General features: G+C 38.9%; 1 protein-coding gene across 2 annotated transcripts; it reads left to right on the plus strand.

Annotated features, from left to right (window-relative positions):
• Positions 1 to 11,007: 11,007 nt before the first annotated feature.
• Positions 11,008 to 120,391, plus strand: CDYL (chromodomain Y like). 2 transcript variants are annotated; one of them, XM_076330478.1, is made up of 8 exons: positions 11,008 to 11,222; positions 60,749 to 61,415; positions 97,458 to 97,502; positions 108,833 to 109,089; positions 109,716 to 109,888; positions 113,280 to 113,490; positions 118,226 to 118,369; positions 119,400 to 120,391. In XM_076330478.1, the coding sequence occupies exons 1-8, from the start codon at positions 11,199 to 11,201 to the stop codon at positions 119,556 to 119,558; spliced, it is 1,680 nt and encodes a 559-aa protein (XP_076186593.1). In that variant the 5' UTR covers positions 11,008 to 11,198; the 3' UTR covers positions 119,559 to 120,391. The 2 variants fall into 2 exon arrangements, with proteins under 2 accessions (XP_076186593.1, XP_076186592.1); XM_076330477.1 differs by lacking the exon at positions 97,458 to 97,502 and having other exon boundaries at positions 119,400 to 120,387.
• The last annotated feature ends 6,463 nt before the right edge of the window (positions 120,392 to 126,854 follow it).

A 126,854-nucleotide genomic window follows, 5' to 3' on the forward strand; every position in this document is an offset into this window, starting at 1 on the left:
CTTGCTTTAAGGTTTATGTTCTGCTAAAAACAAAACTTCTTTTCTTTATATTCTAAAATGCGAAACAAATTCTTACCTTGGGCAGCTCTTCAAAACCCAAGGATCCTAACAGCTATGTAGACGCTGTTTTAAATATTTTTCAGTGTGTCAGGAATAGCATAGAAGATGGTTATTAATCTTCACCTTCATAAATTCCCTCCATCCCCTGAGATTCCAAATTAGCTGACAGGTTTGAAAATTCTCCTCAACCAGCTGGACAGAAAATAAACCTACCTACCTTGTTCACTGCTACATTTTCATCATCAGGAATGTAATTGTGTTTCATGTTACTGAGAAAGTACCCATGATGAAAGCTAGCAAAGACGTCTATGGAACAGAACAAATAAGAAGGTGGAAAGCGGACTTTGAAAATATATACATTTATCTTCACTAACTATTGCATTGTTTCATCTCTGTTGAGGACATACTTACAGCCATTCTTCTCTTCAACTTTCTGTAAGTAAACTAGTATATTTCCTTATGCGACATTTCCATGATAACATCAAACACATATTTTAACTGACCTTAGAATATCAGATAAATGTGAAAGTATTGTAACCAGTTCTTTTTCATTCATGTGCCTCTGTTTATTTTATTTTTGCCAGATATTGTTTTCTTCTTACACAACGTAATAGGAATGTGACTGTGACAAATATGGGTGTGTCTTTGAATAATTTTTTGTGCTGTGTTTGGATCTGTCCTTAATATGAAGTTTCTGTACTATACATAAGGCACTGGACACGTGACTTTTGGGTCTTGAAGTGCATCTTCACTTCCAGCCAGGTGACAGACACATACATCTGAACACCTGGGTTAACCTTCTGTGGATGAGAGTGTTCCCACAATGGAGTAGTACTTTCATTAATATCCCCACTGGTTTTTAAACTCACTCCTGTAAGTCAGGTTATTTGAGCTGAGATAGTCTTTCCGAGTTGATTGCGTCAGTTGTTAGAGGTTGCCTGTCCTTGGGGGTGGGGGGAGAATTGTGAGAAGCCATTTGATGACTATCAGCATGACTATGTTATTCCTGCATATCCCTACGAAGTGGATTGGTTCCAGCTGGACCTTAACCAAAATTGAACTAAATATGTGCTTAGGCTCTTTGGTGTTTCTAAAAATCCCCTTTTCTCTCATGCTTTATTCCAACTGCTAAATAAAGATACCTTCTTTTAAGGGAGCTGTTTGTCAATACCAAAAGAAAAACAGGTGCCTGAAAACAGTCAGATCTGCAGGATGATAGGCATTAGTATATACAAGATAGCACTTGCCTCCTGACTGAAAATAAAAGAAAAGCAAGATTGCACACAAACACAAGCCCAGGATCAGACAAGTCAGAGAGGAGCCAGAGGTGAAGTCACTCCTGTAACATTGAAAACGACATGTTAGGATTCTGGTAAAAGCTGACACTGACCCTGCTGTCTAGTCTTACACTTACAACTCTCTGCAAAAAAAAAAAAACACTTTGTGAGTTTATTACCCCTTGAATACATATACATTCTCTGCCCAAGAATGAACACTTCTCTTTAGCAAAATTATGTTTGCTGACTCTTAGAAGTTGCTTTGTAAAGCTTTGACCCTTTGAAGTCGATGAGAGTTTTATCACCTGACTAGTGGAGTATGTCCATAAAGCACAAAAATCTGTTTTGTGTTATTATATACAACTTACTGATGATTTTCTTCGGTATGTTTCAAGTATACTCAAGAACAACTAATGTAAAGAATAGGATTTGAAGTAGGCCCTGAGCCTTTGGCTTCTTCTGTTTCATGCAGAACCAGGGAAGTTTCTTCTGTGACGCCACCTCCAGTTTCCTTGACATGTTCCACATGACAGATTCTCTGAACAGAGCCAGGAAGATGAACAGTCATTGTTCTCTGCTCTGGACTTAGACACTTTTAATAGAAATATAACTGATCTGTGATATATTTTTGATGGTTGACAGGGTTTTTTTCCTTGCCATTCTGCAGAGCTTTGAGTAAAAAGTCTGTTCCCTTGGGAAGTGCCAGCGTTCCAGCCTTTGTAGGTGTAGAAAATCCTTTATTGCACTTTAAAACCGCTCCCATATACAGAAACAATTTTAAGTAGTTCTGAGGTCTTTTGCAGATATTACTCTTTTAAGTCTTCATCTTGTCTGAACCTTGAACTATTGCAGTCAAGTTAATTAGAGCAGCCTTTATAAGTTCAAAAGATACAGACACCAATAACAACACTGTTTTTTCAAATTTTCAAAAATATTCTTCAAATAGTTCCTCTCTGGTATATGTATTATATTGAAAAAATTTAACACTATAATGTGATATATATCTTCTGCACTCATTTGGGATGACCTGTATGACTAATTCATAACTATGCTATCTGTGAGTAATGGAATCATCCCATATTTATTTTCAAAAATCTTTATACTATGTAGTGTTTATGCATGCCTGTGCTGATCTGAGATTGTATCTTTGGGGAGTGCATTACATGCTATGTTACACTGTTTTTATTATAGCCAATACAGATAGTAATGCCTACAGTTAATGTTGCGCAACGCTTTCTAGTATAAGACACTTTTATATTGTTATCTTTGCTGAGTTTAAACCATTTGGATTACCACTTTTCAATATATGCCTCTTGATGAATTCTTTAAAAGAATATTTCACCTGAAAAGATTCAGTTTGTGGTTGTTTTTTTTTTTCCCAGAACAATGTTCAGGAAAAATATGTTCTTCTTTGAATAGCTTTTGTAGTTTCTCATTATTGGGATATGCCAACAATACAACTTGACAGCTGCTTGACTCCTTGAGGAAGTACTCACTGGAGTGTACTCATATCTCCTTTGCGCACTTCTTTTCCTTACTGCCGCATAGTGATCTAAGGGTAAGATTACAAAAGGTAGATGTAGGGAACTTTTAATGGCAAGAGTTCCTTCCAAACTACAGCAGTGATCATTTTTGGAATTTCAGTGAGCCGAGCTGACGTAAATACACCAGCAAGGTTGGCATTTAGTTAGTATTTCAGTTTGATTAGACATGACTTCAGACTATTTTGTTTTATTAACTTTTTTTGTTGTTTTTAAGAATAACGAATATTATGCGGCAACATAAAGTTATTAATGCCAAAATAAAAGGTAGGCATTGTGTCTGTGTTAATGCTCGACCTTCTAGAGGAAAAGTCATTCCCCGTTGCGTTGCTGTAGAAAGACTGATAGAAACATATCCGTGCCCTGCTAAAACACAACCTCCTTGTGTGAGGACAATAAACACAGTTCAAGATGACACAGAGGCTTGACGGCAAAACCTAGTAAAGTGTTTACTAGTGAATTACCCTTGTCTATTGACAGCAAAACTTGAATAACGATACCAAAAGATCGCCAGCTAGCAGCTGCTAAAATTTAACAGAGCAAATCCAGTAGAATTCAGCCTATTCTAATACAGGCAAACTTCTGGAACAAGGCCTTTTGTTCCAGTACCACCAGTCTAAACAACAAGGCTATTGACTGCATGTGCCAGCCTTTGTTAGTGGGGGCTACCTGAAAAGATGAAAATTGCATGAATCTGCAATTTCAGATCCATTAATTCTCAGCTGCAAAACCTCCATCTGTAAACTGACCCAAGAGGAGTGGTCATGTTGACTTAAGCTTCTATGTCAAAGGATCATACTGTCATGGTCTATCTCTAGGAAGTAAATTTATTTCCAATGGCAGTGCTGAATAAGTCTCAAGAAGCCATAGCATAGTTTTGATCTTTCATATTGCCACAATTATTGCAAAAGGTCATTAATTCATCTGTAGACCACCAGTCAAATCAGTAAGCCCTACAGACAACTTCAGAGAAAGATAAGGAAACAAAATGAAAGGCATTCAGACCACTTCCTCTTCCACTTTGTCACACTTTTACTAAGCTATATACCGACATGAACGCGCTTCCCCAAAAAGGAACTGTTCACAAACCACCTCCAAGAAAAGACATTAATTTTTCTCACTAAAGGTTCCTTACCTTTTGCACCCCCTCCTTTACAGAAGATAACATTATTTTTGTTCAGGCTATACTAAATCCACAGTCAAATCTGCAGTCTAATGATGAATCAAGCAGACATTTTACTTTCTCTTCCCTATGCTGAAAGGCAGTTTGCACAGTTTTGTGAAAAGGTTTTCAAGCTCCAAACCTAACTGATTAGCATAATATTCTTACATACGAGTTAAAACTTTTGGTAGGAGGTACTGGTAGAACTAGGCTACACTGCAGTGTGGACTGGATAAGCCTACTTTATGATGATTACAGAAAGTCTAAATTTAATCCACTATATAGAAAACCTTCCTCTGGACAGTCAAGGGGAATCAAGCACTGGATCCCACGTACCTACATCTATATTCCCAGTACTGAGGGGAAGCTGCAGGGCCTGTTGAATTCCAAGAGGCAGGCACAGAACCAGGTGATCAGACCTAAGCAGATGGTCCCATGGATGTTTGTTTCTTCGTCATCGTCTTCAGAAGATACGTTGCAGTCCTATGAACTGGAGGCAAGAAAAGATCGCAACCTGTAACATTCTGCCAGCAACACTGGTTGAGACATCACAACAGTATTTGGTATTCTGACATCACCATGTTAAAGTAAAATTACTCTTCCAGTCACAGAAAAATACAGGGTTGAAACTGAAAGAAAAACATAGATCTTTGACCCATTTCTGATCTGCAAAAACTCAACTGTTAGATCAAAAAGTTCATATTCTTTTTTCATAATAATGCATTTCTATTGCTCTAGAAGATAGCTTTCCTCGGGATTTTTCAGTTTTCCATTTTTCAGTTATTTAAAAAGAAAAGATAGTTAAGTTTTTTATTTTTCTCATCTGAATGGAAAAAATGATGGTTTTTAGTCTTTCTACAATTATCAGAAGGAATACCCTGCTCTTTCTCAATATCTGCAAATGTCCTGACTGTATTTAGTCATGAGAAGGTAAATTATGGATTCCAGAGAAAAGCAAAGAATGGCTATCTTTCAGACATGGTACCTACATTTACATCAGTTCTCAACATACTACTTTCTTAGCTTATGATACCTCCTTTCAAAAAATTGCAGAGGACATTCCCTGATTTAATTTTCAGGTGATGCACTCTTCATAATGATCATTACATTGGCTATGAGAATGAGCAAACTGTTATGGCTGATCAGCCATTTCAAGTGTTCTGTAAGGATAAAATTATCCTCCAGCTTCACTCCATGCTCCCATCCCAACCCAACTATTAAGCTAGGATTTTGTTTTCTTAGTTGTTTTATAAACCAGTTCTCATCCTCACCGAGGCAAGGGAAGCTACATTCCAGTGGTAAGACAGCACTACTTTGAATAGAGCCAAGGAGTTCAAGGAAGTAGCTGTAACTTTTTATCTCTGATGTGGATGTAAACAACTAAACTCTGCTGGTGACCAATAGGGTGAGCTGAAAGGACAAGCAACGTGATTGCACAAGATTATTTTTATTTTAGATTTCCAGTTTGAGACTTTTAAACATAAACTTTTTTAAAGTTAGGTAATACTTGTACACCTTCACTGTCTATGTGTGTTCTCCAACCAGCTATCTGCATTGCCTTCTCCATGGAGCTTTTGCCTCATTCAAGGCACAGAGCATCTTCTCGGAATAAATCAGGGATATGTAGCAGACAGATTTACCAGGGACGTAAAGAGACATTAATCTCATCTCTGTTACCATTGACTGCATGGCTCCCATAGTCAGGGATATCTATGTCTGTTTCTGTGTTCTGATGGAAGCTGTCGTATTTAAGATTCCAGTTTCATGTGTTGCAGAACTAGAAAGGTTGGTGGTGAAAAAGGCAGGAGAATGCAGGAACAGAAAAGCAGGTCCTATAGGTAAAACATGCTTTTTGTCCCATGAGATTATAATTTAGTCCTACTCCTGTCACAAAGCTTCCATTTGATACTAAGCAAGTCATTTAAAACACAGTAGTCATGGATGGCTTCCATATATATCTTTGGAAACTCAATTCAAGATGTTGGGTACACAGCTGGAGTTACAGAAGCATCTGGCATTTACACCTGTAACAAATATCAGTAAGAATGCTACTTTTAAAATAAAAGGTACTGTATTCTCTTAGGTACTTAAATCTAGGCCTCTTTAATTGAACAGCAGAAATCAGTGGACGTCTCTGACAATATTTACTTCAATTTCATGGCTCAGTTCTACATGGGTAGAGGATGGATAACGATACAAACTCATTTCATAGGCAGATTGTGAAGAAAAATTAATGGTTGTTAAAAAAAATTATTACATTGAGTCTATCGTTGAAGTCCACAAGGAAACAGTGGAGTATCTGCCAGCATTCTTTGAAAGCAAGAATTTGGGGAAAGAAACTACGTCCTTATCAATAAAGAGCTAGATATGATGTCAGTCCACAAAAATTACCAAGAATCTATTACTATAAGCATAATTACCATTCTTTTCTTCAGTTATTTAAATCTGATTATGTTACTGTCTTAATCTAATGTAGAAGTCAATGTTTTGCAGATCAACGAAAGTAATGTCTTAGTCGTTTAGAGAATTAGGAGGCTCTGTCTTCTAGACTTTCATGTAAAGAATCTTGTTTAACAGTCGTTCCTTCAGGTGATCCCGTTCTCCTCAATGTGTCACAGAACTAAACCCTTCTTTCTGCCTGAAATGACCTCTGTTTAAACTGCCCCCACTACAAAATGGGAAACATAGTTCTCAGCTCTGTGTTGGAAGTATAGATACAGATTGCATGAAATGCTTTTCTCTAGCATTTTTGTTTCTTCATTTTAACTTAAGCATCTCAGACCACTTAGAAGACAAGAGGCTGAGATGGAGATGAGGAAGAGGTGAGGAAAGGAAGAGGGACAGAAATTACAGAGAATATCAGAGTGCGAGGATGAGCCACATCCTAGGTGTAAAGATGAGGACAAATGAGCATAGGATCAAAATCAGAAAGAAAAAATATTAGGTGCAAAGGGATGTTATGTATATCATATCTAATCTGTCAACATAGTTTGGCCAGTATGGAGTTTTAAATTATCCAATTGTCTTAGCTCAAGAAAGCCTGGATCATAGAAACATGTGTAGGATTAATCTCACCTTTCTTCAGGCACTTGCAGAATAGGTGCCGTATTTCCAATCCAGTCAACAAAGCAAATCAAATTTAGACTTCAATTCATCTGACCAGACATAGGCATCTACTTTAGGATGAGATGAAGCATGCCATGAATTCCATTGACTATGCTGACTAGCTTTTCGTTGACTGCGAAAAAGTAGCATAGGATGTCTTGATCAGATGTTAATGACTACAGCGTAGACCATCACATTTAGCCATCTCAATCCCACCTTTTGAAATCCTTTAGCTAATCACTGACTGTATCTCAACTACTAAATGCCTCATTTCCAAGCCCTACTCCCAAATACTAAAAGGCAGATAATGACCTTAGTATAACCGATCACAAGTTACCGATAGTCACTTTATTATCAAGAGTTATGATCTTGTGGATAAATATCTGCATATCAAACATGGCTGTGATCCCTTGGTTAGAGAAAATCCTGGAGATGTAGACCCATTCCCATCTAATACAGATCTCTATGATATTTTCAGTACTGTAAACTTTCAGCCAGCTGTGGCCTACCACCATAACTATTTCAAATTCAGCTATTCCATCACCTATGAAGATCTTTATAGACATTACAATTGGCACACAGTGAGGTCAAAATGGAGTTGACCTTTCAAATGAACTTGATTCCATGATCTGTACCTTGCCCATAAATTAGAACATTCTTCATTCTGCTGAACAGAAGAATGACTGTCCTCCTGGCTGTACGAGGACTGCCACTATAGGCAGTTGTCCACTTCAGGCTGGAAACACTGTATGCTTATGGTAAAACTTCCTGCCTGGCTGACATTGTCTGATTCGTTCCAAAGCTGGATTAACTGAGGCTGTTTCGAGCACCTCAAGTGGCACCAACATTTGCTGCCACTGTCAGAACTCAGACTGGCCTGGCTTTCCACTCTTCCTAGACTGCTCCATTACTGTATTCCGTACAACTTCTCTACTAGAAATATTTATATGCAATGTTAGTAAAGCCATTCAAGAAGTTGGCAGGAAGATTGGTTTCAACAACCAAAATATTGTTAAAAATTGACACGTCCTGCTTCAATGAGAAAAGTGTGAAACACCTTCAGAAATAAGAAGGAAATGGTGATCTAGACAATTCACCATACAACTTTTGGACAACTTGATTTTTTCTAGAGAAAGCAAGAAGAGAGCAAGCTATCATGGAACTTAGTGTAGCAAAATCCAACCGCAAAACCTGGGCACTGGTCACAAAACCTGGTACCCCTCAGATGCTTGAACCATAGCACTATCACATGGTATTTTTGAATAGTATGGTTGATTCTCCTGAAAAGTCTTATAAAGCAATGAGGGCAAAAGCTTAGGATAGAAGGCAAAGAAGAATTAATGGCAATGCGAGCAATGAATACGTGTAAAAGAAGAACTTCTTTCACTGCAGATGAAATGTGGAGTGTGGTTGAAACATTAAAAATTAGTAATAACTCTGAGCTTTTGTTGTTTCCTTGAAGTACTAAAAATAGAGCAGTACTGATGACCTGTGTTTCTTTTTGGTAATCCAGAAGATCAAAATGCCTAAGACCTGGTTTACTGCAATGGTAAGACCCTTAGTAAAAATTAAGATGTTCTTATGCCTTGCAAGCAAAGTAACATCTTCAGCAAGCACTGCTGCCATTCTTTGCTAAAACATAAGTACCAACTACTTTAAAAGATTGTCCTTCAAAGGGTGGCTACAACAACGATGGTATGCTGAGTACAGCTCAAAAAGGATTCAGGCCACATCTTAGGAACTGTGATTAAATGCTCACCTCCAGAAGGCAGTCACAGAGTTCCTAGATTTTAACCATCTCTATTTCATACATAGGCCTATCCTTCTGTCAATGGTCCTGTTACTGTCACTGAACGACCCCCTTTTTCACCACTTAGATGAAGCGAGCTCTTGAAGATCTCAAGAAGTGGTTTAGAAACAGATCAGTTCTAACCTTTTCATAGACTAGTTAGGAAATTAGGAAGGTATGAACAGTGTGAAAGTTGTTAGATGTTTTATCTGCACAAATGATGTCCATCTAGCAGTCCAGTACCAGAATTTCAGTTATCCAGAAGAAGGATGTTGACCTGGGAGACATGATGTATTTGTCACAAAGAATGGGTAGGTTAACCAAGTCTGAGAAAGGAATCTCCAGCTCTTTCTCCATAAATCATCCAAAGCCCACAAACGGATCAACGTTTTCCGAATGGGTACCTGCTGGACAATGGTCCAAAACTTATTTATCAAAGTAGAACGTTGAGGAGTTTCTTGGCTTTCCAGAAATGTTTTTGAAGGACTTTGGCAAAAAAATAAAAATAAGAGGTAACTTGATAAAAATTAGTTGAGGCAATGGGTTGATTGATTACACAAACGTGATGAACTCCGCTTTAACTTGTGTTGTTCTGCAGTAGAGTATGGCTTCCTGGTGTGGTATGGAATAAGAAACACACACTGGAACAAATGCCTCGGTACGGTAGAACGCATGGTAAGGCACTTCTGTCCTGACACTGGCTTTGTCCCACCCTTCAGCCCTTTTGAGATCAGAAACGCCATCTTGCAGAATTTGCTCTTGAAGGAGTAACTCATCACATCTACCTTTGCACAACGATGCCTTTGATTCATCAAGTTAATGGTTTACTACACGGCACCTTATTGGCACAATTTCTGGTGAAGCACCCCTAGATGACATCTGAGGTGACAAGAACAAGTTGCGTGGTGTAACTAGTACCGGACTCATGAGAAAGTCAACAACTCAGCTACTTTCTGTTGACCCATCATACCAGGGAGGCTTTGGTGGGGCCTTCCCAATTTTTAAACACGGTCATTTGGGAGATGTAAGCCACGTATGTGCCGTTGGCAACGATCATCGTGGGCTGCTGAGTTCCCGCGTGGATTTGCCCACGTCCTTCACTCTCTTACGGTAAAGGCATTCAACAGGGCAAGTTTGGAAAAAGGTATGCAGACGCGTTACAACGCTGCTTATACAAATGGTGGCGGTGGCAGAGCAGGGCAATGGATTGGGAACTGGCCGCAGCCCATGGGGGAGCGGGGCTGGGGAGGCCGAGGGGTCCGGGCAAGGCGTGGAGGGGCGAGGAGAGGGACGAGCGCAGGGGCTCGGGGAAGCGACGAGGGCTCCGCACGCGCGTGGGCCCCGTGTCCCACCGCCCCCCCCCTCCACGCCCGCCTCTCCAAACTCCGCGGCCGTCCCGCGGCCCCCCGCTCCCCCGATTCCCCGGGCGCGGCCCCTCCCGCCCCCCGCGCGCCGCCGGGCTCAGCTGAGCAGACAATGGGAGATCAAAGCGGGGGGGGGCGGGAGGAGGAGGAGGAGGAGGAGGAGGAGGAGGATGGTGCCGGGGGCGGCTGGAGCCGAGGCGGAGTGGTTGCGTGCGGCGCTCTCTCTGCGCTCGATTAGTGTTCCTGGGGAGGGAGCGAGCGAGCGAGCGAGCCGGGGACGGAGGGGTGGGGGTGCGGGGCGCCGCCGCCGCCGCGCGCGAGTGAGTGCGTGTGTGCGAGTGAGTGAGTGTGCGCGCGAGTGTGTGAGTGTGTGCGTGCGTGCGTGCGTGCGTGCGTGCCGGCCTGCCGGGGTGTGCGAGAGGCAGCGCGAGGGCGAGGGAGCGAGCGCGAGCGGGGAGCGAGCGAGTTGCGCAGCTGCCGTGCGCGCAGCCCCGCCGCCGCCGCCGCCGCCGCCGCCGCCACCAGCAGCAGCAGCAGCAGCAGCAGCAGCAGCGGCAGCAGCAGCAGCACCTCACTGGCATTGAGCGAGCGGAGCTGCTAGTTGCGCTGGAGAGAGACGCGCAGGGAGGAGGAAGAAGAAGAAGAGGAGGAGGAGGAGGAGGAGAAGAAGGAGGAGGAGGAGGAGGAGGGGAAGAGGAGGAGGAGGAGGAGGGAGAGGGGGGAGGAGGAGGAGAAGAAGAAGAAGAAGAAGAAGACGAAGAAGAAGAAGAAGAAGAAGAAGAAGACGAAGAAGACGAAGAAGACGAGGAGGGAGAAGAGGAGGAGGAGGCCACACGGACACCAACTGAAACAAAGTATTTCCAAACCAGCACCCAACTCCACCTTGTGAGGCTCCCCAGCATGGCTTCCGAGGAACTCTACGAGGTAACAGCCCCCGAGCGCCGGCCCTGCCCCCGGCCCCGCCGGCCACCCCACCCCACCCCACCCGCCTTTTTGTTGCTCTCGGGAGAGCCGGCGGTCTTGTCACCCACACTTGCTGCGGCTGCCCCTTCCCGCTGGGCCCAGCGCCTGCGTGTGTGTCCCCCCCCGCCCAGCCTGGCCCCCCGCCCCCCCTTCCCTCCCCAGTTTTGCTGGAGGAGGACGGAAATGTGACTGAAAGGAGGAGACGGCAAAGTGTTACCCGTGGCCTGCGCTCCCCCCCCCCCCCCCCCCGTTCGCACAACACTTTGACTCCAGAAGGAGAAGGGGCGGGGGTGCTGGATGGTGGGGAGCAGCGCTGACAGCCGCGACTTGCTCCGGGAGTGAGCACGCCGAAGTGCGAGCCCGGCGGTGTGCAAAAATGTGTGCAAAGCCGAGTTATTGCATGTGTCCGGAGGGGGGGGGGGGGGAGGGCAGAGGGGCTTTCCTCCTGGATTTGTGTCTGTAGCGAAGTCCTGTGCTACCATCCTGTGCCTTGGCCATGCAGCAAGCTGCGGTGATGCAAAATATTAAAATTTAAACTCCTCAGCTCTTCGTGCTCTAACGATACGGTTAAGGTTGCGAGGGAAGCCGAAAAGATTCAAAGTTAAGGCTCTGACACGCCATCCTTCACTCGTCGCTCCGGAGGTGGTCAAAGGGTGTGCTGAGGGGAGAGGAAGGTTTTGGGGTGAAGAAGGGAATGAGGTGACAGCCTAACTTTGAATTTCCTGTCTTATGTGTGGCAATTTCACATCCTTGCCCTTAATTGAAAAGCATTATGGTTCTCATGGATTTAACTTCCTTGTTTTTATTTTTACAAGAAGTCATCCTTGTGAGTGAAAAGCCGTTGTTGTTTTGGTGCCGTTCTTGTCTTTTGGGTAAAGAAGTGGCCACCAAAAACCAAAAATGCTTTTATCTCGTAGTTAATATGCATCCAGGCAGTGTTCTATAAAAGAATATTTATATCCAGAGGTTGGAAGGCTAAGGTCAAAGGGAGACAGACAGCCTTCAGGACACTTGACAGAATAAGATGTCTTACTGTACTGTTGGTGCACATGCATCTCCCGTTAATGGAGTTACATCTGTGCTGCCGTCGGTGAAAAGACCTGTAGAAGGCAGTGAAAGGTGCCCCGGGTGGGCTTATATTTTAAGCAAGTTGACTGCCGAGCGGAGGTGCTGAACTGATAGACTAGAAGACTGAAGGCCTGTATTCCCGAGACAGATAAATCACAGTTAATTGCTTTGGCAAGTTTCCCCATCCTCGTAATGTGGCTTAAGCCAATCTTGAAGGGATCATCCCTGGAAGTAGGAGAGAAATTTAGGGACCACTCTGTATGCGAAAGGATTGCCAAAAACTTGCTTTCACTTCGGAAAGAGTTCTGTCGGGTTTGTGGTGTTGGGCCCATAGACTGTGCTGTGGCCAATACTTGCTCTTTGTGCGTCGCTGTATTTGATCAAAGATGGACAATGGGATATCGGTTTCGATAGGCATAAAAAATGACCAGAAAAATTCTATTTGCTGGACATTGGACTGAGGTTAAGCGTGACCACTGCTCGTTACACTTCTTGCTTGTCTTAAGTTGTGTTTGAAATGTTGACTTGTGCAAAAGGCTCAGTAGTCTGTTGAGCGTGGCCGTCCTCACTGGGCGGGTGGCATGTGATGTCCGTCGGGTGAAAGCCTCTTTCACAAAACGCCTGAAGTGATAAACTACTTTATTATTTTAAAAATCAGACACATTCTTTAATTGCATAAGTGCGAAGTTTATTTGAGATGCTGAAATTGTTAATGCTTTTGGACTCAGATGTGGGTTAAGCTGTCTCTCTTGCATTTTTTTTTTTTCTAAATTGCTGTTCATTTTTTACAAGTTTTGTCTTGTAATGAAATTTGTAGCCATGCCTGAAAAACCATAAAATAATAAATAATTTAAATATAGTGAACACTAATTTGGGAAGTACGTAACTGCAAGTTGACCTGAAATGTTGAATATTAGGTAATTTAAACCCTTCTGTGAACTGCTGGTGTTATTGACTGGGGGTTTACTTCTGTTTCATGGATATTTTCTTTGTAATTCATGCCATACAATATTCTTTGAATCTGGTGAGTGAAATGCGGTACCATTTGTTACACCTCCATTTTTCCTTCTGAATCTTGATCTTGTGTCTTGATCGAAAAAAGTGTATAATCTATTTGCGATTGTTTGACTAAGTATGAATGCCAACTACTCCTGCTGGTATGTGTCATGGTTCTTCCAAAATACAAATGAGAAATCCTCTTATAAACAATAAAAATGAAGGTAAGTTCCTTTTTTTTTTTTTTAATTAAGAAAAAAAAATCTGCATGGATTCACTTGTTGTTTGCGGGATGATTTTTGTTTTTACTCTGGATATCATCTCTGGAGAGAGGGAGCTGAACTGTAGGCCAGTGATTTGGAATTCAAAGATTGAAACCTTGAAATACACTAACGGGCTAGAAGGATGACTTTCTTGGGCTGGCTGTATATCCTGTATGTCATTTGTCCCTGAGCATTTTAGAGGTTGTGGTAATGATTAACTGCCTTTTTTGAGGGGGGAGAAGATCTGAAGAAAATATGAAACTTTTATTGAAAAATGTTGAAGAGACTCTTTTTTCTAGATGGAAAGTGAAACAAGTAGTAATGTTGCCAACCTCTGTGGGTGAGGCGAGTAACATAGTTTTTCTGTTTGTAAGTTTGATTCTTCAAGTGACAACATGTTAGGGAGGTGGACAGACATGGAGAAACTGGTGAGCAAGACAGGTAAAGGAAAACATAAGAAAAGGTGCCGTCGGGGTTTTTTCCCCCCAGATTTGTTTCAATAGGCGTTGACATCTTATGGCATCTTTCTTTGTGGGTGCCTGCTGCTGTCTGCGTTACTGTGGCTTTTGGAAAGTCCTTTGCACAGCTGCTTGGGCAAGTAGTAGGGCTACTTTCTTTTACACTGTGACAAGTTTGCTTTGCTTTACTGACTGATTCACACCCGTTGAAAGATTGTTGCTTATTCTCATCATCTTCACTGGCATAATTAGAAGTAGGGTACCCACCTCATTTAGAAGGTTCATTTGGAGGCAAACTATGTTTGCTCTCTCTACAGTCAAATCACTCGACCTCCTCTGGCAGACCCTTGCAGTGATGTCTGGGATTGAAATCATCCTGAATTGTGGTTGGCATGACAAATTTGTTTGATGAAATGTGGAAGTGATCCCATAAAAGTACTCCCCAGGACAACTGTGTGTTAGCCAGCAAGTCAGAAGTACTAAATGGTGGTTGGTAGACAAATACTAAAGTTGTGCTGAGTTTGGAAGAGTCTCTTTCTTATAAAATTCAGTAACTTTTTTTGTACTAAGTGCGGTGGAAATATATTGAAGTTGTCTGCCTGTTGGAGATTGTATCTAGTCAAGCAACCAAGCGTTTCCATCTTTCCTCTGAGAATTACTGGTACAGCTGATGGTATACATGGCTCACTGGATGCATTTGTGTAATTGTAGTTATGCTTGGGCCATGATTGCTACTCATATCAGAATATTTTTACTGGGTTTTACCAAGAAGTGAGCAAAACAGTTTGCGTGAACTTTGCAAGTGCACCTTTGCATCGGTGTCTTTTCTTCACTCTGTATTTCACCTTGACATTGCTTGTAAACCTAGTGTTTTAAGGTGACTTAATTGATTTCCATTAAAATATTACAGGTTAACATACTTAAAGTCCTGTCGTCCAAAATTACACATTTTTATATGGTTTATAGAATGGAAAATGTCCTTTTTTTTTTAATTCTTCAAGTGTCTTGCAAAATACATACGCCTTTTTTTCATCCTGATGTCTAGTATTCTCAAGGTGATACTTCACTTCCAATGATGATTCAGTATTTTTGGTTTTATTTTTAGAACTAAAGCCTTCGACATTAAATTATACAGATACAGTGAAATTACAAACTGAAACTAATTTCAGGAGCAACTGGCTGAAGTTCTATGGCCTTGCATTAGGCTATATGTCAAGTTTGATCACCTAATGTGTAAGACCCAAAGACACGTATTCCATGAAAATTTAAACTTTGTGTATACAGTAGTGGCCACAAGTCAAAAAAAGTAATCCTGTGGGCTGTTCTTCAGCTACTGTGCTAGTTTTTTAAATGATAGAGTATAGAAAACTGAAGAAGAAATGCTGTCATTTAGTTGAAAATTTGATACTGCATGGGAATTACCCACTTAAAACCAAAGTCTGTCTCACAGCCCTAGTAACACTGCAGCGACCAGATCTTCATCATGTTTTGTGTGTGTTTACTGGAAAGTTTAAACTTTTGTTTTGCTTAAGTTAACTGTAAGGGTAAATCCGTTATCTACAGTATGCAGCTTGGAGCTTGTTTTAATTTCTTATGGCTATTTGATGAAAAATTGCTATTAACAACAAATTAGAATTGCCTGTTTGGGCAATAGCCATTTTTTCCCCCATTGAAATGGGTTATTTTTATTCAACCTGTCTTGCAGGAAGTCCAAAATATCTTGATCTATCTTCTGCTGCTTGTTTCTGATGTGCTGATTCCTAAGATCTTGGCTGAACATCAGTGACACTTGTTCATAAAGGGGGTCTTGCAGTCATTGAGCTGTAATGCCTGAATCTTTCTGATTTTATTTTGACAAGTGGTGCAAATGTTATTGCTTGTTTCAGAAGAGGTAAAAGACTAAGACTTGCTTGACTAACCCTAGCCAACTAAACAAGACTAGGAATTTACATCAGACCTGTTTGCGTTGCTTCTACCCCTTAGGAACTCTACATCTGACTTAAAATAGAGTTGAGGATTCATCCCCTTTTGGGGACTTTCACTTCTTTAAACCAGAGCACAAATGCAAGAGCACTGCAGGAATGGAGCCACCACGTTTAGTGCAAGAAACTCAACTTTTTTCCATGTCCCTTGCCATGCTGCTTTTCACCAGCTTGAGTTATCTCTCATCTCCTGTCCTAGAGCTCTAGACAGAAACTAGGCGGGGTCTGGTGCCCCGTCTTCTGCTGCTGCCGCTGCCGCTGGGGAAATTCCTGAGCCCCCGGGGGCTCCTCCAGCGTGCCCTGCCCTCTGCGGTGCCACTGGCCTGGCGAGGCTTTAGTGGCTGCTCCCAGAGTTCAAACACCCGCGGCCAAAGGAATGAAATTCTGCCTGGGTCCTGTGTAGTAGGATCGCAAATGGTTCACAGATAAGGAGATGTTTTAGCAGTGTTTATGCAAAAAAACTCTTTTGTACATACATGTATATATCATAGGTCTATTAAGAAAACAGATTTTTTTTTTTTCCTCCTGTGTAATTGCTTTGAATTGCCCGTGTCCGTCAGGGGAAAAAAGGATGGGAGGGAGAGGAAGCGTGAGAGGGGGAGAGATGCCCCATCCACAAAGCATGTGAGGCTCTGATAATTCTTACCTTCACAGTCTCTGTCTTTCACAGCAGACTGCGATTTCATTTCTTGAGTTTTTTGGTCAATCAAAGATTGGCTGGTGCGGTGCCAGTCACATTTAGGGTTACGGAATAATTACTTCCAACTTATGAGACTGTACTGTCGCAGAAGGTTGCTTCCACTATGCTGACGTTCAGTACCCCTTGAATGAGGATAAATTATGGGACACAAAGGACTTAAAGAGACGTGCCACAGCCCCTTGTTCCTCAGGAAGGTTGGCGTAACTGGAACAGCGTCAGTGATGCCGTGTTCCTCTTTGACTTCTCAGTAGGTGCAGCTTCATTTCTTCCTGACTGCTGCAGCATGTCTGACCTGTGCCGAAGCGGTAGAAAAAACCAAGTTACTAACAGTTAGGGTTTTACCTCTCTCTGATAAATACGCCACACTTGCAAAGACTGTATTTGATACAAAACTTTGACAGGCATAATGACTTCTTAAATATGTGATAACTGGATGTGCAGATCTGTTGGATATAATAGATATGCAGGCCTATAATGCCACTCTTACTCTTCTGTAATAAACTCCAAATCTGGTGTTACCGGGCAATGTATTATTTTTGGGTATCTGTTGGAAGCATGAGCTCCACAGACTGTATTTGCAAGGTGAAAAGGGATGCACAAGCCTCTCCCTGTCAACTTCTTCTGTGCCTTTGGGGTTTTGGATGGCTGGATGGCATGTGATAACCTTATTTGTCAATAAATACAGGGTTGTTGGGTTTTTTTGTTTATCTTTGAGTAAAACATTAATAATTTTAATATTAAACGTACCCTGTGCTTTCTCTGACAGTATATTGTTAGTCCAGAAAATATCTTAAAAATGAAAGTTCTGTATTTTTCATTACCAAATGTATTCTCCAAAGCCATAGTATCTCTCTAAGAAGAGCTTTTATTTTTCTCATTTTTGATGGGCTTTTAATATTTACATGCAAGAATTTTGTGTTCTTTGAAATAAGTTCTTTGAACTTCTCTCCATATTACTTAGAGGAAAAGAAAATTGGCATGTTACTGGTTCAGTACGCTATAAAGGCAAGAACTTTTACTGTTTTCATAAACATCCTCAGATTTACATGTGTCCCTTAATGGTGACCTGTTGTAGATCTTTTTCAAGGAATCTATGAATATGTATGACTACGTAGAATGGATATGGATAAAAAACATTTTTTAACCATAGATTTGCATTTTTAAATGATTTTGAAGCCACTTTGCTAGCATAAAATGCAAAATAAAGCAACTATTTACTAACTATCTTTTAACTCTATATTTGTTTTATTGAATAATGAAACAATGTAACTACTGTAACAGTTTTGTTGTGATTCTTCAGTGAGGCTTCACATTTTATAATCGCACTGCATAAAATAAATTAGTACAGCTCTGATCAAATCTTCCTTCTTGGCCATGTTATGTCTGATGGTTTGTTTGTTTCTTTTTTTTTTTTTTTTTTGTGGGGAAAGATAAGGTACGTGTTTTAAGTGGCCTAACCACATTTGTAGTTGTGCCTTTCCAACTCTTCTGCCCCCACAGTTTCGGAAGTTTCACAGCTTTTAAGTAAATTAAGTCTTAATGTTCAGTCTTTGCTGATTGTCATAGTAGCATCTGAAAAATCAAAACCCAGGGTTTTTTTAGTATCCTGGATGAACAGGGAAGGAAGGAGATGTACTCTTTTCTTTTTCTTTAAAGTGACTTTGTGATTTTCATTTTGCAAAGACGTTTAAATACCTCTCTAAGCATCTCCACTTCCTGTAAAACACTGGTTTATAGAAATTTGCTTGGTTTAGGGAATAATAAAAAAATTGGCTTTAGTTTTAAGGTGCCACAGTTTAAAGCAAGTTATGGGAAGTATGTTGTGATGTATTTATCACAGAAAAATGTTAGATGTACATTTTGTAAATACGTATGTAGGGAAACCATTGAAGTACATTCTTAAGAGTATTGAAATGAATATATCTTAACTCCAAAATACTTCCCTGACACTGTGATGTGTTGAATGTTGTATTCAATGGATACTCAGAAGTCTATAGTTTTTTAAGTTCTTTCCATAAAATGCAGTTCTTCAATGAAACATCATCTGTATATTCATAACATTTTTGTTACCAGTTAACAATGTAGATATATGAAGGGTATAAAACTATTCAAAGTAACTTTGGGAAAGTTAGCTGGATTATAGTTTGGCTAGTTGCTAAATCAGGCTTGTTTGTTGCGTTTTGATTTTAGCACCTGATTTTCCCCGGTTATATATATAAAGTATAGCTCGTGCTAGCACAGTGTGACTCTTCCATCATATTTTAGTGGCTGGGTCACTTACAAGGTTAAAACTAACAGACCTGGGATTGTGTCTCTAAGAAATAATGAGAATGTAAGACTATATGTACTGACACAAAAGATCCATATAGTTCAGCATCCTGATTCCTATCACGGGTCCGTAATGTCTTACTGTAGAGGGAAAAAATGGGAAACGTGGCACAGTGATAATCACTGGGAGCTTTCGTGGCTGGTTTTGTTGGGACCAAGGCAGATTTCAGCCTTGGTTATAAAATGCCAGCAGCATGACCTGAGCTCCCCAGATGTTCAGAGGCCACCTTCACTCCCTGCGCACACCTGCCGGAGGGTTGTGGCTGCAGGCTCGGGCAAAGGCGGGCACATCTGTGGGAAGAGCGGTGCCGTGCGTGTTTCTGTTGATCCTGGCAGGGCATGGTGTAAGCCGGAGTACGGTATGATTGCCAGGTCGCTCACTCGTGTTAGCACAATTGTTCGTCGGGCTAAACTTTCATCGTTTCTCTTCAGACAATGTTTCTAAACACTCGCTGGGGTCTTGTTCAAATGGTAGAGTTTAAGGCGTTTTTACAAGTCTTTTCTGAGTCAAAACCACTGAATACATTGCTGTTACTGAACACTGTATTAACTTGAACTTTAATTTTCAAGAAGAGGTCGTTAGCGTATGTGATCAAACAAAACAGAAACACCAACTCTGAGTGAAATCTAAAGTCATCGGCAGCTCTAGATACTTGCAAGTCTTCAGTGGAGACTTTACATGCTTAAGGTCTGTATCCCAAAATAAGGCCTAGCTAACTGCTTTGTATGAGTAGACTCCTAGTCTAGAAAATTTAGAGAGAGGAATATGGCCACAGAATAAAACAAATTGTAATAGTGCTTGTAATAATAATTCCAGGAATTAATCTCATGATTTGAAATTAATACTGTTTTGTGGGTGTAAGTATAAACAATAGTAGATTGTACTGCAGTATAATCTTTCTAAAATTAGGAAGATTGACAGAAAACTTTTCCTTAAAGAAAAAAATCAGAGACTTTTTTTCTCTGTAGGCTTTTTGCCCATACAGTAACTCTATACTGTAACTCTTAGATGGCCCCTCATGTTTTCAAGGCTGGCACATTTTTTCTCACTTGTTTGGGTCACAGATAAGGACCAAACTTGATCTTTGATTAACAGTGCTTTCTAAGAACAAAGAACCAGAAAGAAAGTAAAAGCAGTGACGTTTACATCAGACTGAGAATCTTGAGCTTTTGTTCTTAGCGTACTTTTCTGTGGAATTAGATCATAAATATAGTTATTCTAAATAGATGTATTCAAACCAACTCGACAGTCAGTTGACTGAGCATTTCCAGCTAAACAATTTCTAATGCTTCCTGAAAGTGATGCTGTAGCGCGTCTTCCCCTGGAAGGCCGAGGTGTCCATAGGAACAGCTCACCGCTGTCCTTTGCAGCTGAAGGAATAACTAGATGTCCAGACATTCCCAAGGGCAATGGAAGTTTTAAATTAGGGCCGTTCTGGAGGGGTCAGTCAATTTTCACTTATGATATAGTAAGGTCAGAAGTTTCAAAGTTAAAATTTAAACTGTTGGTGCACACCAGGTTGTTTATAGTGTATGTACGTGGCTAGAGAAGGTTAAAGCCCAGCTGACAAATTGTTTTCAAATTTGTTCTTTCCTTTGTCCGGTTCATATGCTTAGTGTTATGTACTTTGTATTTTGATTTGATTGTACAAGAGGGTATGTGTTGAGTGGGAAATTAAAGGACACTTGATCTCTATTTCATATTACTTTGGAAAAAACATCCATAAGACAATGTAATACAGAAGTCTAGGATGAGTTTATTATCATCTGACTTTCAAGAGGCATGACTTCCAGAGAAGTAACATTTGAAAAAGCTGTATTTTTACCCAGGTCATCAAGGAATAATGATCAATAACAACAAAGAATTTTTTCCCAGATGCCGATGGCAAATAAGGTAGCGTCCTGTCTCAAAAGATCCATCAGTGTTTCAGATTTCATTTCACTCATTTTAGAGGCATCTCTCTTGTATCAGGGCAGCTCCTTAATTGATTTGTTTTTCCTTTCTCCCACATTGTACTCATCAGATCTCCTGAGATTTGTGCTTATTTATTTAAACTGCCCAAGAATAAAATATTAGGTTCTGAATGAGAAGATGGAAATTATTGTATTTAAGGATGCTTCTTTCAGATGTAACATCATAGGAGTGTCAAAACATGGAAGCCAGTACATCAAGCAGTTGTTGATTTGACAGCTTATGTCCATGACTACAGAAACCCAATGGATATGAAGGATTACTACTTCACAGATCTTTAAAACCACACAAAGATGGGATCTTGCTCATTTTTTCATCAGCAGGATACACGTGTCGTATTGTATGCAAACTGTGCCACGCTTCGCTACTTTCTTATTAGTAAAGATTTAATAGCAGGGTTGTCTTTTACTGGATTTTTTTAAAAATGCTTACTGAGCTAAATCATTAAAACACCTTATCTTTAAAATCAATTCTTTACAAGGATCAATTTCAATTTTAAGTTCAGTTTTGCCCTGAAACTGGTGCAATGCAGAACAAGCATATTGAATAAGATGGTGTTCTGGAGGTTCTCTCTGCTGCCATTAGTGGCAAAACATGGATTTAGTGAGGAGATAGAATGAGCACTAGGGACGTCGTATGGTTTCTGTCCCCATGAATGTTAGGTCTCGATCCACCCGTAGTGACAGATGAAATGTTACTGTTATTCATTTATACCTATTCCTATGTTATTTTCCTCCGTTTATCCAGATAAAATTGTTTGTTATGCTCTAGTTCTTTATACCTTTGGATACTCATGAAAAGCAATGAATGATGGACAGCTGTCAGTTAAGTTACAGTTAAAATAGTGTGAGATAAATTTTATTTTTTTCAGTGCAAGTGAAGATCTTAGTATTGGTCTGTAAAATGGGAAGTTCCTGTCTTTATTGCTGCCTGTTATTTGAATATATTTAATATTAATTGAGTTATTCAACATTGAAGTCCTTACTCAAGTAATTGCAACCTAGTTTATTCTAAAGAATTTAATCCTCTGCACTTGAACAAATATATCTCTAATCAAAGCTATTAAATGTAACAAAACTGATTCCTTGCATGCACACAAAATAATTTGCTTTATTACGATATTCTTATTGTCAAGTAAAAATAATGTCCTCTGGCTTTTTTGCTTGTTCATGATGGACGTTTTCATAAATAATGGGAATTAATAAGAGTCATTATTCTAACCTATATATATATGGTTTTATTCTTTCCATTAGTAAAATAATGCTTTATTTGGCTCATTTTTATTTTTCTTCTGTACACTTGTTTATATTTATGAAGCTTGAACTAAGATGTGAATAGAAGTGATTAATTTGGGGGAAGGGATTTTAGATCTTTATATGCTAAATAAAGTCTTAAAGTACACTGAGACATAGTAAATTATGAGAAGAGGAAGAAGAAAGTAGTGGCTGGACTGTGGAACCATGTGATAATTTTATGTTCTGCTTTTCGCTAAATGAATGCTCCCTTTTCATTCATTTGTCCCTTTTGTCAAGTGTTTGAGCTGTTCCTTCCCAGCGTCTTCCCAATACCTGTCTCTCTGGTTTTCAGTCAAACCACCAGAAAAAACTTTTTCCATCCAGCTTGTTCAGAAAAGGACACTTTCAGTGTGGAATCAGTTGTCTATTGATTGCAAAGTAAGGATGATTTTTATTTTTCTGAGCAAGAAACTGGAACTTTGTTACGTAGTGGAAGAAAGGCACATCCTGCTAAAACTGCCTCACCTTTTGTAGAAAGACGGGTAGGCAGAGGCTGTTGGGGAAAAATGGAGGATCTCATCATTAGGACACCTGAATGCTGTCTTGAAGAATGTAATTCTCTTTCCTCTGTCACAGTTAGTCTAGCACTGAGCATGTCACTCAGACTGAATGTTTCAGAGGTGATTGCTAATCATTTGCTCATCTCCCTGTCAAAGTTTGAATCCCTGAGCCGAAGCACAAGCAGAATAAAGCCTTTTTTTCTTTTTCTTTTTCTCCCCCCCCCCCCCCAAGTAAATACCATCAGAACATCTTCGGATGAAGTAGAGCAGGCTGATTGGGTCTTATAGAGAGAAGCTATGCTACAAGTACAAGCCGCAGACAAACCTGTCTCCCTTTTATGTTGGGTTTTGGTTTGGTTTGGTTTTGGTGGGGCTAACTGCAGAGAGGTATTTAACTAGCATGCAGTGTTATCTTTGATATCCTCTGTAATCAGTGATGAGAGTCATCCAGAAGGCCATTCAGACCATCTAAGTGAAATTCCTCTAGAAGGTCATCAGACTTCATCCCCTTTCTTTACGGAGAGGTACAGAAAGGCTAGTCAGGTTAATTTAGCCAGTTAAGTGAAGAATACTTAAATGTGACCTCCTAAGCACTGAGGTTTTTTTTCCCTTTTTCTACTGTCTTCTGAACCTAATGCAGGGTAATACCCAACTTTTCATTCATTACAGGCCTTCCCTTGGGACCGTAAACTGTGTTAGTAGGTGAATGTTGTTAAGGGATTGCGCTGTTGAAGTATAAAGTGTTTAGGTACAGCACTGAGCTACTATGGTGTAAGTTAAGGTTTGTTATCTGAGTGACAGTAATGGATCAAGTCATGTTTTTAAACCATAATTGTTGTATTTTACTTCATTTTACATTAAATCTCAGAAGGTGTTTGGGTGGCAGTGCTTTATAATTGACTTCGGCAGGTCCTTCCTCTGACCACTCAGCGTTCCTTCCGTTGAGCCACAACGGCAGCTTGGCCATGTTTTAAGAGGTTTGGAAAATCCATCTGGCATAATTAAAAACAGAAAAACCCTGGCTCCAAAAAGGTTTATTTGGTTGAATCAGTTCCTCAGTCTGGTTCAGTGCATGGCCATACACATATTTGCCAGGATGACGAAGCAGGTGTGGAAGGTCATTGGAGTTGTTGAGCCACCAAGTGATGTCGACAGAAGAACAGCCTCAGCGAGTGAGCCCTGAGACTGGGGGAAGAAATCTGTGTATTCTGACAGCATTTGTGTCAGTTTTCCTCTCTTTTCCTTAACGTTTCTTTGAATGGTGTGATGTTTAAAAGTTAGTTTTGAAACATACTAAATATTAAGGAAGGAGACTATCTATTTCTTGTCCACTTTCAGCTGGGATTCTGAGGGCTCTGTTCTCTACACCTTAAGCAAATTTAAGTGCTGCGGGCCTTGCTTGCCACCACTGCAAGCCACTCCAGCAAGCCACTCATTCTTCCCCCTTCCTTAGCACCGGCACTGATTTGTGTTGCTGGGTCAGGTGAATGCCGTTTAAGGAAGCCTGTCTAGCTGAAGGCTGTCCACTGCTTTTGTAGAACTAGTTTTCTGGCAGTTTTCTGACTGACTCAGGTTGAAATCCAAGAGGTGCCGCTTCAAGTAAAGGAGCAGGAATATATGGCATGGTTGAAGGGAGACGGGAGAAAAAAACTGGGCAGATGTGGGGGATGGCTGCAGCAATGACTTGGCTCTGTTTTAAAAAAAAGAAGAATCCGTCAAACCGCATGTTTAATTTTCAGCTGGATCAACTCGCTGGGTTGACTTGCAGCGTGGCTGCACAGCTTCTTGCCCTTGGCTTGTGCTGACTCACAGAGCCGGTGTCCCTGGACTGCACCTTGAGGTCAGGCAGCACCATGCAGGGACGGGGTGAGGAGCAGCGCCCCTGAGAAAGGGGCTGTGCCAAGTGGTGGGGCGATCACGTTCGGGCTAGAAGACGCTGTGCTGTGTATTTTAGTGGCTGGTTACGCTTCCATTTTAATGTGAAAATGGAAAAGTCGTGTTTGCAGCAATTTGGGATTCCAGTTAATTCTCAGTGCTGCACAACTGCTACTTATTAACAATTCCCTGAATTTTACTTTAAGCATAGCAGTTACAAAGCTTGCTGAAACTTTTTGTTACTTTTAGTGTGCCGCAGGAGTAACGCAAAGTCTGCAGCCCTGTAAGCTTGTCTTTTCCCTGCCCACCTTGATTTTATTATAATTATGCTCTGATGCTGTTGTGCAAACGCAATCTGAAGATGGGGGTGACATACAAGCGTAGGTAAAAGTATCATTTATTTCTAAGGATTCTGGTTATTCACTGAGTGGGCAGTGGGCAGGGAGTGGGATGGAACAGGATGTCTCCTCGTAGCTGAGCTCACTTTAAGCTGCGTTTCATTTAAAATGCTGATATTCATAAGGATTATTTTTAGCCCCTCCAATGGAATTGAAGTTCAAAATATAAGTGCTGTCAATATCTTTTGGGTAGAAAAACTTGCACTTTAATTACTTTTGGTTTCAGTTTCACGGGCAGGAACAAATTATTTTCACTGTGAATGTGTTTATGTGAAGGTGGGAAAACTGATAAGGAAAGTAAACTGTGTTGCTCTTTAACTCCTTCCAATTCCAAATTATATATAAATAAAAACTGGTTAGGAAAGACTAATATTGAAGACTACAAGGCTAGTGCTGTATTATGGAAGGATTTGGGAACACAGAGATAGTAATTGAGTGAGAATTTAGAAAGCAGCCAAGTAGTTTAAGTGCCCCAAATCCAATATTCTCAGTTCTGTGTGTGTAGGCCCCTTATTTTGTTTATATTAAGCAAAAATATTCTGCCAGTTATTTAGGTGTATCTAATATTTAATTAAGAAATGCATTATTTCTAAATATTAAATATGATGATAAAAAGACTAGATTATGTATTCAGCATTTTAAAGACAATTTTCTTTTATTAAAAAGACTTAATATACTTATTACAAATGTAGTCTGCATTTGTATGCAGGTTGAAAACGTAAAATAGATTAAAATATTGGTTATTTCAGGGGTGTAGCACACAAAAATTAAGGTTGCGTGAATGTATATTCAGATGACTCATTGTTTTAACAGGTGCATGTAGCAATAAGTTTAAAAGCTATACTTTGCTTCTAAACCAGTACAATTTAATGGCATTGCCAGCCATTGGTATTGATCCTTCATTTAGTTAAAAAAAAAAAACAACAAATCATTAAATAAATAATTTAAAAGTACAAAACAAGATTGCAATCAGTTTAAAAAAAATTCTGTTGATCATCATCTGGAAACTTAATCCAATGTATTCAAATTTATTTACTTGCCAACAAAGTATTTAAAACAAAACAAAAAAACCCCCAGTGAACGCTTTAGACTACTTATGTGAAAATTACTAAGTCAAACAGACCTCCACTGTGCCAGTTTTTATTGAGTGCCACACTTTACTAAGAGCAGAATCAAATTATAAAATCAGGCCATTATTATTGCCCCTTCCATTTTTCCTCTGTGGTTCAATTCTGATATTGTTTTAACAGCCAGCCTGGCCTAGGCACTGGTTTTTTTCACACCCAGAAAGCAAGGATTAAAACATTGCATTCTATTTTTGATTATTCGCAAGATAAAAGCAACTAAACAAAGTGTACGCTTAAGGATAGAAAGTTGCCTCAGAAAGTTCTGTAAGGTCTGAACTTTCTTTTTATAGAGATAAAGGCACATTTTCCTGGGATTTATGTGACAGGAATCTTTCTTTAAATATCTAGATGCAAAGGAACTATGCATTGTTATTTCAGAGTGATTACATTAGGTGATCATAAAATAAATTCGCAGAATTTCTAATATGTGCAGGTCATTCATCATACTTTTCTGAGAATAAGAAATTCTGTTCCATTCAATTTTACTTTTCTGACAAAAATGAAATGAAATACAAGATCACTTCCATGAAAACAATCAGCACTGATAGTTATCGTTGCTTATTTGAAACCTGCTCTGTCCAGTACAGACCTTGCCAATAATATGTAATCACTTTTTCTAAAAGGATGATTGCCTAAAAATAATGTAATACAGATTTTACTGAAAATATAAAGAAAACAATTTTGTCTCAAAGTTATATTACTTAAAAATAAAAGTTACCCAGGGGATTTGTAATTCTAACAATGAAAAGTCATTAGGGATAGGTATGAAACTGTCATAGCTTAGAAAGGCAGAGGTGAAGAATCAAATGAATGAAGATTCAGAGAAAGTGCCATTAGCAGTAGCGGCTATTGGCTGTCACAACAAAAAGACCATTCATAAACCTAATAATAAAAATAGCCTAATAATAAAACTAATCATAAACCTTCTGTCAATGGGGTTAAGAATGATATGAAAATTCTCTTATTGAGAGCAAAAAAATGTAGTAATGACATGCATCTACTAGGTAGGGACAATAATAGTTGAGAAGAGACAGAAACACTGCAAAAAATGTTATTCTATGGTTCTTTTAAAATACAGTCAAAATACTGTTGTTCTCTAGCCAAAATCTGGATGTTGTGTTCACAATTTACAGTGACTTACAAAAAAATATTTCTTTATTCTGGTAGGAACAAACAAATTTGATTTTTTTCTTTAGTCTACAAGAGTCAGGATTTAAAACAAATAAACCCAACCAACTGAAGATATCTAAGGTATTGGGTTTTGTATTTTGTTTTGTTTTAATTTTAATTGTTGTAGAAGTGTAAATGAGATAGGATAGGCCAGGATAGAACACAAATACTAGACTGGACAGGTTGGTAATGATCACAGAAAGAACTGTGGAAAGGATGAAATGAGAATTGCTTAGCAAAAAATTGAAGAAAGAAGAGTCACTGCTTGTCCAACTGTTTGTGATGATTAGAACTTGTCTGTATTTATTTCTTTATTCTGAGGCTGAAAGTTTTTGGTTGACAAAGACACTCATGTAGGTATAGTAAGCTTTCGTAAGGCACCTGATGCAGTACTGCATGGTATTCTGATTTTTAAAACCTAGCTCTTTGCTAAGTCAACATGGCCCATATTAAATACATTTCAAACTGGTTAATTGACAGATCGTAAAGCAGTAATAGATGAAGGACGTTCATGTGGATTTTATAGAAGTTTTTCACAGCCCATTGCTTTGAGGATTTGGATAATGATCTGGGGGAAAAGAGAGTATCTCTGGTAAAATGCATACGTGCAAAAAATTGATGGATTAATAACTGTGAAGGATGGTCTGTACTTAGTTAATAGGGATGGTTTCAACATATGTTAATATGGCTAAATATATCTGTCTAGACAGTAAGATCATACATGTAGGATGGAGAGTAGTACTTTGGAAAGGAGTAATTTGGTGATACGATACAGTAGCTAAACTGCACAGTGCAGTCCCTTGGTACGGATATAGGGGATCTCAAGTGGAATCAGGTGTGCTTTTATTTTGCTGTATAGCTCTAGTGAGATAATGTTAGACAATTACATCCTGTTTGAGCTTAAGATGAAAAAAACCCCAAAACCTAGATAAACTTAAAAAGATTCAGAAAAACATGTCAAGGACAATTAAAAACCTTAAAAACATGTAAGTGAACAAACCCTGGTGTATAGTAAGAGCCTGGAGAAGCTCAATCTATTTAGTTTAGCAAAGGGAAGTTTGGGAAGTGACTGATGGCCTGTAAGTACTTATATGGGGCAAAGATTTCAGAAGGAGCAGGCCTTTAGGTATAGTAGGCAATGTCATGACAAAATACAGGAGCTGAACGCTGAACTCAGGTGTATTTCTTCTAGAAATATAATAAATTTAAAAATGAAGGCAGTTATCTATCAGAACAGTTTATTTAAGGATGTTCTGGATATGTCAGCAATAAAAAGCTGTGAATTTTTCCAAAAAGATGCCTTTAGTTCAAGCACAATATGATGGCCTGAGGCAGGAATTTTGGAGTGAAATTATCTGTTATGCAGGAAGGCAAACTAAATTATCATCGCTCAACACAGGTCATCTACAAAATCTGACAAAAGTGTTTTCACCATCAAAGGCACCCTGTACTCAGTTGTAATGTGCGTCTGTATTTTTGAAGGGAAGGCTGAAAAGAGAAGGGAAGAGGGAGAGTTGGGGATGTGGGGAGAGGATATAGTAAAGATGAGTTTAAATTTTATTTTACACATACAGAGGAACTAAGTATGAGATTTATTAAATCAAAATATGTGATTATCCAAGCAATACATACATCTTCTATACAGCATTTTGAAAGATTTGTACATGGTAATTGTGTGAATTAGCAACCAGCTGGGAACAATACCCTGCTATTTGTTAAAGGAGAGACAATAAAGTTCTTCTAGACAGGAAAGAATCTACATTGTTAACAGATGACCTGAAAGTTCAGCTCATTGAAAAGGCAAATATTTTGACCAGGAGAGTAAGTCTTCCTGTTGAGCAGTATGAGTTGCCGTGCTTAAGCCATACAGCTATTTTTAACCATGTCACAGCTATTGAGCTTAGTCTTCAACTTACTTCATAAACAGTGTAAAAAAGACTAAGCAGGTCTTTCTCTTTGATGAATGTAGAGGTGAATATGTCAGAATCCCTTTTTGTTGCAGTTTTTGTTTATTTTGTGCAATTTCTATATTGGTTTTAACAGTTCAGATGTAGATTTTTGTCTCTTGTTGTCACTATCTGCCACGTTCTGTTTTGTTGAACTCCAGAAGCACTATTGCATCGGAGTAACTGCAAGCAAAAGCTGGAGTTGCATGTGGAAGGAGAGTTGTTATGATCAAAGGGAAAAAAAAGTTAAGGCTCTATATAAAATCCTACTTTCTGCAAATGCCACAGATAGTTTTCCAGAAGTTTGTTCTTGAACACTTCTGTGGTTTAAAAGATTTTATTCCAGTTTAATGGCAGTTTTACAGTAGAATTTGAGTTCAATATGTAGCTTTTCAGCTTGTCTGGATTCTTTCAGATGTTTGACTTGAGCATCTAAAATCTTTGTCAGAAAATCTTTAATTTGATTTCCTGAATTCTAGGTTTTTCTGTTTTGAATCATGATTTTGTTTACTATGATGAAGGTCTCTGAATTACTTTAGTGCTTTCTAAGAGTAAAGTTGTGCTTAAATTATGTCTTGCAAGTTAAGATTCTTCAGTTCACAAGATGTGCTAGTAATGTAATTAAGATCTTATTGAAAAATATTTGAAGGAATGAAATGCTGTTTTCAAGACCTATGCTTATCTTAGATTTAAAATATCTCATTTTTCAAAGACGGTATGATGGAAAATGATATATCAAGGAAAATCTATTTTAACTTTAAAAATGGGCATCACTTAGTAGATGGACTTACATATCTAGGTAGTTCTTTGTGGCAATCTCTGAATGTTATTTTGTGATATGGCTCTTGAGATTGTGTATCTAAATTCTATGCGATTTCTTTGGGACACGCTATAGAGTTTATGCTTACTCTGTGTATGTACGTAAGTGTGTACTGCATCCTTTGGGAAGAGAACAAGCATCTTACCTCTTTAAATACCATGCCCTTCCTTGTAATGTGGCTTTAGCTTCTCACACTTTTTAGGAAAATCTGACCCAAATGGGAGAAACAACTATGACTTGCACAGAGTGCAAAGCTCTATGAATTTGGTTTCTTGTCCACTTTTGCAATTAGTGAGTATAGTCACTGTATCTATCTAAATGGTGAAATTTGGTCAGGCTTAATCTTTTCCTTCTTTCCACCACTTCCCTGTGCCCATGCTAATGGGTTTGTGGGAAAATAGAAGGCAGGCACGATGTACTAAATTTCTTGATACCTTGCTTGATGATTTGGTGGCAGGCTGAGAATAGACCAGACTACCTTTGAATATTATTCATGGAAATGAACTAGGAAGTGTAGCCATGCACACAAACGTTCCTTATGTTATGGCACATTTTGGTAGTTTACCATAACTTTTTAAATAACTAATATGACACTTTTTAGAAAGACTATTTGACTGATACAAAAAAAGAAGTGATACAATATAATTGAAACTATACCCAGTCTGCTCTGTGATACAGTTAACTGGCAATGCATATGTGTTAACACAAAAAGAAAGATATTTCAAGTTCAGCTCCCACCAAATTATGATATAATTACTTTTGCTCGCCTGATAAAGACATGTGCGTATAAACAAACCACATTTAGGTTAGCCCCTTGTTCATATATGCTTGATAAATCTGATAAAACTCTTGCACCCCTGCAAGGAGGAGAATTGTGAGCTTTCTAGGGTAAGGGCTATGTCTGAGCATATCTTTTTTTTTTTTTTTTTTTTTTTTATGGATTTTATACCACATCATAAAAAGACTGTTATTTACGTCACAAATTCAAACACTTGAGATTAAGGAAATGCCAGATTTATGGTTGCCTGTGAGTTCTTAATTCTCTGTATCTAATTTGTGCACAGACTGGATCATGGGTCCTGTGGTCAGGGAAGAAAACCGTCTGCAGTCGTAATTAAAAGAGAACTAGGAGGTGCACAGCTAATCTACCCTTTCCGATGAATTCAGTGGGAAGGGGTACTTCCCCTTTGGTGCTCCCAGGAGAGAAGTGTAAGCCATGAGCAAAACCATGGTACTGGCATGTTTAGGTTCTCCTGTTTGTCCTTATTCTCAAGGACTAGAGATTCCCACGTATTTCCAAGGCAATATGTGTTGATATCCTGCCTTCCCCCTGCCTCCTCAGCTGGGTGTTCCCTCTACCAACACTGGCACTCAGGATTTCATACAGAGTCAGTTTAGGGAGTTTATCCATCTGAAAATTCTTCTCCCTCACCCCCCCCCCCTTTTTTTTTCCCCTCCTGTTTTGCTTAATAGGGTTAGTTTCAGGCCAGATTTTCTCCAAGAGCAGGTTCAGTTTAGATTTTGGCAACCCCATGAATATTGCTTTAAGCAGCTGTGGAAAAGCATCCTTGGACAGTTCAATCTGCTGAGTTTCAGAAGCTGCTGGCAACTTTGGAGGTGGTACAACTTCTGAAAGAGACTGCCATTGTAAGGAAACTTTAAATTTGGCATTATTTCACTACACACTCCCGTATAATGAAATATCTTTAAAGTAGCATGCAAAATTATATTAAAGGTATAATGACTTTGTAGTTGAAATACCAATGTTTTTGTATTTGTAGTTGGAAGCATCTAGAATGAATTTGTTCATTAAAAACTTGAGTTGTATCTACTTAAAACAAAATTGCAAAGCCCAAATTCTCAATCTGGAAGTTAAAAACCAAACTTTCTAGAAATTTATTGACTAAGACTGCCTGTTGTTTTATCACAAGAGAGCAGAGTCAAATTTTGGTTTTCTTCTAGAATGTGCTCCTTATTCGTCGTTGTTCAATAATTTTCTTAACTTGGAATGCATATGAGGAGGGGATGATTTTGTTGATGTTTTTTGCCCTTTGGATAATAAGCAAAATTATGGGGTAGGGGGCATTTCTATGTTTCCATCAATAACTCTTGATTATCATAAGCCTAAACCTTGTATCCAGCTGTAGAGGTAAGGAGTTGATAGTTTTTTCCATACCAACAGACCTATCATTCATAGTAACGATTTTATTTTTCTTTCTCTACATGGATTCCAGTTAGTGTGCTTGATTCCATGTGCACAGGATCAATTTTCTGGGCTCTTGCCTGCTTCCTAGAAGCTATTGCCCCTTGCCTTTCCCCACTTGAACTTAAGAGTACCTGTTTTTAAGAGAATAGTATATTTCCTGTCCATATAGCTTCTCTTGCTGTCTCTTATCAGGCTTTGAAAACAATAGCAACCTGCCTACAATATATATATATTTACAGTCCTCCTTCAGCAGTAGCTTTGTCAATGGAAGAGCAAGTCCACCCCAAAGCATTCATCACTGCCCTCTACCTGGGGTTACTGCCCTCTCTGGCCTGCTAGCTGAGCTGCTCATGGGAGCTCTCCCTAATCCAATTCGGTCAAATTGAGCCCTGTTAGGAAAGATTTGTTATTTAAATTACTTAAGCTGATCTAGCTTATTTTGACTGACATGTTTAGGGAGTTCTTACATACGCAGCTCAGCCAGAAGATTTGAGAAGTGGTAACCGTCAGCAGGATGTGATGATAAGCTGGGGGCATGGGTGGCAAAGAGCAGGTCTTTCCCAGCTATGCCCAAACTGGTTGAGGTATGCTCATCTACAGACTGAAATTTGGGAACCTGCTTTTCTTCATGGAGCATTCTTAAGTTTTTTTGGCCATTAAAAAAAGAGAAAAGTGCCAACAGTCCTTCTCTGAGTGTTCCCATTAGCCACAATTTCACCCAGAACCAGCTAGGGTATATTGGCCAAGAGGCTTTGATTGTCCACTTTTGAGTGACTCCTGCCAGCATTATTTCATAGTTGAACTAAAGTGCAGGTCTCCCTCTGGTGCCTACTTTGTAAAAGCACAAGATTTTATAATTGGGCTGAGCAATTGAAAACCAACTGTATGAAAAGAGAAAGGTCTCTTTGTTGTTCTGGTAATAACAGTTCTGAGAGTGCTGACAGTAACATTAGACAGTAGACTAATTTTTTTCTCATGGTACATAGTGCTAATGTACACGTAAATTCAGAACTGTGTATTCACTGTCAGCTGCAGCAGTGCTTGTCCTCTGCACCTCTTCTAACAGTAAAATCTTCTGTTTGGGAGGTATATTTGTTAGTAGGTATATGGAAATAAAACCAGAGGATTTTTGTCAGTTTCTAATCTTTTTCATTTCCTTACCAATTCCTTTTAGCTGTTCATTTTAGAAATTACTTGACGACACAAAAATTTATCTTTATTATACAACTAGAAGTTTTCTGCCTTGATGGATTTCAGATTGTGACAATCAAGAGCTAATTTAAAGCCCTTACCCCCACTGATGGAAAGGCTTAGACATCAGAACATAGATAGGAGCACACCACCACACGTCCCCAACAAAATGCTAAAAACTCATGTCATCACCGAGGAGGAATTTTTCATTTAAATCACCCTCCACCTCAGGGCCTCTGCCCCCTTCAGAGAATCACGTTTTACATAATCAGTCCTACTGTTCACAGCTATCTATGTGTAAATTTTACCGTTCATATTCCCAAGAACACACAGCGCAAATGTTTCTCAGAAATGTCCCGGTTATGCCATACATCAAAAGAACTCCATGCATTTGGGACTTGGTACCTTTTGGTTGTACCTTGCTGACTTTGAGAATACCTTGACAACTCCTGATATCAGCAGGCAGTTCTCAAACAACCACAAGCGACTCAGTCGCTCAGACTCAAGACAACCACTGTATGACTCAGTCCCGCATGTTGGTATTTCCAGAAATCAGCCTGCTTTAAAAATGCCCAAAACAATTGTTTAGAAATACAATTCTAGAGGAATACTGGTTAATGTTTCAGATACATGATTTTCTCATCCTTTGTTATGAACCAACATATGTCCAAAAACTTCCCTGGTATGAGAAACAAAGCAACATAAAGGATTGAGTGCACCCTCAGTAAGTTTGCAGACGACACCAAGTTGGGCGGGAGTGTTGATCTGCTCGAGGGTAGGAAGGCTCTGCAGAGGGACCTGGACAGGCTGGATCCATGGGCCCAGGCCAACTGTATGAGGTTCAACAAGGCCAAGTGCCGGGTCCTGCACTTCGGCCACAACAACCCCATGCAGCGCTACAGGCTTGGGGAAGAGTGGCTGGAAAGCTGCCCAGCAGAGAAGGACCTGGGGGTGCTGGTCGACAGCCGGCTGCACATGAGCCGGCAGTGTGCCCAGGCGGCCAAGAAGGCCCATGGCATCCTGGCCTGTATCAGAAATAGTGTGGCCAGCAGGAGTAGGGAAGTGATCGTGCCCCTGTACTCGGCCCTGGTGAGGCCGCACCTCGAATCCTGTGTTCAGTTTTGGGCCCCTCACTACAAGAAGGACGTTGAGGTGCTGGAGCGTGTCCAGAGAAGGGCAACGAGGCTGGTGAGGGGTCTGGAGAACAAGTCTTCTGAGGAGCGGCTGAGGGAACTGGGGTTGTTTAGCCTGGAGAAGAGGAGGCTGAGGGGAGACCTCATTGCTCTCTACAACTCCCTGAAAGGAGGTTGTAGCGAGGTGGGTGTCGGTCTCTTCTCCCAAGTAACAAGCGATAGGACGAGAGGAAATGGCCTCAAGTTGCGCCAGGGGAGGTTTAGATTGGACGTGAGGAAAAATTTCTTGACTGAAGGAGTGGTGAAACATTGGAAGAGGCTGCCCAGGGAGGTGGTGGAGTCCCCATCCCTGGAAGTATTTAAAAGACGAGTAGATGAGGTGCTTAGGGACATGGTTTAGTGGACATGGTGGTGTTGGGTTGACGATTGGACTCGATGATCTTAGAGGTCTTTTCCAACCTCAATGATTCTATGATTCTATGATTCTATGACTGACTTGGACTGCCCCAGCGTGAGCAAGGTCAGGTTGATGCTTAGAAATTATAAGCTGAAGGCAGCCCCCCATCAGTTTACCTATTTGATACAGTCTTACAGAACAGCAGTCTAATCCTGCATTTGAAGCTTGCCTCGGGGTATTTCCGTGGACAATATCCAGCACAACAACCTGCTCAGCTGAGGTTTAGGATACTTTGTTCTAAAGCAGAGGAACAAGGAACCGTGTGGAACAGGGGTTCGTTGTGGGGAGTCCCATCTTCTTGTGATGTCCAGTGCTGTCTACGTGGGGGACAAGCTGCTAGCCCTGAAAAGAAGCCAGGTGGTCTTTTGACTCACTTTGAGCTTTACTGCTCTTTGGAAAACTGCAGAGGACTGTGATGATCAGGTTCTTTTGGGGTTTATATAGGGGTGGGGGTGGCGTTGGCCTTTAGTCTCCCTATATTTCTCTGCTCCCTTCATATAAAACTAGTGTTCCCCCATCTGAGTGTTAGGCTGCAGTTTTCATATGTATTAAGTCAGTACTGTGGCAGGAATGGTGTGGGGGTAGGTGACATTTGTTTTTGGGGGATTTTTTTCCAGTGTGCTCTCTTCCATTGTGCTGGCTCATCTTTTTTGTTTTTATGGCTGAATGTGAACCAGGTCCAGAAATTCAGCTAAAACATAAATATTATCCTGGTCTGCTTCTCAGCAGAATTAGTTCTCCAAATGGGTACAACATGCATCTGCACAACTATGCCAGCACAGAAGTGGGGGAAAAACAAAAGGCAACTTCAAGAAAAAGGTGTTCTTTTTTTTTTTTTTTTAATTTTTTAAAAAGATTCTTAAAAGGAAGGAAGCAAGGATGAGCAGGTAGCAGGTCACCCAATGGGTAACACTTTCCTGCCAGTTGCCATTAAAGGGCTTCTGTTCATTCTCAGTAAGATGAATTCTCAGCTTGAACATCTGGCTGTAACTGGTCTTTGTGTTGTCCTCTTCTCCCATATTTTTCATAGAAAACAAAACAAAGTGTTGAAGAAGCTCTTTCACACTCTCCCATTCAGCTTTCAAAAGGAATAAATTGGCCTCTAAATGCTTTGTAATTGTGGTGCTGTCTGAGGCAGGTCAGCGACCTCCTCTAAGAGCAAATCAGAATACTAGATTACTTTTTCACTGCTAGCACTTAGTACCTCCTTAAATCCTGCCCTTGAGTTTAGACATCCTCTCAAAGAAAGGCAATCTAGATCCCAGTGGTAACATGTAGATGGAGAGGTGGCAAAAGATTGCTTGCAAGGCTCTCTTATTTTTTCAGTGGTATAAAAAATTGTTTTATCCTGGAGGCTCAGTCAGATGCTTTATAAGGCTTCTGGATCTTACTCCTCCGTTTCCTTCCCAAGGAAACTTCCTTTCTTCGTGTAATTGTTTTGTCTTTAAGAATTTGTTTGCATATAATCTTCCAAAGTGTCTTGGAATCACAGAAACCCTCTCAAGAATACTGTGTTCTCAAAATGCACTCAGTGCTGTGGAGGAATATTGCTCAAAAAGGCTTCATAATCTTCATGATAAAATAAAGAAGGCACTAAAGATTACTGGAAGGTACCCAAATCTCTGTCAGTGCCAGATTATGGGAAAGTTTGATGAAATATAGTTGTCCATCTGCCTGTTTACACCTGCACTACATCCTTAAGCTGGGAATCACAGTGAGGATTGTACTGCAAGGCAAATAATGAAAAACATTCTTTTACGTTGAGAACTCCAGTTCAGACCTTAGACCGGTTGCCGGGGGGAGGAGGTGTTCAGAAGAATATATTGCACCACCAAAAAGATACTTCAAAATATCCAACCACTTTTCTTGAGGAAAACAACACCTTTCTGGAAGGCAATGTTTAAAGAAGATGATAATTTCAGTGCTGTCCAGTTCCACTGTAGGAATAATTCTTGTATAGCCTGAGAGTTGTTGTTGTTGTTGTTGTTGTTATTATTATTCCAAACCATGGTACTGCTGAGCAGCAGCCAGGCAACTGTCTTAACAGCTATGCTTGCAGTGCTCTAGCCCATTTCTTCATCCACAGAGTTTTTCCTGCTTTTCCACTTGGCCGTTTTACTCCCACCTTCTACTCCAAGTCACTTGCAAATTTCTTATTGCATACAGTGCTAGAAAGCCACTTGCTTGTCTTTTTGATGAAACTACTGTTGTACAGTACTTTCTATGTGCAACCTTTGTATCCTTTGTTCTATCCTAATCCTCACCTTCTTTTTACTTGGCTTCTTTCACAGTGTTCCTTCTTCCCTTCTGCTTGAATCCTTATTCTCAAACATTATTTCCTTAAGCCCTTATTAAAAAAATACCACCTATTCTTCCACCTTGAGAACTGAACACAGCGAGGGATGGAGGGTTGTCTTTTAAATAATGCTCTTTTTCAGAGTGTACTCTATTGTTCCTTTCTGTTGACCCTCTCGTCCTCTCTACCCTTTTCCTTCTCTTACTGTATTTTAAATCTTTTTGGATCAACTATGTAACTAAGTGCTTACCAGCAGGATTTCAAGTTGTTTGGCAGGTGCCAAGCTGAGCGTTTTTTTAGATTTCCTCTGGTGTCACAGTGAGATCTGTTTCTGCTGATTTTGATGCATTAGCATTGTTGGTAGTCAGCAAAATATCTCACAAACTGTGTTGGCATGATTGAACCACACCACTAAATGTAAAACTTGGTGGTTAAAATTGAATATATTTACCTTTGACCCTTTGCTCTCACACTAATCGTTAAATATGACAACATACTGTTGTCGTTAGATCCATTGTACCTGGATCCACCATTAAGGAGAGTTTTTTGGAAACAATTCAGAATAAAGTAAATGCTGGTGCCTTGCTAAGTAGTAAGATATCCAGTTCTGTTTTCTAAAAGAATGCATAGCCAATCCTGCAACTTTTACTTATGTGGAAAATGCATACTCAAGCAAATCGTCATTTAGACTGAGGTGTTTTTTTTTCAAACAATATTGAGATATATTAAAAAAATTGTTTGTTTTTTCATGTCTGAAACATGTATGTATGTAGATTTTTAGGCCAGAAGCAGTTACAGAGGTGTACGTGTATCAGGTACACTTCATAATAATGTGTGAAAGGAGTATATGTTGATTCCCAGATCTGAAAATCGTTATCTGAACGAATCCTCATATACTGTACTTGGGGCTCCTCATGTTCCTTAACATACTTCCCTAATTAAGCTGTTCATTTCCTATATTTAAATAGCTGTCCCCAGCTGTTGTGCATTAGCAGATCCTCACTGCTAGTCTAAAAAATTGGCTGAAACTGTTTTTTAAATTTAGAATTTGGTCTGAGTTTAATTTAGCCAATGTTTACTACTATAACTTCTCTTTTTCTCTGGAGAGAGAGGCTTAGGCAGTGAAGTAATAACATTTAACAGATATAGTAACTCTCGGGTAGCTGTAAGAAAACTGAATCTGAGGGATTTTAAAAAGTCTCTTCTTGACAGAACATGAAAGTAACAATATTATGCTAGATAAGCAAATAAGATAGATTAATATAAAATTCTGAATATGGGATGATATGGCTAGTGTATTTTTAAATAAGTATCTAACTTTATTGAAAAACATACTTAAAATATGATACATCTGTTAAAGGCTGAACTTTCTATAACCTACCAAGGTACAGAAAACTACAGAAAAGTATAAAATACTGTGTATTTTGCTGCCAGAGAATTACATCACTGAATCGTTCATGGACTGAGCTTAAGTAAACTTCAGTTTTAAGTATCTAATCCATTCTTAGCAGTAGTAGTGAACTTTTTATAGATGCACAGAGATACTGTCTTCATTTCAGCTTATTCAACCATCTCAATTTAATTGATTAACTTATTAAAAGCTAAGAAAACAATTTGGATTTCAGAAATTAATGTCTTATACCTATTATTTTATTTAGATGGGAATATATGAATTAAGATATATTGATTCCAAAATCTTGAAGCATAAACACAAAACCAAGTTTAGCTCCCTGCTACTGATTATTTTCTCAGAACAATTTATAATAAAATCATGTTAAGTAAAAAGAAAACAAAAAAAACCCCAAGTATTTAATTGCATAACCAATTTTTAGTTAAATAATACTAATATAAACAATCAGAAAGGTAAGCTTCATGCACTGTAGTTAAATTTTAGTTTACATCCAAATAAAAATTCATGTAGGTTATAAATAAAACCCTGCGTATTCAGAGTTTCCTTAATTCTTTTAGGATTAAGAATGGTGCATTTCTTGGCTAAATAAAAAATCAGTTAAATCTTTTCACACCTTTATCATCACACTAATAAATGTGAGTGATGTATCATCCTGTTCAGCAAAACCTGCCAACTTTGGTTAAGAGATGCTATTTATCATTTTGACTTAGTAATACCAACCGATAAAAATGGACCTTTCCTTAAAATGTAGGGTGCAGCTGCTGTTAAAATGTAAGATTCAAGCAAGTGGAAAACCTTGATTTAAACCAGGATTAAACTCTGTGGTGGTCTTAGTTTTGTTTGTTTGTTTGTTCTTTTTTTTTTCTTCCGATGAATCCATTCTGCTGCTTCCATGCCTCTGAGTTTATTCATTCTTGTTAAAGCACCTATCTGGTGCAACAGGGAAGGGTATACCCAGAAAGAAGAACTGAACAAACTGAATCGTAAAGGATTTGTTCCCAAAATGTAATGAAAGGGAGAAACAAAACTGGGCCCCGAATCTTTGGAAGCTGCAGATATGGTTGAAGAGAATGAGTGAAAAGACCATTGAACTGAGCTGGAGAAAGCAACTCTCACTAAATTGATCTGATTCATTTCCATTTTGTGTGTGTGTCCAGGGGAGTTCAAAAGAGCTGGAAAAAAGGTGGGAACAAATTTGAGTTAAAGTAAATTTGATTAGTGGCTAGATGAAGAGAAGGATAGAGTGGGAAAAGTAAATTTAAAAAGCAGGTTGAGCAAGAGCTAGCTGAACTTTGTTCTAGCCCATTTGTAGTACCTGAAGCATTCTTTTATTTTCTCCTTTAAATTTGGCTTTCTATTTGGTGTGGTTTGGTTTATTTCTTATTCTCTGTATGCAGTTGTTAGGGTTTTTTTCTGACAACCAACACTAAACCCTCCCCCCCAAACTCATTCAGCTGATTCCAGAAAGCAAGTGTGGAGTTAACTGCCCAGCAAAGTGTAGGATGACTCATGAGTCAGGAGACTCCTGGTTTGAAAAGGTCCTCAATTACCAGGGGCTCGACCCATGTATCCAAACAATAGGAGATGGAACAGCTTCCAGGTGCACTCCCATTGCAGCTTTTAAGCTGAGCTGAGTGGGGAGTCTCTGTGGTTTCCCTTTTGACCCATCGCAAACTACAGTTTCCTGCCTTATATGAGTGCTGCTGATGAGCTGATCGATTGGTGAGGCAATTCGGAGAGCTGGTGAGTTTTATACCAGGTGAGGGTACAGGGGGTAAAATGTTCCTGAATCCTCTCCGAGATCGGATGAACTCCGGTGCTATTCCCAAGGGAAGGGTCTGGGACACCCTGGGTGTGGGAAGAGTGGGACTGCGGCAGAAATACTTTAGTTGTTGTTATGAAACTTCCCTTATAGGAAAGCCAGAGAAATGGCTAGGTGATGTGATGAAATGACCTTTCTAAGGCTTTGGCTTTATTTGCTGAATGGGTAGGAACATTGTAGTACTTAATCATTTAGTTAATCTTCAATGGGCTCAGTTATTAGGACGCAGTTGATTGTGGGGAGAAAGAGAGGAAAAGAAAAGAGAGAAGATAAAAACAGGCTGTAAGACAGAATATATTGTGACAGTGGGACAAAATGTTCCATGACCCACTACAAGAAGTCTTTGGACATTTTGGTATCTGCACAAGAACGGTTGTGATTGATTATCACTGGGTCAAAAACTGGCTGGACGGCCGGGCCCAGAGAGTTGTGGTGAATGGAGTTACATCCAGTTGGCGGCCAGTCACGAGCGGTGTTCCCCAGGGCTCAGTACTGGGGCCGGTCTTGTTTAATATCTTTATCGATGATCTGGATGAGGGGATCGAGTGCAGCCTCAGTAAGTTTGCAGACGACACCAAGCTGGGAGGGAGTGTTGATCTGCTCGAGGGTAGGAAGGCTCTGCAGAGGGACCTGGACAGGCTGGATCGATGGGCTGAGGCCAACTATATGAGGTTCAACAAGGCCAAGTGCCGGGTCCTGCACTTCAGCCACAACAACCCCATGCAGCGCTACAGGCTTGGGGAGGAGTGACTGGAAAGCTGCCCAGCAGAGAAGGACCTGGGGGTGTTGGTCGACAGCCGGCTGAACATGAGCCGGCAGTGTGCCCAGGCAGCCAAGAAGGCCAATGGCCTCCTGGCCTGTATCAGAAATAGTGTGGCCAGCAGGAGTAGGGAAGTGATTGTGCCCCTGTACTCGGCACTGGTGAGGCCGCACCTCGAATCCTGTGTTCAGTTTTGGGCCCCTCACTACAAGAAGGACGTCGAGCGTGTCCAGAGAAGGGCAACGAGGCTGGTGAGGGGTCTGGAGAACAAGTCTTCTGAGGAGCGGCTGAGGGAACTGGGGTTGTTTAGCCTGGAGAAAAGGAGGCTGAGGGGAGACCTCATTGCTCTCTACAACTACCTGAAAGGAGGTTGTAGCGAGGTGGGTGTTGGTCTTTTCTCCGAAGTAACAAGTGATAGGATGAGAGGAAATGGCCTCAAGTTGCGCCAGGGGAGGTTTAGATTGGATGTAAGGAAAAATTTCTTGACTGAAGGAGTGGTGAAACATTGGAAGAGGCTGCCCAGGGAAGTGGTTGAGTCCCCATCCCTGGAGGTATTTAAAAGACGTGTAGATGAGGCACTTAGGGACATGGTTTAGTGGGCATGGTGGTGTTGGGTCGACGGTTGGACTCGATGATCTTAGAGGTCTTTTCCAACCTTAATGATTCTATGATTCTGTGATCACTGAGTGCTGCCATTACTTCTTATAGTTATCAGGTTTGTCAAATCACATCAAGCAGAAGAGAGAGCTTGCAATACCAGGGAAGAGCTGTCTTCAGTGGAAACTATATCTGATGCCTGCAAAGGCCATCAAACACAACAACAAGGTCTCTGAGCTGGACCCAGCTGTCTTTTTTGAAGAAGACCTTTCTCTGTTTCAGTTTCATCATCTAGTTACTGTCAAAGTTATTGGTTTCAAAGTAACTCAAAAAGCCTTTCTGATGCCTATTAGCTGATAGAAAACAAAAAAGAATAAAAGGAAAAATGATCCAGTTATTCCCTGGAATGACTAGCTTTCCATTGATTAAAGTAATTAAACTGATTCTTCAGGAGCTGCAATATCCCTATAATTGATGTAAGGGATGGGGAAGAATAATAGTGAAATCATCAGTGACAGTTTATAATTTACCTGCAATATAACATCTTACCGGTAAGCATCTGTAGACTTTCATTCTGTTCTATTGGACCACAGCTAAAATTAAAGTTATGTTGGCATAAGTTAGCACTAGTGCCACAAAAAGCAGAAAAATTATTTTCCTGTGCCTGGCTGCTCCTTCCTGCCACTGTGCATGGCAAAGCTTTTGAGCAATAATGGCGCAACTTGATACTGGAAACCAATTTAAGTTTAAAGTATTTTTTTCTTTATTGGGACATTTTAAAGCTGGATCTGTTTCCCAGGCTGGTTCATTGTTTAGCTAAAAATCCCTGTGCTAATGTTGGGAGGAGGGTCCAAAGAGCAGGGACTGCTTAAATTGGCACCAGTGCCCATACCAAAAGAAAAGTACCTCGTATCATTGTGTTAGTGTCGTGGTTTAACCCGGCAGGCAGCTAAACACCACACAGCCGCTTGCTTACTCTCCCCTGGTGGGATGGGGGAAGAGAATCAGAAGATGAAAAGTGACAAAACTCATGGGTTGAGATAAAGACAGTTTAATAGGGAAAGCAAAAGCTGTGCACGCAAGCAAAGAAAAACAAGGAATTCGTTCACTATTTCCCATTGGCAGGCAGGTGTTCAGCCATCCCCAGGAAAGCAGGGCTCCATCACATGTAACGGTGACTTGGGAAGAGAAACGCCATCACTCTGAACGTCCCCCCCTTCCTCCTTCTTCCCCCAGCTTTATATGCTGAGCATGACGTCATATGGCATGGAATATCTCTTTGGTCAGTTGGGGTCAGCTGTCCCGGCCGTGTCCCCTCCCAGCTTCTTGTGCACCCCCAGCCTACTGGCTGGTGGGGTGGGGTGAGAAGCAGAAGAGGCCTTGACTCTGTAAGCACTGCTCAGCAGTAACTAAAACATCCCTGTATTATCAACACTGTTTCCAGCACAAATCCAAAACAGCCCCATCCTAGCTGCTATGGAGAAAATTAACTCTATCCCAGCCACAACCAGCACAGTTAGACACCACTGTCTCAGTTATGCTGGTATCTTTAATATATTCTTATGGAAATGTGGGGGGGTTGTGTGGTTTGGTTTGTTTTAATTTAGAAGGCAAGGCTTTTGCATTACCACACGTCTCTGGCATTGGTATCCTAACTGTGCGATTGCCTGAATATCACCTTGCTGTAGAATATGGTTGAATTCCATTGAGGGTGTTAAATCCGGAGACTGTAGCAGGCTGCATATATATAGAACATCTCACAACCCCCCCACATTTCCATAAGAATATATTAAAAATATCAGCATAACTGAGACAGTGGTGCCTAACTGTGCTGGTGTGGCATATCGTCTTCAGAGTGTTGTCATTTAGGAACCTCAATATATTATTTATCCAAATGAACCAGAATCTTTGGCCAAGTTATTTCTCCCAGAATGCACCAAGAGTTATGTCTCTCTTGTGCTTCCTGCACAGGCAGGTAGGAGACATGCCTGCATAATGTAAGGAATTGCATCATCTTCTGAGGAAGGGCTTCTGATCCTCTGGAAAGTGTGGGGGGCTTAGGAGCTCGGAGGAGAGGCCATCATGTCAACTTTTGTAGGAAAAGGAAGTTAAATTGGTTTTGAATTACATTAAAGCAGAGTGCTTTGAGTTGTTTTAAATATCACGTTGAGATGTTCCAACTCAGATCAGACAAAGAGTAAAAAAGTGTCTTATGACTTTGTCGATTGGAGGAAATAAAACTTCCAGGAGAACTGAAATTCCCCATGGAAACATTGATTTAATGAAAACTGCATACTGATAAGAAAATATTTTATTTGAAAAATTCCTCACAACATTGAAATTTTAATAAGTAGTTATCTTTATGTGGCCTATGCTTTCCAAACTGCCTCTGTAACCCTGACTCTAACGTGTCACTGGTCTGAATGAAACGGAACATAAGGGCTACTACTCCAGTTCAAGCACTTGGTCTGCTGGTGGCCTTGGCTTTTCCATAAAGCTTCTTTATCCTGTTGTCAATGAAGTATTAATCGTCATCTTTCTACGTTTTAAAAATACTGAGTGGCTTTTGATGTAAGAGGTGCTCTACCAGACTAGCCCAAAGATCCACCTAGGTAGTGTCCTGTCTTGAAATGACAGTAGTGAATGGATAAAGAATAATAAGACAGCACAGAGTGACTCTTCCTTTGGCATACCCTTCTCGTTACTGGGAAACAGTAAGAGCTTCCTGAGCTACAGTTTGCACTCAGTGTTTAGTAATCTATAATGGATCTATAGTTCATAAATTCATCTAGTCCCTCCACTGTGTGATGTGGCAATATGTTCTGCAACTTGGCTTTATTTTAAAATAAAAATATAAATTTTTTTTTCACTAGGTATCCCCCGCTTTTTGTTGTTGTTGTTTTGGGAAGTATAGGAAATATTTCCTATTCATTTTCTTATTCATTTCATATACCTCTTAACCTCATTCATCTCTCCTCTAGACTGAAGAGTGAGTCTGTTTAGTTTTTCCTTCTTTGGAAACAGTTACAAACTTCTGATAGTTCTCATTGCTTGAGATCATCTGACCTCAAAAAAAGATGGAGAGACAACTGCACATGCGATATGCATACTATTTTGGTTTATACCATGCAGTGCTTGAGGAATTCAGGCAAACTTCAAAAAGTTCGTTAATCGTGTTTTGGGGTTTTCCAGGTTGGAAAAAGGTCTGGTCCCCAGCGTTCAACATTTTCATGTTTGTGATGAGTTGTTTAAGCAAGAAGAACCTACTGGCACTGGGAAGTGCAAAAAAAGATGGCGCTTTACATTTATTTTGGGGGGAGGTGGGGTGAGCTAAAATAGTTGGAAAAAGGGTAAGACAAAAGCAAACTCAGAAGGCCACCAGTCCTCATAAAGATCTGTCTAGATGCTTTGAGATCTAAAGCCTGTTTCAGCAGAGGATTCAGTTTTAGACATAGAGTAGTGTAGCTCAACTTACCAATCATTGCAAATACCAGGAGTTCAAAAAAGAAGCCCCTCAGAGTACCATCTGTTCTAGGAAGTTGGACTGTAAAGTTGTTTGTCTTGTCTGTCCGCCCCCACCCATATAAAACATGAGCATTTCCATCTCATAGACACTTAAATTTTAAATACAGTCAGCAGAACCTTAATTTCAGCTGTTAGTTTAGGAAAGTCTTGAAGGATTTCTCTTTAATTCTCGATATTACCGCTTTCATTTTTCAGAACTGGCTCCAAACTTTTTGACAAAGGGAATCACAGCAATTTAATTTTATATTTGTATTACTGCTGTGTAGTACAAAGTAAATCCTCTCCCCCAATAATCAGTAACAGTTAAAAGTATTTTCAGTTAACATTATTAAAATGACAAATAATACTGCAAAACATACTTCCATGGTCAGTCATTTCCGTCTTATTTCTCCTAATTTTATCTGTCAAATTGAATTTATCTAAATTTGGTTGCAACTTTTAATAGGATTTTTATTTTTTTAAACCTTGATTTTTTTTTTTTTTTCAGGGAAGAACTTTGTTAGAAAAACTTCCCTAATTTGTGACAGTATTTTGAATTCTTAGTTTCCCTCCCTTTTTACATAAATACACGTATTATCCTTCTTCAAAATATAGTGTATTCACGGTTGCTAGATCCAAGTATTAGCAAGTCAACCTGATAATGTGAATGGACTGTCCATCATGGTATCCACAATACCCCCTTATCCAAACTGACGGTCACATCTAAAACAGTAGTAGCAAGCATTCCACTATAAACATATGCTGCCTTGGAAAAACCCTCTGAGGGAAAAGGAAACACTGGTGAATCTGATTTTTTTTTGGGGGGGGGGGGGCGGGGTGGGGAGGAATGGTGATGTAGACTGCAAAATGGATGCCTTGGTCTAGACAGGATACTGGCACTTGGAAAGCTGTGAAGGTGTAAGAGAGGTGTAAGGAGGCAGAGTGAAACAGTTACATTATGGCTAACGGCAGAAGAAAGCTTACACTGCTTCTAATACGCACATTACACTCAACAAAAGGGCTGTCGATCTCATAATGTTAAACTAAAAAAAAAAAAGCAAAATAAATGTGTGCTCTAGCGGTAGTTGGTCTGCTAAAGTGTCTCTCTCATATCCTGTCACAGACTGGTAGGTAGAAAAAAAAGAATCCCATTATAAGTTAAGGTGCTGTTAGCAGGGTGTCTCCAAGGTATATACACGGACACATACAAAATCCTTTAGAAGAAATAAACCGTTTTTGCCCAGATTTCTTTTTGAAAGTGACTCTTGCTGTTTGTGTATAGTGGAAACTGAAATGAAATTTCACATTCATCAGTAACTTCATCCTTTAGGATTAAAGAGAAGTCTGTTTCACTTCCCTTTCTCCTTGCTCCGTGAGGTGTCACAGAGTTCTGGAAGTGTCAAGAAGAATAATTTCATTCAGAAATTGGCATCGGAATATCTGGAATTAAAAAAAAAAAAACCAAAAAAAAACCCTTGACTTAAATGCTCTTCTAGTTTGGAAGCAGTCATGCATTGTTTTTTGTTTTTTTTTTTTGAAACAGAGCTCTCTGAATGAAGATTCCAATCTGGCCCTTGAATAATTATTTCTAAATGTGAGATGACAAGTTAAAAGGACATTGTGCCTACAGAACAAAAATAAAAACTTTTATGTAACCCTTCTTGCGTTTATGGGGAGTACTAAATTTTGTTCATTTTGTTTTCTGGATTGGGATGCTTTCATTTTTATTTATCCTCTGTTTTAGTTGTTAGAAAGCAAGACTTCTTTAAACATGCAGTCAGGGTAAGGAACACATAGAAGAAGAGACAAAGTCCTAATCCTTTATTTTGACACCACGTTGTACTTGATTACTGTGAAAAGATTCATGTCATAAAACAAACAATTAAAGATTTTGGGTAGAAAAAGTCTTTTTTCTTTGAAGGAGACGGACTTTTCAGAACTGTGATATCATCCTCATGTAATTGAAGACATTTCAAAAACAAGGAGCAAAAGACAAACATATATATGCAAGCAAGAAATTGGAAGGTTTTAATTCATATACTTTCCAGTATTCTATAAAATGTAATTAATTAGTCTTTAAGAATTCTTGATTATGCAATTAATTATCTTTAATACTTATATACAATTTGTAATTATTTTCATGCATATAAACTCAGTATTCAGTCTTTAAAGTAATCTCAAAAAATAATGCACTCCTTCTGGTAACTTCCTCATCTCTGATTTTTTTTCAGGTTGAGGGACTCTGGGTTAAATTTCCTTTGTGTTCATGACAAACCCATGTAAACCATGCTGCCACAGAACTGCAGCAGTTTTCACCATAATTCCACATTCTCGTTATTCCAGAAAAACGCAGTACTGCTGTATCTCCACTTTTTTTTTTCCTGCTCTGTCCCACTTTCATCACATAAGCGTATGATTACACAATAAACCAGCTGAAAACCAAAACATTTTTTGATGTATTTATTTTTAGGCAGATCCATTCACCAGTTTAATTCATAACATTGCTACTTTCTGGAAAAGAAAGGGATCGGCTATGTTCTTTACAGTTACAGAACCAAGTTGTTCCAGATTCAACAGAATATGAAACAAAGGTGTTTGTTGTCATGGATTATAATTATGAGAACAAGGAAGGTTTTTTTTAAGACCTCATCTGTTGAGGGGGAAAAACCCTAAATAAATCAAAAACCAACAATGTTTTATGAGGAAATCACTTTTTAAAAGAATAAAAAGTTAAAGGAATTATTAAAGGATTATTAAAGGATATTTAACTTTACCTTACACTTAACTGTTTATGTGATTTCAAATTAAAAAAATCTTTCTCACATTGATGGCATCACTAATCTCACTCAATATAATGAAAAGCATAGCCTTAAAATCAAAGTCTAAATTAATCAGTGATATATATCTTGGTGACTGATTAGTAATAATAAAAATAGCAAGGAAAAAGCTGAACCTTTGTGTTAGTCAAGTAGCAAGGTGTGGAAGATGCAGGCTCATGAACTACATGACAAAGTACAGCAGTTTGGGCACAGTTTCCAGGAATTCCCTTTACAAAATCATTAGTGCTTTGGATTGCATCTAAATTTGTGCTTTTGTTTTAGAGATTCAATTCTGTTCTCTGTAGAACCACTGTAATGGTAACAATATCAATTAATTTAGTTTAATTTTTTAGTAACTGCACAGATAAGACTAAATCCTGTGCTGAGTAGCACTAATTGTACTTTATGGTGCTAAAGTATTAAATATGCTATCAAAAACTATCACAAAAGACCTTTAATATGCAAACATCTTTTTTAAAGGTATGTTTTAAAACATATTCAAGTTAACCACTAGCTATTTTGAATTTACAGGTGATACTGGACATTGCCAACAGATGACTAGGTTAATTACCAGCACCTGAAAAAAGGGAAATTATCTGTTTTTAAAGAAGATCCTGAATTCCAAAATTTTCAAAAAATGTGGCTGTTTCTAGAAACGGATGGACTCTCGGCAAGGAATTTGCAGCATAAACTCTTTGGATGCAGTATAGGTATGCAGTAATAATGCTAGGTGTAAAGACAAATGTGTAGGGAGAAAGGAACGCTCACCTGTCCTTCCAATCAAATTTGAAAGAAAGTGAAATATGCTTCTGTATTTCAATGTTACTGTAACTGTACTACGACAAAATAAGTATAATGCCATATTCCTGGAATTTGGCAACTTGCTTCTAAATAAATTATTTCTGTTTTATGTAGGCAGGGATTACCAAGGCTAGAAGTTTGGAAGACCAACATGCTAGACCTTGCCTGAGCACTCCCTGAATTTGAGGACTACTTTGTGCAAAGAAACCGACTGGCATTACTTCTGCGGGAAAGGTGTTTTGTGAGGCAGTAGCTATTTTGGAAGGGTAACTCTGCACTGTTGACACTGGCCTGTGATGACCGTTTCTCAGTGCAGGCAATCCGTAAATAATGCTTATGTTGCAATGTGAAGATAATTTTCTGTGAATTTTTACATTCTTTTTGTGGCATTAATTTGGATATCAGTTTTTTTAATGGAGAAAGGGCAATAATGCTAAGATGTTATATATGAAAAACAGCTCTTAAGTAAAAAAGTGTTCACACAGTGCGTATTTAAACTGACTTTAAATATGAAAAGACATAGCGAAGGGGAAAATATATGCCAGTGTATTACATGCTTAAGTCTTGATTCTCCACGCACACATTAGTGAGTTTGTCTATTTCATAAACAAAGAGGTGAGGCAGTCATTTATTCTCTACAGCCTATACAGTATAGAAATAATAATTTGAGATGTCAGTGAAATTGTACACATAACTAAGGCAAAAAGAAAGGTTTGGGTCTAACTTAAAATACTTTCTATATAATAAAAAACCTGTTTGTGAACAGTGACTGTACCACAAACAGCGGCATAGATTAAAGTGAACACAATGATTTTTAATTTTTTAAAAAATAAAAACAGTGTTATTTTGCAGGGTATTTTACAAATTACTTCAGTGTTGAAACTAGAGGAATGAGTAAGGGTTTAATATGCCGTTACGCAGTATAAAATATACCGTTATGCAGTATAAAATGATGAGGAAAATAATCCTCAAGTCATTATTTGGAGAGCAAACTATGATGTGGGATTAGGAAAAGCACTGCACATAGCAGTATCAAATTCAGACAGGGACAAACACAGGGAAAGGAATAAAAAGCAACTGAACCTGAAGGATATGGCATGAGAGACGATTTATTTTTTTCTTTTCCAAGAACTACTCCTTTAAACAGCTGAAGTGTTATCTTAGAAGTGAGTACAGCGGGTGGGTGAGGATGCACCAAAAGCCAATACAGTATCCATATCTGGTGGAAAATAGAGAAAAATACGTTCTTCCTCTGCAAAACAGCACGTGGTAGTTTACTTACAATATTTTTGAGGTAATAATAGAAAGTTGACAGATTATTTTATATGACATCTCTGCAGAGGGAAAGACTTGAATGCAAGTAGAGAAAGACGTTAGTGCTTGTAGAAGGTAACTCTTGGTTCCTTTGTTCTTGAGGATGGACTTTAACAAATTATAGTGCTGTGCCATTTCTGCCTAAGTGAAGATTTCAGCCATGGTTCTTTTTAGGAAAAAGCTCTGGCTTTCCACAGCCTTTAAAAAGCATTGGCAAAATCTGCAGAACAAATAGTTTAGGTTTCTTTTAATATCTGTGTTGTGACCTTAAAGGGCACAGTCCTTAAGTGTTTTATCAAGAGTGCAATGCCTACTTCATCCTACAGCCAATTTTGAGACAATGTTTTCTGGACAAAAATAATGGGCAAGAAGAAGTGTTTTGAGTAACAAATAACTTTTTTTATTTTATTACCTGATTCTGGAAACTGCGTGTATTTTTCCTTATCTTACTTCCTTCTAGAGGATAGCGAACAGAAGATTCTTCTGAAGAAGGTTTTTATATCTATATTACTTCAGAAATTCTTGTTAACCATGTAATAGAGAAGTTGCTGCTACCCAGCTTTTTAAAAAAACCTGAATTATTGAAAAATGAGTTTAACTACTTTAACACATGCTGCTGTTAATGAAGCTGCCATTTTCCAAGCCTAAAACACTTTGCTTTTCGTGCTGTTTGTTGTCATTGCCAAGGCATGAGGGATTTTGAGATGGGACAAAATGTTTTATTAACCAACATCAGGGTAATCAGATTAATATCTGGTGTCTTACTTTTAGTATGCATGTATGAACTGATGGTGGATAGGATCAGTAAATAATGGAGCTTAAGACAGTGCATATTTTCAAAAGACAATAGAAGAAAATCTTACAGGCATCAGTCCCTTTGATTCAGGACTTGTAATATCAATGTAATGTGTTAGGTTGAATGACTAGTGATTTGGTGTTAAAAAGTACATATCATGCCTAAAACATTAGATACATTTTGGGAAAATCGTGATTATCAGAAATGTATTTTCATACAAATTATGCCAGCAGGAGGTATATGTATGTTAAAAACAGTGATACAATGTCAGCTAGTTTTATTTCTGATTGGCATGTTTGAAGGATGAAAGGATGAGGCTTAGGAACCCCCTTAAAGTCACAAATACTGGTGAAATAAGAAAGTCATTTGAACACATACTTTATTGCAAAACTTGTGCTACTAATGCGCCATGTGCGGGCCTAGTAAAAAGTTAATTATGTGCCAAAGATCACGAACTTATTTGTACATACTCTGAATTTTTTTTTGTTAGGAAGGTACACTCTGGAAGAACATTATAAAACTTCCCTGTTTTTACAAATAAACTTTAAAACTTTGCAAGCTGGAAGGATCTTTGCCAAGCAGAGTGACCAGTGATCCCACAGCTTTATTTGTACGCCACAGCCCGGTTCCAAAAGAAAATGGGAGAGTGGAGTCATGAAAGCTGCAGTGCTATTAAATAAGAAACAAGAATTCAGGTTCAGACTAAAAGCTGGGGAGATGGAGGGACTTGAGACCTAAACCAGGGAAATGCCTTTTTCCAACTGGAAAAATAGTTCATCTACTAATAAATCCCATAGAGGAACAGAATGCCAGAACTAAGAGGCAGCTGTGCAGCACTGAGGTTGATTAATTACGAGAAATTTCCATATCACCAGCTTTTCTAGATGGGATTAGACCACGTATTGAGAGAAACCATATTGCAGGCAGAGTGACTGGGGACCCGTGCTCATACAGCACGTTCTTCTAGGACGTGTTGGAATTGAGGTAAGGAATACAGAAAGAGCCAGTAAATAATGTTGTTCTTAACTATGATCTGGAATTGTTTAGTGTGTTTTTCTGTATTTGAAACCAAAAATGCAGTCATGGTCTTGTATACAGAAGCTTGAATTATGTCTTGCTGAAATAAGCTTTTGGTGCAAGGGTGAGAGGAGCCTTACGGCTCCTTACGGTAGGAGGCCGTAAGTGTGTATTGTGCCTTCTTGGATGCGCTGATTCCAAAGAAAGCTATCGCTACTATCTTTATTTAGGACAAGCACCTCAGGACCTCTAAGAGAAAAAAGAAAGAAGAGAGTGCTACTGAAGAAGTTTCTAAGAGCTTATATGAGGTCTGGCGTCCCTTCTTACTGAGGTTTGGTCAAATGATCTACAGTAGCAGACTCATGTCACTGTCCCTTCTGCAAGCAGTAGGCTGCTGAAAAGCCTCGTTTGGTTTTGGTAGATAAAAGTGTTATTGTAGAATTAAGTGGCATTTGATAAATTAAGTACAGCATACCAAGTTCCCTCTTCAACTGTCCTGTGATTTTCTTGCTCTTCTTTCTTGTTACAGTTCCCGTTTCTGAAGTTTGCTTAGCTGTGACAGTGTTCTCTAACATATTTGGAGTGCGGTTTTGCTGTGACCTACTCTCTCCTTAAGACACTCTTTTTAGAGGAAATATTTTGAATCTTTATCAGTCATTTGCCTTTATAGAGTCTTTGTAATTGAGCACTGTTGAAGGTTCAGGTTCTCCTGCTTTGAAAGCAAAAGTCTGTAGTCTTGATGCTTAATGTTGACAAATTCTTCATCTGCTACTCTATATTATTCTAGCTGAAGGATAAAGTGACAATATTTCTATTGGTCTTATACTTTAAGTAAATAGTAGTCAAGCTGTTGAGGCTCTTACTGTGAGGTAGCTTTAATTTATTACTACATTTTCCCAAATTATCACATCCCAAAACATGATCATCTTTGGGTGAAAGTTGTGTTTTTCGTGTTGCCAGAGTTGCCAATAATACACATTTCAGTTTTCTATATTTTTTCTTTGGGATAGTGTTGGTTGTGCCAAGTTTGGGACCTGCACCTTTCATGATTTCAGTGGAGAGATACCAGCAGCAGAATTTGACAAGTGCAGAGGGAATATTTACCTCTGGGAAAAAAAAGATCCAGGATTTGCTTCCTGGGATATAGCTGTTATGAATGAATTGAAGTTGTGAAGAATTTCCTTTGGAATTCTGTGTGTGGGTGATGCTCAGATCTTCTAGTAACTAGTGATGAGAAACATTTTGATAACTTTATGAGAATAACACAGTAAAACTTATGTAATAGCTTTGACCGTCCAGAATGTGTATCTTAAATCAAATGCTAGTAGTTTTTAATAGTTTCTTCTGATTAGGGCCATTTCCATTTAAGAAGATAAACCTATTTGATGCTACTTGTTCTTATTTCAAAAGGAAGAAACCAGTGCACGTTTGGTAAGAATACATTGTTGCAGGCGTTTTTTTTATATTCAGTATTTGTACATACATTAACAACTTTTCATGTATTTTCATTCTACTTTTGTGCAAAATAGAAAATTTATAAGACTGGCATCTCTTTGTAAATGAAAGGTTAGAACTGTTATGAAAAGTGAGTTGATGAGCGTAAGATTTTCTAACCATTTTTGCAATAGCTAGGTAAATATAGTTAGGGTAAGGCAGCTGATAAATTCTGCAGTAGGCTGTAACTTGCCCCAGAACTTGCTGTGATTATTTCTTTGCAAATTGTATCTGCAAATATCTGTGATGCTGGCATTTTAGCATCAATCATCAGTGGTGACTTGTGAGGAAGTACATCTCGGGCAAACTGTTTCTCCAGTAAGTTAATTCTCTAAAGCAAAGTGAATGTCACAGGCTGTCCTTCCCCACCAGTTTCCCTGGTGTCCTCTATGGAAAAGGCTTCCTAAGATCTTTTTTTCTGATTGCAAACTTTATTTTTCAATAGATCATAAAGGAGCTGCAGGTACAGTGATAGTTTGTTGAGTGTAAGTACAGGGCATAAAACTTCCTAAAGTGCCTTTTCAGGAGGTGGCTGTGCAGCCAGGCATGGCACGTGCCGCAGCTGTGATTCCCTGGAACCACTGGTGTTGATGAGAATGTGGTGATTAAATTATCTTGTCTATTGTCTTTGTTAAGACTATGGAAGGATATAATTCATAAAGTTGATGATAAATTACGAGCTTGACTGAGACAATTGTAATTTTATAGGCAACTTGATTAGAATTTTATACAGAAGGTGAATTAAATCTTTAATTATGACCTGCATGCCAGTATATTAATTGAATGTTGTGGATAGCCACAAAGTTAGCTCTTGCATGACTTGTGTCCAGGAATCCTAAAAGAATGGACAGTCTTTGATTGAAATAAAGCTTGGGAAAAAGAAAAATCTTAATATTTGCTTTAGCACGGTTATTTAATTTTTGGAAGGAGGGATGAGATATACAATTCTCTTTATTGCACTGCTAGCATGAAGGACCACTGGAAGTGTATTAGCCCTTTATGTGATTCCTGTTCGTAGACATGAATGTGTTCCAACTTCACTGCACACACTGCTTCCTCAAAAGGAGGTTGGGAGTGGCTGCGGGTTGTAAAGCGATGATCTTGTATGAACTCATCCTGCTGGTCCCTATTGCCAGAAGACAGTCAAGTGGGTGAACTCTGTATTGGCAGGCCTTCGGCCAGGTCAGGTATCATTCCTCATCCCAGAGCTGTCACAAAAGTAACACAAAAGCTGTATCATCTGCTGTAGCTAATTTGACAGAAAAGCAATAATCTGCCCACATCTGATCTGTGCTTATTTTGTACAACTCTGACTTCCAGAACAATATATATGTAATACGGTCGTCACCATAGCCGGAGAGTCCTGTACTGTATAGACACTCTGGCCAGTCATGCCATAAGGATGCAGCGGCTTAGTTTACAACAGTTCATCGACTGTTAATCCAATCACTCTGTCCTGCTAATCAAATCAGTCAGCTCCAGGAGCATGTGGTGGCAGGCTTACGTTCACTCCCAGGCTAACGCGAACGGAGTAACATTGGAGCTGCAGTGAAGATGAACTCTAGGATTTATACAGTCTATTTTGACATCCTCATCAAATTTGTTTTTTAATAACTGTCTTCCCAAAAGTACTTTCTCCTTTTACTTTAAGCAAAACTTGGCACTTAACTGTTTTCATGTGTTGTATGCTGCTATATATTAGTTGCATTTTTTAATGTAGAATGCATTTATTTTATTTAAAATAAGAACTATTTGAATACTGTTTAACATTGACTTCTGTAAGATTTTAATAAATAGAGGATATAGTCATTCATAAACATTGCTGATTGCTTATGGATGACTGTTTAGGTCCCATTTGTACATGGAACAGTTTCCGATTTAACCAAGGGTGACTGTTCACATGTAGCACATATATGTGTGGAAGACTTGCATTTATTCTAGCTTCAGTCTCTGAATTGGGGAATGTCTACAGTAGTAATTTGGCTCAACTGGAGAAAATCAGTAGAGTGAAGCAGTTGGTGCTGTGACCCCCACCTCTACATATCCGTGGTGCAGCACTTTTATTTTGGACTAGATTTAGTGGAGCCTCTCAGGATCAAATATCCATGCCACAACATGGGCTGAAACTGTTCAGACCTGTTATTTGCTTGAACCTGTGTGCCCCCTTAGGGGTTGAAGCATGACCATTGCATTGGTACGTTTCCATTTCCATTTTATATTTCTCCATAAAGAATCCACATCACATATACAAAAGCTGGTCTGTGAACAAAACCATTGCACAGTAAGCGGGAACAGTGTGGAGGGAAGAAGGATTTGCTTCTAAATTGCACTATTGCTCTGAATGAAATACTAATGTAAACATAGCCTTCAGCTAACAGAACAGGGTCTTCTCCTCTATTTTACAGACAACAGAGAGTATGAAGTCAAATAGATTCTATTCTGTTAACTTTAAATTAATTTAGCCTGACATGAATGTGAGGACAGAGGCGAACATGATGGGAATGGAAAATGGATTTATGATAAACAAGGCAGCACTCATTGAATATTTACATGCCTACTTATATGTTTATTTTGCTCATTCTGTTTTTTGTCCCCACCCCTGACAGCTGTACCTTTAGTTTAATCTCTTCAAATCTTATGTTAAATTAAAGTATGATCTTTTTATATATATATATATAAAACATATACATACACATACACACACAGAGTATGCCTAATATAGAGTTTACAAATGTGCCCAAATTACAATGCTTTGGACTGAGAACATCCTTTTGAATTTCATGCTTACTTTTATTGATCTGAACTAAAGATCTTTCATTGCGGATTAAGATTGCATGTCCTTTTTCTGACCGCAGCAGAACGAAGAGGTTGCTGTACCTTTCCTGCCCATAGGTGTTTGTTGTCCTCTGCTGAAAGTTGCACTCCTCTTAGATGTGTCAGAAAATACCGCATATGTGGCTGCTCTCCAAACCAGTTATTTCAGGATGCCTACATTAGCTCAGGTATTCTTAATATCTAAACCAGGTCACTTTGACAGAACTACATTAGGGAATAATTACACCAGAAGTTGTGCTGACAGATGGGGAGGAGCTGTTGTCTCTGAGCACAGGACAGGGAGGAGCAGTTGCGGTGTTGCCGTTTTCACCTGGTGCCGCTGTAGCCAAACAGCACTTTGGCCTTCAACCTTATCTTGTTCTTGTCCATTTTTTGAAAAAGTGTAAATGCTAATTTTGCTAATAAAAGCAATTGAAATCAAATTAATAACATAAAAAGTAATTCTGCTAATAAAAGCAATTAAAATCAAAGTATCTGCTTCCTCAGGGAGAGAAAGCAAACATGAACCAATTCTCACCACATTCATGGAAGGAAGGGAAATTTACCATTTTACAGGTGGGAAAGCTCAGATGTAATTCTGGTGTGGGGAATTATAATTTGGGCACTCCACTGTTGGATTATACCTCTGAGCAGTGCGTTGTTTTTCTGTCAGTTTTTCTGCTGGCTGAGTTTTTGAGTGTCATTGGTCAGTACCCCATGTGGGGAAAGTGATAACTTAGCATGCTAAAACAAACTGAGAGATGTTATCTTTTGCCATCCAGATAGTTTGCCTGATAATTTTTCCTCACACTTGTTTTATCTTTCCTTTTTATATAATTTTCCATTTTGTTTTGATTCTCCTACAACACTTGAAAACTAACCATTAGCAGCAAATCCTGGCAGTACAGAACCTTTTAATTACTAAAATTAAATAATACTGCATGGCAGAAGACATTGGACACTGTAGAAATGGTAGTTGGCACGAACTAGTTGTCGCCAGCATTTCTGGTGTGATTATGGCAAAGGATGTGGTCTTGCTCTTCCCCTGGTGCTTAGGGGCACTCTGCCAGTTTTTAACTCTCTGAACTAACTCGGCATAAGATCAGAAAAGCACCTGCTCAGCTCCAGGGTAACAATAGCAGGGGGAGAAGCAATACTGCCTGTGTGGATGTTACCTAGCTGTTCCAACGGGTTAGCTGTATCATCAAACCGCACCGTAGCTGATGTGTCAGGAAGTAGGAACGTAGACCTTTTTTCCCACCTAGTTATATTATTTTTTTCATTTTAATATTCAGATGTAAGTCATTAGTATCTTCTAACATAAGACTTTGAGGTGTCTCACACTGTATTTCATGTCATGTCACCACTGTATACCAAAGTAGAAACAGATGACTTTGGACAAGCTTTTTTTTTCAGTAGGAAAAGAGGAGAAGCACAAGTTTGTCGTCTCTGTTTTTGCCATGAAAGACTAAATAAACCACTAGTTCAGGATGGATATTTCTATTCCTGTTCTATACTCAAACCCTGTGCGCATTGTGGAAGCATTCCAGTTTCCTCTTCCCAAATCTGGATGAGAAACGCTTGTGTAGCTGTTACCATCAGCAAAAGTATTGAGGCAGAATATTCCTGAGCAGTTTTTCAAGTGGTCCTAGGGGAGTTAGACTAATCAAGCTGAGGCAATCCAAAAAGTCCCTCACTAAAGCTCTGAAGCCACATGACAAATTGTGTATCACAGGTTAATTGCTATAATTTTTGTGTTGTAAATAAAATAGAAATAAGATGTTAGGGGGAAAATCTCCTTTTAATCAAAAAGAACAATGTCAAAGTAGGTTTTGTTGCAGGCTTGGACAATACGGCTAAATATAACCGTTTTCTTTATGCATTTCTGTTTGCTCTATAAATCATTGGGTTAGGAATGGATTTTTGCGTCTCCTGTTCTAGAGTTCATCTGTTATCTGTGCAAGGTATCTGTTTTTTTGGATGAGAGGGATGGCTTCCTACTTGAAAAGGACGTGTCCTTAATGGGTGGCCTTTCAGTATTTAAAGACGTTGCCTTTCAGTATTTAAAGACATTAGTAGAACTTTGTGCCCAGTAATCGATGCTGTTTCTTACGAAGATTTCCTGCTAGAAAATAAAAGTACCTTCCTAGTAGTAGAGATCTTTCTCTGAGAATCATATTTTTTAAATCTATTTTAGAAGGTTGAGAGAGGGAGAGAGGATAAGCAAGACTATTGCAGTAACTGCTTTTTTGACAATGTATCAAGTTTGCTTCATGAGTTTGTTTTTATTTTTTAATTTAACATTTCTGGCTTAATACTTGAAGGACTTTTTACTCAGTCTCTACTAAAAAAAAATTGAAAGCATATTTCTCCATAATTACTTTCTTATTTGGGATAGCATTTTTGTTAAGATGTTCTTAAATGTAGTCTCGTGGAAAAATAATAGTTTCATTTTTCTAGCTGTATGTTTTTTTAAGTCCAGTAACTTTACTAAAAAGTGAAATAACCACAATAAAAATAGTTTTAATGTATTTTAACATTTTAAATAATATGTGGACAATTTATATTGCGTTACTCTCTATAAAATGTATTGAATTGTGCAACTGGGTAACAACTGACAGTTTGCGTTTGGTTTTCATTTGTGTGGTGTTGTTTTGGGGGTTTTTTGGTTTTTTTAAGACCTATGCAAACGGAGCTATGCAACATCCTAATGACAGGACAGCATAGTACACCACCTGCAGTGTACCACATGAAGTTCTAGGATGTCTAGTTATATTGCTGCTGAGATTATAATAATAGTAATCATTTAACCTCACTGTTGCAAACCAGGCAGTACATTATGATAACATGCCACATATAAAACTGAGGTGCACTCGTAAGAGAATCTGTTGTCAACAGTCATATGACTTGGTAATGACATACATACCTGTATTTTCCTTCCGTCCTTCCAAATTGTTCTGTACATGTTCCATTCGGTTAAAAGCCACGCCAGTAAATGTTACTGGTCTTCAGAAATTCTCCTAGGTATGTGTGATCTTAGCTTATATGCGTGGTTGTTGTTCATGAGGGGCTAAGCACTAGGGCTAGTAATTAGTAAGTGGTAGTCCCATCCCATTCCTGCCCCCCCCCCCCCCTTTTTTTTTTTTAAATAACCAAGAGGAAGATAAGATGGGGAAGAAAGCTGTATTGGTTCCATAACTGAAATGAAGTGGGCTGGAGGATTTACCAGAAGGAGCAGCCTGGGTAGGAAAAATGAAATAAAAAGGGGAAATCCCGAGACTAGCCTTGCACTTAAGTCTCTTTTTCTGTGAAAGAATTCCCTTTCTGCAGGACTAGCATGACTGGCATGAGTTTTGGTACAAGGCATGAGCCTCTGTCCCTGCAGCTGCTGCTGTCTGCCCTGTCTGCTTTACCCCGGTGCCTGAATTCCTCTAGCCTGTGGGTCCCACGTGCAGTTGTGGCATGTGCATGCTTAATACTTGTGACATAAATATCATCTCTATTTGCAGATAAGTGAGGCATGGTAATTTGTTCAAGTATGTGTATCAAAGACTCTGGCCAAAACAAGTTCTCTGTTTTCACAAGAAGAACAGCCTCTAAAAAAAAATCTTCTGTGTTTGCCCCAATTTCTGAGCTGTACCGTATTGTCCCTGGTAACTAAAGGATAGCTCACTGTAAGTAAGAGATTCTCACATATGCCTTATGCTAAGCAAGCAAATTATTCAAACAATATCAAATTGATAAGTTTTGTAAGGTAAACACACTGTGTTTATATAGCATATTTAAACATGATCTCTATATTCAGAGAGGGAAAACCTATCCACATTGAAGTTGGTGTCAAAACTTTGCCGGGGCCAGTGCTGATTGTCAACTGTAATATGTCATATTCAGATTCTTGTGCATGCAAAATACTTACTGAAGAACAATTTTCGTATTTTAGAACGTCTTTTATGAGATGGAAGTTACTATCTGAAGTTTAAAGAGAGGAATTTCCAGTCAGCAGTGAAAGACTGTAAGCTATAGAGCTACAATACAGAATTACAGAACTACAAGAGTATTTTTAAATCTATCTACGCTTAACAAATTATTTGCATGCAAATTGCTCACTTGAGTTGTATATCTGCCCATGTCTAATGTTTAATTTTCCTTTTTAACAGGTAGAGAGAATTGTTGACAAGAGGAAAAACAAGAAGGGAAAAACAGAGTATTTGGTGCGATGGAAAGGATACGACAGCGAAGATGATACTTGGGAGCCAGAACAGCACCTTGTTAATTGTGAGGAATATATACATGAATTTAACAGACGCCACAATGAAAAGCAGAAAGAAAGCACATTAACCAGGACAAACAGGACCTCTCCAAATAATGCCAGAAAACAAATTTCTAGATCTACCAATAGCTCTTTTTCAAAGACATCCACTAAATCTTTAGTTATGGGTAAAGATCATGAGTCAAAAAATAATCAACTCTTTTCTGCCACCCAGAAGTTCCGGAAAAACAATTCACCATCTCTTTCTGGAAGGAAAAATATGGACCTTGCAAAATCAGGTATTAAAATCCTAGTGCCCAAAAGTCCCATTAAGAGTCGGACAACAGTTGATGGCTTCCAGAATGAAAGCCCGGATAAAATGGACCATATAGAGCAGGATCAAGAAGACTCTGTAGCACCAGAAGTAGCAGCAGAAAAACCGGTGGGAGCTTTATTAGGACCTGGTGCAGAGCGTGCTAGGATGGGGAGCCGACCAAGGATACATCCATTAGTGCCACAATTGCCAGTGCCAGTAACAGCCACAATTGCATCAGCATTAACAATAAACGGAAAAGGTATGTGTACAAGTCGGTCATTTTTGTGTACGTTTTTCATTCGACTGATCTTTTTTACCGTTCAGATGCAAACAAATTACCCACTCTGTTTCAGCCATGTTAAATCAAGTCTGGAGAACTTCACAACTTTATTTTACATAACTATATGACTACAAAGCCATTTCGAATTTTGCCAGCTTTTGCTTTCCTCACAGAGATTCATTGGTATTTGTGTTTTCAGAATCACCATAAGATACATCTGTGTTTGCCTTGACATTGTGTGGTACGCATATTCCGTGTACCACTTCCAGAGATTACATCATTGCTTTAAGTTTCTTTAAATAGGTCAAATTTGTTATGAATATTAGAAACATAAATTATGGGAATAGATGAATGATGTGAACAAGGATTCTTCCTAACAGCATACATATCTGTTTTGTTATAAATATTGCCTAGAAAAAAACCTATGAGAATGATGTTGCTTAAAAAACAAAGTTGATAAGTTTTGTTTCAGTGAAAGTTTGAGCCAGTTGTGGAGATACATATGCCTTCTGCCTGGATTGAATTCTGTCTTTGTTATATTTTATCAATATTTTGTTGTTTATACCTCATTTGATATTGAGAGCTTATTTAGGTTTGATGCCTGGTTTGCTAATATCTCATGAGATTACAGTCTCTTCAACTTGTACTGCAAAATTTGTGACACCAATGAAGCCCAAACTGCTTTCGTGGGAGGAAGCTGTTTGTTCCTCCCACCCAGCTGAGACCCTCATTTAAGACTTCACGGTCCTCATTCGTGTGCCCCAAACGTTTATTCTTCCCTGACAGGCCCAGGTTGTTGTGTAGTCACAGGTGTTCTCATAAGCATGCTTTTGAGGCTAAATTTTAAAGTGTAATACCGCACCCTCAAATAAAATGCAGTGGGTAAAAACTGTAGGTATGCTATTGATGATGGCTTGCTGGAAAAATTGCTTGAAAACCAAGGACTGGGCCTGCCAAAAACCACACTTAGAGACAAACGATATAGGAAAAAAAATGTGTTGAAGACTTTGGGAGAGTTTGTTGGATGCCCCACTGTTGCTTACATTCAGATTTTCTGACAAAACAGCTGCAGCGGGAGAGGTTGCAAAGCAGTGGACAAGGGAGGAACACGCTCCTGGAGCTGTGGTGTCGGGTCATGGACCAACCCATTTTGCTGCAGATGAACTAGGTAACCATGGTAATACACACACAGCTGCCAGGAATATCTCTTCCTTTGCATGGGCTAATGAAGGAATGTAAATCTCAGAGGATGTAAACAAAGCTGGAGGGGGAAATGCAAGAGATGCCAGTGTGAGTTTTCTGAGTAGGTGAGGTAGAGGAGTATGTTTGCGCATGTGATGGTTTTGTGATAATTAATATGTGTTTTGGAGTATGGTCATGTTCCTAGTGAGGTGATTGATAAGTGCTGCCTTCGGCGTCCCATTTTTTGCCTCATGGCATTCAGAAAAATAATTAGGACACAAAGGCCTCTCTTGGGTAGATCAGCAGCCACAAATGCTCCCACCAACCTTTCACTCTGGTAATAGTGGTACAGCGAGGGCCCAGTCACAGGGCATCAAGTGGAAGTGGAAAGACCTGCGTAGGAATGGTAGTGACACATAAAATATTAGCTGAGGTGCATTTATCTGTTTCACCGAGATGTTACAATTACCTCAGCTGCCTCCTTCAGCTCTTCTTAGGCATTTGTCTGAGCAACGAACATTGAAAGCTACCGACTGACCCTAGGGAGGATGGCAATGTGAGACTTTTTCTCACACGTAGGTTTTCACAAGATCTTAAGGTGCAGATCAAAAAAAGGAGAGCCAAGGAGATAGTCACAATATGTGGTTGCCCAAAACTACACAATATGTTTCCGCCTTCTGTCTGCTGCTGGAGGGATATTAGTTCAAGTACATTAACTGAGGCTTTCCTTCTCTGTCCTGATACACCGCTGCCAATCCCCAAGCTGAGCTGTGCAGTCTGCTGGGAAATGGATGCTAAATACCCAAATTTATTACGGCTTTGCAGGCAGTTACGCTGATCTACAACGTTTTTGGGGGTAACATCCAAATCATGCAGTAATTCTCTGATTATAAAACTTGGAAACAAAGCTGCAAAAGAAAAATACTTTGTGTTTATATCTGACATCAGTCTCTTTTCCTAGCTTCTTAGGATTTCTTGGACAGAAATCTTTCTCATGGGAGCCCAGGCTCCAATTCATCTGTTCTGCATGGCCAGAGCAGACCTTTATTTAGAGAGAAGCCAAGAGAGGCAGCCCTGTCTCCTAGAGCTAGCCTGGCCTTGGAGCTTCCTGAGCTGACACATTCTCCGTCTCTTCATTAAAGCTGTGCTCTTCTCCTTGCTGTTTTTATTTTTAACTTCACACTGCTATTCATTAAAATGTAGTAAATCGATGCTTGCTTCCCTCCCTCCCCTGCATGGGGTTGTCACGGTCCTGGATCCTGTTTCGCTCCTTACTCAGGACATTCCTTCTGTCTTAAACGGACACCTCATCACATTTTCAACACCACCTCAGGAATCATACATCATGAGAGGTATTCATTGTACAGAAACACCGTCAAATTCGTACCCTCATCGCTGGCTCTTCGTACGCACCAGATCTGACATATTAACAATACAGATGATAGATCTGGCATTTGGAGCACTCTTTCCAAACTTCCCACCTCCTCTGCATACACCTTCTGTTAATTTTAAGAGTTCCTATTTCCACATGGAGGATGCTGTCAGGAAGACAAAAGCATGTTTTGAAAAATAACTTTTTACTTGAGCTGGTTAAGGAATTTTTTATCAAAACATTTTTGTTGGAAAAACCCAGTTAGTCAAAACAGAAATGACTAATTGGAAAGTATAATTTTGAAAGATTCTAGAAAAATATGTATTACACTTCAAAAAATTTTTGGACAACTTTTTTGATTAAAGCTGATTTAGAATTTGATTTTTTTTTTAAAGTAATATTGGAAAAATCATTTAAAATTTTAATAAGAAAACAGTGTTCCTAATTTTGAGATTATTGCTATGACTGCTTTTGAATTGTGTGACTCGTGTTGGTTCTTTAGTCCTAGTTCACGATGGCGAAACTCTTCAGCATTTAGTCTGTACTTTGTTTGTTCTCCCCAGCCTTGATTTTTTTTTTCTAAATTTCTTTTTTATAATAAGAGTACACACCAGGAAAAAAAACTGGTATGCATAGGAAAATCCCATGACTGCAATTACTAGGAAATATTAGTATTATTGTAGCACCTAGTCGTGCTTTCCATGACACAAACTGCCATGATGCAGTTCTTGCTCCAAAGTTCCTACAGTCTCAGAAAAGGCAACCAGCAAATATTTATACAAATATGCAGGGGTACCAGGGGAATAAAATGACAGTAATGTTTGCTCTGGGAGTCGGTGGTTTCAGCACACTAAAATCTAGCTGCTGTCCAAAGTATATTTTTTAACAAAGAAAGCCATTGTGTTGAATGTTCATATTTTAAAGGCTTGGCCTTGAAAACAGAGTCAATGGAGTAATATACTACATACAAGTCTAAGAAGGGTGATACATGGAAGAAGTGGGAATGGGTCACTGAATGAAAGTTGCTGTGGTTCTGGTTTTTCGAAATACGTGATGATCATCAGCTGTCACTAAAAGTTAACAGAAGCGATCCTTAAATGGATGAATGAAACAGAAAAACACCACCAAAGAACTGAAATGTTGTGGAAAGGATGTTAATGGCACCTACAAGCAATGCATATTACTCAAAACTAGGCAAGACAAAAAGTGGCCTGATGTCTAACAATAGGTTGTGATACCTTAAAAGTTTTTGAAAGCTTCCTTCATCAAAATTGAATAAAAAAATAACTTTGAAATTTTATTGCAAATGTTTTAGGCATGGTACACTCATGGTATCCAGGGAAGTTCTGTTTAATAGAGTACACAAGAAGTGAAACTGTAAAGGGAATCTAATCTGTCAGTCACACAAGGCTAGAGAGTTGTCTTGCAATTTTAGAAAGGACTAAAAGACTGGATTGATTGTTCACCTTCTGCAAAACTTGACCATAAACCAGGTGAATACCATTGCTTGGCAAATTCTAGTTGCCTTGCTGTATTTTTTTTTCTGGGTCACCCTATAGTTGCTACAGTTTTTATTCAGCTAACAATGTCCAACATGTGGATGTAATTGAGGATAAATGCCACAAGAAGGGAGATTTTGGGTAGAAAGGCATGCAAAGCTCACAGTATAAAATGAGCAAGAAAAACACATCTAGCTGCATATGTTGTTATAATTAGAATAAGGCAGGCTGGTGGCTGGCGTACGGGAAGAGAAGAAATACAAGAAACGCAATGAATTACATCACTTGTTAGACAGACAAGCACCACCAGTGTGCACAGTGGCATTAGCATCTCCCTCCTTGCACATATTAGTTCAGATGAATAACTTGCAGGAGCAGTAGGCTGTCTGACAATGCAAAGATGATTGCAGTATATCACCCTATAAGGAACAAGGGTGTCTGCTGATTTTTCAGTTGGATAACGGTGCTGTTTTTATCTCAAAACAATGGTATTAGCACCAAAAGAAAAGCCGGGCATCAGGAAAAAAAATGATTGAACTTAAGTTCTGTTTGTTACCTGTTCTCTCCCTTACCCAAAGCAGCTTATGGGATTAAAAACCACAGATTCGGAAAACCAAAAATCCACTCTAACACCCAAGGAAAATAGTGTCTGTTGTTTGGTTAAGTGTCTGATAGCTTTAGTCTCAACAGGAACCAAGCAAGCATAGAAGTACTTATGGAGGCAACTGGAACCAGGGAGAAACGTACGTTCTCAATACAATACCAAGCCGAGCTGAAAGGAGTTCAGCTGCTCCCTGTTCCTTAGGGTGAGGCGAGCTCACCCAGTTCCGTCCCAAATTCTCCCGGTTACTTTCTTTCCTCTCCCTATATGTGCCTGAGTGTTGGTCATTACGTGAGGAACAGTCCACTGGCACCAGCGCAACTCATTAGGCCCCCCTCAAGAGTCCCTTGGGAAGAGCATAGCGGTTGACAAAGGTGTGTTGGGTGTGAACCACATTAGTTGTCCAGGTGGACCGCAAGCTATGCATATAACTATCTCAAAAAGCAAAAGTGAGAGGAGAGTTGCAGAAGCTCATTGCTGTGTGAATTAGAGTGGACAGTACAACTGAAGGAAAGTTGGGGTGATGTGTTAGTTTGTCAGATTTCTTTTTAGCATCCTGGAAGGACAGAAGCAGCTTTGAGCCCTCCTTTTGTTTGTTTTTGTTTTGGTTAAGTAGTAAAATGTGATTCCAAAAAAAGCCCTAAGACAGGAACTTCCTTTTTCAGTGTTTGTATATTGCTCTTGGATGGTGGCTTGATCTCTGCTGAGTGATCTGGAAAGCAACCAAGTATTTTATTAGTGCAAACAAAAGCCTATGAAATGGGTTAAAGTCCTTTGTAAAGCCTGCCTAACTTCTGAAATTACTGGTTAAACTTCTTTGTCAAATGCAGCAGTGTGTAATTTTGTATCTTTTCTATTGTGTATGCATTTAGCAAATCACTAAGAGTAAAGGGTAAACCAGTTTTCATTTAATCAACCTTAAAGACACCTTTGGTTTTGGGTTTTGTTTTTTTTTTCCTTTGGAAGTTGCATTTCATTTAGATTCTATTCTTTAAGAGTTTACATTATTATTTCCCATATGTACTGTATTACAACATTTTAACCTACCATCAAATTTTCCATCTGTATTACTGTTAAATAATTTTCAAGTTCTTCAGCTTCTTTATTCTCAACTAAAATAATATTCTGAATCGTTGCCAATTTCTTGTTTATCTATATTTTCTGGCTTAATATGAATGCAAAAGTGTTAAGTAATATGGTAGACTGGATGGTCTGTATTATGTGGAAAATTGATCCATTATCCCATATTGTTCTGGTTTTTGTCTCCCATTGCTTGTGCAGTTTCTGGTACAGATAATTGTTACTTTATGTGGTGCTCCAGGATTGAGAACTTCTTGTGAAAATCTCTCGTCTTCAGGGCCATATATGTCAATATATGTCAATAGATTACCATAATAATAAATCAGGATTTAAGTGTGGGGTTTGCTTGAGTTTTAAGGCTGTTTTCCTGAGAACGTAAGGCATAAGTGACTGGTTTCTTGCTTTTTCTGCTTTCTGCTATCCTCCGCCGCTTAGAACAGAGAAGTCTCAGTTGGATGCTACGTTGGTGTAGACTTTTGATACAGCTAAGCTGGTGTAAAAGGTAGCTACTTTGAAAAGAGTGGTCCCATTCCTTTTCCCCACTTCCCCAACCCCAGGTTATAATATGGTGTAAACAACTGCTTCTTTAAGGACAGGCTTATTTTTATCAGCCTTCTGGAAGTGACAGTGAGGGAGAGGATATGTCCCTGAGGAGGGAGACAGAGACACGCTTTTTCCGTGTTTTAATTCTGTCCCTGAAAAACCTTTAATGGGAACTGTGGATATAATGTATTTAAAAAAAAAAGGGGGGGGGGGGGGAAGTTCTCAAGAAATAGTCAGTTTGGACATAAAATCCTCAACCTAAGTTGATAGAAAAACTCCTGTTATTTTCACTGAAATTTGTATTACACCTGCAGGCCCACTGGTAAACATAAAGCCTTTAGCTGTGCAGTTCTTCTGACGTTGCATCAGTTTACACGGACTGAAGATCTGGAGTCTAAACCTCTCTTGACTACTCAGCCGTTACGTCCTCCGACAGTACTTGTGCCAATATGAGACAAAATTAATTTCTGAGGACACATTTGTCATACCTGCTGTGTCAAAACGTAGGAAAGATGAAGCACAATGAAGCAAAGGCTTTGTTTACAGGGCTGACTTTCAACGTCCTTTGCATACGTCTGTGCAGAGCAAATGTGGTGAAGATCTGAATGATAGAACAAAAGCGTTGAGCTAGATTTTTTTTTTTTTCTTCCACCATTGTCAACATTGTAGAACTTCAGAACAGCTTTTGATAATACAACAGAAATGTGGAGTGCAATCAGAAATCCCCATGCGGTGCCTTTTGCAGTTGTGCCTGGCAGAGTAACCGGCAACTTCTTTCGTCTCTTGCTGTTTCAATTTTTAAAAAAGTTACATCTCCCATCTCTGTTAAGGCTGTCAAGTGGATGGAATGCATGTTTGCTAAGGAAACTGTCATGAATCCATGTTCTCTTGAAAAGAAGATTAATCTTAATAGGTTGATACAAAAATCCATAAAAAACGGACCAAAACAATCATAATATGGTTCAGGGAAGATTTGCCTAGATCACATTTTCTACTTAAAATAAAAAAGGGAGATGATGAGAGTACAGTTAAATCTTCCGTCAAGAAAACATCCTCATAGGGAGACAGTTACAGGTGGGATAAAATATCGTAGAAAGAATTAGTAAATAAACTATTACAGTTTTTTTTCCATCAATGCTTGTGAAAAAGAGAACATTGTTAGATTCAAGGAGATGCAAAACTGAGATTTAAAAAAAATTTTTTTTTTAAAGCTAGCTGCTTGGATAACAGCTGGGAACAGCTTTGCATTTTACAGGTGATCACAAAAATATCTTTTTTTATAATGAGAGCTAATGAAATAGCCAGATCCTATATTGCTCTGGGATAGCTGTACTTCCTACCCAGCCAGAGAAGTTGCAGTACTCAAGCTGGCATAATCATGGTCCAAAACTGCTGCTGTGAGTTATCGATAATAATACAGCAAGGTACTATTCTTTCACTTAAAAGAAAATAAATACAAAAGTTGTACATTTGTGATACTGTATGCAATTTTTCAAATCAAACAAAAATATCTAAATTAGCTGCTGTACATAGCATTTATATTGTAAACATATTTAAGAGCACACACTAAAATGCATTAGGCCACAAATTACCAAACAGTTAATTCTGCTATAGTAATTGTTTTCTTAATTTTGCAATCTTAAAATGCATAAAAAAGCTTTTGATTTTCATTAAGTATTTTTAATTTAAAATGCTTTAAAGTTTATTAATTTTTAGTTGCCTTTAATAAACAAAGGCAAATCATACACACTAGTTCTTTGAACTAGAATATTCTATGTTTGAACACATCTGAAAACTGGGAAGTTCTAAGATTTAACATGGAAGAAGAGGAGGAGAGAGAGAGCATCTTACTATTGTATTAAGACTTCTTTGAACATCTCAGTGAAACAGCGGATAAAGAAGTACAGATTGTCGTTTATTTTCTTTGAAAATATTCCTTGAAAGAAGCAACTAAAGTAAGTAGCTGTGCTTCAAAAGGCTGCTAAGAAACTGGCTGGGAGGATGGAAAACAGAGTAGGCTTAATGGTTCGTTTTAGTTGTGTCAGAAGGTTAACAGTAGGATATCATAAGATTCTGTAATGGGATCTGTGCTTATTTATGTTTATTAGTGATCTTTAAAAAAAAAATTGCAGTGAGCAGAAGAGGTACAAAACTTGCAGAGAAACACTTAGTTATGTATTCCTTAAGATATACGAAAATAGAAACTTCAGAGGGACATACCTAAAGCAGGAGACTAAGCAAAGTGATGAACAGCAGGAAGAAAACTTGAACGGATAATTTTCCTTGCTGGCTCCTAAACAGAGTTTTTAGCCTGGGATGCAGATAGGAATACCTAAACACTGCTGAGGGCAACTCCAAGAAGACTCGGCCTAATATCAGAGTAAAGAAGCTCTCAAGGTTTCTCTGTTTGTCACACACATTTGTCATTACTCTTCAATCAAGCTTGGTGTATAATCAATCTGTAGATAATATCTGTTGGCTGGCATAGTGTCTTCCATGCATTAGCACTGCTGTCCTTCTGATTTCACGTTTGATTGATATATCATTTTTAAGATGTGCTAGAATAAGAGGGAGTGGAGAAACTGGCTGGCTGCCTTCTCAGACTAGCTCCTTGTGAGATGTGTCCAAGAGGACTTCCAATGTATACACAGTTGGAGAATCTAGGCCAAGCTATTGATGAAAGCTGGTACAACAGGAACAAAGAGGATATAAAATAATAATTAAAAAAAAATATGTATCTGAAGGGAATAGTGAAAAGATTGCACATGATTATTTTAGAGAAGAAACAAATTATAGACACGATGAAATAATGACTGATGTAGTTGGAAATGTCTATTCTGGAATTGAATGAATAAGACAAGGGGACATCTAAAGAAATCAAAGGGTGTCAAATTCAAAACAGAAAGATAATAGCTTTTGATATAGCTTCCATTTAGTCCTTCCATTTAGGTTTGCTAAAACATATTTGAGTCCAAGAGATAAAGAGATAATGACCATTTAAAAAAATTGTAGGCGTTTATAAGGATAATGGGAATAAACTGTATTTATAGGAATGGTATAGTTTTACAAAGAATGTAAGTTCTCTTGCTTTAGAAGTAAGGAAACTTTTTGTGACATACCTGAAAATTGTAATTCAGGGATTTTTATACCTCTTTCTGCATTGTTAGCCATTATTATTTATGGAATAATTCACTGAACTATTATTTATGAAATTACTTTTATACTGTGCAGACATTCAGAGATTCTAATCATTGTCCTGTTAGGATATTAGGATAGGCATTGGAAAAGCAGTTAAGATGGTGGAGCTCTGGTCTGGTTCCTACTGAGGTCCTTACTGTGAAGCTCCTTTCTCTACTCTAGATCCGTATATGACATCCTTTAAAAAACGCTTAGAGAACTGTATAAAACAATCATTGTGGAAAAAAAATACCACTAAATTTAGATGCTTTAAGTAAAGAATACTGATTTTTCATTCATCCTTTTTTGTGTTGGGATAGTCCCAACATCCCAAAACCCCTCCAGTGTAAACAGATTTGTTACATTGTATTCTCCCCTCATCCCTTGGTTTTCTGGACAGATTTCAAATTCAGTGGGCACTTTTGAGAAATGCAGGAATGAGTTGAAACCAACTGTAAATGCAAAGCTAATTCTTATTTTACCAGGCATAACATTTTATTGACATAGGTAATTTAAAAATAATTTTCAGCATATGGGAAGAATATCCTGCTAGGGCTTCTCTTAAAGTTGGTGATTGTGTGAAGACATATTTGTGGCAGTGCAGGGCAACACCCTTTCACCAAGGAATTTAAAGAAAGGTTTTTTTCTTATATTAGTACAAGTAGGAAAACTTAATATGGTAATAATGGGTATTTCAAACAATTTACTGTGTGTTTTGTGATTTTTCTGTTTTAATTTCTGAATACAAAGGATGACAGATTATTCTGCATTCTTTAGTTTAGAGAATCTATTTTTACTTTCTGTGCATGTGTAGGCAATTAGCTTGAAAACCTGTTTTAAATATTTAAAAGTTTATACAAAACACAAATTACATCTTTGATTACCATTATTGAAAGCTAGTGAGACATTTTGGTTTTTTGTTTCTTTGCTTTGCATGTTGACAGTCTTTTTGTTCCATCAGCTTTTTTGGATCCTGTATAGTCAGTTAGGTTGGGGGGGTTGTTTTTAGAAATGACCTTTCTGAGCACAAACAATGGAGCAGCAAAAAAACCTTTTTAAATATGTGAGAGGGAGAAAAAAGAAATTTAGACATATTGCTTATCTCATGTCCTTGTGGGAAGTGGAAAGTTTTCCATTATTAAAAAAAAAAAGTGAAATAAATAAATAATCTTACAATTAATTAAAAAATTTATTTTGTAATACCTATACAGTGAGAGAATGGGTTTTCTCAAATGATCATGTAGTATAAGATAGTGATAATAGTAAACAGAGTGGCTGCCCAAACTATGGGTCAGGATCCAGGACCTATTCTGGAAGAAGTACTCTGAAATGAGGGTTTTCTGAACTTGATTTAGTTCTGCTTGATGTTTCTGCTCTTAAGAATCAGAGGAAACGTTTATTTCAAAGGTTTTCTTTCTCTTTCTGGAATGCTAGATTCAACAACCCTTTAGATGCCGTAAAGTAAAAGGAAAAAGTAACAAGCATGTTATGTTTAATGAGCTTTGAAAGCAATGGTTAAAATTATTCAAGCATGAGTGCCTTTAAGACACATGACAAATCAATTGTATGATTTTTTAAATTTTTTTTTTTTTCAACTGATGATTTAGATACCTATTGTGTTTATTGACTTCATGGGGAAGTGCTGACGCTTTGCATTTTTGGAAATAAGATTTCTTTTTATTTCCATTTCCAAATGCAGATGTAACTAGATAACATTAAAGGTTGAGCTCTAAGTCTTCTGGTAAAGTAATGCAAGCCAGAAGAATCAGTCTCCCTAACTGATCTTTATTTTTCGGCTTGCTGTGACACTTTGAGGAAGAAAATGGACTTGTTACATTGGTATGTTAAAGTATTTTGCTCTTAAGTCCCTTCTATTCTAGTATTAAATTTTACTCTAGCACAGCGGTCATCTTCAAAAATCATTATTCCTCTTAGAATCATAGAAATCATAGAATCATTAAGGTTGGAAAAGACCTCTAAGATCATCGAGTCCAACTGTCAACCCAACACCACCATGCCCACTAAACCATGTCCCTAAGCACCTCATCTACATGACTTTTAAATACTTCCAGGGATGGGGACTCAACCGCTTCCCTGGGCAGCCTCTTCCAATGTTTCACCACTCTTTCAGTAAAGAACTTTTTCCTCATGTCCAATCTAAACCTCCCCTGCCGCAACTTGAGGCCATTTCCTCTCGTCCTATCGCTAGTTACTTGGGAGAAGAGACCAACACCCACCTCGCTACAACCTCCTTTCAGGTAGTTGTAGAGAGCAATGAGGTCTCTCCTCAGCCTCCTTTTCTCCAGGCTGAACAACCCCAGTTCCCTCAGCCGCTCCTCATAAGACTTATTCTCTTGTTATATCATGTCATACTTAAGGGTTACTGTTTTGTTGGCGTAGTCTGGTTTGAAATGTCATCTTATAATTCAACAAGATATATGAATAGATTAGTGATTGATACATGAAATGTTGATGAGCACTCCATGCTTTATTAAATGTTTTATGCGTAGCAATAATACACAAATTTGTTTAACAAAATAATAAACGGCATAATTGCAATTGTGTGAGCTTTCTTTTTGAAAAGACAGCAAATTCTTATAATAGAGTTGGATTTATTCCCAGCTTTTTAAAAATTATTTTGTTTTCTATTTTCAAATTCCTGGTATGAAGTCTGATACTAAATTAATTTATATCATATTTGTTTTAGATTGTGGCAGGTGAAATTTAGGCCCCAGTGAAAGTAATACATCTCTCTAGATTCTTTTCAGTTAAAGTGTAATATGAAGAAATTATTACTGCACATTTAATTTATAATACTGTGTATTATAAATTAAAAACCTAGTAGGGTAATGTAATACAAATAGGCCATATGCTTACATATGTTCAGGTTAAAAAGGGTGGGGATAACACTAAATAAAATTTATTTCAGGATAAACCTGTAGAGAAGTCACTCAGTGCATCTGTAGTTGACATGATTAACATCTCTATACTTTTGCTGTAATTTTGTCTAATATTTTGATATTTAGCCAGCATAAGTATAAGCTATGCTATGATCTTCCAACAGCTTAGCTAAACTCGATGATCACATTTTAAAATGTTTCAGTCTTTTATGTGTTGATTTTTTATTTTTTTTTAATATACTTAAATATTAGCCTATCTTCCTACTATAAGTACTTAATACATTCTTTGGATAAGTCTCATATTCTTTGAAGACTCCAAAAAGAAAAATCCCATTATACTGAGGCAATTTTTGATGGTTTTTAATTACACTTTAACTACGTATTTCTCTCTAAAGCACTCCCCACCCCAGTTGTATGTGCTCATTGGTTTCTCTGTCCCCTGACTGAGCCCTGCTATGATGCTAGCACCCTCGCTAAGGCACTGTACCTGCTCTCCCCCTGCCTAGGGAGGAGGGATCGGCACAGGAGTGAGTTTGGCAGCACTGTGTCAGGGTTAGGGAAGGCCCCTGGGGAGGCTGTTGGAGCCTTTGGATGAAAACTGAGATACCCCAGCATCCCTGGCAATCCTCAGCAGTTAAAGAGGATTTCTGTTGGTTGCAGAGTGATCGTTGTGTGCTTTTACAGACCTTGTTTATAGGTCGGTAAGTTCCTTGGAATGTGTCCAGTTTTCACAGATACTCTCGTAATTCTGCTCTAATTGTACTGTGGCTTCACTTAGAAGGAGTAAAAACTTTTTGTAGGGGTGAGGTTAGGTAGGTAAATCAGTTTGGTGTTCATTTTCTTTACATTTAGATTTTGCAGAAATTGCTGTGAGATCCTAGAAGTGCTCTGCCCAATGTTTGCTGTACCTCAAATCAGTCTCATTTACATCAGTTAGATACTGTGGAATGACTGTTTTGATCAAATGAACCAATTAAATACAGTACCGTTTCAGTGATAAAGTTTTTTATGCTTAGGCATTTAATTGATTGTTTTAAAATAAGATCATCTATTTCAAAAATGTGGTGTAATAAGCTGAAGAATTGTGAAGAAAAATACACAATTGGAATTTTGTTCACGGTATATCTACATTCATGGAAAGAAACCTTTGTCTAGAGCTAGTTAAGGTGAAGCCCATCAGAAGAAGGGATGAGAATGGGAGTGTACTCTGTTCTTCTCTTAATGGGGGAAGTAACGCCCTCCTCCACTTCTGAATTTTCATAACCATGGTGAATTGTAAGCTCCCTAGTTTGCACAGGGAGCTTTTATTCTCATCAGGGAGCAATTAAAGACTAAAGCCAAAAAGTGACTACCTTGATTTCAGTATTTCTCCGTTTTAATGGGTGAGGGGGTAAATTATTTTTAAAAATCCTAGTATCTCATGAGATGCACATTCAGAGTTTGGGGTTTTTAGGAAAAAGAGAGATGCAGGTAGTTCTGAATAGCTCTTTCTTACCAGTTAGTTTGCTAGGTTTTCACTAGTGTTGAGCTGCTAGTTGTCTGGATTTCCATAGGGTTAGTTGTGGAAGAGCCAGACCAAGGAGGGAGATGGAAGCTTGGCAGCTCCTTCATAGGGAGCTATTAGAGTTTAGGGTTCTCAGTCATTGTCTCAGCTATGCATTCCCAAAAGGGGAGAGAGAACACAAAATCAGACTGGCTGGCAATGCTTGGAAATTGGCTGGGCATCCACTTCAATATGAAAAACTAAAGAAGAAAAAATTTACAAATACGAAAAACTGAAGTTTTAACTTTCCTTGGCAACCTCCAATGATATTTGCATACCTGTGAAGTCTTTTCAGCATTCTGGATGTAGCAGAGAGGGGAAAAGTAGCGATGCAGGCTAATCTTCTCAAGGGCACTTGAGTTAGGCAAAATCATCCAAATAATAATGGCCCAGACTCTTCTAAAAATAAGAATTACACATTTAAACAAAACCTAAGTTTTGCTTTTTTACTCTTACCCATGTTCAGGCACAACGAAGAAAAGTGAGAGTAAGTCATTGGTAAGAAATGGAGTATTCACACTAAAACTGTTTTATATTTACCTACTCAATTTACCTTTCTAAATAGAAGAGGAGAAAGAGGATGTTAAAATTTCTTACTAATACAGCTATGATTTTGTAAACTTTTGTCATTCTTGATCATGAGAACTTTGGGTACAAGCCTCCTTGAGATGCAGTTAATTTGGCAAAAGATACAATTTCTTTTTTCTTCTAACATTTAGCACATAGTAGTTGATCCCAACAGGCAGGTCACGGGTGGAGTTGGGCCCAGAAGATCCATCCATCTTTGGAGTCTGCTGCCCTTTCCCAAAGGAGGTGGAGAACCGTCTGAGCAGCAAGTGCAGTTCAAGTCGTGAAGTCCTTTTCCCTTCCCCTGCCTCCCAGGGGTCAACGCTTGCAGCTCCTGCTTGTGGGAGGGAAGCCGCTAGCAGCAGCAGCTGCCCCATGCTTCCTGCAGCAGCTGTGTGCCCTGCCTGGCACCAGCAGCTCTCCCAGGTCCGTCCCCTCTCCAGCAATGGTTTAGCAGTCTCAGGATGGTGTGTGCAGGAGCAGCTGTGGCCAGTGGAAGAAATAGAAAGCAGGGCTATTTGTGTGGGAGAGGGAGAGGAGGGGGAAGGACCTCCTTATGCAGAGAGTGGAAGGTGGTGATCTTGGGTGGGGGTGCAGGGGAGGCATTGAAAAGAAGCTGGAAACACAGACAGGAGGGGAAAGGGGCCTTAAAAGTTGGATGTGAATGCAATGACTGCTGAATTTGGACCACCCTGGTATAGTGCATAACATACAAATTCCTTGAGTTAGTATTCTTTCAGCATGCTCTTATTTAAAAACAAAACCAGTGAATTGTTAAATTATTGGAAAATATTAGGACCGTGCACGTTCTTCATGCAGAAAATTCTAAAATCACTTTAGTTTGTGGGAGTCCCTTATATTTTAATTATGTGTTGTGTGAGGCTGTAGTGAGAGGATGACTCACTTTTGGTATACTGCATTGTATTATTGTGTGATAAATGAACCTCTGTACATCAACACACTTGGATATATATGACTTCTCTATAAAAGGAAATCGTGTAGTATCTGTTAAAGGTGGCACACAGTGGTCTCAGAGTTGAGGTGTAAAGTAGGAAGGGTCAGGAGAGGGGAGTATTTCATAGTATTTGGCTTCCTTCTAAATTATGTTTTGTCTGTATGTAGTGATAATGTTTTCTTTAACATGATATCCTTCCACAAGTCTTTGTAGTGGTTGCTTAGGCTTTGCAAGGAATGGAGATTAAAGGTCATGATTCAGGAGGAATTACATAAAAACATAATATGAAAGCTATCAGCAATGTCATACAGAATCCTATAATACAGTGATTGCATGGCAGTATTACTAACATACTTTATGACAGTATTTCTTGGCTCTTGTTTTCCTTTGTATAAATACAAAAAGTTGTGTTAGGCACTTCTGACTAACCTTAGGTCATGGGGTTTGTCCATCAAATGTGCTCATGAGCATGGAGGCTACAATTTGTAATTTTTTTTCCCCACAGTTGGGATGATTTTTTTACGTAACGTTAAAGTCAAAAGACATTGAGGTCATCTAGTCTGTGCTCCAGTGTATTACAAGTCATTACATTTCATTTAATCACTTACTGCTATATCCTGAGTTAGCTTGAGTTAGCCTAGAGTATTACCAGACTCTGGAGACTAAATTTTTGTTTGTCATTTAATGCTGAATAGCAGGGAGTTGATTAGAAAAAATATGCCTAGATGAAAATACTTGTTTTGTGTGTCATGTTCTGCATAACGTCTTGAGAGGATGCCATCTGCTTCTGAATAAATAAATAAACTGCATTCCTATTAAAAGAGCTTGCTTGCAGAAAAGCAGCTTATGTTTCAGCCATGTACACACAGCCTAGCCTTGGTAATGTGCCCTCCAAACACTTCCTTCTGGCAACCTCTGCTCTTCCCACCAAGACCCATGCAGATTGTTATGCCTCCCTGAATGCCTGAGTATGCTGACAATGAAAAACTGTGTAGGCTGGTTATTAAAACTTCTGTTGAGGTCATCCTGCTAAAGGGCTTGCTTTCACTATTAGCAATTTCTTCCTTTAGTGTCCTTCTCAACTGAGGAAGAGATGGGCTCAGATGATTCCTTGCTAAACCTCTGCAGCATAAACTCTGGACTTTCTCTTGCATGTGAAAGCTGAGTTGGCATAAGGGGCTTTATAAGAGAAGTATAGAGGGTTTTTTTGTTGTTTCTCTTTTTAACAAAAAAAGGTTGGGGTTGTTTTGTTCTGTTGTGGGTTTTTTGTGGATTTTTTTGTTTGTTTTCGTCGCAATTGCCTCTAGAGTAGAATATGACCAGAGAGATTTTTGAATTTTATGTGTGTCAAGCTGAGCTGTAGCCTGGAAAGATCCCAGTAGGAGCTCCAAGCCAGGGAGATCCAATGTGAATAGATTTTAAGATAGTCTCATAAACACACTGCGTTTTTTTTCTTGCATCATCTAGGCTATGAAGTTCTGCAAAAGTAAGGAAAATATTTTAGACTTCAAATTATTGGAAGTTGGTTTCAGGAATATCCTCAGGTTCCCTGTATTGAGCCCTCTTAAAGGTGGGAAAGGTCCTGGCAAAAAGAATGGATTTTTCTCTCTAGAAGGTGTTTAGGTTGTTTTTACTGTGCTTTGTGTCTTCTCCAGTTTCACTCTGGCTGTTGAACGTAGCTTCTTCAAAATCTTCAGTCTACAGCTTCCTTGAGGGGAAGGAGAAATACAGCCACAGATTTCTATTAGGCAACCTCGCCCAAGCCAGCTATACTTCCCCCCCCATTTAATACTGTGGTTAAACATTAAGTAGAAGTGCTTCCTACACCTGCTTGCACAATGTCTTTTTTTTCCTTCTATCTGTCCCTCTTATCACTCCATGGTTTTGGCTGCTTGTTCCTGTCCGTATCCTTTAATTTATGCCAGCCCACTTAAAGGGGCTGAGCAGGGACTGAAACCAGCAGGCATTGGGCAGAGGAGGATCTTGAAACTGGCATTGCCGCTTACAGAAGCATGCCCTAGATGTATTTTGAAAATACTTTTTTTTCCTTTTTTTTTCCTGTTAAAAACATCTGGTAAAGTGGTGGAGAGTAGTGAAGAGCTGGTTTCTTCACTGAGCAAAAGCCCTTATTACAATGAGTAGAGATACAGAGGTAACTCTGAGGTCCCCTAATTAATGATCTCTTAGATGCTTATAACCCTGATGCAATATACCAATCTGCTACCCCCCTCATAGAAGCAAGCAGTGTCACTAAGCAGCTTCTTCAAATACAGGCAGTATGTAATCCATGAACATAAAAACCTCTGAACTGAGGTTTACAGCAGTGGAAAGATTGCTTTATATCTCAACCAAGCTAATACAGAGTCTTTTTAATGGCAATTTCCCTTAGCCAACTCCACTCTTCGCATTGGCAGCTGTGACCCTGTGGATGATAAGAATGGAAGTAACTGACTTGAAACTTCACTTCAGCCAAGAGGTTTGTAATTCAGACCCAGCAAAATGTGGCCTGGGGCATTAGTCAATATGACTTTTTGGAACTACCTGATGAAGTGAGATGCCTTTTGACTTCATGAGACTAATGTGATAGCAGCTCACAGGAAGATAGAAGCTAAACAAATTTTAAAAGGCAGTATTTAACAGAAAAATATGTCCCTATTCTTTACTCAGCTCTGTAACAGGAATAATTACCAAGATCTAGCGGGTAGTCCAATGAACAGAATACATTGGGTTGTATTTCGTTGTTCAAAAAAATTCTGTGATTCAGTCTTGTGCTTAAGGTCCTATTTTTTTGTTTTGTTTCTCATCAGACATTTAGATATCCTTGTGAAGGTTGCTCAGGGCTTGCTTAAAGTATAGAATCATAGAATCATTGAGGTTGGAAAAGACCTCTAAGATCATCGAGTCCAACCGTCGACCCAACACCACCATGCCCACTAAACCATGTCCCTAAGTGCCTCATCTACACGTCTTTTAAATACCTCCAGGGATGGGGACTCAACCACTTCCCTGGGCAGCCTCTTCCAATGTTTAACCACTCTTTCAGTAAAGAAATTTTTCCTCACGTCCAATCTAAACCTCCCCTGGCGCAACTTGAGGCCATTTCCTCTCGTCCTATCGCTAGTTACTTGGGAGAAGAGACCGACCCCCACCTCGCTACAACCTCCTTTCAGGTAGTTGTAGAGAGCGATGAGGTCTCCCCTCAGCCTCCTTTTCTGCAGGCTGAACAACCCCAGTTCCCTCAGCCGCTCCTCAGAAGACTTGTTCTCCAGACCCCTCACCAGCCTCGTTGCCCTTCTCTGGACACGCTCCAGCACCTCGACGTCCTTCTTGTAGTGAGGGGCCCAAAACTGAACACAGTATTCAAGGTGCGGCCTCACCAGGGCCGAGTACAGGGGCACGATCACTTCCCTACTCCTGCTGGCCACACTATTTCTGATACAGGCCAGGATGCCATGGGCCTTCTTGGCCGCCTGGGCACACTGCCGGCTCATGTGCAGCCGGCTGTTGACCAGCACCCCCAGGTCCTTTTCCGCCAGGCAGCTTTCCAGCCACTCTTCCCCAAGCCTGTAGCGCTGCATGGGGTTGTTGTGGCCGAAGTGCAGGACCCGGCACTTGGCCTTGTTGAACCTCATACAGTTGGCCTGGGCCCATGGATCCAGCCTGTCCAGGTCCCTCTGCAGAGCCTTCCTACCCTCGAGCAGATCAACACTCCCGCCCAACTTGGTGTCGTCTGCAAACTTACTGAGGGTGCACTCAATCCCCTCATCCAGATCCTTGATAAAGATATTGAACAAGGCTGGCCCCAGTACTGAGCCCTGGGGAACACCGCTCGTGACCGGCCGCCAACTGGATGTAACTCCATTCACCACAACTCTCTGGGCCCGGCCGTCCAGCCAGTTTTTGACCCAGCGCAGAGTCCACCTGTCTAAGCCATGAGCCGCCAGCTTCTCTAGGAGAATGCTGTGGGAGACAGTGTCAAAGGCCTTACTGAAGTCCAGGTAGACCACATCCACAGCCTTTCCCTCATCCACTAGGTGGGTCACCTGGTCATAGAAGGAGATCAGGTTGGTCAAGCAGGACCTGCCTCTCATGAACCCGTGCTGGCTGGGCCTGATCCCCTGGTTGTCCTGCTCATGCCTTGTGAGCGCCCTCAAGATGAACCGCTCCATAATCTTCCCCAGCACCGAGGTCAGGCTGACAGGCCTATAGTTCCCCGGATCCTCCTTCCGGCCCTTCTTGTAGATGGGAGTCACATTGGCAAGCCTCCAGTCATCCGGGACCTCCCCCGTTAACCAGGACTGCTGATAAATGATGGAGAGCGGCTTGGCGAGCTCCTCTGCCAGCTCTCTCAGCACCCTCGGGTGGATCCCATCCGGCCCCATAGACTTGTGAGCATCCTGGTGGCGTAGCAGGTCATTGACTGCTTCCTCTTGGATTATGGGGGGTTCATCCTGCTCGCCATCCCTGTCTTCCAGCTCGGGGGGCCGAGTACCCTGAGGATAACTGGTCTGCCTGTTAAAGACTGAGGCAAAGAAGGCATTGAGTACCTCAGCCTTTTCCTCATCCTCGGTGACAATGTTCCCCCCTGCATCCAATAAAGGATGGAGATTCTCCTTGGCTCTCTTCTTGTCATTAATATATTTGTATCTGCAAGGATGGAGATTCCACACGTCTTGGGGATGCTCGTTCCAGTGCTTGACTACCACATTGTGAACTTTTCTTTTTAAACCTAATATCTAATCTGAACTGCCTTCGTTACAACTTGTTTCCATTGCCCTTCATCCTTTAATGTGCACCTCCGAGAATAATCTGGTTCTGCTTCTGTACAGCCACGTGTTAGGTAGTTAAATATGTCAAGAGTAAGATCATCAGCTCTCGTTAGGTGCTTCTTTCTAATGTGTCAGGCCATCCTATGTAGACTGCGGGTACTAAAATCTGAATAGTTTTTGCTTTTCCTTGTTAACTTTCAGCATTGTAAGTCTGATTTTGGGGGGAGAAGAGGGAATTTCTTAGTTCTGAGAATCTCCCATCTGCCTCATCAAATAGTCAAATTAAGCTTGTAAACTGTATTCAACCTTGTTGTTCAGTATTAGTTACTGTTTGAATAATTTGATTATTTGGACCTGTAGCCTCACAGTCTTTGTTACAAATTTGGAGAATTTGAGAAATCAATAGGGCTTCTCAAGTAGATGCTGTTACCAGATGGGAATTCTGTGGTGTGTGTTCTGGAGTTGGTTTAAATCTCTTAGAGAGTTAAGGCCCCCATTGGTTCTGTCTTTAGCGGTATGGATTTCTACCAACAGCTTCAAACTAGCAAGATCATATGTGTTTATAGTAAGCCTGTTACTCAAACACTTTTTCCCCATTTAGAAATACCTAACATCTTAAGCTTACGAGCTGTGTAGAACAACATGTTACTGAAGTTCAAATTACGATAGCATTGAAACCGGGACTATGCATGTGGAAAGCAGCTTTTTTTTTTTTAAACCTCAGGGATGTTGTTAGGGCTGCAGCTTGGACTAAAGGAGATGTTGATCAGCTTAGTCCATCCTTGTACCGAGGCAGAATTGAGCAAGTGTTTGTTTTCCCTGACAGGGGTTGTATAACCTGTTCTTAGAATACATCTGTAATGGGGATTAAACCATCTCTAACTCACCTTTCATGCTGCTTTGATTAGAAAAGTCCTCTTCCTTTTCTTTCCCCAATATATTTCAATGGATGCAGGTTAAGCCAATGCCATTCAGTAGTGATTCTTCAACGATCAATTCATATTTGACTTGGACATGCTGTAGAACAGCTGTCAGATCTCTGTACTTCTTCTTACGGACTAAGAAGACCCTATTCCTTTCATCTTTCCTCATATGTCTTGTTTTTAAATCTCTTGTCATCGTTGATCAACTGTAGACAGTCCAAAGTATCTCTCTTTAGGTATGGTGCCCAAAACTGGATCGTTTCAGCAGATACTTCACAAGTACTTAGCAGAAGGTATCATCTCCTTGCACATATAAAGTTTCCTTACCAATGTGCCTCAGAATTGGGCTTTGCCCTTCTTTCTTACATCACATTGTTAACTGGTGTATACTTTGTGATTGATTATAACCCACTAAACTTTTCTGTGTTCTGCTTCATAGTCTGTTATTCCACGTTTTTAGTGCATGTTTTATTTTTCTTCCATACAAGTAAAAAGTCACTTTTCAAGCTGTCTTCCAAATTCAGCAATATAATTTAGAAATGTGATCCTCCCCTTCTGAAAGCTTGCAGTCCTTTAAGTTTGACGTAATCTGTACATTTCCTACATATAGTTTCTCTTCCATTATCCAAGCCTTGAATAAAAAATACTGACTAGAATTGGGCCCAAGACAGACCTTTGTACTTGAAAAGTATTTTTAGTTTGATAGTGTATGAGTAATGTTTCTGCATATTTTTTTCCAACTATTCATATACTTTCTTCTCTCACCTCTCAATGGTTATTACCCTTAGACAAGAATTTCTTATCTTGTTATGCCACCAGTGCCAAAAGCATCTACTCCATCTTTTTCTTTTTTTCCCCGTTATCACTAGGTCATTTACTTGATTTCAAGCAACCTGTAGAGGTTGGTTGCAGGTGTGGGGGGGTGGTTGTGGTGGCGGTTTTGTGGTTTTGGGGGTTGGGTGGGTGTTCAACGGCGGGTGGCCAAGAGCAGGAGCAAATTTTTATTGAAAAAATAACAGCAGTGGTCCAAGTATATTTACAGGTGGAAATGTAATACTTAAGTGGGAGGGGGGTTGCATCAGCACCCCCCCCATCCATTCCTATAACCACTGCCCCAGTAACCCTCCTGATCTGTCACAGCATACCGCTTGCCTAGTCCAGCAGCTATGATTACCTTCCGAGATTTCCTAACCCTGTTTTGCTGTTTCTCAAACTTAGGGGTGATGTTAGCAGCTGTGAGACTTTCTAGATTCTGCAGACTTCCTCATTTTATCCTTGTGAAGCTAAAAAGGTGCTAAAGACAAGTCACATGGTTCACAGTGAAGCTCAATATACCCTATTTGCATCTTCTGCACCAATATATATTCCACTATAGGAAGAAAATGTATTTCCTTCTTTTTTTTTCTTTTCTTTTTCGTTTCTTTTTTTTTCTCTTTTTTTTTTTTCCTTTCACCTCAGTGAGATTGCTAGATTGTGGTTTTGGTTTTTCTGACTGGTACCAGAAAGGCCCAGCATTTCACTGCCTTCGTGCAGGATTGGGCTGCACTCACTGTCCTACCTTCCTCTTCTGTAGCGAGGAGTAGTGCCTGTGGGCTGTTAAGTTGTGACCCCCTCTCCCAGAGACCTTTGCATGCCCTCTAGGTGGGCTCTGTGTGATGACAGCCTCTGAACTGCCCCAGGTAAGGTTTGTCCATCCCTCTATCAAGCGTGACCTTGGGCTGCTTTAATTTATGACTGCCTCGCATTTTCATCAGGTTTTGTAAATCAAAGTCTGTGCTGTTCCTGAATCAGCTACAAATTCAAAATGTTTTGCCTATCAGATTTTAAAGATCACTCTGGAGATTAGCAGCCCAAGATCTGTAGATGTTGTCTTTACAATGTATTGCTTGCTCAGTCTGGTCAGGTGATGTTGTTTGCATATATTTGCAACACACAGCAAATTCACTTCTTTCTTCCTTTTTAAATTTTTTTCTCCACACATACTTTTATTTTAATTTTTTTGGAGTGTTGGACTTTATTGGTCTGATTTCCTTTTGGTAGCATTAACTACATGTTTTGACCAAGGAACTCTGTAATTATAGTTATGTTAACTATTGATTTTGGAGGAGGAGTGATTTGCAGTGCATCTCTTTTCCATGGGAATCCTTCCCAGTGTTTATAGTGCACCAGCTCTTTTATTGCACAGTGACTTGCAGTTTCAGTAGTTGACACTGCTGAATCGGTTGCACTTTCTGTTTTGTTTTTAGCTCCAGACTTTCCAAACAGTTATGCCCTACTTGTTTGAATAGTTTGAGTTTATGCTTGTTCCTGCTCATACCACAGTCACAATGCTTTATTTTTCCACGTTTCCCACTCTTTGGGCTGTGACTTTGTAGGAGAAAACAGGCAGTTTCTTATGTTTTGTATATGTTTCAGGTAGTGATCCTCATCCTTTTTTAAAAACAGTGCCATAGTTATTTTAATCTCTTTTTCTCTGTGAAGGTAAATGATTTATAAATCACTTAGGCTCTACGTACATGAATTAGTAGCCTTGTTACTGGGCTTCAGCTCATTTAAATTAAGGTTTGTGATTCAGAGGGTATTCTCAAAATATCTCATAAATTTATATAATACTAGAATATGTACTGAATGGATGACTTCCACAATTTATCTAATTCTGTCACTCCTACCTTGAAATAATACAAGAAAGTCAGCATCTAGTTCCATATTGTTTGCTAACTGTACAGAATTCTGGAAATTTTTTGTGCTCAAACAGAAGACCTGGTTAGGATTTAAAAAAAAAAAGGCATAATGGATGAAGTCACTAATTATATATTGGCAGAGCTTCAGTTAAGTGAATTTCTGCTAAGAACTTTTCCCGTCCGGGCTCTGGCTTCCTGTCGCAAGCTTAAAGAAACAGCATGCATATCCTAAAAACCTGCTTGTCTTTTTGTCCTACATGCTTTTCACATAAAGACTTTTTTGTACACCTATGAAATGCCATGAGCAATGAAGCATTACCTTGAGACTTTCTTGAAAACCTTTGACTTTTACTGGTTTTAAACATATTCTAGAAAGTTGACAAATCTAGCTGGTGTTAGGTTTTTCTTGTTTGCAAGGTAAATATGACCTCAAGCTTTTTAAGAACCAACTTCGCAAGGTCACAACTCAGAAGGATTAAAATATTTTACAGTTAAATTTAATGACAAATTATCTGTGATTAAGAAAAATAATTAGTAGGTTTTGTCCTGTACTTTTTATTTTCTTTTCATCAAGATACCAATAAAGACCACCTGATTTCAAATGTCTGTGCAACAGTTTGACAAATAGAAATGCACGTCTCCAAATTTAAATACAGTCTGCAGTTCATGAGTTATCACAGTATGTTCACTAGGATCTTCATAGTTCTGTAAGAGGTAACATTTTGCCAGAAGAAAGAGGCAATATACCTTCAAGAGCAATATACCTTTCTAAGAGACAGTAGTTTCTGTAGTCTGGAAAGTTTGGAGTGTAGAGCGATACTTTTGACGCCGGATGGTGACAGGAAAGGTATCATGGCTCACTGTGCAAATGAGAAACTTGTCTTAGTTTACAGGCTGCCCAGAAGTACTTAATTTAGGGCCTTTTGTGGTTGCATGCAATGGCAGCTTGCTTTTGCTTTTGTCAGGGGCAAATCATAACTACTGCTGTATCAAGGCTGTAGTGGGATAGCTTCCTTCTAGTGCACCTGTGAGGGAAGTGGCATAATATAATTCTTAAATGTGGATTTTCTAAGGAGAAGTCTTTGGATATTTATTTGCTAGTGTAATTTGTGGCAATGTGTACACATAGCACTAGAAGTGTATTTCAGATGACGTGGAGAACGAACTTAAGTGTGTCTAACATTAAGTATGTCTAGTATTATCTGCCCCGTAAAACTGCCAACACTGATGCCCAATTCTGTAATCACTCCTGTGCTTCAGAGACTCCTGCCTTGTAAATTCACAGATCAGCATTGCTACAGATGTAACACATATCGAAACTAGTTTGGAATTTTTGTGCTCTATAGGTAATAGATAATAACTGGGGGTGTGTTTGTTACTATATCTGAGTTAGATGAAAACCTTTTTAAGCCACATTCTTTCTTTTTTATTGGCAGTGTAACAGGCTTTTGCCCACAAAATATACTGGTCAGACTCTAGGATCGAGTTTTTTCTTTTTTTTGCCCAAGTTAGGGAGAATTCAAATTTCATTGTTTGAGTCTGCTGCTCTAAATAACATGATTAAATCTAAGAGGTAATAATCTCCATATCTCTACCTTAAATTTAAGACTCTACAGAATTTGATAAATTTGTTATTTCTCTTTTTTTACATGTTATTAAAGATCAGGATAATAAGATCCCCTGAGACTGCATCTGTAAGTACATGGAAAATCTGCCTCTCAACTGTTCTGCTGTCTGGTCATGCTAGAGACCTAAGCTCAGTGTGAAGTCATTAAGACAGCTCTTTAGGCTGGTAGGAAATACGGCAAAAGTATCAGGTTGATCTAAATCCTTAAGTTTTATGAAGACAGTTATATTCGGTGAAGAGTAATTGCATTCATGGACATTAAGGGTTCTTGCTGTCTCTTCCATTTCTGTTAGTCTTCTCATGGTTTTCTCATGTGATTCTTGCAAAATTCAGTCTGGTGGGAGAAAGGCTCAGTAGCAAATCATTGAATGATTTGTGGCCTACAAAACGTAGAGTGTTTTAAAAAGGGATTCTGACCACTATTTTTTGAGAGCATCTCATCAATGCTTTCCCGTGACACATCTGAAATGACTTTTCTGGACTTAGTTTCAGTACGTAATACAAATCAAATAGATGGTTCCAGCTCGGAGGTAGAGCTGTCTTGTCTGCGTTACAGAATATAAAGTTAGTAATTTGATAAGCTTCTTCCAGTAACCTGCAATAAGGGGTAATTAATTGTAGCATTCCTGAAATTTAGATTTTTGGCTTAAAATAAGCAAATGCCAAGGACATAGTGCTCTTTCAGTATCACATAGCTCATCTTATGTTATGGGGACATATGAATATGTTCTTTCTTACAGAGTTTTTTGCTCATTTCCAGTATGTCCATTCATTAAATTCACTGGCAGGTGTTTGATTTTCTCATAATTAAAGTAAAGTTGGTGTAATTCTGGTCGTTAATTGCTTTATAATTGTTTGGATAGTTTACCGTACTCTGATTAGCTCCATAAAGGAGCTAATATATCTTCAAAGCTCTATTTTATGTTTTTAATAAATAGTTGCATTTCACTTGTCAAGACAGGCAGATGTGTTTTAGGGGCTTTTTGGAATTTTTTTTTTTTGCTTTAAAGTCAGTTTATTCTTTTACAGTAGAGGCAGATACTGTGATACTGTCCTATGCTATTGCTACTCAAACAAAAAAGCCCTTATCTGATACCTCAACACTAAGTTCAGATTTATACTTTTTATTTGTCTGTATGTTATCTTCACTCATTCTGTCCTCTTGTTTTAGCTTTTCAGTACAATCCGCATAGTAAGGTTTTGATTTTTGATACTAATAAGTTTCTTAGCTTTTTGATTGGTTGGTTGGTTGACTGTTTTTTGCCCTCACTGTGTAACACAGTTTTTGAGTTGCTGTGAGGTGAAAAGGCGTAGGGAACAGTAGCAGGATAGAAATGAAACCTGCAGAAAACATGTTACTCTTTAATTTCTAGCTTACTTGAAAGGATTTGAACAGTAAAAATCTGTAAGATGACAAGGAACATTTAATAAGAGTGCCATAGGCTTCACTGAGTAAAAACTTCAGTAAAACATCTCCTACTTTGAAAGCTTATTCCCCCAAATCTACCCAAGTTTCCTGAGCAGAAGATACTTGGGCTTCAACTGATGATTGCTGTTCCACAGCCCCCTTTTTTTGCCAGTTAATTTTAGCGTGAAGTCCTACAGAAGGATGTTCTTTACTTTGCTTGTTTGGTCTTGGTTCCATCTTTAAAATATTTAGATTTCTCTAGGATGTCAGTATTTGCGGTTGGTTTAGGGACTAGATTTGGTTTTTTGCTCTTACAACTATTGTCAGACATTTTAAATTGTGAAACAGATCAACAGCTAAAAGACAAATATTTTAAAGTTTAGATGGTATTTATTTTCTTTGTCTGTGTATCTTTCTCTCAAAACATTGTACATTGTTAGAAACCAAAGGAATTCCATAGACAAACACTCTGTTTGACCAAATGTGATTGCCTGAAATACCCACGATTCTGTTACATTAATTTTATTGCAGTTGTTACAGGCACAACAGAAGTAATATTCCATCTATGCTCCACTGCTGTAGTGGTTAGGACTGCCATAATGTTGATGCTGCCATAACGTTGATATTCTTACTCTTTCATCTCATAAGGTTACAGTCTGGCTAGGGTGTTCCAAGTTGCATTGGCCTTTTTTGCTCTAAGTCTCATGTTGGTGTTTAACTACTCTTAAGTGTTGGGGGGTTTTATTATTTTATTTATTCATGAAACTTCAACACTTGGAACTTGCAATAGGGATGTGAATACTTGCTTTGAATGACTGATTTTCACAATATATCAAGTTTGGGATAAATGCATTTATGCAGAGAAATGTCTATGTGCTTCTCATTGTTTATATCTGATTGTATTTCACTTTTGCTGTTTTATCGTTATACTTAAGAGTATGTACTTTGTCATATTTTGTAAAAGAAAATAGGTCTTAATGTGGTCATATTGTTAAATTAACCAAGAAATGAGTCTTTGCCAAGAGATAACAAAAGCAATTTTTGAAATATAGGTTATAGATGTAAATTAGATAAGCCAATGTTAAATTATTTTAATGACGTTTAATACTAAAATCCACATAATAAAAGAATCAATTACGCTGGCAAAAAAATTTACAAAAACTGAATTAAACAATATTTGATTCCCTTGAATCATAAATGCAGCTTTGCTAAGCAGATGAGGAGGAACAATTTTCAGTGCAAATTAACCTCCTTTACTATGACAGATAAAGGAACATCCTTTCCAGGAAGAAATTTTAAAACAAAAAAAAAGTTTACATGGAATTTTTAATGTGTGTATGTTCACACAGGCTAACTTTCAGTGGACAGCAATATCTAATGGGTAGATTTCCATTAAAAATGTAACAGGGAGTCATTGTTAGATGTCACAATTTGTTTTTAGCCATCTTACTTGCAGTATTTAAACCTTGGGACAGTGATGAACCTTTATTGGCTTGAGATTTTAGCCTTTCCGGAAGAGGAGGGGCAAAAACCTCAGGCTCTTCACCTATCATCCAAACTTAAACACATTACCAGAAGAATAAAGGAAAGGAAAAGGAAAAGCAAAGGAAAAAGTCAATAGCAGAAAGTTCTGTGGTGAATATTGGGCTTGCATCAGAGGGAATTGTATGGAAGAAATGTATGGGATGTCAGGAATTCCCGTATCCTGAGAATGTCACACATGGCTCAGCAGTTTGCTTTCTGAATATCTTAACTGTCAAAGAAGGCGAGCGATCATCTGCTCCTCACACATGCCTTTGTGCAATGATTTGCAGTTTAACACAGCTTTGGCCTTTGTGTCAGAGATGTGCTTTTGCTATCATGTTAAAATCCGTTCAGACTTGGCCACCTTTTAAGTCTTTCTAAAAATGTTTGACTGTGTGCACACTCAGCAAAACCCTCTTCATTTTTTATCCATTACATTGCCTGAAGATCGCCTACACCGAACATAGTCTGGCTTGGAAACGAATGTAACAGTGACTGCGAATGTTTCCCACTAACATAATGCTAACAGCGGAGGAAGCAGTCCCCTTTTAAGTGAATGGATCTCCTCAGCATAGAAATGCTGCACCCACTAGCGAGGCTTCTTTAAAAAGACTTTTTTTTTTTTTTTTTTCTTTTTCCCCTGAGGGGAGCGAGTTTTGTAACCGGCTCCTTTTGTGGTGGAAGGGCTGAGCCGGCTGGAGCAGGGACAGCTGAGGCTCTCTCTGAGCAGGCCAGGTGGGGAAGGGGCTGCTCACCAAATTGCAACCAGCTGTGGCTGCCTCTGCTGGCAGGCAGCTAAAGACTCTTCCTGCTTCAACTCCTTTTCCGTCTGCCCCCTTCCTTCTTGACAAATTATATCACCCTTTTCTGTCTTTCCATAACGTAATCCTGTGCTTCGCGGTAGAAGAGTGACTCCGTGCCCTTGCCGCATCCTTTCCGTGACTGCCCGGCGGGGAGCCCACCACCTCCTGCCTGCCGGCCTGGGACAGCAGCTGCAAACTGGTGGAGGGCCAAAAGCACCGCCAGGGTGGAAGACCCTCCTGCGACTCTTGTTCAGCTACTGAACGCTCTTTTGGCTCACGGTGATGTTTCCCTGACAAAGTATTCCTTGATTTAGGGGAAAAAAAGGAGGAAACTGAAGCCCCTCAAGAGGGAACTGGTCTGCTTTGGCTGAGACTTACGGAAAACCTGATTCCCCCCCTCCCCCCCCCCCCCCCAATATGCTTTGGACGATCAGGTAACTTCAGCATTCAGAAGTAATACAGTAACGGTGGGCAACACTGGACAAAACAGGCAGTTGCAAAACCACTGTAAGTCCAACAAAGGGAAAAAATACCCTCAAAAAGTAACTGTTGTCATCCCCCCTCAATAAATGCAGTAAGCCAGAGAAACATGGTGCTCTTGAACTTTTTATGTCCGCTCTTGCTGTCGTTTTATCAGATAATCCTGGCTCTCCCACATCAGGGGGAAGGTGATTTTACTATGGTCCGTACTTAAATGCCAACAATATCAGATGAATCAGACTGGCTTTACTTCTCCTGCTGCAACCCTGCCAAATTCTAGCTTAACACCAAGCATTGCAGAAGGTCATCTCAGAGAATGACTCCTAGAGTTGGCCATAAACTCCCTTAGGCAGTCCAAAAGGTATTGCACAAAGTTTATCCAATAATAGCACCCATATTTAATTTAGATAGTAGTTTGGTTGTGCTGAAACCAAGGAGATTAGCAGTTTCCCCTGATGAATGACTGTTCGTGTTCCTTACCCTTGGAGAAAATGTCAGTTTTAATCTGATCATTTAGAAGTTTCCTCTTACCACAGGCTATTTTTCTCATCGTTATTTTGAAACTGTTAGAAGGTTATCATTTCTTGTACCCAGTCATGGACTCCAGTCTCCTGATTTGGAAGTGTTTTACAAATAATGCATAAAACAGAAGTAATTTTCACATCAGTGAGGTCATGACAGAAATGATCAGTTCAGAATGGAGACTGAACTCTATAGGAACATTCTTACAAAGACCTTACATAGCATGAGACCCTAAATTTTAAGGCAGAGGTACAGATACATATTGGAGCTGTGGTTGTGGCTTTCCAGACAAATATTCAGGCATGTCCACAGAAGAGGATTTTTTTCCCCCCAGGGGTTCATTCAAGGACACAGGCAGAGAGCTCCCCATGGGGACTGAAAGCAGCAGTTAGCTAAGAATCCAATTGTCATTGTCCACGGTTTGCTAATCTGCACCTGATACCATCGGTTCAGGTACCTTTTCTTTGTATTTCAGCTTGTTGAAAAGCAACTGCCTTTAGGTCAGGACAAAAAGGCATAAATGCTACATAGTGTGATCACATATGCATCACAGAATACTAGGAAATAGGGCTGGAAGAGACCTTTGTCATCTGATCCATCCTCCTCTCCCCAGACTGCTCTGCAGATGCTGCTGTTGATTCAGTCAAATGGTTTTCACATGCAGGGGAATCCATCAGGGTCACTGGGAAACACTTGTAGATCTGTAGTTAAAGAATGTGCCGGCTAGTAAAAAAGCTAGTAGCTGTTATGTCACCGTGTAGAGATAAAAGCAAGGAACTGCAAGATGGAGGTAGGTTCTCTCTGAGGGTCATCTGGTGGAGCAGAAGGTGTTTTAGGTAGTGTGATAAAGTCAGAATGCCATCTGCTTTTGTAGATGTCCTTGGGACATCAGAAATATTGATAATTCTAGCTAGTCAAGGATGTAGGGGAAAAGAGTTTTAACGAGGGAAATTTTCAGTGAAAATAATTCGCATGTCTCTGGAGATGCTTGGTTTTCTGTTGAGCCATGTTTGCCTGTGAGGACTATGAAATGGGGTAATCTCGTTTTGCTTTCAGAGTCTGGGTTGAATTTACTTGTTGTTGAAGTATTTAGTTGCATCAGAACATTAAGACACCCCTCAGGCATATGATAAGGTGGAACTGCAACACAGGGCAGTATATGTATGTTAAATGGACCATACTTCACTTTTTTGCTTACGGGTCCTGGTTATGTGCCTGGTTGTGTAGTATGACTGTACAGGGCCATCAGCACTAGCTCAGTAGTGAGCCTGTGTGGGACAAATGCTTTGGGTTTTGTAGAGGAATCCTGACTGGGAGAGGGGTTGTTTTCCAATGTCTTTGGAAGGAAAATAATTGTGAGAAGTTGTTTCCAATTGCCTTGTGACCACTGACACATGTAGTTTTTTAAGCTACCAAAGCAGAGTGAAATCACTGACAGACCCTTTCAAAGAGTGATCTTGAAACAGCACGGGCCTGAATTCAAGCCATTGGTTTCCCTTTACAACATAAGGGAAACATCTTTCCAATCTTAGAATTTAAGATTAAATAATTTCTGGCCTTCAGCTAAACGCATGTGGGACTAAAGTTATGATTAATTTTGAATTGACCTGTAGGATATAGCATTGGGTTTGTTCTACTTCAATTTTAACCTTCCTCAAGGAGAATCTATTGAGTTAAACGCTGTATTAGTGTTTGCAAACTTTATTATGTTTCTTATTTATCTTCGCTACAAGTAACATGAATAATATGTATTCAGGTTCATACAGCAAAATAATTAAAACTACTGCATTAACTCTAGTAATAAATACTATAATTATAGTACTCCTGAATGGTTATGGGCAACTTTTTTTTTTTTTTTTAACAATAGAAATTGTAACAAAAGCAGAGCTTACAACAGGGAAGAGCAGAATCCTATTTACAAATGAGTCCAACTTATTAAATGCACATCTGACTTTGTTTTGAAGCAGCATTTTTATTTTGGTTCAGAACAGTCTGAAAGGTGTTACATAGAAGGAGTAAATATGAAAACAAAAGAACCACCTCTTTAAGTTGTTTGTTGTGTCTCCAGTTCACCCTCTGGGCCAAAATCCATTATTTGCTCTTGATTGCTTCCTACTTCATCGTCATCATCATATTCATTTTTCATATGTTACAGGGAACGTATATAAGCTAGATGAAAAGCAAGGGGAAATTCTAAGCTTTAAACCTTAACTTTTTAAACCCTAACCATCCTAAAAGAAAGGGAAAGGCTTTGCTTGCTGGCCAGTATACAGAGAGTGACGCACGGTGAAGGACTTGTCTTTGGAAGGAGCAGTTGTGAGAGAACCATGCAGAGTGGCGCGGTGCGAGTCTCTCTGAAAACAAAGCTGTTTTGTGGGCTGGTAATGATGGGCAACACGTCATGGCATGTAGAAGGAATGTGTTTTCACATGAAGTCTACTATTTATTGTAGCTATTAGTTTAGAAAAAACAACTCTCCCAACAGCTTTAGAGGCTGTATCAGTTGCACCATTTTCTGTGTCCTCCAAAAGGCTGACGAGGCAGCAACTAAACAATCCCAAATCGGCTTTTTGAGTACATATTGTGCTAATGTAATTCTCGGAGATGTCAGGGCACTCTCTAACAACCTTTTCCAGGGGCTTACTGGAGCATTTGTTAGACTGATTTGTGGAGCCTCAGCCTGAACGTTATTCTCCTTTGCTATTCCATGCAGTTTACTCTAGAATTTATTATAGTCAAAAGTCATGCTGTAGGGACAGTCCCAGACCGAGCAGGCAGGGAAGTCCCTATTTGTGAAAAGGAGGTGATGAACAGTCGCGCTTCTCTGACTGTCCCTGTTCGTGCTTTGTCCCACTGCAGACTGTGGCAGCCTCAGCTGATGCGTGGCTTTACCCCCCACCTCACACGCTAGCTCATGTCTCAGCGGGACATCCTGTCCGCTTCTGATGCCATTTTCTTTTCTGTGACAACTTTTCTTGTTTCTTTGCTTTCTCGGTTAGCATTGACAAAATACAAATTGATGGCAGCAATGAAGCATGCTGTATTTCCCTCGCAGATACCTGCAACAACTTTTCTCATGATTTTTCTGTTTGGGCAAGCTTGAAGAGTTTACATCGCAGGCAGTTTTCTACAGTATAAATAAACGTTAGAAGATAGATTCACAGCAGGTTGTTTGTGGGGTTATTTTTTTAAATGCTTTAGATAGTAGAGCATGAAAGAGTATATAGCCCTACAATGATACCTGTTCCCTGAAGATTTCAATTCTGCCAGTTTCCTATCTGGATAAATAAGTAGCGTTGGAGTTTGTTTTGCAATACTGGGACTCGATCTCATAATTAAATAGTTTGCATGAGGAAATACCTACTCTTTTCTATAATTGTTATCTGCTAGTCAGTATATTATTTAAACTTGAGAGAAATGTGTTGCTGTTCTCTTTAGACGTGCTTTTCACGTTACTCTCGGCTATCCTGTCTTCTCCTTCCACCACTCCCTTCCCACACACTTGTGCTCCTGGCTTGGGCAGCAGCAGCGTTCAGGAATTGATCAAGCTGAAAGCTAACCCAGTGCACCCTGCAAAAATTTTTGGCTTGTTCCTGCTGTTAAATTAATTTCATCAGTTTTTGTGGGTTTTTTGGCATGTCTTCATTTGTTTATGTCAGTTTATTACTCCTTTCTTGCTACTTAGTCATAAGTTGATATTTCTCTCCAAATAATGAGCCCAGAGTAGGAAAACACTAATACTCTTTTCCGGATATTCTGCTGTAGTTGAACTTTTGTAAATTTGGTTTAGGATTCCAGTTGTCTTACTTAAGACTGGAAAAGGAAAGGAAAGTCAAACAGGGTAGAAACACTGATGATGGTAAATAGTTTTGAACTGGAATTTGGTTTAACTTTGGAAGCTCTTGTGGAATTGTTCAGCAGATGTATCAGTGGAGGGAGGGAAGGTATTAAGGAACCCAGCTGGCCTGTTTCTGGGTTAGACACAAATACCTGCGATGAATGGCTTGTTTCTGGTCTGGCAGACTATACAGGGAAGAAACAGAGCAGTGAAGGGAAACAAATCTTAATTTTTGTGTTATGTAAACTAGATTGGTACTTAAGTACCAGTAAGTAATTCGGTATGTGCTGCTTGCCCAGATCACAGGGGTATGGTGAGGTTCATGGAAGGTCCTTGGCTGATTTTCCTGAACTTGCCAGCTGAATGGAGTGCCACTCTGCTGGCAAGAACAATCGAGCCCAAGGACAGATGTGTGGCAGACTTCTTCCCTGTAGCAGGGGTGAACTTGGTTAATACATTTGCAGTGTTGGCCTGATCTGAGCCAGCATATGATTGTGCTGCTCCTTGCTCGTAGTCTCTTGCCTGGTTTGAAAGAAAGAAAAAAAAGAGGGGGGTGGGGGGGTGGGGAGTAATCCTTTTATTTATTATTATTAAACAAAACACCACATTCAGTCTTTTAGACATTTCAGTAAGCATATAATTTTGTTTAAGAATTAATGAAAAAGTAAGGTGATCCCACTGCAGCACTTTTGTTAATTATAACGATTCAAAGGAATACCTTGAAGATAAATTCCTTTGAGATCTCCATAGTATTTTAACTGAGCTGTGGGGAGAAATATCTGATGGTGTAGTATCTTCTGTGATGTAGCTATATTGGAAAAGTCATCTACCGTAGTAGAAATGGACAAGGTGTTTGGGTTTGTAAATCACCACTATGTTAATGTATAGATAATAACAGAATAGAAAACTATAAGCAATATCTTTGTTTCAGTTAACTATTAATCTTATGGCAACATAGTAGTGACATGGCAGCATATTCTGAGATCAATGGAGATGCAGAGTTTATTATAACTGTATATCAAACTCCCAATGACAGAGAATGTTATCGTTCTTATCATACAATAACCCTGAAATCCTTGTTACTAACTTCAACTTTTTGGCATCAATAGAAACTTTCATGTTTTAGGATCTTATAAAGTAAAATTAATTTCAGATAGTAAATTTTACTTTTCAATGTATTTTCACCTTTATATCACTAAGACTAATTCTATGTATACAGCTTCAATGCTGAGCAAAAGAGGGTTGCTCCTGTGTTGAGATATTATTTTTAAATCCCGAAATTTACATTAGATGTAAGTATACATGATAGGGAGGCTTCTGATGCATGTTTTGTAATGGTATGAAACTGCAAAATATTGGTAAAATATACGGCAAGTAATGAGTGAAGTCTTGTAAGAAGACGAAATTTCTCTGCAGTATCCAGTATGGCTCTCCTGAGTATTGCTTTGGATCCCCAGTAGGTTTTAATTGGAAGGGCACTTTTGAAACATGATTTTATGAGAGCTGTCTTTGTTTATAAACAGAAATAAACTGCAGAGGTTTAAAGCCTTTTTTTTTTTAGTTTTTTTCCAACTCTTTCTGAAACTACATCAATACAAGTTTTATTATTCAAGGTACCTTCCAAATTGGCTAGTCTTCAAGCAAGCAAGTCTTGGAGGTATTTCACTTACTATGATACATTTCCTATATACACGATCACATTTGTCTGTTTCTCTTTTTTTACTGTAAGTCAGCAATCTTGCCATGTTGAAGCCTTTTAGTCTGTCATTTGTTATATGTGCAATCTATTCATACTCATTATAAATCTCTTCTGGTTTCTTATGGCATGCTGGTTTCCCCACTAACATTTTAATCGACTTTGTAACTTACACTACATTTCACTCTTATTTTTGGTCTAACTCTCCTCTCTCTCTTATTATTACTATTTTTTTAATCACTGGAAAAATAATTTGTGTTTAGCATCTGTAACTATGAGAACTTTAGAGTTTTACTTTGCATTTCTAATACCCGTTCTTTATCTGTTTTAGCATCTCCCTGTATTCTTCCCAGTGTTCTTTACTTCCTATTTTCTTGTAAGTATAGCATATTCTATTTTTCCCTCAGTTCCTATTGACCTGTTTAACCATGTGGAGTTAATTGAAGCTGCATCTCACTCCTGAAGAAAATTATTCAATTACTGTATAAGTTTAGTTCCATTTATAGACCCTCTCCTTATGACTGGGGTGTCTTGCTATTTGCTAAAAAGTATTTATTTTTACATAACACATTTATCAAAAATTGCACAGCATTAATCTTGGTAGAAATTAAATTTCAATTCCATTTGCTGATACTGTCCTGTTTCTATTTTCTTTATTCTGTTTGTTTAGTGGTTGGAATCTGACTGGAACAGGTGGGTCCCTGGCAGGCTTCAGGAAACAACCAGTTGTGTAATTCATCTATCATTTTGTCTCATCTATGACGTGTTTTAAATGGTTTCCAAATTAAAATTGAGCTCCCAATTGTGACTAGTTATGTACTAGTCCCATTACTTGTGTGTACATGATCTTTGCTTTATTTAATAGTAATTCTTCTGTCTTTTATGTAGTGACTTCCTCTGGTATTTTTTGCTTCTCTGTGTATCCTTAATGGATTGTTTCCTAAGGCAAGATTCAGTATTTTGGGAGTCTACTATATCTAAAGATGTTCAGAGTCTGTCACTCATGAACCACCTCCTAGTAAATGTAAGTTCGAGCATAGCTTTATGAACTTCCCGTTGAACATCTGAGGCTCCAGCGCTGGACTTGGAATTGCAACAATTCCCAAGCCCAAAATTCAAACGGAGATTTCCCCACGCACGCACACACTTTCTCAAATTACCAGGTTATGGACCCAAGTCCTTCCATGCACTTGCAGTGATAATATTTTTTAAAATCTACAAATTGACTCTTGAACTACCATCACACCAGTATGACTCCTATGAAAACATGTGCTCCTACCTCCACCTTCAAGTAGTCAAATAAACCTTAGTTTCCTATTGCCAGCTACACAAGCTACAAAATTCTCTCTGAGGCCACTGCACACTTTGATTTAAAGCATCAGATATGATATACTTTGTTCTTGTTTTTGTGTAGCAACAGGCATTATGGTACCTAACTAAGCCTCCCTTGTTTTTGGCGCGGTTGATAGTAGTTACTAAGTCCTACTCTCTGAGATAGATCTTCACTGGTTTGTCTTTTTTAAACTTGTTCTGAAATTTGCCTTAAACCATATTGGTTTTTCTGTTTGTTGGGGTTTTTCTCTGCCACATCTGTAACTTCCTAATTTCTTGAAATTTGTTTTTCTTCAAAATTTCAGCCTCCTAGTGTTAGTCTTTGTAATCTCTTAGAGGCTGTGGTTTCATATTAATATATTGGTGCTGCTGAAACAGTATGTCCCTCTTAAATATCATAGTGCTTATTCTGTTGCTTCCTTAGCTGTCTCTTCTGATTAGCAATAGTGTCAATATTGCTACTTGTATTTTAATCTAGAGACATATAATTTCTGGAAAGAAAAAAAAAATCCAGTACTTTATAAAAGCAGATTTTTACAGGGGAAAGTAGCTTTTGGGGATTGGGACCACCTGTAACTGTAATAATCCTGGCTTCCATACTGACTTGCTCTGTAGCCTGAGGGAAGCTGCTTTAGCAGCTCTGCACCATTTTCTATGTATGGCAGCATGTGTTAACTACTTAATTAGTGCTTTCTGGAGGTATCAGTTTAGGTTTTTTGTCTGTAAGATTTTTCCCCTTGATAGACTGTTCTACTTCATTGACTGTTGTCATATTTATTGAAGCCTAAAGTCTTAAAGAGAAGCTGATTGCTTTCCTCAGCAATATGAAGAGCGTGCATGCAAACGCTACCCATGCATATGCGATCCATCCTGCTGTGTGAGGGCAGCTCACTGCCTTCAGTTCCTCTCAGCTGCTGGCTGAGGTTGGAGCATTGCCTTCTCTGTTCACTGCTTTTGGCTCTGGTTATCTTCTTGTGACTTACCCTGGGCGTGTTTATTTGATTTATTTGTTTACCACTATATTCTTGATTTCAAAATTTGATGAAAATGTGTTGTTACGATGGGTGTTTCCCCAAGACTCATGGCCATGTTCAAGAGCTTTGCTATCTCTGCAAATCCCACAACATGGAGACCCATACCATTTGTACTGGGGTCAAGCTGTGGGGCAAGATGATGCGAAGACAAACGGCTCGTATGTTTTCTAGTAGTTGCCTGCAGTGATACAGGACAAAGCCTAATTGAGGGAGGATATCATAAGTTTTCCTCGTGCAAAGCATCTGATTCAAGTCTTTTACTCTCAGTCTCCTACTGTTGACTTTAGGACTTTCTCTGGGTTGTTTTTTGTTTTGGGTGGGTTTTTTTTTTGTTTTAATTATTATTATTTAATATAGGAAGAATAAAGAATTCTGGATATTCTCCAGTTCAGGCATGTCCTCACAGACCTGCTGATCCTAGCTAGTGTTGCCAAAAACAAACGGGAGAGATCAGATTCAGCTTGAGAGCACAGGTTGTATTTACTTACTCCTTCCATCGTGCCTCACTTCAGCTGTTGCCAGTAGATCGTATTTGGGATTTATTCCTTTCCAACAATATAAAAGGACAAATTTGGCAAGGTGATCCACTGTTCTGAATCACTTTTTCAGTTCAGGGCATCTAACTATCCAGCACCTGTTGCATGGGATACCCAAAGATAACCTTTCATCATCCTTCATCCTGCTTTTAATGTGGGCTTATTTTCCTAGAATATTGGGAAAACCAGGGGAGAGATTGCCTCTAGAACAATTTGTGAATGCCTCTCTAGATGTGGTGTAAATAGCAGTTCTGTGCTTTGCCTTTTAAAAGCAGGGTCTTTAAGAAATCTTCTTGGCTCGAAACCTTGACTGTCCAGTGGAGACTGCTTTCTGTTGAGTACCCCTGAATCAAAAGTAAGCACCTGCTTGGCACATGCATTTCTGAATGTGTCATTCATCTCTAAGAGGTACCCAAAAGCCTCAGGTGAAGACTCAAGAGATGACTCCTTTGTGCTTCCCTTTCCCACCCCAGCCAGTTATTTCTGTTGAGGTCAGTACTTTCTGATAAGGGGGTGTTGCTGCAGAATTAGCGTGCCTGTGTTAGTAGCAGCCAGCAATGTTATGTATTACAGGCTACCCAAGTATAGGGTATATCTGGCCGTGTTAAGGCACACAGCTGCGTGCACTTGTGGACTGGAAGATGGCCTCTGTGCTGCAAGCTCGTATGGCTTCAGGTAATCTATTCATTGGCCACCTCTTAATGAACCTGTTGCTGAATGTCCCACAGGAGGTCGAGACAGCTTCTATTAATGACAGATGTCAGGGAGTGGCTGGAAAGGCACACATAGCTTCTTGAGGTAGATATGTAAAAACAGAGATGCTTCTTCAAAGCAGGGATGCTCAGGCCAGATACTCTCCCGTAAAGCTCAATACATACAGATCAGTGTCCTGAACCTCTGAAAGTGCTCTAGCCCTATTTGCCTACTACTTTTCTCCACTGAAATGCCAAATGTTTCTGTGGGCAGTTGTGAATGGAGCTCTTGCAAACTCTGGTGTTTAAAGCCTCATCTCTGTGGTAAGAATGAAATGTGAATACTTACTGACATGTTTTCAAAAAGAAGGTAGATGAAAGTATTCTGCCAACATAGTGGTGCTATACCCATCTATCTAAATCTCATTAATAATTTAGCTAAATGTTTTAGAAAGTTTTGATGTCCTTACAAGAATTATGTCATGTGTACATGGCATGTGTATGTTTGTGTCTATACAGGAAACCGCCTGGGATGTCTTTTGGCAGTATCTGTTCTAGGCTAGCCTTACATTAGGGCACTCTTATTGCACAGGAAGAGAGCCATTTTTTAGATCACTTTGGGGATAGGGTTAAATTGCAATGCAGTGCTCTTAATATAGAATGTGTTCACCTTTGGAGTTAGTGTGAAATAGCTGGGTCTACTTCAAGTTTAAACCTTAGCCTATTTTGCAATAGCTTTCCTCCATAGATGAGCCCTGAGAGATGTCCTTACTTAGCTCTCAAATTTGAGAGCATTTCGAATGAACGCTGTGGTATCATAACCTGCAGCTCCAAGAATATCAAGGGACAAGATAGCAGAGTTCCTCCGTATGAAATGTTCCCAGTGTTAAAAGGTCCCAAAAAGGAGTCTGTAACCTGGGGAAGGTTTTTCTCATTTGTATTTATTTGTGAGAAAAAGAAATATGACTAACACTTTGCTTCTCCCATCAAATACTTCAGTGCATGCTACTGTGAAACATGGCTGGGATTTTTTGATTGGAGTAATATCAGAGGGGCTTGGGGATTTATTTTTTCTTTTTTGTCTTACAGCCACCTTGAATAACAGCTGAAATAGTGAGAATGATCACGTGCCCTGTTTTCTGTTTGTCAGTAGCATCCTGATTATAGATGAAAAATCACTCCAAAATGAGTCTAAAACTGAAGGGGAAGGGGAGGAGAGAGCAATCCTAATTTATCTTGATGCCATGATAAAGGAGAAAAGAATTTGCTCATCTGAGGAGTGTCTGTTTATATATTTCCAGTGAAATAATAAGAATGGAGATGTACTTGGAAAGCCTTTTGCAGTTCTTACAAGGGGGGCATTTTTTTCCACTGTAGGACAGTGTGTGTAAAGTTTACTTAATACCTTGTGCATAAAAATGCAGAGGTCCTTTTCAAAGGCAGTAAAACTTAATCAGACTTTCTAAGAGCTTTGTTGCCAAATTATATATTATTAATGTTATCCTTGTTTTTATGGGCATGGTCTTCACAAGCATTAGGTCTAGTATTTTGTTATTCCCATCTTTTTAAAGTATGTAAACTTTCATTTATTTCTGCTTATGTGACTTAAAATAGTCAGACTAAGGTAAACCTATTTAACTTGAGGGTGGAGAAATGCCATTTTCTGTTGTAACGATTGCCCGCTTTCAGTAGTAAAATTTCATGTTCTGATTAGCTGCATTTTTGGTTGACATTACAATTTTATCTTTACGTGGATGCTTATGCTCCGAGAAGGGAAGACACTCAAAAGCAAAAATAATTAAGTAGCCTATGACGTATGTACAATGCGGCCAGTAATGCTGCCATCTTCCTAACAGTATCATTGTAAACATGTAAATACATTTGATGCTGTAAGTGATCAAAGAAACAGAGAAAACTATCTACAGAAGGAAAAAAATGGCTACTATAGACCATATCACTCTAAATGTGACATGGCAGCCAAGGTAAAAATTGGTGTAGGATTGAAAGACTTTTAATCAAGTAGAGACACATTACCAAGGATACGTGGTTGTATGTGTGTGTTTCTCTTCTCATGTTAATCTTGTCCACAACAACGGTGTCCTGTAAGAAACATGGATTTTATAGGAGCGGTGTTTCAAAGTGGCATTTAAAATTAACACCTATACAAAATATAAGGAAGAGAGGAATTAAGGGCATGAGAAAGTGGCTTTTTTTAGGAATTGAAGATAGACATTGATAACCAAGCCTGCCAGCCGCTGCAGGACTGTTTACTGCTGAGTTGTAGTTACCTATTGCTGATGTTTCACCACGTACTACCACAACAATTTGCCTGTTAGTCTGTGCTCAAAACCCACATTCTTTGTGTATGGAAAGGTGACATGTGCAAAAACAACAGAAGGTGGCTGAAGAACATCTAGTGGTTCCCTACGTAACTATTTCCTGGAAACAGAATCAAGAAGTGGTTAACTTTATTTGAAAAGATAAAAGTTAGTGCGCACACACACACCCCCCCTCCCAACAGTAAGAGTTTTGGGGAGGGCTCAATGCCAGTGGCAGGGTATCACAGTGATCAGCAGCCCCTAATTTGAAGAAGTATGACCATTTCCCCACCCCTTTCTCCTCCCAGGCATCTTTGGGGATGCTTGTTCTAATGCTGGGGTATGTGCAGATTATTACTGGTAGCACTGTTTTGTGTGCTGCATCAATATAACAACGTGTTCTGGAAGAATGTAAGTAAAGTGTGTCTTTCTTTCATTAATGACCTATACCTTCTGAACACTCTTTCAGAAACACAGAGCAAAACAGTATTTTCAGTGAAATATACAATAAATTCAGAAATTTTTTTCTTCTTACAGATATTTATAGTGACATTTCAAAGGAAGCTGGAACTTTTGTTTGATTCCAAAATGTAAGTGCTGTAAATACATATAGTCAGACAAAAACCGGGCACATATATAGGTTTTTTAGAACCCTCATTTTGAATTTCTATAATCTGTGCCAATACACTGCAATTCTAAGAAATATTTGCTGTGTAATTGTTGAAACAGAGGTAGAAAAATTACTGGAAACTTAATATATTATGTTTGCATTGTAGTACCGCTGTCTGGAGCTGGTGTCTCATAGTGTGAAATATTTGATGTAGTGCAGAGTTAAGACTGGAAAAGCTTAACGGTGTTTACAGTTAGAGCTTGCTAGTACATATGAACGTATAGCAAAACACTACTGTTTGTTGGCAAAAAGGGAACACGAGACAACCTGTGCTGGACAACTGACATGAAGTCTTGTGGATTATGTATACAGGGGACTATAAAGCAGTGAAAGTATAGAAAGGACTTTGGAAAAAAATACAACTTACTTCTAGCGCTGGTTTTGTTTTTTCTTTAAATTTAATTTTTTTTTTTCCCAGTCAGTTTTGCAGATCATATTTTTCCCTCTCCGGTACTTGAGTTGTAATCAGTTACAATTCCAGTGTTATTTTTGTTGTTTTTCGTCACTTAGTGTAGGAGAGGACGTGGTTGGTGCATGAGGATACTGGAAAAGCATGAGGGTCCCTGAAACTCCTTGTGAGCACTGCAGATGTATCTGAAAATACTGAATGATTTTGTGATTAAAATGAGAGATTACTTTCAGCACAGATGAATGCCGAGCAATGAGGAGGGGACAAAACAGACTTCTAGGCAAAACTGTGCCTATAGGAAAACATAAAACCATGCCTGGACAATGACTGGTTCCTGGCTACGTGTTACTGCTCAGGAAAAGGGCATTGGGTTTGTTTTGGGTAGCCTTCTGCAAACACCTGCTCAGTACTAATTTAAAAAAAACAGACAAAACCAAATAAATTGTTAGAAATTATTATGGAAAAGCAGTAGAGGACAAAAGAGAAGGCTCGAATATGCCACATTATAAATCCCCATGTTGAATATTGTGTGCCATTGGACCCTGTTCCAAGATTTAGTAGAAGAGGAAAAGGCATGGAGAAGAATGACAGGCTTGGGCTGGCTTCTGGAAGAAGAAAGGGTAAATAAGATTGGGACTAATCAATCTGGAGAAGGGATATGATGAAAGGGGTGAAGAAAGTGAAGATGGACGTTGCAGAACTTACTGCAAAAAGATACTTTGGAAGACAAAACCGTAGTGGTTTCAGAAGTAAATTGGACAGTCCTGTGGGGGATAAGGATTTAATTACATGGGTTTGGGTGCATCCTATGGCTCTGGGCATGCAAACTTTAGGAATCCCTAAATTTCTGGTGGCTGGAGTTGGGGAAAATACTCAGCATCGTTCACACCTCCTGTCTTCTTATGCTCATTCCTTAGACATCTGTGCTAAGCCTTTCAGGAACAGCGTACTCTGTCAGACAAACCTTTGAATTAAGAGTACTGGCACTAGTACATGTGTACTCGAAAAGAAGTGTGCAAAAGAGGCTTGGCTGTCGTTAGAGCACCTGTTGCGATGTGTCCCCAGTATTGTTGCAGGGAGGGGAGTGTTCATACTCAAGGCTTGCTATGTAAGCTAAACTGAACTTCTCAAGAATTTGGGAGACAATAAGAGTGAGGCACGAATAGCTTAGAGAGGAGCTTGGGATTGTAACTTTTGGATTGTTGTGTGTTACTTGTTTTGTTTTTAACTCTGTTTATATGTCTGCCACCGTGCATTTTAATTGTTATCCCCCTCATATTTTGGAGAGGTGGCTTTTTTTCTGTCTTCTGCCAGTGGAATGGGGATGATGATACCTTTGCTGTTCTGCCCCTTTTCCAACTTCTGTATTTTGTCTGTCTTCCTTTTGAATAAGACCAGTTCCTTTCTTACCTGTTGCCCATAGCTTGCTTTTTTTCTGTAAGAGCAGCTGCATGAAAATGGTGACTGTTAATCAGGTTTTGATCAGCAGCTGCAAAACCAAGAAGTTCTCTTCATTTCCTTTTGCATCTGTATGGTGAAGCTTTGCGTAGTAGTAGTATGTCTTCACCTTTGAGAAGATCACATTACATTAACAGTTTGCAGTTGGAAGGGTTCTTTGTAATTATAAGAGCTGTTTGTTTATGTCTTAAACAAACATAGTTCTGCATTAGTTGACAATATCCAGGGTAAATTGTCTTTTTTCCAAGCCCAAGGAGAGGCCTGTGGGTGTTTTTTTGTCTTTGATATGCTACATCTAGTAACGTATTAAACTGCAGAACTGCTTTTGGTTTGTTATGAAATCTATATTTTAAAATTGTAAAATATAGCTGTAATTAACCTGAAAGTAAGTAACCTCAATGCAGAATTTTCATGTGAGGAAATCTATTGCAATACAGTTAATTCTCTCTGGCACTTTTTTATTTTCATCCTCGTTTGCTGCAACACATGTCCGAGACTGTCCAGTGATGTAACCGTTGCCTATTTATATATAGCATGAAGTGTTGCTTTACATCTTTGAGTTGTCGCTTCACTTTTGAGGACCGAATGCCAAAAGAAAGAGCCCCCTACACTTTAAGGTGTAGAAGGTCACAAACTTACAGCGATAGTGACAAACACTAATGAACGTATTTTAGCTCTGTCGGTGCCGTTTTCTAATCCGTACCAGCTGGCCAAATCTCCCTGCGCAGAGGTACAGTTTCTGAAGCTGACAGGCTTTTGATTCTGGTCGAAGTATCCTAGAAGTGTGTTTACAAGATTGGATGTAGGAGACTTCTTCCACTGAACTGCAGCTGTCCCTTGTTTGTGGTTTGAAACTGCAACTATTGACAAGTGCAGACAGAGTTTATATGAACTCAGAAGGTCTCTTGCCAATTCAATAAGCCTGAAAAGTGGTGTGTGGTATTTACATCTTGGTCTCTCTCGCCAAAGGTTTTGTCTCTCAAAGTGTATAATCATTGCCTCTTACATCTCAAAAGTAATTTTCTGGTATTTGAGTATGTCTTTGGAAGTGTGAATCATGGGAAAAGATCTACTCAAAGCTCTTACACAAGTTTACTGACTCTTTTTTTTGGCTTGGTCTAGTCTATTGTGCTCTCCTGGTTCTCCACTTTTTTCACTATGGCTGGGACAGAGGCCATAAAATCTTCTATCAGGGTTTAGAAATCGGAGGTGATTTCAGTTGTTTTAATTTACCTCTCCTATGGAAAAACAAACCATTGCGGCCAGTGATACCATTTCATCTGGTGTTCCTAATGAAATATAGGCAAACAGTCGTGTTCCTGCAAATTCCCTTCGAAGGAAATTCTTTTAAAGGAATGTAATCAACGTAGGGTGGTTTACAAGGGAAAAGTATCGAAAACATCCCTCATCAATTTCATATTTGGTATGCATCAAATTTTTATTTATTCTGCTGAAATGAAAAAAGGAATTTGATAAGCTGTGAAAAACTTAGGAATAAATGTGAAACTTCTGTGACAATATAAAATATTAATTTTCCATTTCATTTTGTTCACCTCTGTCTCTGAGACTGATCACAAACTGAATTCAGTTTCTTACTCTTCACTTAAAGACAAGAAGATTTTTCAATTGTTTAAACTTCTTCACAAAAAGTGATATGGTAAGAGGATTAAATCACTAATACAACAAAGACTTTAAAAAGTAAAATAAAACCTTATTATTGTATAGCTCATTTGACAGACAACTTGCCTAATTAATCATAACACTTATAATCAAAGATTTACTTATTTTAACATTTGATAGAAAGACTGTATCTGAAGGCAGTTTCTGAAATACAAATAGAAAAACATATAATGTTCTAAATTTTAATTTCATTAGTCTTTCTCTTAATCTCTCTCTCATACTTCATATGGGTCAAAGTAAGCAACATTTGAATACAGCTAAAATGTGGAGATATAGGATATTCCATTTATTTAGGTGAGCCTGTTTAATGTCTTCACTGGACCCACAAGTGTTTGAAGTATCTTGTAAAAAAGAAAAAAAAAGCATAGCATTGCATATTACTAGAACTTTAAAAATACAGATTCTTCAGAAAGATAATGATGAATTAAGCAAGATGCATCAATGGTGTTTAATTAACAACTTACTTATATGTGGTTTAACTGTACTTTTTTAAGACAACATATGCATGATGTTCTGAAGTACCTGTTTGTGAGATAAGGGCTGTGGGTTTCCAGTAGATTTTAACAAAGTCTCAGACCTCAGTTTTCAGAAAAAGGCTTTCAAAACTTTCCTATCTTGGCCTGTAACACACTTTTCCAACATTTTTAACCCTACTGTCCCCTCCCCCCATGCATACTCCATTACTTTAATCTGACAAATTTTATGGAGATTTTACGTGGAGACTTTAACATACAGATGGATTATAGATCCAAGATGGTCTCTTATTTTCTCTTATGAATGCTAATTATTTGGTATTGTGTTTCGAATGTGGAGTACAGAAAAATCTGTCCCTTCAGTGTCATGAGGAATGGCCTGTTTACTTGCATGCCTTCAAATTCTATTTAAGTGACTGGGAACAAGACCAGAAAGACATAATGCTCTATTTGCCAATTCTAATAGCAAAAATTGTTTAGACTTGAGGAATAGCTCATTGTCTATGAATCCATTAAAATATCCATCACTGCATGCGTCTTGTTTCCCTTTCACAGAAGCATAGTCTGTATTTCTTCATTTCCATTTTTCTTTAATGACTATTATGCTTTATATGATTTGCAAATCAAGTTCTTTATTTGGCTTATTATAAGTGTCGTTTTCTTCTGTATATTAACTTCTCCTGGCATTTGAAGCAAAAGGCTTCTGCTTTCTCTTTGCAATCTTGATGCTGTTAGACAACTTAAAGATGTTGGAAAGGGAGAAAGCAGAGAGTTAACCTACTGAAGTGTATTGGTATTAGGAACGTTAAATAAACCTTTCCCTTCCTTCTAAAAATAAGTATGTGATGATTAGTCTGTTTGGCTTGTTTAAAATGTATTTTCTCACAACTGTAAAATGAATTTGTTGGATCCCTTTGTCACTTTAATCTTGCTCTGTGCACAGTGCCTATTTCTGTAACATTTCAGTAACTTCCAGGGGACCGAGTTTCATATTTACTGTGTGTTCTTAGTATGACTGGTGTGTTTTCATGCTAATGGGGATTTTGAAACTGCTGAGCTAATAAAATGTAATTAATAGCATGTTATTGTTTAAACTATTTCCAGGTACATCCACCTTTATGGAAGCATTAGCAGCCAATGGTACAACCAACATACAGACATCTGTAACAGGAGTGACAGCCAGCAAGCGGAGGTTTATTGATGACAGGAGAGATCAACCTTTTGATAAAAGGCTACGTTTCAGCGTGAGACAAACGGAGAGTGCGTACCGGTACAGAGACATTGTTGTCAGGAAACAAGATGGATTCACACACATTTTGCTATCAACAAAATCATCTGAAAATAATTCACTAAATCCAGAGGTCAGAACAATTCTGATTTTGCGGGGGGAAGGGTGCTGAGGGAATTCTAAGTCTCTGCCTAATTTATGCCTGTTACTCAGGCACAAACATACACAAAACAAGATTCAGGTTGTTGCTTGCGAGATGTTACACATAACCTGACTTTAACTGTAATTCAGTTGAGTTTTAACTATGTTATCTGAACATGTAGATGTACTGTCTTTTATAAGACGTGGCGATTTATGAAGTGCTACTTGAAACAAGCTTTAGCCTGAATTAAGGGTTGTTTGTTTGGGTTTGGTGTTTTTTTTTTTTTTCTGAACTGGTTGCATATGCCATCTGCTGTCCAAATTACAGAAATGCTGAATGAGTGCTTTAGTTACAGATAACATCTAATAGATCTTTTCTTAATGATTTCATTATCTTAGTCTAATTACATTTTTGAAATGCAAAGCTTCTAATACTTTTTTTTAACTTTCTTATTTTGGGATAATGAAAAAAGTTAACTTTTCTTATATGATGGTTGAGTGGATCCTAAGGAAAAATTAACGATGCCAAAGATTTCATGGAGGGAGGAGGGGAGGAGAACAGTATGCTACTTTTTAATGATGTAATAAAAAGACTCTAATGAATTTTTGATTTTTCAGGTAATGAAGGAAGTCCAAAGTGCACTGAACACAGCAGCTGCAGATGACAGTAAACTTGTCCTGTTCAGTGCAGTTGGTAGCATTTTCTGCTGTGGTCTTGATTTTATTTATTTTATACGACGTTTAACCGATGATAGAAAAAAGGAAAGCACTAAGATGGCAGAAGCTATTAGGTATGTAAGATTGTCTTCAGTCATCTGAGTGGCTATTCTTCATTGTGTAGTCTGGCTTGTTTTATCTTTTTTTTTTTTTTTAATATATTTGAAAAGCCTCTAATTCAACAAGATCTCAGATGCTCACCTGTTACGTGATTTAGTGTGCAGGACTTCTTTATACTCCCTGTCCCTTTCTATTTGGGTTGTCATTTCACGCATCACTACTTTTACTACTAAAATTAACTATGAAAACTGGTAGTATGGTAATGCTCCTCCAGTTGAAACCAATTTTAAAAGACTTAAACAGCCATAGGGTTTCAGGAAAACAAATTTAGGACACACGAATAGAAGATGTGCATTGAATGAGTAACAATATAGTACATTCAGAGCGGTGGAATGATAGATATTTTAGAGGAGTAGATTAATACTAGTGAACATCATCCCAACACTAGGTACCAAACCTAAGCAAACAAAATGAGCTGAACTACTACAAACTAGAAGAATATATATGGAAAAAGGTATGGATCCTAGACAGATATGTTTTAACAATACAAACAAGTAGCTTATCATTTGAACGCTGGTTTTGAGGGCCTGGGCTCTTGGATTAGCTCTTGTATGTTTCCGGAATATCTATGTTTCTTCAGAGACCATGTTCTGTTGTTGTTATCAATATTCATGTCCCTAAAAAGGGCCTTGTAACATGTAAAGCCTGTTTCATTGGAGGCACAATTGGCTCACACAGATGATAATAGTTAGTTTTTTCAAAGGAAAATTTTCAGTCATTCCATGTAAAAGTTGCTCATGCAGTGACTTCAGATGCGGCTAGGGGACAGAGGCTCTTAACACTGAGCTTCTGTCACTAGTTTAATTCAGGCCCTTCCAGAAACCTGATTTGTCACCTATTATTCAATGTTAATAAAATGGATAAAGGTAACTTAAAACACCTACGAATCTAATAATGGTATTTTTCATATATATGCTAGAGATGGTCCCCTCTGGAATATTCAGACATGATTAAAATTATCTTAAGTCTCTGGATGGGATGTTTGTATGACAGCTTGCATAAGATGATTCCAGTAGATAAATGCAAAAAAATTTCTATTTCCATTCACTAGAATGAGTTAAGAAGTGTGATAACCTTTAGTGATGGACGCAATATAGTAAAAATGTCCTGTTTTGCAGAAATAGAAAAACACGTAACGCAGATAAAGAGCAAACTTCAAAATTACCACTAAATCCCCCCTTTTTTAAAATTTTGATAAAAATCTCATATTTCAGCATCTAACAATGAAATGAAAAATCATCTGTCATTCAGAGCAAAGGAGTGCTTTACAAGTGCTGACAACTGTATGTTGTACACTGTATTCTAATCAGAATTTGTCATGTACTTGAAGTAATTATGGACAACTTCTTCATTATATCTAGTAGCTATTAACTGAGAAATGTCTGCACCTCAACTTGGAGGTTTTAGAAGTCTCTACTTGTTCTAATGCATGTGTTACACACACACACGTACGTGTACACACACTTACTTTTTCCTAAGAAGCTCTAGAAAGCATTTACTGTTTGAGAACAGAGAAGCATGTAAGCATCCATGCTCTGTGGGTATTGGAATGAATTGTCATTTTGTGTTGATAATGAGGATGAGAATATGCATTTGTAACTTAATGTCGTAGGTGCTATGCTATTATGACCAACCAAGAGAGGGAGATGAGGAGGGGAAGTTTACAGGTGTGTGATATGTGATAATGGAGCTCTACTATTTATGGCTTGTTCATAATTTAAAAAGGCAGATTTACTTATTAAGAAAAGCTGTCTCCCAAAAGTCCAGAAACACTCCTTAAGGAAACTTATTAATGCTTTGCCCATCTTCACTTATACCTATATACCTTATAACTTCACTTAAAAATATAGATAGATAGATAGATAGATACCTTATACCAATGTCATACATAAACACATGGAAGACCAAGTAGGGCTGTAGCCCAGAGGTGAGGTATGACTACAGCCTCATCTAAGAGAGGGCTGTGAGGCATGTGAATATACCACAAGTGCCATATCAGCTGGTGCTTTTAAGAGGGGCATTAAATCTGCACCTGCCCAATTACTGTGCTTTGTTGGGCTGGGAGAAATGCTAGGCTTTCACAGAATCAGAGAATGGTTGAGGTTGGAAGGAACCTTTGGAGGTCATCTTGTTCAACCTGCTCCTGCTCAAGCAGGGTCATCTAGAGCAGGCTGCCCAAGACCATGTCCAGGCAGGGCTTTTGAATATCTTCAAGGATGGAGAGTCCACAACCTTGCTGGCCACGTGTTCAGTCACCCTGAAAGTGTTTCCTGATGTTCAGAGGGAACTTCCTGTGTTTCAGTTTGTGCCCACTGCCTCTGGTCCTGTCTTTGGGCACCACTGAAAAGACTGCCTCCATCCTCTTTTGCATCCTCCCTTCAGGTACTTATACACATTGAGATCCCCCCCTGAGCCTTCTCCGGGCTGAACAGTCCCAGCTCTCTCAGCCTTTCCTCACATGAGAGATGCTCCGGTCCCTTAGTCATCTCGGTGACCCTTTGCTAGACCATCTTCAGTAGCTCCACATCTCTCTTTCACTGGGGAGCCCGTAACTGGACACCAGTGCTGAGCAGAGGGGAAGGATCACCTCCCGCAACCTGCTAGCAACACTTCTCCTACTGCAGGCCAGGATACCATTAGCTGCCTTTGCCACAAGGGCACATTGCTGGCTCAAGTTCAACTTGGTGTCCACCAGGACCCCTAGGTCTTTTTCCACCAAGCTGCTTTCCAGCTGGGTGGCGCCCAGCATATACTGGTGCATGGGGTTGTTCCTTGCCAGATGCAGGACTTTGCAATTCTCCTTGTTGAATTTCACAAGGTTCTTGTCAGCCCATGTCTCCAGCCTGTCAAGGTCCCTCTGGATGGCAGCATGACCCTCTAGTGTATCAGCCCAGTTTGGTATCATCAGCAAACTTGCTGAGGGTACACTCTGCCCCATCATCCAGATAACGAATGAAGCTGTTGAACAGTACTGGACCCAGCACTGACCCCCTGGGGTGCAATGCTAATTACTGGCCTCCAACTAGACTTCGTGCCACTGATCACCACCCTCTGGGCCAGCCATTCAGACATTTCTCAGTCACCTCACTGTCTGCTCATACATCAACAGCTTGACTATGAGTCTCTTATGTGAGACAGTGCTGAAAGCTTCACTCTGAAATCTAGGTAGACAATATCCACGGCTCTCCCCTCATCCACCAAGCTAACCACCTCATTGTGGAAGGGTATCAGGTTGGTTTTGAAAGCAATGTTACTGTGGAGATGAATTATTACTGAGTTTTCAAGGGCTGGTGTATTTTACTCTCTCTATATATGTAGTGAGTGCATGTTTCTGTTTCTCTTCAGGAATTTTGTGAATACTTTTATTCAGTTTAAGAAGCCTATCATTGTAGCAGTAAATGGCCCAGCCATTGGACTTGGAGCATCTATATTGCCTCTGTGTGACGTGGTTTGGGCTAACGAGAAGGCTTGGTTTCAGACACCATACACTACTTTTGGACAAAGTCCAGATGGATGTTCATCCCTTACATTCCCTCGGATAATGGGCCTGGCTTCTGTAAGTAGCTTGCAGGGTAGGGGCTGACAGCTTCACAATGCAGTTGTGATAACTTATCCAGAGTGATTTCAAGACTTTTTACCTTTGCTGTGTTGTCTTTTCATAAGAGAAAGAAAAAATAAAGAAAACCTTTCATGAGAAAGCAGTATTTATAGCTTCTCTGCTCCGTGCTGTTACAACCTAGTCTTCACCTGCGTGCACAGAACAGAAAGCAGGCACGGGACCTAATCCCATGTCATGGGCGCCCTTAACCCTGATGGTGGCAGAAGGGTTATGTCCTGCATACCAGGACACACCTTCCCTGCTGATGCCTTGTGAGGACCAGCCGCCAGTGTCTTGCATTCAGCACAGCATCAGAGTGTAGCAGAGAATGGGCTGGTCTGCGCTCAGTGTCGTTACACAGCAGAGCACCGTGTCACCAGCTATTAGCAGTCTCATGCTAGTATGCAAAATAAGTAATTCGGCTTTCATGCACTCGTTCTCAAGAAGTCGTGTTGAACTTCCTGGCTTTGCAGATCTCTGCTGATGTTTAACACTAGTGTGTCATGCAAGAAATACTCAGTCCAAATCACCTTTGTGAAGGATGGTTTTTTTTCAGTCTTGCACTTGATTTACAGTATTGCTGGATTGGGGAAAAAAAAAAGTAACACTTCACATTGTTGCTGAAAACATAAGCCCCATGTTACTTAGTACCCCTTTCCTTGCTTTCCAATTAAATGAAAGAATCAAATGTAACAAAAAGCTATTTAAAAATCTTATCTACATTATTTTCATGTTGCATACTATTTTTTTTATGCTGTGTTCTTTGAAAATTCTTAGACCTACGTCCCATTCCAATTTGAAGTTGAACAGTAACAGTATGAAACAAGCGCTTGTAGCTACACCTGTTTTTCCTAAATTACTGTTTATTATAAAAGCCAGTTTTTCCCTGTAGGTATTTATTGATTTAAAAATACAGGTTTTGATATATTAAAAGCATCAGTTTGAACAGATCTAATGACTAATTGTGTGATGTCTGGATTTAGTTATTAGAAGAGAACAGAAAAGGCAACTGAAATAGATTAACAGTTATGAGAGTATCTTTAATATCTTAGCATGTTTCAAACTACTGATTGTTCCTTTCCCTTTTTATTTGGCCATCCGTCCATCCATTCATCCATCCATTCCATCCATCCCTGTCCTTTAGAGACTTGTGGTTTCTTTAGAAGTTGTACAAAAAACAGAAGAAGCTCTTCCCTAGTATGCTCTTTCATGTGTGTTTGTGAATGCCCTCATTTTTAAATATAAAGATTTAAATTGAAAGCTTCCAGTGATAATAATTCCATAATATTCAGTGCAAAAGGGGAAAAAAGTCCACTGTTTTCATGCGGTCCTCGACCCTCTGCATTATAGCAATGTCAGTGCCGTATGGGACAAAGTTGGACTTTAATCAGCAGATTTCATGAAATATATTCAGAATCTGTACTGAAAATTTTGATAAAGTAGCATGCTTTCTATCTATAAAAGGGAGAGAGAAGTCAGCAGAAAGAAGAGATGGTATGGGTGAGATAAGAAACATTTTGGGGAAAAAAGATTAAAATATCATACAAAAGAAAGAATTAAGGCCTCTGTATGCATCATAAAATTTGCTACAAATGTATTAATTGAGGAATATTAGTCCCACCCTTAACTCTTGTAAGTCAGATTCGGTGCCTTCTTTTTATCATCAGCAGTTATGTAAAAATCTTAATTTCCAACAACCTTGCCGTTGATCTTCCCTACGGGGTCAGTCTTGGCTGATGAGCAGGTCTGTCATGGAGGGTTTTTTTCACGGAACATGTTCGACAGAGGTCATTATTACAGGAAATCTGAAACCCAGACCTTAGGTTTCAAAACTGATGCTGTATTGGTAATACCAAGAATTTTAGAAGGTTTCTTAAACTTGGCTTTTGAGTTTTGAAAATAATTTATAATAGAGATTAAGGTGATGTCTCTTTGGGGAGATACGTTATTGTGCGTCTGCTGTGGAGCTCTTGGTCTGGTTTTCTGGTCCTGAGTATAAAGCACAGGAGCTGCGTGATCAAGCTCCAGGCACTGGGTTTCCCTGTCGGTCTCCAGCATGCTTGGCGGTTATTTCTTATGCTTTTCTGTCAGTCATGAGGGATACACATTTCCATAGTGCCTGTAGTCCACATCACAGCCAGGGTCTCGGGCGTTACAGAGACCAGCTGCCTCCTGATCATAGTGCAAGAGAGCTGAGATGCTCCATGGCAGCTAGTGCCTGTGGGCTTGCACGGAAGGTCCCTTGTGAGCCTCAAAGCGCTCGCTGTAAAAAGAGAGACCAGAGGGTGTCCCAGTGAAGTTCCTCTGTGGAAGGAGAAAGGCAGACTGAGTAGAAAATGAAGGTTGTTAATGAGAATCTTATATTAATGAAATATTTTTATCATCTTCATTTCTGTTGCTGTATTATATTCCTTGGAAAGTAACCACCAGCGTGTTAATTTTCACAGCGGATAGAAGGCATGTTTATATGATTAAAACTTGTTTAGCAGTGGGTCTCCGGCATATGTTGTGTATAGATCAAAAGTTAAGATGCCAGAGCAAAACATTTCCCTTCAAAACCCGTCAGCTGAGAACGCTAATGGGAGCGCTCATTTCATGTGAGGTTTTCTGCTAATGCTGTGTTACAGCTGGCAGAAATAAGATAACTGCACCATTATCACTTGTGGATTTTCATGTTCAGGAGAACTCAGCAGTTGCTACTGAGTTTTAGGAGGAAAAAAAAAAACCAAACAAAACTATTAAGGCTTTCTAGCATTCCCTTTTTATCCTTGTTACCACAGATACATGTGAAGAATGTTATGTAGACCTGACCAGCCGTCTTAAATTTCTGACTTTCCTAACTCCCAGTTAGATTGACTTCACATTTTGATCTTTGATATAAATGTTAAGTATCTCTTACAATTATTCTGGAAGAAATTTTTTTCCGTATCTCCTTAGGAAAATGATTCCTGTTTTTAGACAAACTTGTGTATATCACTGGTTTTTGGCTAGTGTTTCAGGTTAGTATTATTCACATATAATCTGGAAAATTAGAAAGTACAGTTGTGATAGTTAATGAACCTTGTATATTTGATTTTGCTTTCACAGAAGGTAGAACTATAGGGGTACATAATTTGTACCTTTAGTTTGAGGCTTGTTTTTTTTTTTTTTAAACTAATATATCGGAGTCACAACTTTCCATATTAACTCATGAGAGATGTGCTGATGATAACTTTTATGTAAAAGAACCTAGGAAACATCTTTTTTTACATGCCTAATGGACTGGATGTCAGCAACCAAACTGCCAGTAGAACCCAGACCTTGTATTTCATCACAAAGGGGCAAGTAATAGACCTCTGAGTTTTCAAATTTCTTCATATGTAAAATGGCAATACTAGGAACATTACCTACAGTAATTAGATAACTTGAGGTCCTTGACTGAAAGTTGCTGTAATAATTACTACATTTCCAGTATTAGAAAACATTAAAAAACCTCAGAATTTTGTCCTCAGAAATGCTACACCTGTCAGGTTTGGGTGTTTTATAACAGCCTTATTTCCCATATTTCAAGAGTCCAGTGATGGCTTTGTCGTATTTTCAATGTAAATTAGTCATTAAGAAACAGTAAAACTGATTATTTTTTTTGAGGTTGACAATTACTCTGACTTTTTAATCTTCACTGGCTGTTTCCATGCAGATGTCACCGCAAACAACAATTTTAACTATATAAGAAACTTCACTAAAGGTAGAATTAAAGCATAAGCGTAAATGGTTGTAGGATGAAGCTTTAATGGGGAAGCTGATAAATAGTGAAGTGTATGATAATTACAAATCAAAAAGATTTACAGAACTAGAGATCACCTTAACGCATAGAATGTAGTACTCTGTTCTGTACCTTTAAACTATGTACAAGATCTTTTAAATACTGGGTTTTTTTAATAAGACTGATAAATCAGCTTTTGAAAGGATTTATCAGTTCAATATTGAACTCCTGAATAAAATGGGAATGTTTATTTTCTTGAATTTGGTCAGAAACTTGAATACATCCTGCTCATTTCAGTGGGCTTTGGAGGTCACATTCTAAGATGATCCAGCTATTTAAGTGTTGCATCATAAATGAAATACTGCTGAAGACTTTGGAGAAGTGCTGAAAATAAACCATATATTTTAGGTTTCAAACATTTTTCAGTACTAAAAAACATCTTAGTTGCAAAATATTTAACTGTTCTTTTCTACCAAGACTGGCAGTTCCCAGGAGATCTACTACCAAAACTGGGTTATCTTTTATAATTTACAGATAATGTAGACTTTTAGCAAATATTTCATTGCTGCAACTAACATTATAATAAAGGGCAAGCTGATGTATTTCACTGCCGTTTTACAGATCTGCCAAGCATTATAACCTATTACCACATATACAGTTAATCAAGTCAGCAATACTGCAAGAAAGCTAGAGCTAATGAACATTCATGTATGGGCAATGACAAAAGACATTTTCACGTTTAACCTCTATTTTTATAACTACTGACGTAGTATAGTCAACAACACCGACCAGCTATCTGTAGGCAAGCCTTTATTAATTAAAAGTTGGAAGAGCTGTAATAAGACTATTTCAAATAGTGCAGGCATTTTCCTTATTTGTTTCGAACACTTTTCCTTTAATGAGTTTTGTCTCATTACATTTCATACCAGAAGTAACTTTTTATCCCTTCAGGCCAATGAAATGTTGTTCAGTGGAAGGAAGTTGACCGCGCAGGAAGCTTGTGCCAAAGGACTCGTCTCTCAAGTGTTTTGGCCGGGAACATTCACACAAGAAGTAATGGTTCGAATTAAGGAACTTGTCACTTGTAATTCAGTTGTAAGTTTCCTTTATTTTCTTACAATACATTTTTATGATTAGATCAATAAGAATTAATCCAAGTATTATTAGAAAACATCATTATGTCCTTTTAAAAAAGATTATTTTCATGAAACAAGGACGGATTTTAGTATAGCAATGTCTTTTAACACATTCTTATGTATCTCTTTGCTGGGTTTTTGAGGATTTTTTTTTTTTGAGTTTGTATCTGACTCTTCTTTATCATATGTCATAGTACATTGTGGCTAAGAACATTAAACCAGCATTGGTCTCTTTACAATATATTTTGGTTTTAACATAGTTGCATAAGTCCAACTTTATTCTAATCACCAGTGTAAACAGTTGCCCTAAGAACTGCACAGAAACACAGGAATCTTGAGTTACCTTGAGTTGTAATTTAAATTACCAAGGAAATAAATGCAGTCTTTGATATTATGTTGAACTTAGTTTTATGAGTAATGCCTAGTGCATTCGTGGCTGTGTGTGCTACTGGCAGTTGCAGAAGATAGCTAAAACTACAAATATTTGATGCTTTCTCATGAGAAGAGACGCAGTACAAATTAACTGTTCTGTGCGTTAGAAATTTTGGATTTTGAAACAGATTAATAGTTTTCTAAATGTAAAAGCAAATGAGATTTTTTCAGTCTATTTTAAATGCTCAAGAGATTCAAGGTCTGCCTGGTTATTAGAGCGGTTCTGGATAATAGTGTTATGATTAGCCTTCACAAAATGGAGTTAGTTTTCTCTATCGGCATAAAACCATATATATTCATAGTTATGATTTTGATTTTCATTATTTCCACATTTTTGTGCACTTGTAAATTGTGCTGGTATTGGGTAAAGGAAATCCTGTGTGATGCTATGAGAGACTCTATGAGAAATGTTTCTTAGGGTCGTAGTATGTCCATGAACTGATAAGCTTAAGTTCATAATCAACTTACAGGTTTATATGGACAAATTCTGAAGTGCACGTGTTGCTCAGTTCTCATGTAATACTAACTCAACTCCCTTTTTCTTTTTTTTGGCCTAGGTACTTGAAGAATCTAAAGCTTTAGTACGTAATATCATGAAGGTGGACTTGGAACAAGCAAATGAAAAGGAGTGTGAAGTTTTGAAGAAAATCTGGGGCTCAGCACAAGGGATGGACTCAATGTTAAAATATCTGCAGAAGAAAATTGATGAGTTCTGATGAGATGCCCATTGACACTGGAATTGTATTTCTTGGACATCAGGGCAAACAAAATATGCCCATTTAAAAAACCTATATAAACTCAGCCCTTGCTCATCTTGGGAACAGGAGTGGACTCCCCCCTCCCCTTTTATTGTCAAGGGGTTTAAAAGTACTGTATCACTTAAATTTGAACAAAACTCCTTTCTCCTTGATTGTTACATATAGATATATATATACACACACACAAGTGTATGTGTGTGCATATATATGTCTTTATATATATAATGTAATATGTGTGTGAGAGTGTGTATGTAGACATACACACACAAGCTAAAAAAAAAAGAGTGCACTACCAAACATCTCTTTAAAGGCTCTAGTTTTTGTTATCTTTGGCTAGTACTGTATCAAATAGAGAATGGATTAAAAAGTGAATGGTGTTGCATTACTTTCTGTGTGGCAGGGAAGTCTGGAATAATGCTTTTCTTTTTCATTAGAAAACAGAATTGAAACGGGTATTAGCCAGCCCTTACTTTCACTGCCCAACGAGTCAGCTAAGATACAAGGCATTGTCCCAGAAGAAGGTTGAAATACCTCAAGTAATGGAACATTCTAAAATTTGGGGGAATTAAACCCTATTAAGATTAAATCACAAATATCCCCAAAAAGAGAGTGTGCTCAGGATTAATGCTAAGAAAACACTCTGTCCTTTTTTGGGGGGAGGTATAGAGGGGTAGAAAGAAGGGGGCAAGAATATATTTAATTCTTACCCAGATAGCATGAAGAAACCACTGTCTCTTGGGGAAGGGGAATGAGGGGAAGTGGGAGGGAAATGAAAGGGGGAAGAAAAAAACAAAAAAAAGCTTGTTTTGCAGTATTAGTGAATCACTGAATATCTTATGTATGAATATCCTAAGTTATAAGTTACTTTTAGTGGGTTTTTAAATAGTCTCTCTGGGTTTGTTTTTTTGTTTGTTTGTTTTTTTTTTTTTTAAATAACTACATAAGTGCTTCTGTTGCTGGGTGAGAATACTACTTTATATACAGTTTGGGTTCTGTTTTTGGTTCTTTTTTTCCTATTTGCTGGTTTAATTGATGTATTACACCAAAAATGCATTTTATGTTCATAAATTTTAGGTTCACTTAGAATATATTATTTAATAAGTTAAAATTCTTTGGCACACTATTAAGTAAAAAAAAAAACTCCTTTAAAAAAAACTACCTTATATTAGATGTTTAATGTTCTTTGTCTATGCTTTTTTATTATTTTAAATATACACTATATACAGTATGGTGTAAAAGAGTGCCCTGTGTAAATAGACCTATTTTGCATTCCTTTCAGGAGTGGTTATTAATTCCTGACTGCAGATATCTATTATTACTTGGGTATCTGTGCTTGCAATCTTATTGAATGTATTATGAAGAATGAAAAAGAAATCAAACCTTATTTTTGTACAGTTTTGAAGTTTTTACTTGGAACTGACCCACCTCCCCTTCCCAGTGGAGAGCTGTACAGTGTGTAAATCTGCCTTTACCTTGGATTGGTACAGTATTTTTGCATCTGTGGGACCTACTTTTTTGTTCTAGTAGTTTGAACTATATATAAACTGTACAATCTGTAAAGTTTTTATAGAATAAATATTCAGCTGTGAAAACTGGTTAAATAAAACTAATATTTCTTAACACATTTTAAATGTGGTTCTCATAGTTGTCTCTTTCAAAGACATTTCAGTTCTGATTTTAAAGTAGGCATTGCTGAAACAAATCTTGCACATTAAAGACTTCAATATTTATGTTTTGTTTTGTTAAACTTACTTATATAAGCTCTCAACGATTTCCTTCAAATAAGAAGGTGAAAATTAATTTACTGTTGTAAACTACATAGAAGATATCTCTTAGAGGAGGTAGATGGGGGAAGATGACATATAGGAAGTCATTCTACTCAATTATTTTGTTACAGTTCTAAAAGAACAGTAAATGTTTCTTTGCAATCATCTCTTAAAAATGGGTCATTTTCCCTACAATGCTGTGCTAAAGTGAGAATTCCTGAGTTGAATTTGATTTTATTGAAAGGGAGAAGGAAAGATACCTTACCTACAGTTCTGTAATGTTAAACCTTTTGGAGTTTGACTCAAAGATCCCTTTTCTGGCAGCTTGTAAGAAGCATTTGGGCATAGATTGCATCTATTTCAGCTGGAAGATTTATGCTTTCCTTAAACATGAAAGAACTTCACCTATAACAAAAGACTGGATCTAGAGATATTTAGAAGAATTAAATCAGTTGAAGGTGCAGGCAATTCAACTGGAAAAATGCTTCATTTTTTTGTGTTACTATCAGTCAGGCCGTTATGCTGCCTACAATTTGCATATTAAGATGTGAACAACTTGGTGACCAGGTAAATTCCTGTCTTTGACTGGAAAAAGTCCTTAGTTCAGACCAATTCATATGCACTGTCAGCGTCACTGGGCAATTGCCCTACCTTTATATTAGAAGCAGTAACTAACTTTACACTATTAACAAATTATCTCTCATTCATAAATAATGTACACATTTTGTCTATATACTGGACTTAGAGGGATACTGTCCAGTTCTTTTCAGTGTGGGTCACTAAATACCTTTTGAAGTGTGTGAAAGTTATAGTTCACTCTGGTTTAGTCTTTGTAAAACCATAATAGAACAAAGACAGAAAAATTAGACTTCTAATAGCAAGCAAGAAGGCCTGAGATATAAAAACTGACTTAAGACTTTTAAAATGAGTGTTTTCAAGGCTTTCTTCACAGAAGACACAGGTCTTTGCCTAGCCTGGTTCATTGCTGATGCTTGTATTGTTCTACATAAATTTGCAGTACTGCATAGCTAAACTAATGTACTTGGAACTGTTTGAAAGCCACCTGTGTACATTTAGCCACACTTTCTGCTGATATGTTAGTTTGAGCAAAAATAGAAAGCAGAGCAAGGTGTTTAGCTCCGGGTAAGCTAATTTACAACAAAGGTATTTTGGGGTAATCCTGAAGATCTGAACTCACCTATAGGTCTTTTCCTTGTTCAACCTTCCTAATTTGCATGAATCTAGGATTTGAAGCACTTCCCTTCAGTGAGTCGTGCACTGGATTGCCAACATTGCTAAGAGGCATCTCTGTGCTTCAGAAGCTGCACCATTATCACTCTGAAAACAAGGTTCAGGGGAATTAAATCATCTTTTTAGGTTAGATTCATCTTAAAGTCAGGCATACTTGAAAGGAATAGAAAAAACACATAATGCTGAGCTATATAAACTGCTTAACTTTACACTGATATATTTCATGCTTTACCCAAACAGTGAATAAAATAGGACTGCAGACATCTAGGGAATGAGGCAGCAAACAAAACATTTTTGGCCAAGTGGACAGGAGAGACTTTCTTAAATAAATGGAGCCTGTGCTCTACCTAGATTTGTTGGTGGAAGTTGAGGCACTTCACATATTCATCTGGGACATGACAAGTATGCTTCTGAAGAGAGTAGGAAGGAGGAGATACCTCAAGTCAATTAGTTTGCCATATGATTTTCCATCCTAAGGAACTGCCAGCAGCTGTCAACACACAGGCTATCTTACAGAGCTGTAGCAGAGGCTGAGTTGGCAACCTGAAGTCATGCAGCATGGGAGCTCAGTTATACTGAAGGTGGCACACAGGCGAATTTTCCTTTCCAAGGGAAGAAGCATCAGGAGGAGAGCCCCGGTACAGCACAAGATCACCATGGTCCCGTTCTGTACGGCCCCTCAGATTTCTCTAGAAAATACTTCACTCACAAGTGTCTGCATTTTTTTTTCCTTACTCATGAGGGACATGATTGGCAGATTAAGTCATGCACCAGACTTACTAACAAACAAAAACCAAATATGATTACCTCATGAGGTACTCACAGGATGAAGAGTGTTTTGATGTGCAAAGATTTTGAAGTGCAATACAAAATGAGAAGATGGTGATGAAGTTCTTTTGGTCCTCCTCATCCCTCCTGCACAGGGCAAAATACAACAAATAAGGGGAATTAGAAACCACCAAAAACAGCAGGTAAGAAGTCAAAGGAGCTGCAGGATGAAATAAAGGAATGGCAGTTATTCTCCCTTAAGTCCCCATTCTTATCACTCTCAATGCTGGAAGAGATACAATTGACAAGAACACCAGGTGGACATACATATACCTGTTCCATACAGCAGTGTGGAGTACATTATCAGTACCTATGCCTAAACTCAGGCAGACTACGAGCCTCACATTTGCAGGCCCTGGTCCTCGGGGGGGACTTAAACCACCCTGATGTCTCCTGGAGGGACAACACAGAGAAGAGAAGGCTTGGGAGGAATCTCATCAATGTACATAAATACCTGGAGGGAGGGTACAAAGAGGATGGAGCCAGGCCCTTTCCATTGGTGCCCAGAGACAGGACCAGAGGCAGTGGGCACAAACTGAAACACAGGAGGTTCCCTCTGAACATCAGGAAACACTTTCTTCCTGTGGGGGTGACTGAGGACTGGCACAGGTTGCCCAAGGAGGCTGCAGAGTCTCCCTCCTTGGAGATACTCAAAAGCCATATGGACATGGTCCTGGGCAACCAGCTCTAGGTGGCCCTGCGTGAGTGGCAGTGGGTGGGACCAGATGACCTCCAGAGGTCCCATCCAACCTCAACCAGTCTGTGGAGAAAAAAAAAAAAAACAAACCACTTGCATTCATTTTCCAACTATCCAGTCATCGTCCACCGAACAACCTCTATGGCTAGAACTGCAGGTTCATCAGGCTCTGCAACACTACATGCTTTAGTCTTTGAGAACCCAACATCTTGTGCTGGATAATACCAAATCACCCAGAACAAAGGTAAGTACAGATCAACTCACGTGTTTCAGGTAAGACAGGGATCATCCTTTACCCTGTCTGTTAAAAAGCATAAAGATAGTTGTTTGTTCAAAGAAAAAGAATTTATTTGTTTCTTCGAGGATAAACAGGATTGCAATACTTAACCAAAACAAATGCATGCCTTTTACAGTACCTGAAACATTACTTTGGCCTCAGCAGCTCCTTGAAATCTTGCATTTTTTCCAAGATCTGTCTCTATCAATCAAGCTGAACAGTAATCCAGCCACTGGCAGTCACACTGAAATGTGACCGCGTGGGCTACTCAAGAAGACAGCACATAGTGTGAGTCTTTAGGTCCAATGTAACCCATTTTTACTATGTATGTCCTCTGAATATAACTTACTAAACACACACTATAGAACAACTATGTAACTGCAGGGTGAGAAGTCAACTCATAATGCTGTAATAAACCAGTATTTCCTAGATGTTGCTTTCCAAGACTCATTCATTATAACCCTTTACTTCCAGCAAAACGTTCTGACTGCTAGACAAAACCCCGAATATAAACAATCTTCAAAGTCCTGCTTGTCTTCCCTGCCTCCCCCTTATTAATTAATTTTCACTAAATTCATTGTACCACCTGTCTCAGTAGGAAAAGGCACTCACTGAGGTGACCCTCAAAGTCACCCCAATCATGTGCTGGGTGAACAGGCTGCTGCCAGTAGCAACTTCTGTGAAATGCAGATGCTGCTCCTTACAAATACAATGTTTTTGGAATTCACTGAGCTTGTCAAGTTGGACTGGGATCTTTAATCAAACAGTATTATTAAAAAACCAAAACAAATCTAAAATCACCTGCTAAGCCAGGAGTAACTGAGACACACTTCTACAGAAATCATGCTTGCACTACATGATGTAAAGTAATAATGACAAAATAATAACATAGTTTTCTTTCCATGTTCAAATGTCAAAAGACAGACACATCCCCATATTTTTCCCCTTCCTTCTCTCCACCACGCCCACCCCCTCACAGGCTTTACGCTCAGAAAGAGTGGTGGGGATTTCAGCTGGAAACCTGATAAACCCTGAACTTACGTGCTGGAAGAATTATTTTGGATGCTAAATAACAGTTAACAAAATTAAAACAATGCAAAGCTGGGAGTTTTTAAACGGGATGACCCCTTGGATCAAGGCAATCAAAATAAGAAAGCAAAGGGAAGCCACCTTGTCCACTAGGAGTTTTTCTGCTTGCTTCTTGGTAGGCTTCTCAAGACCAATCGTATCAAAATAGGAGTCTGCAAACTTAACTTTGTGATCTCAAGAGCTGGGCTGTAACATCCACAGAAGTATTTGTGAAGCCAGCATTATATCGTGTCTAGGAATAATTGAAGTTACACTTTCATTTTTGAATGTTTCTGAAGGAACTACATGTTCATTCATGCTGACAGAAAGTTGTATTCTGGATAGAAATGATACAAGTCCGTGCATCTAAGGGAAGGGAAAGAAAAAAGTCAGGTCTTGACATCAATTTTCTTGAAGCAAAATAAACCACAACAGCCAGTCTGATGGAGGAACCAGGGGCAACAACTCCACAATCTTTTGGACATTTTGGACAATCTATTTCAGCTCATGAGAACAGATTTTTTTTCCCCTAGAATCATAAGCATCTGAAGTTGTTGATATTAGTCTGTGGGGCAAGAGAATTATTTCTAATTCCTTCAACGGAAGATCTTTGCAAATTGTTAGTCCTAATGATGTAAAGCAGGAAATTTGGAGACCTTACATAGCCAGCTCTGAAGTAGGATAAACACTTATAAAATAATTCAGATCCCCGATGCTTCTGGAAGGTCCTGGCACAAGAAGATAGGCTATTGCACTTAATCCTTAAAAAGATGCAGCCCCAAGGTCTACAGTTCAGGTTCCCCTACAATGGATACCCCCAGCATCACCACCAACCATTCAGACGAGGACAACAGTAGTTTTTCACATTCACTCAATTCTTTTATATTCTGCTACAGATTTAGATATTGTGGCTCAGCAAATAGATTTTTCACAGACATTAAACAGTTTAAACACAATTGGTTGAAAACAGTTTTCAATGAAAAATAAGTGGTAAGCACACAAGAATGTTATTAATGAGATACCTCAAAACCTGAAAACGTGAGGAGTTTCTGGAAATCTCTGGTTAGCCTATATTAAAATGCCATTCAGTTCCCTCACTACACTTCCTAACAGCAGGACAGGTCCACCCAATGCTTGTGTGGCAAGTTAATGCTTTGGGAGCGAAACTTGCTGAACAAGAGATGTGGCGCATCTGCCTCTAGACAGTTCTTGACACAGAGGCATTAAAACTGCAATTTTGCCACTGAACCGGTTATCACTGATTCTCAGCGTGTCACTTAAGATCTCTCTTCTTCAATTCCCCCTCTGGTAAATTGGATTTGATTACTGAACTTTCAAAACCAAGTAAGTAATACACCAGTCTGTAA

The sequence above is a fragment of the Aptenodytes patagonicus genome, chromosome 2 (assembly GCF_965638725.1).
Source record: "Aptenodytes patagonicus chromosome 2, bAptPat1.pri.cur, whole genome shotgun sequence".
In the NCBI taxonomy this organism is placed as follows: Eukaryota; Metazoa; Chordata; class Aves; order Sphenisciformes; family Spheniscidae; genus Aptenodytes; species Aptenodytes patagonicus.

Coding starts and splice junctions, on each gene's coding strand:
- CDYL (XM_076330478.1), top strand. CDS start 11,199: ATGGCTTCCGAGGAACTCTACGAG. Junction 109,889..113,279: donor AAGATGGCAGAAGCTATTAG/GTATGTAAGATT, acceptor GTTTCTCTTCAG/GAATTTTGTGAATACTTTTA. Junction 113,491..118,225: donor GGATAATGGGCCTGGCTTCT/GTAAGTAGCTTG, acceptor TTATCCCTTCAG/GCCAATGAAATGTTGTTCAG.